Consider the following 121,896-nt stretch of genomic DNA (forward strand, 5'->3'; position numbering starts at 1 on the left):
TCAAAAGATATTAGCATCGCTTTAACTGAGAACCTCTAGTTCAGTTCTCAGGAGTACACAGGAATCAGTGGTTTCTTTCTGGCAGAAGATAACGCTCGTGGTGTTGGTTATCTGCTTTGCTGCAGCAACGAGCAGCACTTCACAGTCGCTGGGTCACAAGTAGGTCAGGTGCCCTCACGCAGCACTGTGAAAAACAACCTGTACACAAAGTCTCATTTTCTGAAAGATATGTGTACACATTCGTAGGCATGAGAAGAACTAAACAAAGCAAGCACTGGGAAAAAAAATGATGAGAACTCAAAGATCTTTGCCTAAATCTTTAGGTTGTGAATGAAAACTACTGTGGCAGCACTCCACAGTGCATTTCTGATGCACTATTTTTTTTCCCCCCAGAGGAGTAAGGAAATGCTCCAATTTTTTCCAGACTGTGATCTAGATGGCTGAGCCACCAGAGTGCCTGTATGAAAATAGAATAGGCTCGGATTCTCACCAGACAGATGCTGCAGATCATACCCTAAAGGAAAGAGGAAAACTGAGATCGCAGGTTCCCACTCATGCCAATCAATGTTGCAAACTGTTCAAAGGGGAACCCTTTATCTCGTGTTCAAACTATTGAGAGATGTGAAAACTGCATATCATTAAATATTAGAAATGATTAATGAGTCAAAGAACATGAGGAAGAAAAAAGTGATTTCCAGCTTACATTTTAAGAGTATCTCCTTTTTTATTAAAGACAAGACCCTAAATGCACTTACAATAAAGTCTGAATGGTGTTAGGAGCCTAGCTAAGAAACAAAGACCTCAGAGTGTCTGCCTGGTGTTTTACACACCTAGAACAAGTGAGCACCTGAGCTATGGCATGAAAGTCATACCACCCCAACCCAGATCTTTCAGCAGCTCACTGCCCATTTCACCCCTAACACCATTCTGACTCAAGACTCTGTGATTTGGCAAGAGCGCGCTTGGTGCACTCTAACCCAGAGCACAAGCTTCAACAGCACCCAACACGCAACAGTGGCAGGGAGGAATTCTTGTTGCAGACATCACCTTGCCTTGAAATCTATGTGCCGTCTTGCAAAAAAAACACATAAATCAGTACTAGGGTATTTATTAGGACACAAAAACTGCAGTTTAACTTCCTTACCATGCTGAAAGAACCCAGACATGCAGTCTCTTCTCCTCTCCCAGCAGACTGCTGTAATCCTCACACTACAGGCTGCTTCACAGTATTACAGAGGGCAGAGGAGGAGTGCTTTCTCCCACAGCTGAGGCTGTGCTAACTCATCCAGAACACGAATGAAAGCATGAACTTGCCCAACATTGTTAATGTCCAACCACAAAGGCTCACATCTACTTCTGGGAAGAAGGAAGCCAGGTTTGGATTCCTTCTCCATGTACATCGCGACTGCTTCATACGCAGTACAAAGTCCTCGGATCTTATGATGGACTGCCTGAATTATAAGGCTGCAGTGAATCAGCAACTCTCTCCTTAAACCTCATTTTTTTCTCCAGGAGAAATAGAGAACGCCCATCCCTACCCTGCAGGAGCATCATCACCATAGCACCTACAGGGAAGATGCAAGACGCAAGTTTGAATGACCTCAGACTGTAGAAAGAATTGAGCTTTTGTTTGGTCCCTTTTGGCTACAGGTTATTTTCTTCTTTACTAACATCTCTCTTCAATGTTACTGAGCAAGCTGGTCTAGCGAGAGGTGTCCCTGCCTATAGCAGGGGGATTGGAACTAGATGTTCAGTGACCAGATGACCTATAGGCCCCTTCCAATTCAAACCATCCTATGATTCTAAGATTGAGCTCTGGAAATCATCTTTTTCCCCTTGTGAATACAAGAGAACAATGCAAGTTTTGTTCACATCATTAGAACAACTCTCAATGTTAAATTTCCATATACAGTTTCAGTTCTCAATGTCCTTTGACACCACCAGGCACTTTGGTTGTCCTCTAGTGAAAACAAACTCATTTTCATTTCCGGTGTGAATCAATCTCGCTGAAAACTGATTCATACTGAACATTTTGAAACAAATTGAAAAAGCCATCTGGAAAATTCAGAAAAGATTTTCAAAATACATACAGGATCACAACACTCATCCATTGCTTTTCTCCCACCACCACAGGAACTGCACTAAGTGAGGGACACCACAGTTTGCAACTCACCTTCCCATGGCAAGGGCCTGTACCAGCAATGTGCCAAGGGAGTGAGATTCAGGAACAGAACAGATCTATAAGAGAAAAATTGAGCCCCAGCAACTTCTTACAGAAGGCTTGAAATGAATACAAGGATTAAAGCCAACACTGCTTTCAGACAGCCTAGAAGGAAGACAATAAGTCCATAACAGGCACTATTGCCATTCTTCTTGTGATATCCAACAATACAATTAAGGTCAACTGTACAACTGCTTTCAATTTGTTTTGTTGGTGGTTTTTTTTTTTCCTTATAGCCTAGCCAAGGGAAAAAAAAAAAAAAGACATTCTGAAGGAGTGTTCTTTCTTATATAAACAGCATAAATAGATAAGCAGTTTCAGGGAGCAGCATAAATCAAGAGGTTATTTTACTGCCACCAGAGTTAAAATCCTTAATTTTAATACGGAGTATTTCAAACGTTATCAAGCAGAGATAATCAAACTTTGGTTTAATTGCTCCCTTTGTGAAAAGACTTTATTAAATTAATTATCCAAGTTATCTTCTCAGAGTATGATCCATTTCTAATCCTAAACCTATCGATCTTTTTATTTGGAAGCCATTGTTCAGCATCAAATTGCTTTCTGCAATCAGCATATAGTAGCGAGTTTAATAAAGCTCAAGGACTCCTCTAAGGTCCTAAGAGACTGAGAAACAAAAATATTTATAAGTACCCTGAGAAATCACCATTATGCATAGTCATCCCAACCCCAGGTATGGAAGGCAGTAAGAATTTAAGTAACTATTGACAGTGTGAGTCCCAAGTGAGATTACTATGAGAAATTCTCTTTTCTGTCATCCAGTCAATGCTGACTGCCATACCAATCAAGTGGCATCACCAAGAGATTCCTCTTTTTGCCCTCCAGGTTACACTCCACAGGAATATGTACACAGGAATATGTACACAGAAACACTCTCGCCCAAATCACATTGATTTTGTATTTCTTTCTCACACTCTGCTTTGGAAAACAGTAATCACAAAGTTCTCAGTTGCCATGCAAATAAAAAGGATCATTACCGATGGATGAGGAGGCTTGTATCAAGTAAGAAAAAAGCTTCCCGAGAGTCCAGTCTGCACTAAACTGAAAAGTCCATTAAAACAGTGCTGCTAGAATTCCACCAAGTCTACATAACTCAGAACACAAAAGGAAACCTGACTCCAAATTCATTCAGGAAAAGCAAAAGTTGAATGTACATGAGAGCTTTTAGGAGGTGGAAGAGTTAAAGAGTTCATACATATCAAAGGATGGAAATTGCTGAAAAAATGCATAGTATAAGGGGGATGTTAAGCAAAGTAGATTGATGAAATTCCGCATATACAATTTTTCCTTATCAAAAGATGGTTTCATTTACACTTTAAGGCAGTACAAGACCCCATGAGTTCATTCCTTTCCCCTTGCTCTTCTAAGCTACCTTGTCTGCCGTCACTTCTTTCCATGCCTCTTTCCAGCCTTTCTCCACAGCTGCCCTTTCTCTAAACAACAGCAGACTGACATCCAGGTGGAATCGAGGCCTTTCAGATCATTTTTCATCAACATGAGGATTTGCATGGTTACGGCAGGACCCCAAGTGGCATGTGCTTTAAATGGTGTGAGAGAGATGTGCTAGAGAGATTTACGTGATGTGTTAATTATTTTTTTTTCCTAGTTGGTATCTTCTTGGATTTGAGTGAGGTGTGTATACTTACTTCAAACAGATTTATATACTTGCACGTACGGCTTACTCACTACTGGAAGAAGGAAAACATTTTTTCAGCATTTGAGAACAACTAAATAAACAAACAAAACCATTTATTTCTGAGCATAACAATCAGTCTTTTAGCTACACACAAACACAGAGCCAAGAGATCTTTCTAGCACTCATAAACAGCTTGTTAGAACGTGCAACTTCAGGACAACATCACTGTTCCTGTCTTTTTCTCCAAATAGAGGACAGTAGTGGATGTGACCTGCACGCACGACTGCTGATTTATGCTGTGCTGACTCGGAGGAACTACACTGCCAGCAAGACAATTTCTCATGATTACAGTGTTTACAAGTCTCACTGAGTCCAGAAGTCCTTGTTTTGAATACAAGAAGAAAAACTGTGAACGTCTCAGACACAAGACATAGTGCATGTACCGCATGCTCTAGCTAAATGTCTCCCTTATGTAAAAGATAGATGACACATACTCTAATTAAGGGTTAGTCAGGGAGTATAATGACCAGAGGCCAAACACAAGAGATGATAATCTTGATTACAGGTTGGTCACACTGATCAAAGTAATATATTGGCTCTATATTCCTAGAAACAACTTTGTGAACTTTTGATTAGAAGATTACTGTGTCCAAAATTCCTTCTCCATTATTTGAGACTTTTTCTTCCCTTTAAGCAGCCCACATAATTTAGCCGTTTGCTTCTTATTCACCTGCTTTTACTGGAGCTAAGCACTGATGAAGCAGAACGAAATGTTTCGAAGCACAGATTAAATTTGACCTACCAAACTCAACAAGGGCTCCAGCCTCTGTGGCCTGTTTTCCCTCACTTTCCTCTGCACCTCCACCCCAGGCTGCACCCTGTGCCCTTTAATGTGCAGTTTCAGAAATTCCCTTCCACCCAAGGGCCGCCCCAGGCTCTTTCCTTCATTTCCTTCTTTCCTTCACAAGCACCATTTCAGCCTGTTTTGCCTTGCCCTGCTGAACTTTCTTGCCAAGGGGAGCCAGAACTGCCCATTCCTCAGCTTCTCCTGTCACGCCAGGTGTTTCTGGCGCTCCTGGCCTGCCTCCTGGCCCCTTCCAGGTGTTAGCTGCACTCACTTCTTGCCTCAAACCAAGCACCTCCATGCTTCCTGCCTACCCACACACTCTCCTCCAGAGCCCTATTGGGCTGACCCAGGCCACCTCTTTCTTCCCATTTCCCCACTCTGTAGCAGTTCTCCTTAGATCTCCAAGCACTGTCACATCCTCCACAGTGTGCAAACATACTCCACTGACCCTTCTTCCCAGAGCATAGAGCTCCGGCACGGTCACTGCTCAGCTAGCTCTGCTTGGGTTCCCCCTCCTTCTCCCATGTCTCTCAAGAAGCATTTCAGCTCCCTGCAAAAACCCTAAAGCCACCTTTTGCTCAGCTCTGACTGCTTCAGCACCTTCAGTTTCTCTTCCCCACTACCTGCAGTGACCTGGTTCCACATATGCTTTAACTTCCTCCTGGCCCCTTGCTTAAGCCTTTGCAACCCAAGTCTTCTTCACAGCCATCAGTTCCTGCACCCTGCCAGTGCTCTGTGCTTGCCACCCTTACCTGCCACCTTCACTCCCCCAGCAGCTCAGACAGCCATACCTTCCCTTTCCATTTTCAGCCACGCTTCAACACACTGGATCCAGTGGGACCACAAGCCTTTTTATTCCTCTCCTTCAGACAAAACATACTTCCCTGCATCACCTCCAATGAGTTCTGCGAGGCCCCAGAGGTCTCCTCACCCCTCTACAGCATCCCCTCATTGAGAGAACCTCCTGCCTCCATGGCAGTCTCTGCACAGCCGCTAGCTGCCCTCCCTGCATCAGGAGGAAGAAGCAACCAGCTGTTTGGGCACTGAGTTCTGACCCTCAGGCAAGGAATGGCCTTCAGTTATCCTGGGGAATACTCTGAGTTCCTTCCTCTGGAAGCAAGCCTGAATAGATATTAAAAGAACAACATCACCTTAACAACAGCCACTCCCCCACAGACCTTGTTTTAAAGGTTAGGGAGAGAGAACCAGCAAAAAGGAGCCCTGTTATTAGGTTATTTTACTGGGATGGTGTGATCTACCCATCCTCTTATCATTATGGATATCAGATGTGAAAGGATGCTTAGAGAATGAGTACTTAATCTAAAAGAACGGACAGGTAGTTATCAATATTTATTTAGAAGCTAAAGATAAAGTGCAGTGCAATAGTTCCCCCTACTGACAGCATAAAATTAAATGGCTAATAAATGTTACTTATTGGGTGCTCTTCAAACTGCTAATTCAGTGTCCCAGCGTCGCTGCTACCTGAGCCTACTGGTACACAGCAAACCACCTGAAAATCAGCTGCTCTGGCAATGATTTGCCTAATGGAAAAGAATCAAATCCAAAAAAACTCTAGCAGATCCTCAAGGTCACTCAAAAGGGCAGTATGCAGTCCCACAGAAAAAAAGGATTACTGAACTTGTGTGCTCTGAATAAACCCGTGGGATATCCGCCAGCAAAAAAAAATAAGACAGGAACATGGGTGAAATGCGGCTGTATCTCCTCCTGTGAGTGCCAGAGTCTTAAGGACACACAGCAGGCCTGAGCAGGATCTTGCCAAAATTCATCTGAGTTTAGGTCTGACCTTTGCAGACAAAGAGGGAGCACGACTTACAAACTCATCCGCAGCCCCTGACAAAGGGCACTGAAAACATTCTTTCTGCTTTAGTGTTGCCTCTTTGTTCTAATGACAGCCAAGTCAAATCAGACCCAAGAACAGCCACTCACATGAGCCAAAATGTAGTTGGGTACGACATGTGCATCTGGCCGTTGGTGGCAGCAGCAGCTGGCTCTGCATCCATAGCTTCCATTTCTGCTGTGGAAAACTAACATGACTTTGTACACTGGTTATTTTACAAGAACAAAAGGCTGAAGAAAATCCTGCAGGACATTACAGCCTGACCTCACTTGTAAAACATAACGAGCAAATATGCAGCAGTACAGCATAAAAGAATAACAGATAAATACAGAGGTTACTGAGGCATGCACTAGAAGACTTGATTCAATAAGTGGGGATTTTGCAGAGATCTCTTATGATCCTGGCTCTCACATTACAAATGCACCTGAAAAAAAAATGCTAAATGCTTTTAAAGTAAATGTCAAATCTTATTTCAAGCACACAGACAGTGAAGATGACATCCACCAGCAGATCTAGAAGTTAGCTATGTATCAGAGATTCTCACATCACTTTCAATTCTCTCTCTGTGCTGTCTGGAAAATGTAATTACACATCGCTAGTGACAAGCACCTTCATTTTAACCACACTCCTGCACCTGGCTCTCTCACTTCAGTAAGGCTTCCTATTGCTCCCAGCACAGAATGCTGAACCACTCCGTCAGCTCACGGGCAGCATGCGAGCACACCTTCCCTTTGCTGTTCCTACAGCCTGGCACAGAGAAGCCCTGCGTATGACTGGGGGTTTGGGTAATGCACAATATAACCCACAAAACCTTAATTGCTCGAAAGGATCCCATTTAGTGTGGGTTGCAGCTGCTTGGTCAGGTGGATGTGAAACTATGACAATGTAGCATTTTCCATTTACTTTGGCTTTAGCAGTATTGCAGCCACTGCTACGCTGATCCTCTTCCGGTAAATGAACTTCTTTTGGGGAAAAAAGTACCTGGAGCATTCCCGCTGTCATAGCCTTTATGATGATAAGGAAAGATGTTGGACTGCTAACTCTCTGGGGCAAGGACTGAGACTTTTATCTCAGAGAGGAGCTCCTGCATCTCAGGCACTGCCTGAAACAAAACACCCGTAGCTGCTGCAGGAAGTCACAGCGTGTGGTGTGGTTATGTTCTGCTGTTGAGCTGCTCTCGGGACAGCCCCGAGCCCTTCAACTAGAGTGGGTCACAAAAGGCAGCGAGCAGGGTCCACGTGCAGGAGAGGCACTGGCCCTGTGCCTCCCTGGAGAGGGGGAGAAGCCCTTTGCACAGGCCACAGCGCCACATTATAAGCTGAAGAATTGATTGATGTTTCGGGGTACGTTTTGATAAACAACCTCCTTCTGGCCATTTCTTATCTAAGAGCCAACATTTTACCTTTCTCCGCTATCTGCTCTGAATGCACCTCATCACCAAAACCAAAGCAATAAGGCAGCCACTGAGAGTTGTGCTACTCATGATGTTTTTAAACTGTGACACGGCCCCATTCCACTCCCCCGGGGCGGTTGAGGGCACAGCTGACGCACAGGAAAAGCCACCGGGACAGAGCTGGGGCAACATAAAGCGTGGGGCAGACGGCAGCCACGCCTGGGGACACCGCCAACAGCTCAGGGGCCATTTGCACAGGCAAGTTGGGGGGCTCTTTCTGTCTGTCCGTCTGCCTGTTCATCTGTCCATCCATCTGGAGCCTTCAGGGTGCCTTGAGAGTGGGGGGGGAGCGTCTTACCTAGACTTGGGGGCCTCATGGCCCTGGAGCTCCCCACTGCTCCTGCACCACTGGGCCGCTCTGTCGGGGGAGGTTTCTCTGCCAGAGGGGACTGTAGGGAATGTTGTAGGAGTAGCACAGGTCGTAACTGTAGACAAAACCAAAAGCATCTGAATGAGCACGTCACAACGTGACAAGTGAGACACTTGCACTGTCAGTATTTCATTTGCTATAGCTTGATGCTAATTTTTAAACGCGGTACATTTCTGCAAGAAGCTTTCAGGGGAGATCCAATATAAATTACAGGAATCCTGAGCTTTTAAACTTTTAGCACAACTCCCAGGAAAAGGAAAACCTGCAGCAGGATGCACTGCATTGAACGTGTTTCCAGAACCCTGGGTACAGACTAGACCTGCCCTTTGCAAGGGCAGGTTAGAAGTCCAAAGAGGTTGCAGCATCATTTTTATATTTTTTTTAAATTTGTATAAAAGTGCAAAGTTTTTAAGACTTGGTGGGTATCACAACCACCACAGTTTGCCAGAAGCTGCAATAAAATTTCTCTCTGAAAGCAAGCAGGCTTACAAATCTTATTTTCTCAACATGAGGTATTATTACATTATGATTTGGTTTTTGTAGGTATCTCAAGAAATAAGGCCTGTGATTTCTTTGTAATTACCAGCATAGCAATAGAGATAGGAAAATGTTCCTATATATTGCTCCAAAAACATATATTCCGTCCTTTGAAATGTTGACATTATGGAACTATGATTCAGAGTTGGAAATGGAAAAGCTTTTTATAAAAAGGTCAGCTTTTTATAAAAACGCCAATTTTACAAAAACGCCAAGATGAAACCTCATCTTTTTAATTTTCAAGGAAAAATGTCCCTCCTGCAGTGCAATCTTTAATCCACGGCACTGTATTGTACATAGTTTGTTAGTGTGAGCAAGGCGATGAGGAGCAGACAACCCCTGGTAAAGGACAAGGCCGTGGGCAGAGCTCACAGGAGGACCAAGGTGGAAGGCCCCAGGGTGCCCCTTGTCTACTTATCCATAACGGCCTGTTCCCAAACTACTGCTGGCTTTTTCTGCAGATGACACAGCTAGAATCACAACCCAGCAAAGTCTGCATTGAGGCAATGTTTATCTCTCAGTGCAATACAGAAGTATGTCAGTTGTTCTCAGTGCATCCTTCAGTGCAACACAGGAGATGTGATAATGCTGGAAAGACGTGGAAGTGTAGGTAGGAGCAGTGACACAATCCAATGGGACCCTTCAGAGCAACCTTCAGGCTTCTTTAGTATAGCGTGGGGCTAAAGCAGAAAATCAATTTCTGCTTTTTTTTGTAATGTGAGCTTATTCTACTTCAGCTTTTGAATATGCTTTTCTGTACCAAAAAAAAAAAAAAAAATCACAATGGAAATGTTTTCATGAGTGGGATTAAAGATGATGTGATGCAACCTTAGAGTACAGATGTCAGAAAGATCAGCTTTGCCCAAGTAGGAAAGGAGTCACTGAGGTACCTGCTTTGAGAGTCCACTCACCCAAAGCAATCTCTTCAGTCCTCGAAAGCAGTGGCTATTTAAACACAACTCAACCCACCTAAAGTCTGTAACTCTCAGTAGAGAGTCCAAAGTTAATTGGGGTGGATAGCCAAGCCAAGAATTTCAGAGCCTGTGACTGGGTGACCCCACTGTTGCTTGCCTTTTGGTTTTCGTATGGCTATACCCTTCCCAAGTTCTTTTTTCTTTTTCTTTTTTCAACACCAAATCTCAGAATTCTATGCCAAGTAAAAATGGAAAAGATATACTGGATTAATAATTAACATTCTGAAGTAAGCAGTCCTCTCCAAACAGAAGACATGGGGCTCTAGCAACAGCACAACAACATAAAATGGCATGAATTCATTGTTACAAGCAAATTCTTTGCTTTTACTACTTTTTCATAAGAACAGCTGGATTTGAAGTATACAATCCTGAACTATTTCTCCAGGAAGAGATGCAGCACAAATTTCCCCACTTCTTAATCATCTGAACATATGCATTAAGGAAGAAAGCTGGCAGAGGTGCAAGAGCTAAAACATCTAGTTGTCTTACTTGCTTTTCTCCCTCTTCCTTTTAACTGACCAACTTCAGTCGAGAAACATTCATTTTCGAAGACAGAGACTAGCCAGGAATATTAAAATACATAATTAAAAAAAAAACCAAAAAACTATGATGAAAATAAATGTTTTGTTCACTTTATATTACTAATACATTGCTATTTTCAATGCAACTAAGTTTAATTATTTCTTTTGCAGCATGTCCCAATGGAGTCAAGTTCAACAACTGGAAATAAAGTTTTTAGAGCAAGTTGACCAGTTCTATGATGATAACTTTCCCATGGAAATCCGGCATCTGCTGGCACAATGGATAGAAAGCCAAGATTGGTAAGGAAAACATTTGCTCCCTCTCTTAATATTTCCCATCATGAGCAGATTTTATCTTATCTGTCAGATTTTAGGGTACTCATTTGTGAACCATGCAGGCATCTACATTCCAAGTATTCTGCTGTTCATGGATTTATCTTGTTGAGTTAGCATTACACTTCATCTATTTAAGAGATTCAGTATCAGTAAATTCCTGTTAAAACTGCAACGTTATTTTCAACTTCTTAAATAACAGTTTCCTTTGAACCTATTTTGTATACAATGGTCACGCTTACACCAACAGAATCAATAAATTACTGTGCTTTTTTCCTAAGAAACTACCACACATTACGTGAAACACAAAGGAGTATTGTTGAAAATTGCAATTGCATGTTTTGAAATAATGATTTTAATGAAAAGCAACAAATATAAAGTTAAATATAAATATAATATTCAATTATAACATTTCTAGCTTGGATACTTTTTCTTAGAGCACAGATTTCTATTCCTTATAACTTCGAATTTAAGGAACATCTGAAGGGGAGTTCTTATTTGAACTTAATCCTAAGCAAAATCTGATTAAAATGATCTAAGAACAAAAAGATGTGGTACTGCAGGGCATGGTTTAGTAGGAAATATTGGTGACAGGTGGATGGTTGGACTGCATGATCTTGGAGACCTTTTCCAACCTTGGTAGTTCCATGATTCTGTGAAAAAAATGGCACTAGATTTTTCACAGAAAAACATAATGCAAGTCAGTTTTCAATGGAAATGTTACCCCTTTACCTCCTGTAGCACAGAATTATTCCTTTTATCCAAATCACATTTAAAGCTGGACATAGAGTTCTACGGAACAAGCCAGCAATTTGCGGGAATTGGTATCTAGAAGGTAAATTTATACAGAAATTTAGATCAAATTCAATCAATAGTTATCTCAAGAAAATTCAGAACTAAGTACCAAAAAATGTTTATACTAATAGCAGCAGGAAAAGATGTCTCAATTTGGGAAGCTAAATCCACAAGTCTGGGAGAACTATTGAAAAAAAAAAAATCAACTAATTAATATGACAATTTTCCTTGAAGGTTATAGCATGCAGTGGGGCTGTGGAAACATGGGAATCATTAAAATCTCCTTTTTGCCAGATTTAGCAGGTATATCTCAAACATGTATCCACCATTTAGGGAACAAGGAGAGAGTAACCTTAGGACAAGGAGGCCATCCAGTCCAAAGACTACCTTCCTCTATCCTGCTCACTAGTGTTACTGCCCTTCATGTAACAAGCTGTTCCATAAATAGCAGAACTAGTAAAGCCTGTTTCCGTGTTATTTGCATTCTTTGTCCCCTACATACCCTTCACCAGTAGCTTCAGAGTCTTCTCGTATCCCCATATAGTTTGGCTGGGCAAAGGCTCATCTGGTGCCTGGTGTGAAGATATATATCTGCTGACTGGCCATCTGGCTGTTGCCTCCTGGAGCAAGTTATTACTGCCATTTTCCTCAGTGGAGGCACTAATTTGGATTCCTCTCCTCTACCAACCTGCCAGTTTTCTGGGAAATTTGTACAGATACAGTATTTTTTGGACTTTGAGCCCACTGTCAACTTTGGCTGAAAGCGGGCAGCAACTTGAGAAACTATGTCTGTGTGACTGACAGAGAGAGAAAGACTCTGGCTCACACTGTGCTCAAGCCTCATTTCCTTCAGGGAGTGGGCTAAACGTGTTTAAATATTCACAGAAACTGAGACTGGAAATCTCTGTCTCCACTCTGGATGAGGCCATAGTGTGGTGAATATAAATTCAGGGATCATAAAATCAATTATTTACATAGCTCTACATGATACATTTAAATCGAGCTTCTTACTGCCTTTATTTCTCAATGGATTGTAAATTTCTGTACAGATAGTTTGGCACTTAGGACATTTTAAAAATGTTTCTCGTTCATCTGTTCTCAAGGGAGGCTGCATCCAACAACGAAGCAATGGCAACCATCCTTTTACAGAACCTCCTGATACAAGTGGATGAACAGCTAGACCGGGTTTCACAAGAGAAGAACCTTCTCTTGATACACAACCTGAAAAGAATCAGAAAGCTGCTTCAGGTATGTTGTTCCTCCAGATAACCAGTTGCACACTCTGCCTGGCTTCTAAGGGCAACGCCTGACCTCTGCTAACACAGCTTGTTCCTGTGCACAGCTCAGAGCTTTCCCTATTCCCTTTTCCAGGCAGCTATGGGAAGAACAAGCCTCCAATAAGAGGCTATCAGTAACCATGTGGAAAAATAATCCACATTTTTAGTTCACGTCACTGAGATACAACGATGTTGTGACCTCTTGGCTCAGCGCATACCTCACTCAGCTCTTAAAAACAGGTTGATACAGTGCTTATAGATGTCAATGTTTGTTACAAGTGTGATTAACAACTTTCCAGACACACACACACGTTTAAATACGATTAGCTGTGACAGTCTTTGGGAAAACATCATGTATTTTGGCCTTAGCAAAACAGCACCCTGAAAAAGGAACCGCATTTGCTATTTTGTTCTTAGCTGTGATTACTTGTTACGAATTGCTTAAAGGATTTTCCTTTAGGCTTCTGAAAAAGTGATATTTACTTTGATTGGTTGAACGTTCCTCTAGTAATTGTTTATTTAAGGCAAGAATTCTCAGAGTTCCACTTCATTAGTCATCTACTTCCTGACATCTATTTGTCTTCTGCATAAAATAGATACACATCTGAGTTGAACAAAAGTTTGGGGATTTTTCTCTCCTTTCGTGGTGTTTTCCATAAGTACTTTAGTGAAAACTGTATCATTTACAAAATCATTTTCTTAATTTTATATGAAATTCATTGATCTGGAACATCTTCATACTACCGTGTCAATTATTTTGGTACCACTGTGGCTGCATGTCTTTCTATTCTATGTCTGTAATGGTGGCCCCCTTAAAAAAGCAACGCCGCTATCACTTTTCCTTCCAGTGTTATGCAAGAAGTTATGCATATAATTTTAAATCAAAGCTCTTTTATTGCTTTTTTTTGTTTGTTTTATGGTTTGAGTAGCAGCACTAACCCTCATTTCAGCACAGCTCAAACAACTTAACTGCTTTTGTAATGGAGAACTGAAAGGTCATTGCTGTGATCTCCTTCATGGTCACTTGGACACTTTGCCACAGTACGGTTGAGCCAGAGCTCCACCACTTTAGGTGTTTCCTCACAGAAGCATATATGTACAAAGAGCACTGAAAAAAGCAGTTGTATTCCTAGCTCAACAGGCTGTACATTTCTGACTCCTCCTTCACAACATGCATATGCACATGGATTGTATGTATGTACTTCCAGGCTCTACCAAAGTAAAGAATCTCACTGCTCCTTCTTTTCCTCGCGCCATTTATTTTACTCTAAACTTGAGTTGGCTAACTTGAGTTGGTCACTTTGTGTCCTCTGTGAAATTCAGGACACTGAGATGACACATCAGCCTAGAGTGCATACACAGTAGTTGACCTGGCAGCTGGTGTGAACACGGCCAGAGTGAAACCCAAGTCCTGCAGGCCCTGACTTAACAAGCTTCCTCAAGCAGTGAGTTCTCTGCTCCGCAAAGGTTTGCAGGTTGACAGCCTAAAGCAACACAGAACTCCTGAGGGAACACCAGAGATGCTGGAATTGCACTGCTTATTGAAAAGGACTTTCACCTTGGGGTCTGCAGTAAAATATTTCCAATAGAACCAAAAACACAACAGCTCCATTACTAATAAGCTGACCTTTCTCTGTTCTAGCAAGACAACAAATAACGTCTATTCAGATTAAAAGCCACTCATTCAGTTTCAAAATACACATGCAAACCACCAGACACCAAACAGCACACTTTCACTATTAGAGCTTTTCCTGGTTTCTTATAACCTTTAACTCTATAATTCACAGCCTTATTATTATTTCCAAAACAATTTCTGTAGCTTGGAGTAGAACAAGGCTCTTACTGAATCTGTATCACATGTATTCTGTACAGTTGTTTAAAACATTACATTCTGATTTCTAAAACATAAATGATAATTGTTTCCTCAGCCCAAGTATGCAGTGTGTGTTCTTTGTAGGTGCACCTGATTTTTTTGAATGTATCTGAGGAGTTTGGAGGTATTTGGCTCCCCACCCAAAGCTGGTGCACTCGCAGATACAAAACTCTCATAATTTGAGCTGGCTTGTGACTGCTTCATGAGATAATACCAGCAAAGGTGACTGAAGCGTATAGTGCATTGCCATAAATCCTTTTGTCCTGAAATGCTAGTGAGAGAAAGGGCATGCTGCAAAACTAGAGACTGTTCACTAGCTTTGACTGGCTCCCTAAATTAATAGTGGAAGCTACATTGGTAAACATCTTTTCATTCCTGGTGACTCTATGAACAGTCTTGGTTTGGTTTTCTCTGAAGGTTAGTTACACCACGATCCCACCTTTCTGTTTGCTCTCTAGAACAAGCACTTCTTTGAAATTTCACAGTTCACTCCTCTTCCTTCCCTCCTCTATACCACACACAGACATGCAGACACTTGTAGACACACAAAAATGTTCAACCTCAATATGTGACCTGAATGCATTGTTTGTTTACTATTTTGAGCCAATTATATATGGCTTGTCAAGCCAGATAATGCTGGAAACTAGCACACGGAACACAAAGCTGAGCTGTGGTATAGGTCACTAAATACTACAGCGACAACAATAAAATAATTATAAATACAGGACACTCATAGCACAGTCTGCAAATCTGGACAAAAGACAAAGTGTAGGACTACTGCTTAATTAGTCATACAATTAAGTCATTTGTGATGGCCAGCCTTAGAAGAGGAAGCAATAGCCACTTGACAAATGGCTTGTGCAGCTGCTTCCCAGGCAGCACAGGCTCAAGATTCCTCATGCTGTTATGCCTACTAGTTTCCAATAGCACAGCCGAGCACTCTCTGTTTGAAAGCTTCCACTCTGATTCCTTTCTATTATCAGGAAGAGAAAAAGTTCTGTGCTCCACCTGAAATATCTGTATGCAGACATCTTCATTATTCCATGGGATTAAGGAAGGAAGTAGGGAAAAGAGAGAGACCTTGCCTGCCTGATATTTGCAATATAAATCTATTATCAATCTCAGGAGCTGCAAAATGCAAAGACCAGAACTGTCAGCAGAAAGACAGCCTAGCACCCTTGTTTTTAGGTCACCGAGACCACCCCTATTTTTCTACCACCACAGAAATAATAATGGAGCATGACATTTCTGCTCAGACTGCTGAAATTTCCAGAATTACCTTGATGTAAAAAGAAATGTTGACCAGGAAATGTACAATGTGAAAAAGTTGTAAGTACTTCAAGGCAACTTAGCTAAGCTGTTAACTCTCAGTAATTTGCTTCTCTATCCATTTCTTGCTCTTTCAAAATGGTACATCTTGACATTAAACTGGTAAAAATGCACGTATTTTACTAAAAAGGATCAGTGCTTTAGGTTAAAATCCCTTGTATTCTTATATTGCTATTACTCCTCTAGCCAGTAAATTGGATTCATTTTTACAGCAGATTGGCCTTTTGTTGCGACGCTTTTCAGTGGATGACAGCAGAGCACAGCTGCTTGCTAAGGTTAAATTCTATGTCCCTCCTCCTACAAAAGTCCTGCTCCTGTGAGCAGCAGCTCTATAAAGGGATGAGGAGAGCATATGTTTGGACGGAGGAAGCTCTGCCTATGACTCTTTCTCCTGTTTAAAGCCTAGATGAAGAAAAGCAAAGCAGATTAGTCACAAGGACGTGGTTTGTGCTGTTGCTATGACAGCAGAATGTAAAGGGCAGATGTTAAGCTCCAAAGAGCTGCCTATCACTTCTAGAACAAAATTTAAAATGCAACAGTCTGCAAGACCTTAGCCCATAAACAATTATATCCTGGCTTGCTGAAGAATTTCTTGTAAATAACTGTGCCTGTCCCTGAAGCGAGCTTCTTCAAAACATGCAAATAGATTTGGTGCACAATAGAGACTGGCAAAATTACTTGTTTAGGACAGAAGCTGCCCACATTCCTCCCTCACAGGCTAAAATCCTTGATTGGTAAGAGCAGCGTGGCTGCAGGGATCCTGCAAGGCTGCAAGTAGACTGAGGATCTAAGACAGACATGGCTCTGCCCATGCCCCACCTGCCCTTGTAGGAACAGTCTCCAAGCTATCTAGAGGTTTTGCATCTTAGATATCCTTGTGCCCTTGCTTCTTCCTTACCAGAGCTGGAAATTTGGCTTGGCTTGGCTGCCTGAGCCATGCCTGAGGTACCAGAAACTTCGCCAGCAGTGTGTTCAGGCGGCCAAGAAAGCCAATGGCATCCTGGTTTGTATCAGAAGTAGTGTAGTCATTAGGAAAAGGGATGCAATTGCCCCTCTGTGCTCAGCTCTGGTAAGGCAGCACCTTGAGTTCTTTGTTCAGTTTTGGGCCCCTCAATACAATAAAGACATGGAAGCCCTGGAATGCATTCAGAGAAGGGCAAGGAAGTTGGTGAGGGATTCAGAGCACAAGCCTTATGAAGAACAGCTGAGGGAGCTGGGATTATTCAGTCTGGACAAGAGAAGGCTCAAGGGAGACCTTATCACTCTCTACAACTGCCTGAAAGGAGGTTGTGGTGAGGTGGAGGTCAGCCTCTCTCCAAAATAACAGTGATAGTATGAGAGGGAATGGCCTCAAGTGGTGCCAGGGGAGGTTCAGGTTGGCTATTAGGAAAAATTTCTCCTCAGAAAGAGTGGTCAGGCACTGGAACAACCTGCCCACAGAGATGGTGGATGCACCATCCCTGGAGGTTTTCAAGAACCGTGTAGATGTGGCACTGAGGGACATGGTTCAGTGGCCACTGTGGTGATGGGTTGATGGTAGGACTGGATGACCTTAGTGATCTTCTCCAACCTTAATGACTCTATAATTCAGAAACAGAGATGGGCTGTGCAGTGCAATGGGCATATGACAACAACACCAGGAAAAAGCAGGAATTCCCAGCATCATCCCACTCATAATCACAGCTCATCTTTATGCTCTAGTCTCATGATAACTCTTGAAAGCAATCCCTTCTCACTAACAGCAACATACATCTGTGTCACAAAATTGTTTATGATATTCAGGGGAAAATCGGATTATATAAATCTCTTATAAAAGTGAAATAACTGATTTCAGGGACAGGAAGAATAGCTACTTCTCTCATTTACCACTGAAGCCTGAGTTAATGAGGGTATGTTGTGCTCTGGGGAACATTTTGCCATAAAAGATGTATATTCATGACATTTATCTAACAGCCACAGCAGATTCTCAGGTGTCTGTGATCTGCACATGCTCACCAGCCCTGCTAGAGCCTGAGATGAGGTGAAGGCAGGCAGAAGGCAACCTGCCTAGGTAACCACAACTGTGTGCACACCTTGAGCAGCCTGGGGAATCCTTGCAAAGAGAGAAATCAAGGATTCACCAGATCTGCTGATTCACACCAATTGTACCAACATGAGCTGTTGGAAACAGATTTCAACTGTGGAGCTGGGAAAAATAGTTTGGTTATTCCATCTACACAGCACTACATTTTTATGAAATTATCTGCAACAGTATCTTAATCTACCTCCTGTCCTCTTAACCACAGCATGTTAACATTATGGCATTTCATTTTATATTAAACTTACCCTAATTCTAAGTAGCACAAACAGCATCTTGCTTTCCACCCTGTTAAAACAGGGATGTGGTAGCATGTTCTTGCTTCTGCTTCAGTTTCTCAGTCATACTGCATGGCTTGTTTCTATCTGCAATGAGAATCAAACATCTTTGAGCATCTTCAGATGCAAACTCAGTATGGAGATGTTTATTTCAGTTCAGGTAACTGTTAACATAAGTTTCTATATCAGAAAGGAGAAGGATGAGGAATCCTAACATTATTTGTTTTGGACCATCAAAGAAAACTAACCAAAAAAAAAAAAAGAAAAAAGAAAAAAAGAAAAGCATTTGATCCGAGATAGGATATTCCAATTAGTACTTAACAAATATTTCTAATAATCACTATACTGAGAAACAGTTGCAAAGAATGGAAACGTAGCCATTGATGTTTAGGTTGCAATTTCCTGTTAAAGCTAAAAATGGGGTGAGAATGGAACATAGAGAAAGTTCATAATGTACCACAGGAAAAAAAAAACAACAAACCCAACATGTAAAATATTATCTACATGTGTTTAGTGCTCATGCAACCTGATACATCAACAAAGCAATGAATTTTATCTAATACCATCCCAACTGGCTTTTCACATTGCCGTCTTGCCATCAGCATGTTTTCAAGCTTAATCATTAAAGCTGTTTACAAAATAATTTGGCGTGCAAGTGGGGAACCTTGAACACAATCTGCAGACCGAATGCTAACCAGCCAACCCTCTGCCATCACTGATTGCAGGCTAGCAGCTGCATGGCAGCTAATGAGGATTTTTTAACAAAGGATTCCAATGCATGGCTGCAAAAAGGTTATTCCTAGAAGTAAAATGTTTCGGAGTTACTCGTCCTTATTTCAGGAATGCCACTGTTATAACTTACAAACATTTCAGTTTGTTTTCGTAGAATGAATAAGAGTTGGCTTATGTACAGATGCTTTAAAATCAAGAAAATAAACGAAGCCTTTTGCACTCCTTGCTTGCTCCAAGGGCCCAGCTGCAGACAGAGATCTGCCTGGGAGGTTAGCTAATGGGGCTCTGGGCTTTGTGTCCAAATGACAGGAAAAAAACAAAAATCAGATGTCCTCCGCTATTTGCCCTCTTTTGCAGGGAAAATGGTGTGAAATGTGGTTTGAAACACATCTCATTTGACTAAGAAGCATTGCTACGTTATTCATTCCCTGGGGCAGCACAGTTGCACTGTGTGATGATGACATCTACAACAGTGCATTTTCTGCAGCTGTATCTCACCCACTACCTGCTGACAAGCCTACTGCTCCTATAGACCACCCCTGGGCTCTTTTTTTTGTGTTGAGAGGAACCCAGTGGAGTTTAGGGGCAAACCAGAGTATGGAATAAAAGACCTCTGCCTTCACAGCTTATCCCAGCTCTGTTCTGGTGGCATGTGCTCCCAAGAATGTTTATGCTCTTCTGGAAGTTATGTACTATATTATATGAGTAAAGCAGAAACACAGCACTGCAGAGTTACGATTTAGGGCTTCCCACATTCAGAGGAGTTGTCTAAAAGATTGAGTCTGCCTTTAAGATTCTCCTAGGTATTTTGAAAGCGGGAGGGGAAATCTAAATATAAGAATCGAAGAAGAGCAGTCACAGGTACTTCCTCTTAAAGACCTAAATAGAACAGAGCCATCTTTTTGGTAGAAAAAGAATTTCAGTAAGAACAGAACCTGCTGAGATGCAGGGTTTCAAAAAAACAAAAAAAAAAAAACCAAAAAAAAACCACCCAACCAAACGCTCTTCACCAAAGAAGAGAAAGAAGAGTCAGTCCTTGCAGTACACTGAGAGAAGTGTTCTGCCTGCCTGCACAAACAGGGACAATAAATCAAGGCAAAAATGACAATTATTTTGTTTTGTTTTCATTACACGGAAGATGAGATACTTGCTTATCTAGAGAGATGCTGAATATCCAGCTTGATAGAACAAGGGTGTCACAAGAAAGCAACGAGGAAGGCAACGTGTTCTTTCTTGACATTGTAATCCTGTTCCCTGCCTGTGTCCCAGCTCCCTTCCATCAAATATTCACTCAACATCAACACACCAGTAGTTGTCATAGTTAACAGTTCCATGCTGCCAATAAAGATTTTATTGCACACGCCTGAAAGGCATACAGTTGGGTTTTCCAAGCAGAACCAACATAAAATAGCTAGCGCTGATGGCTTTTACAGTAAAAAATGCATTTTGTCAGAATTAAAAAGCACTTAAAACCTACTCAAGCCATTTTAAGGCCACCTTGAAAAGCAGGTAAAAGTTGGGGTTTCTTAAAGGTTAAACACCATCCTCGTATGCTAGAGATAGTAAGCAACAGCCAAACCCTTCTAATCACATCACTGAAACACAGAAAACAGGATATTCTGTAGTGCATATAAGGAAGTTACTCATTTATAGATATGCATGGTATAGAGACCTTTGGCTGTCAATATCACTGAGGTTGGGAGTGATCCTATTTGTGATGGAGATACCCAGGGGAAATTACACAACATTGTTGGGGGAAATTATTAAATGTGGGGGTGGGGAAGCAGAGTAAGCAAGAGAGCCAGTCTCTGGTGTAGATTTCTTAATTCTTCCCAGGAAAAGCAGTACATTTCCAACAGTAAAATTGACAGCTCTTTGTACCAGCGCACGTACTTTGCAGTTCCATAAGAAGCATTTTGAAGTTTCTCCACGATCTTATAACTTAGGGAATCAGAGTCCTGCATTTCCCCAGCCACTCAGGAGGATCTGAAAACATCCCAGACAACTCAGGCTGTTTTAAAATTCGCCTAACATGTTTGAATGCTGCACACTGTAACATATCCATCTTTTGTGCAGAAATGCCTTTTTGGTTCTCTTCATAATTTGGTAAGATACTTTCCCAGCATATGCCTCTGAGGTGCAGACAGTGCACTGGGGGCAGTGGTAGGAGGGATTTCTCCCCAGAAAACGTCATCAGCATTCAGAGAAATGTTCTTCTGTTCAGAATGAAAGTTTTACTCCCTATTTGTTTAAATTTATCATCATGGTGGTACTCATTGAAAGTAAAATTCTCCAAATAAGACCAATTGTTGTTTGCTCTAAACCACAGCATAGAAGACCTCTCCAAAACAGAAATTTTCTTTTTCCTCTCTTCTAAGACCAATGGAATTGCTGCTATAGTAGCAGATATGAATAACATTTCCTTTTGAAACTTCAGATGAAAAGTGAACCACCATCTTCTCTTTGTTGGTATTCTTAAGAAGATGATTCTAAGTTTTCCCCTCTCTCTCTACATATATATGTATATATATGTATATGTATATATATATATATATATATATATATATGTATATATATGTATATATATATATGTATATATATATACACATATATAAGTACATTAATAAAACAGTCCTGCATAACTGCAGAATCAATATCCCTTATCCTTCCCAGCTGCCAATGCTTTTGTTGCACCAGCTCAAGCTTGCTTTCTTTGGTTAGCTTTTCTCTATTTCCCAACTTATACCACTTCTTCAATGATAAGAAATCATTTCCAAGTTGTCATTTGGAAGCCAAGTTCAACTTGAGCAAATCCCACTCAAAATCAAATCCCACTCTCAGTCAAAGACCAAATGGAAGTACAGAAGAGCAAAAGCTTACAGTGAACTGATAGTACTGGCTGGCAGAGTTTGAAGTGTAATTTTCTTTGAGAAATATAAAACATGGGGAGAAAAAAAAAAACAGTGATTATTTTGACATTCAAGGACATAGCTATTGTTACTTTTAGTAATTACAGACATTTAATACGTTGTAACCCTTAAGATATGTTATAATTTGTTTACTCATATCAATTTCTTATCTTTAAGTTACAAGCCATCTGCTAGAAGTACTGCAGAAGAGGTGGGGCACTGGAATAGGTTGCCCAGGGAGGTGATGGAGTCACCATCCTTGGAGATGTTGTACTGAGGGACATGGATTAGTGGGAGATATTGTGATAGGTGGATGGCTGGACTGGATGAACTTAGAGGCCTTTTCCAACCTTGGTGATCCTATGATTCTGTTCACATTGCACAAATACCACAGTTCTAGGTGAGCATGACAGACTGGCTGTGGCACACTGCTCTGCAGCTGCCCACAGCTTGCTGTGTGCTTTCATTTGTGTGCCTTTCTGGCCCATTGCCCTCCTTTGGTCACAAGCATGTGAATTCAGACCACAGTAGCTGCAGAGCATCATTCCAGCCTTCAGTTGGTGGCGGGTTACAGCCTTGACAGCTCTCTGTCTGTTTGCTCTGTGCCTGCTGGAAGAGCAAAACGAATCAAGCAGAATCGAACGAGTGCCAGGTAGTCCTGAGTAAAGAGAAACATTACAGGCCCAACTGATTACTAGGGCTGTCTGAGTTACAAAAGGGGAAAAAATAGTTAATTTCCACTTCAACTCCTGATTCAGATGGTTTTCCCTTACTGAAACAAAGAGAAAGAGAGAGAGAGAGAGCTTTTACATGTTTTGCATATGAACAGTGTCTAGAAATGTTAGGAAAGTCCCCGATACCTGGCATTCATCTGTGGGGGATTTTAAAACATCCCAATGTCAAGAGGCTTTAGAAAGCCTTTTCTGTGTAGGTGTGTCCTCCAGCTCCAAGAGATTTCTATTTCATTTTGATTTAGTTACAGGGTCTGTTTGAATCTTTCTTGTTACACAGCAACGACAAAAGAATCCTCAAGGTCTCCATGGGGGTTGTTTGGGCCAAAATTTCATTACTGATCTCTGCAGCCAGCTTTGATTTTTCAAGTTTCCCTCCTTATACTCAGAGCTTCAAATAGAATCTCAGGCTCAGCCTAGAGTAACACAGTTCTGTCATGCTCTTTGGAACTCCATACTGTAATCCAACACTGGTGTCCAGGCTTCTGCATCCAGAAGTTCCTCAGGAACCCAAAGACCTCCCTTGCAGGATTGTGTCTTTATATTAAAACACTTTCTAGGTGTTATCAAATTTTACCAAATTCTGTTAGACAGCAGTTAGCTGGAAATAAACACTTCTCACTTCAGTTAGTCTGCAGAGATACCACTGCATATTAAGCTCCTCATATATTAGCCATCTATGAGGAAGGCAGGACACTGTTTTACCAGCCAAAAAATAAGAGCAATACTTAGAAGTCATCAGACCAACAAATACATGCATCAGTGGATTTACACTAGTTACAGATTTCTCACCACAACTCTCATCCCAAGCCTTATTACAAAAACTGCTTTTTTCTCAAGTCAAGGTGCTAACAACGAGGCTTAGCAACGCAAGCTGCTGTAGCTGAAGCCAGCCAAATGCTCCTGACTAAGCATGTCCTCATCCTTAACAATCAACTCATGTTTTGCTGAGCAGTTTCAGCCCATTGAGGGGTAGAAAACCCCTCAGTGCCAACAGCTGCAGCTAATTAATTACCCAACTGGTTTTCTACCATCCTGAACTGCTTGTCCACAAACCAAAGCAGGCACAGCCCTCAGACTACTTTGGGTGTACATTGATGGCCACGTGGGACAAGTACTTTATTCATCCCTCTCCTGGGATGAATTAAAAACCCCAGAAACATCGCAAAGCTTACTTTCATTGCCAACAATGCCATGACAGTCAAAGCTGCCCTAGAAGGGAACACTTTGTACATCACTCATTCAGCTCTAAGAATCCTGTGTCTATCACCTCATCTCCACCTGAAATGAGACTATAGCTAAGTGTGGTATTTAATACTGAGCGACTTGAAGCCTCTGCAATTAAAATTATTTTTGTGCAATATTCTTTTACCTCGCAATGGAAGTCAAAACACGTCATGAAATCATGCAAAAGCATCTGGGACATCATCTGGTTCTATCTAGTGAAAATTGCTAGAAACATAGGCCTGCTGTCACAGCAATCGATAGGTGCTCAGAAAGTGTGCTCCTATTTCTATCAGCTGTGTTCACATACTCGGTTTCTATTGGAGCAATTGGTATGAGATAAGAAGGTAAAATGCACCATTGGTTTAAGTATACATAAACCTATCAAGTCAAATTCACAGAAAGCAAAAGTAAATGTGACTAAAAACTATTCAAAAAGAGGAGGAAAAGGGAACAAGGCTAAAAGAGGAAATTGTACAGGAAGAGAAAATAATTGGATTAATGAAAAAAGGGTACATGAATACTGAATGAAGGGCACCTGACTGAAAGAGACATAAAACTTGAATGAAAGGCACGAAGGATATTGAGAAACGCTGAACAAATACACCACCATGAAAGATGCTGCTTGAGTTATCAGGCTTTCCTACTTGGTAAATACAGCACAAACCAGTGTTTTTCACATGGCACCCATTTATCTGTCAATCATCAGCAATTCTGCACCTTCTTTAAGATGGTGTAAAAAACAGACAAAATTTTAACTCTTTGGCTTGGGCCAAAGCTCTGCTGCTGCTTCCTTCCTTATTTGTTGAAGGAGATAAATTGTTCATAGACTAAAATTAAGTCTTCTGCTTTCTGCTAAGGATGCCTTTCTGACTGCATCATTACTACGCTGGTATGACTTTAGTCTTTTCTTGTCCGAAATGATCCATGCTAACAGCAACATCCTATTGAAAATGGAAAACATGATAAAAACTTGCACAGAAAAGACGGACAGGAACGCTCTATCAAATACCAGAGGCACAATTTGATCATCAAATTATGTGCATCCCAGAGTTACATCTTTGAATTCTCTGTAGGACACTTCCAAGAGTATTTTATGACCGTGGCACTAACTGATGCTGCACTGTGAAGCTGAAGCAACACTAGCAAAGGTCGAGAACATCGGGAGAGTCTTTTTCACCCACACAGAGCTCAGAGACAGGGAAACCACATTGTTTGTGATTTCCAGTGGGAAATCCTGCATTCTCAATTTTTAAAAGTTCTGTTTATTTGTGTTTGCAGGGGAAATACCATGGTAATCCCATGCATATAGCAGTGATCATCTCAAACAGCTTAAGAGAAGAAAGAAGAATATTGGCTGCAGCCAGCATGCCTGTGCAGGTAATGAATTACATTTCCCTAATTTACACCACGTTAATCTGCCCACGTGCTTTTAGGACCAAATCCTGTCCTCTCATTGTGAATTCCACTAGAGTGACTTATGTACACTGGGGGGTTGCCAAATGTTACCCTTTAAACTCATGTTTGTACTTCATTAGTGGCTCTGCTGCTGCAAACATTGCTATAAGTGACTTCGATGTCACAGCTAATCTTCAAAGACTTTAATCTGTGGGAAAGATTTTAAAGAGATTATTCTTTGCAAAACAGATGTGTACATATTAAATTATGCATTGTGCTAATTCATATGAATTATGCAACACAAAAGACATTCCATCTTACATGTTACACTGATTGTTTGCATGTTACTTGAAGGAAGAAATTTTAAAGCCACATTCACAACCGTTTTGTGGAAATGGTTATATGGTTAAAACACAGACAGAATATCATTCAAGGTAACTTTGTTCTTTTAATAACCTGCAGATGCAATACGTGTTTTTATATGAGTACTGTGATACTGGCCTTTTTTTTAGAAATCTAATTGTCTGTGTTTCAGATACCTTTAGTTTACTAGACATTTAATATCTGCAATACACCTAAGCCCTTTCACCTTTTGGATTTCCAAGTTAAAGAAGAATGCTTTTGAGATCTGTGGTGCTAAAGAGATTGAGCTGTTCATACCAGTCCTCAGCCAGTAGAACATAGGGTTATGAACTCCCTGCCTGTGCTAGAACTTGCCATATCATCAATAACGCTTGGCGTTACTCATCCAAGTATTACCTGCTCAATGTGTTCCAGGGACCACTGGAAAAGTCTTTGCAGAACTCTGTGGTTTCAGAGAGACAAAGAAACGTGGAGCACAAAGTGTCAGCCATTAAGAACAGCGCCCAGGTATTTTGTTGTCCTGTTTCCTATCTGCACAACCACGAGCTATGATTTTCATAGACACATCTCAGCTATCGTTAAGCACCAACACCTTGTGTCGCTCCATTTATTCATTATCCCTTTATTCTCCCAAGTTAACTACTGAACATGGATTCTCAGATCAGCTTTTGCAGCAGCTTTGGGTTCAGTGCAAGAGTTACCTAGTTTAAAGCTGTCACACTCATTGCTATGCAAGTTACAAGTGGATCACTGAGTGCAGTAAGAACATACCTACTGCTTCTAAATAGATGTGAGGTTCACTAAACATACTTCTGCAATTCCATCTCCTTTAGTTGGGTCAGAAGTAGCTAGACTTTCCGACCTTTGAGTCACGTGCGTATCAAGATTTCTGTAAAGCCAAATACTGCATGACATAATTATATGTTTTGGAAGCATGAGGGGAGAAGAACGCTGTGAGCTGATGGTAACAATTCTCCAGAAGCTTGTCATACCACTGCAGAGTAGATTAGGACTGAGCCTTATAGCTAAGTCTTGTATAATAGGCTGCAGAAGTTCACAGAATAATTTCCTGTTCATTTCAAGGCAGGATAAGGATTCAGACTACCTGTAGCCTTTTTAGGATCTCAGCACCTCTTCTAGTTTCATAGCAGACTTGATGTAGAAATTATAGTAGAAATACTCGTGCATATGCTGTCCACGAACAACACTTCAGGCATACTAGAAAGAGGTCCTACTAGCATTCTCTCATAAGCATCTCCCTACACAGAGATGAAACCCTTAAAAGGATAGAGCTAGCTTTAGAAGTTGTGGTACTAGATCTCTATCAACGTTACAGATAAGAGCTGCAAAGCAACAGCAGACAGATCTGCAACTCAGCAGCCAACCACGCTGCTGCTCCACCCTGTGTCTAGCAAGCATCTATGAGGAAAAGTGCAGCCACCCCTGAAAGACCAGGGAAAATGAGAATGATTTCCAGGTACAAGGGTTTTTTAATAGGTAATTAAATTGAACACAGAAATCAGCCAGCTCCTTGTGTACGTAATTTCATACCTTGCACACATAATTTAAATGTTAAAAAAAAAAAAAAAAAGGAAAACAGAATTATTAACTCTGTGTGTTCTAATTTAGCAAAAGAACACTTTTATTTTCCTAGACACTGAGCTTGCATATCTCAGAGAACTAAAAAGCATTGTTCATGAGTCGTTGGCAGAATCAAGGCTTCCTATAAACAGCACAGAAAAAGACTTTCGAAGCAAACCAGATTATTTCCTACAGATTTATTTTCCTTCTCTCGATACATCTTTTTAATCACCTTTGTATGTGGTACAGATACAACACCTTCTAAACTTTTTGCTGTAGCTATGAAAACTAACCCTTGCAAAAAGCCAAAGCAGTAAAGCTGCATCACTCCCTTACCAAAATTGCCAAGTATTCCTCTGAAAAATAAAGTCCCTGAACCCTGCTGCTCTCTTTGCTGCTCAAACCTTTCTGACTTTGCAAAATTATGCACTTGCTTTAAGGCTATACAAAGTCAGTTCAGTTATTGGTGTAACATTTTACGTGTTCAGACAGTAGGAAAGGAGAACGCTATGTTATACCTTTCTCCATTACAAAGTAAGTTCCTTTTTATGCCACCGTGAACACCGAAGTAATTTCTCGCTTTCCTCTCCCCTGGGAAAGATGACTGACCAAGATGTCAAATACTTGGAAGACTTGCAAGAGGAATTTGACTTCAGGTATAAAACAATACAAAGTTTAGGTAAGTGCTTTTGTAATCGTTTTTAGATTCACTAGGAAAAAAGTGATTACACAACTAAAATCCAGCCTCAGTTTTTTTCTATGCATTATTGAGATAATACATGTAAGCATAAAAATAGATTTTTAGTTTGGATAAAACTACAGTCTGAGACATAATGACTCTCATGGGGTTAAAAGGGCAAACATGATCTCAGTGTTCAAGTGCAGTTATTTTCTAAAGATAAGGGGCACAACACAATGAGAAGAGCTGTCTTAATTTGAAGAACTTATTTTTCCTTCTCCTTGTGGTTGACTCAGCCCTTCCTTGGCACACTGTGGAAGAGCATCTTATTTCCCAGAGTACTGTTTTAGCCTCTAACTTGGCTGTCTGTTCTTTTTTGACCACAGTGATGATAATCAACTGGTAAGCACTCTGAATGCATGTTTGACCTACGGTGGTTAAGATCTGCACACTGCAACAGCACTTGCATGATCTCTTTCAGAAAAGAAATTGAGGTCCACTCGTGTCTACTCAGGTACCTTCCTGGTACTCCCTTTGAACATGCAGAGATAGCTGGGGCTTGAAATGCCTGGGTTCTTAAACACATCACTTGTGTGTTTAAGGCTGGATATGGCTAGACAATTGGAAGAGATCAAATTGCTGTGGTTTAATGAGGTGTTGGTCATCAGGTCAAGAACAATTATTGACCAAACAGGTGATTGAAACCTGCCCAATTTGTGAAATCAAACATGCTTACATAGATGACTTTCAGGGCTTACAATTTCACTTTGCCAACAATTGCTGCACACCAGCTTGAAGTACTTTAAGACACATGTGAGCAACTGTGGTGGCTGAGCAGAGTCGAGCACCCACCTCCCTCTCTCTCAAAGTACGTACTCTGATGTAATGAGATGTCAATCCACAACTCAGCAGAGACACAGTTGGCACCAATTTCTTTTGTGAAGGTAGCATGAGTGACACAAGTGCAAAAGGTGGGGGATGAGCCAAGTATGAGTGCATATGTGGTGAGCCTGGGGAAGCTTGAAGCTAATGCATGATCCAGGGAAGGAAAAAAATTACAGAAAGGGGGAAGTACCAGCGTTTGGTACTCCTGGCTGCTAAAAATCCCCATGGTGATGAACATTTTATCTGTTTCAAACACGTAACCTTGATGCATGTCAACCAGACACATAATTCACTTGGAGCCCAAAGAGCTTTACATGCTGACACCACAAGCATGTGTCAATAGTACACAGATCAATTAGTGATCCAAGCCAGATGTATATATCACTATGCACACAAGAAATATAGAGATTCCTATTTATGAGCCATGCCTTTTTTTTACCTTTTTCCTGCTCCAAACGCATGCACACACTTCAAGAACGGCATCACAAAAGCATAGCTTAAGTTTGTATGCAAATGGACCTATTCAAGGGAAATGTGCCATTATGTAATCTGCTGATGCCTGCAGTTCATTTTTTCCCTAGTTCCTCCTGCAGTCAGGTTGTGGTTCCCCCCCACGTCTCCCATAAACACACACACAAACCCCCACACCCACATCTGCACCGGATTAACTGAGTGATTTTTTCACCCCTGGCAGAGCAGAGCGACAAAAACAGCGCCCTCATTAAACAGGAAATGTTGGCGTTGCAGGCGATGCTCAATACGTTAGACTACAAGAGAAAGGTTAGTGACAACCTTTGTCGGCTGTGGGTCATTTGCTTTCTCCCTTTATTCCCACACTGAATACTCAAATGCTACTTGTGCCTTGGTGAATTCTCTCCTCTTAGAAGAGCAGGCAAACAGCACGTGAGTTACCAATACACCAAAGGCTTTGTGTTTGCGTGGGTGATCTTGGCGAGCAGTTAAGAAACCAGCAATTAAGCAGAAGCTTAATTAGGGCTATGATTCCGCTCACCTTAGACAAGAGGAGCACTTCTGCACTGCACTGAAAGGATAGCTTAGTTGGCAGTCTAGAGCTTTTACAGGAAATAAAAGTTATCCAAAGTAAATGTGATCTAGTAATTGCAAAACCAAACAAACAAATGCACAGATAATACCTAGCTTGGTTTAGCAAAAGAGACATGTGACTACGAGCACTTCTTGACCATTCCTTTACCAGTACAGAAAGCCACGTGTTCAGACACATGTACCTTCCACTGTTAAAAGCAAGTCAAATGTACAAACAAAAAAAATCCTGTAAATTGGACATGATGCAAAACAGAAGGATTTTATGACCTTGACAGTGCTTCTAAATGTCAACTGCTTGGAGGTGTTATGCCCACTATGAATACAACCTCCCCTCCCAACCCCTAAAGAGAAATTTTACTGAGGAAGAACTCATTAATACTCAGGATTAGCATGGTGAGTAATCCAGTCACCTCTGGGCTAAAGAGACAAAAGTGGTGGGACTAAATACAGATGTTTCCAAAATCATACAAAAAAATGTAATCAGCACTTTGTGATAATGGCTGGATGTTGTAGCTGTTCCCTGTCAGTCCATGACAGCTATCCCATGTTACAGGAAGTGCTAAGTAAAATAGGCCGTGTCATCCACGAAATTGATATGCTCATGAGCAACATGCTGACCGAGGAACTGCTGGACTGGAAGAGACGGCAGCAGATTGCATGCATCGGGGGTCCCCTCCACGGGGGGCTCGACCAGCTCCAGAACTGGTAAACCTGCACTGAGCTTATGTTTCCACTGAAAACCACAGGAAGTCTGCAAGCCCCATGCACACAAAATGATAATTCCTTTAGATCGGTTGCCTTGCTACCTTGCAACAGCAGAAAATTCATGAGCAGCTATGCAAGTAAATAACTAAAAATGCACTTTGCTTTGGTAGATCAAGTGATAGAACAGTGGAATTAGCTGGTAGAATGAATGACATTACAGTAAAGCGCTGAGCCTGAGCCATTGCAGTCGGTCAATTTTTGGTTTGATGGTAGTTGCAGATATACGATACACATACCCCAGGGAGTTTTGCTTGAGTAAGAGCTGTGCTGACTGAGCTTGTCACTGAGGACAGTGGGAGTTTTGTCTCAGCAGGAGCTGGGTAGATACTTTATGCTCTGACTCGCTGGGTACATCACTGCTCTAGGCTTAAATCTACCCAGAATTGAATGACCGAAGTCTGCACCATGGTGGTAATAGAATCAGGCTTAATGGTGCTTGTGGGGGAAAAAAAAAAAACAAAAAAAAAAAAAAACACAACACTTTAGATTAAAAAAAAATAATAATAATACCTCTAGAGAGCGTCAGTTTCTCTTCCATCTGACTAATATTTTGGAGAAGGTAGAGTAAATAGTAAGAAAAAAAACAGAGAGAATAACCGAACAAATACATAGTTTTTGAAATTTGAAGATAAGAATTTTTTTTGTCTTGGTAGCATGTTCAATTCATATAACCATTATCCTTTCAAAGAGGAAAGGAAAAACTACCAAGCTGTAGGCAAGAAATAGAACTGGCAGCAGTGCCCTGTGTGTAAAACATCAGGATGGTGAAGCATTTCCTCTAAACTATCACAGTCACTGTTGCACTGTTGTTGATGAGGCCTTTGGGGAGATATTTACCTCTGAAAGTAAAGTGGGAAATCTTGCATGATGTATTTATTCACAGCTGTAAACAAAAGATGAATGAGCATAATTGTGTATAAAGCTTGAAAGCACTATAGGGCATGGAATCCAATTTCCCTAAGCAAGAACTTCAGTAGGTATTATGTTCTAATAATGGCTTACATGGGAGATTGCAAGGTAATTTGTTGTCTCTCTGTAGTTTTACGCTGTTGGCAGAGAGTCTTTTTCAAGTTAGAAGGCAACTGGAAAAACTGGATGAGCTGTTGACCAGACTGACATACGATGGGGATCCCATCCCAGTGCAAAGACCTCAGCTGTTGGAAAAAGTCAATTTCCTGCTCTACAACCTCTTCCGCAAGTGAGTAAGCTATTGTGAATTTCATGTTGCTTTACTTGAACTGACACACATTTATTGCTAACAACAAAACCTAACTGTTAAGAGTTTCCAAAGGAAGGAGTATGTACAGCTGTCATCAAAACCCAGAGAAGCTGAAGGTACCAGAGAGCTTCTCATGTACAGCACTTAAGGTTTTGTGGTCAACTTCTTACTCTATGTGAACACCAAAACCCACTTATTTCAATCACGTACGTACCGCTGAGAATTCTGTGTAGTGAAGCAGCAGATCCTTCTCTTTTCTGCTCCCCACCAAAGCAGGCTTCCCTCCCAAATTCATCCATCTATTCATATGTAACATTTTCATAATTTGTCTTCTCTTTTGTACCGGCTATACAAGGAGACAGACCACAAGTGGCTATTCTATCAGCTGTGTCTGCAAGCAAAACATGGTTTATTGCTTTTTTATAAAATAAGGAAAAAAAACCAATGATTTAATTTCACTGGAACCAGGTTCAGTGGACTTGTATAGCTTGATTTATGGTTCTGATAAAAGGCTAGATCATTCAATTGATATTTTAGTCCTACAGAATTTGATTTTGGTTTGATTTTAAAGGTATAACAGATATCTGTTTCTTACGGGAACAATTCAAGTGTAAGTCAGACCCCAAGATCATTTAGAGAACTGAGAGTGAAAATGCGTATCTCCCATTTTAGCATCTGCAGAGAAGTAAGTCTCAAAGAAATAGACAATATAGCTTACTATACATTTATTTATGCATATTCCTATCAATCTACTTGTTTCATTTCTTTTTACCCTAGTTCATTTGTGGTTGAAAGGCAGCCCTGTATGCCAACACACCCCCAGAGGCCAATGGTTCTTAAAACATTAATACAGTTCACTGTAAAATTAAGGTAAGAAAAGAAAGCCTGATATCAATTGCTCCCTTCACATGCTGCACTTTACTCTAGGAGACCACTTCAGGATCCATAAAGTATTACAACTTCTGTGTGAGAGTCAGGCAGAGACCCTTTCGACTCCAGGGAGCTTTGTGAAGCAAGGGTCTAAAGGACACCAAACCTGCCGCTTGTAATAAGTGGCAATGAAGAGCAAACAGCAGAAGGAAGACAGGCAGACTGTGGCCAAAAGTCAGCACCTTCAGGAATCTGTATTTATTGGATTCTTGGTTTAATGGCTTTGCAAGCTAACAAGTAATGATCCACATCATGCCAGGCAACATCAGAATACTCAGAGCCACTGTAGCACATTAGAAAGAGAAATATCTGCAGCTTACAAGGTGTGTGATTGGTGTATCAATGACAAGTTATTTCTCTCCCACTACCTCCTTGCTTGACTCTGTAAAATGAGGTGAGATCGGAAAGGATCTCGCATCTCATTTCCATCCAGCAGCAAAAAGAAGGCATAGAAGGTGGGGGAGCAGGTGTGGAAAGCGTACACAAAGCACAGTGCAGTTAGATATACAGATCCATCTCTCATCTTTTCATTGTCTTCCCCACTCCTGCAGGGAAAATAAAACACTCGCCACTGGATAAAGTCATCCCTCCTTTCATGCATAGGACCCTGCAAATCCTGATGCAGTTCTGGATGATTAATCCGTTTTCAGATTATAATAATTTCAAATATTGTGATGTGGAGCTACTGATCTCTATTATTTTTCTGGTGAAAATTTGTTTGCTATAGCTTGTTTTGGGTTTTTTTTTTGTGTGGTTTTTTGTTGTTGTTGTTGGGTTTTTTTTAGTGTTCACTTATAAATTTTCTGTTTTGAAGGTTGCTAATCAAATTGCCAGAGCTGAACTACCAGATCAGAGTGAAAGCAACTATCGACAAGTAAGAAACTTTAAAGTGAAGATATTAGACAAATCTTTTCCTACAGAGACCATGCAGCTTTTTCAGTAGCTGCCCTATCTGCTTTCGAATTTGCTTAAAGGGGGAAAGAAACCAATGAACAGTTGAAACATATGAGTTTCACACAGGGTAATGAGGGTAATGACTCTCTCTAATGTGGAAAATCTCTTTGTACTTTAAAAGAAAGCTACTCTTATCTGATATTTTGAAATTGGAGACGAAACATCCATTTAACATTTGTTTCAAACCTTAAATAAAATCCAGCCTTAAATAGTGGCATCACAGAAAACTTGAAATCAAACTCTGTTGTGTTTATGGGGCAGTCGTTCCCTCTGCCTGTACCAATAGTCCCAGCACCTTCAATGCAGCTGCTCCAAGCATTACACACAATTTGTGCTTGGAAAGCTGGTGCTGTAATTACTAAGTACAGCAGCTTACAGTGTTTTACTCCTGCCTGACATCAAGGCTGTTGCATAAGCTCCTCCTTACTAACAGATTCAGTACTCCATTAGCTCCCATTACTTCTTATAGCAACGATGAACCCCAGCTCCTACTGCTGGTTATAATTTCTTGAGCAAAAGGCATTTCGGAGCCTGCCTATAACATACTAGATGGAGAGCCAACACTTTTGTACAAGTACATCTGTTTGAGTTGATTAGTTTTCTTAGCAAGATCATGATTTTCAGTACAATGTAAAGACTTGACCCCAGAGCAAGCTTGGTTACCATTAGGTGAGGGCCCCCTACTATGAAAAACCACCAGGTCTGATTCCAAAATCAGCACAGCTGATCCGACTCCCCACTGCTCACCATTCTCCCTTGCTCTGACCACGATGCTTCTATTAGCTCCCTTCAAACCACTCTGCTCCTGGCTGCATGGGCACAGGTGCTGGGCCAAAAGAAGGAAGACTAACACCTGGTGGATAAGCAGTAGGAGACAAGACAGCTTCCTCTCAGAAGCTGTTTATGTGCACCACCAGTGTGCCAAGACCTATCTACGCAGGCCTCTATTGCCTCACCACACACTCAATTAGCACAGCAACTTTCAATTTCCATACATCATTCCAAGAGCAGAGGGAGAAGTTAGATACAATACCTGCACATCAGAAATTTCTGTTATTTTTCCCAAAAATTGCAGTGATATCAGTAACATACATTCAACAGATAAGGGAAAATATACTGTCTCGAGATACATGACTCAAAGCAAGCACAGCTCACGTTTACTGATACATCATCTGTTTCCTCCTCTACCCTTCTTCCATTTTAGGAATGTTTCAACAGTGAGGTAAGGAAACAAAATATGAGAGTCCTTCAGCTATCCAGCATGTTTTCACTGGACTGAGTAAGTGTAATGTTCTCCATAGCAATCGTAGATTTGTTCTGTGTGGAACGCACGTGAAAGCCATGAACATGGATGAGTCGGCAAATGGCAGCCTGTCAGTAGAATTCCGACACCTGGTAAGCTTGTCTGCTCTTTTCTTGCCCTGCACCTCTGGCAAGGAATTAAGATACTCTTTAAAAGCTACACAAGGACAACTGCACTGCTGTCAAATCTACACTCATTCTCTTCTCCCTTAGAGGATCATTCACTCCTGCAACACCTGTATCACACTCCATACTGCCATAAAGTGAGACTGTATTTCCACAGAAATTACAAAACAAACCCTGCTTAATGCCAGAAGAGGAAATGATTAATCATGCTGAATTACACAGAAACTTTAAAAAAAAAAAAAAAAAAGCCTATGTCCAGGTGAAATACATAATTGAATGCTTTGGATCTGATTGAAACAATGCCTGAGACAAAAGGCTTTTTGAGAGCCAACAGAAGCATTCTGGTAGCATCTCCAGTGTCTTCCTAAGTCCTGCTTTCAAAGCAGACTCCCTCACCTACAGTACTTTTCCAATAAAAATATTTGTCAGAAGGCCATTCACTGAATGGACTTCAAAGCACAGAGTCAGTGCCTTCATTGAAGTGTATCTGTGAATTCAAAACAAATCCCTATTACGCTAAGGGCACCACAGCTACAGTTGATATTCTTTATGTACTCATCTGTAGTTTCTCTGCCACATAATTTCTGTTTTGCTTTATACAGCAGCCGAAAGAAATGAAATCAAGTGCTGGAAGCAAAGGAAATGAGGTTGGTGGATTTATTTTAGTTGGTAGTTTTGATTACTCTCCCAAGTATTTCAGGCTGGATTTTATTTAAATCCAACAGCAACCATATGTAAGTAAATTAGATTTTGAAATATATACTCTCCTTCTAAGTGTCGGACTCAATAATCATGTGATTGTATGAGCACAGGGAGAACCTTTCAGAAGTACTCAGAAAACTCAATTACGTGCCTCACGTAATAGCTACAGAAGATGGTAGGAAGTAATCACCTGAATGCCTGCATGCATTGCCCTGCATGGCCTTCTCTTTGGTCAAAAAGTTACCTTCTGAAAAAACAAGCTTTTTGAGCAGAGCAAGCTGACGTGTGTGATCTGTTGGCCACGCTCACAGCTGACATGACAGCGTGATTGTACTTGCCTAAAAGATGTTGGCATGCCCAAACCACGACCAAATTCCCTGACTGATTTTCGTCTGAATCCTGGTCTGGTGTCCCCCTCGTGCGGTGACACAGCAGTATGACACGTCAGATCGAGCAACAGCCACCCGCAGCATTAGGACGTCTTAGCATTAGTGACGTGGCTCACTGCTATCTGATTTTCACCAGCGGGGCTCCTCCTTGGTCAAAGCACCGCCTGGAACCTTTAGGAGCATAAACATTTGTTGAACAACAGCTAAAAGCATATATTTGTTTAGGCTTAGATGTGTTTTTGCAAAAAATCTCAGGTTTTTGAAACATCTAATGGGGCAGAGATAAAGGAAGTTTCCCAAACCTTTTCGGCTTGATTCTACCTGTGTTAAAACAGTTGAGCTGAGTGGATGGATGAGCATTTCACTTAAAAGCAGACAGCTCTAAGCTGGATCTTCCCTTTGTAAGGCAGCTGTCTGATTCAGATGCCTGAGGAGCTCCTGCAGCCTCAGCCTCCCGTGTATGCAGAACCTTTTGTTACAGCATCTGTACACGTCCTGAAGGAGGTGCTCTGGGGGAAACAGAAGGCCGCGAGGCACTTTCCCAAGGAACACTTCCATTTACGTTGACTCAAAGTGGAAGTACTTGGATTCAGAAATACAAATCTTCCCTTCTCTCCTCTCTTGTCCTTCTTGCCTTTTTTTTTTTTTTTTTTTTTTTTTTTTTTAAGAAGTCTGGCCAAACAAATATGCAATGGGAGAGAAAAAAAAAAGCAGGAAAAAAAATGGCAAAAAGCTTTTTATATTTTGACTCGCGCGGATGGAAGTATCTATTTTTAAAGACATGTTTCTCAAGGGGCAGAGATTTTACAGGGCTGTTTATAGAGCTATGCTAGTTTGTAATCCAAGCAAAATGTTGTAACACAAGCTAATCAACTACGACAAACAGATTGTTTGTCAAGAAGTTTCTGTGTATACTTGAAAGAAAACAAAACTGTTCTCTAGGACAGAAGCCTACTTGTGCTTAAGGACTCAGCTCCTGTAACTGCTTTTTTTGAGCTGCTTGTCTCCTATTTAACATCCGTGTTTAGATTGGGGCTGTCAATCAGTAAAGAAACTTTTAGCAAGAGTGGGAGACAATAGCAGACACACAAAAATCTGTTACATTTGCGTGCAACACCATGCTGTAAAGCAACATTTTTACACAAGTTGAAAGTAAAGAAAGCATTGCTTTAAAACCAGGGTTGCTGGTTTTGTTTCGGTTTAAGAATCATCAGAAAAAAAATATCCACCAGAGATCTGGATTAGAGTTTAACAAAAGGTTTCCTTCTTTTTCTCTTCTGCTTAGAGATTACACAACGCTGCAAGAAAACACACATCTAATCTCAGCAGCTGGATTGCCCAGGCAGTGTTAAACACCAAGCATACACTCAGTTCATTATCTGCTTTCTCCCCTCAGGGCCCTCATATGGTGACTGAAGAGCTGCACTCCATCAGCTTTGAAACGCAGGTCTGCCTGTATGGACTGACTATCAATTTGGAAGTGAGTATATTCTGGATAGGTTTTCTGTGGTGAGAACAAGCAGCATTTTCCAGGGGCTCACAAGGAACAAGCCTGTTGGGCCAGGCCACAGGCCCATCTAGGCCCATCTATCCTAGATGCTGTCTTCAGCAGTAAGCAGTTGCCAGATTTCCAGAACTGCTCAGAGGGCTGCACAGATTTCATGTGACGTTCTTAGCCCTTCTATGCATAAGTCAAAATACAGGCTGATCTAAAGACCATACACTCCATTTAAGCCAGTGACCAAAAAACTAAAAAATAAAATAAAATGAAATAAAATCATATGCACTAGAAGGCACGTTCCTCCATTAAACATCACAAATTAACACATTAGAGAATGTTACGACAATTGCAAGCAATATGCTCAGGAAATCCCCGCGTACCTAAAACAGACTGTTCTTACAACCAATTCAGTGACCAACACTACCAGGTCTCACTCTTCTGCCTGCAAAATGTCATGCAGTCATTTTTCTTTACAGCTTTCATGCAGCTAAAAGCCAAATTTGCTGCCTAGGCCAAGCTAACTCAAAACCCGAACACCCTCCCAAAGCCCATTTCTCTCTAGAAACAGGCTGGGCAGCAGTTATCAACAGTTGGTCTTGCTCTACCATGCTGGAAGAGCCCAGGCTATAGAGCACTATTTGGAGGGGGCAGAAGACCAAGGAAGGGCTAAAAGACAAGTAATACTGCACTGTCATTACCTACTGTGCTCTTTTTTCCCCCTAGACGAGCTCTTTGCCTGTAGTGATGATTTCCAACGTCAGCCAGTTACCCAATGCATGGGCTTCTATTATTTGGTACAACCTATCAACCAATGACCCTCAGGTAGGTCTTCAGTACACAAATAGTGGCTTCCTGCATTCTCACGCTCCTATTATTTGGTTGCCAAGTACATTCATTACAAAAAGGCTGTTTCTCCCTCTTAAACAGACCTTATTTTCTTCAAATATGCAGTAATCAACATCATACTTATTTGTTCTGTCTTTTGTTCCCTACCCAGATGTAAAACCGTATGCCTCTTAGCTTTCATTTTTTAGACTGAAGTAGTAGCTCACAAACTAAGGAAGGATGATTGCCCTTCTTCGCAACTTTCCCAGGTCAAATTTGTCTTTCTGGAACATGGTTGATTAAAATCATACACAGCACAAAATAATTTCACAGGTGCAATTCAAAACTATTGAAGTAGATATATGGTTGGGTCTATAATGTAATTAAATGCTATTTCCCCTCATTTTAGAGGAGCTAATGCTTTGCACAGAGAAGACTGCAAGAGCCAGGTAGCACTGTCTAGTAGCTTTAATGCTGAGCAAAAGCAGAATCATTATTTCCACATCTCCTGCTGGCACAGCACAAATTTTGCATTCAATTGCTGTTACTGCGTTTGCAAGTTGCAGAACACAGTATCTGCATTTATTGGACAGGCATTAAGCATATTTTCACTGCTTTAACATACATCACTATCAGAAGCATAACAAGGTATTTTATCATCCAAGATGTACACAGCCTCCTACTCCCTCCAGGAGCATCCCTCTATAGGTTTGCTAGTAACCAGGGAGGAACCAAGGCATCTTTGTCCAAGTCCATTCCGCTCCCCTTTCCACCATACCCCTTGCATTATTTTTTTATTTGTAAACACCTCTGGCCTTTGCTTAAGCACTTGCTGCTTTCTTTTAAAGCCTGGAGTACTTTCCATAGTTGCTAGTAGCCTAAACAGAGCATTCATTCTGTTGCAGAACTTATCTTTCTTTAACAACCCCCCTGCCGCCACTCTAAGTCAGCTCTTAGAAGTACTGAGCTGGCAGTTTTCATCCTATGTTGGCCGTGGACTCAATTCCGAGCAACTCAACATGCTGGCAGAGAAACTTATGGGTAAGTCTGTAGAAACATACGGATTTCATTTGTTTTGGGGCTCTTTTATTTGATAGTCCAAAGTGATGACTTTAAGCATAACCTTCACTTCCACCCTTGACTTCAAAAATACCATTGTGACATTGTTTTTCTTTAAAGAAAAGCACACGTCAGCTTATTCTTACCACGAAGTGATTCAACTTCTGAATATCTAGGCTGCTAAGCTGAAGAAAGAGGGCATCAGAGTCACGTTCAACACTGTTTTGTTTCCTTAGCAAGTAGTTGTTATCTCCAGCATCAGCTATCAAAAGGAAGTCTTTTTGCTTGCTTATGGGATTTTGGCCTTTTTGGTGACAGCAATGTGTTGGTTTTTTTGTTTTTTGTTTTTTTAAAGTATCTGTTCTCTGGGGCACATTTAGATACTGGGATCTTTTACTCACAGCAACATAGAAATGAAGCCCTGCATGGTTAGAAGTTGGTGAGACAAGCAAAAAAATGCTTCAGTCCGACTGTCCTTGCGAAGGAAGAGGCCTCAGGAGAAGGCTGGCAGAATTAAGAAAGCATTACCTGTTCCTGCAGAAGAAGTCAGGGCCAGTTTCCTTTAGTAAAGGGTGTCTTTTCTAATGGTTCCTTATTAGATAATGGAGTAGAAAACATCCCTGTTATTCAGTTACAACCGTAATATGAGGGAAAAAAAAAAGAAAACATGGAAAGAAAAAAGAAAACTTGGAAGCTCTAGGTAGGGTGAGAGAAATGACACTTAGACTGAAACCAAAACTGAGCTCAGTGTTGCACCAACAAGGCCCCAGGCAACTTCAGGCAGATATTCCCCAGGCTACCATCAGCAGCTGCTTCAGAAAGATACACAAAACTCATCTGCCAGCTGCATTCTTTCTCCATGCACACAGGCCTTAGCAAGCCCCTCTCAATGCCTCTCCAAGCCCAGATGGGCTACACTATTTTTCAGCTGTATAGATGTGAACTAACATTTCTTTCACAACTTCAGAAACCCAGACTCACATTTTTCTATTTTACTTTTAGGGCAACAGGTCAGTTACAGTGACTACCAGCTCTCCTGGGCAAAGTTCTGCAAGGTACGGTTCTGAAAGTAACCCACTGATGTCAGTGATGAGACTCTCAATTGCCTTGTGTGGCTCTTGCAGCCCAGCACAACCAAATGAAGTCTAAAAGCTTCACAATGAAAACAGTATTTCCTGAAGTTTAAAGCTTGGGCTAAGAGATCCATTTAACTGCATTTATACAGGTACCAGAAACAGTTATTATAGTCAAGTATGCCCTGTATGTTTCTGTAAGTCATACAATCATGTTTGCAAAAGGCATTTAAAGTCATCAGGTGCTACCAAATAATCAATATAGATCATGCTATCAGTGCACAGAATGTTCTTCATAAAGCATACAGTATGTTTTCCCTACATGCTCAGTTGTGACTTAAATTATTCCAAGTCTGTCTCCACATTCGGTAACTTTGATACACTGAGAAAAAAAGAAGAGTAAATGCTTTTTGTTCACACTATATTAAAACACATCATTGAAAGTAGTTCCAACTCTCAAAATACAATTTCATAATGAGAGAAACTTTGAATATGAATTTTTCTTTAAAAAAAAAAAAAAAAAAAAAAAAGAGTTGCAATGCATATCTTTAAACAAATTCATAGTATTCACATTAGGCTTAAAGCAGATATATTACTGAAAGCAGCAACTGCAGTTTGTCATTTCAACAGATGCTAGATTACTCTTCAGGAATTGAGACAGCTATGTCATGTGGATGCAGTGTAACAATATTCTCATAATGTTCTTCTTCTGCATGCGTTTCCCATTAGGAACATTTACCTGGCAAGTCTTTTACCTTTTGGATTTGGCTTGAAGCTATACTGGACTTAATTAAAAAACACATTCTTCCTCTTTGGATTGATGGGTGAGCAAGAAATAACAACAGCCACGTGATGACCTCTCCCTGCTTTACCCTTTTTCTTCACTAGCTGAACAGAAGAGAACTTGCAAAGAGTCGAACACTTCTGTCTCTTGCTCCCCATCTATGATGTTTCAAACTCTTTGCAAAAAGGGAACACCTCTGAATCTATTAGAAATGCAAAACTAAGTCCATATTTTTTGCAAAAGTAAAACCATGATTTCCTATTACACTTCAGGTACGTAATGGGATTTGTAAGCAAAGAGAAGGAACGAATTTTGCTCAAAGACAAGACACCAGGAACATTTTTATTAAGGTTTAGTGAAAGCAATCTGGGAGGAATTACCTTTACTTGGGTGGATCAGTTAGAAAATGGTAAGTGCAATTAAAAAAAATATTAACAGAGCTCAAACCCTTTGGTATAATTGTAACCACAGTTCGTTGAGTTTTTGTTGTTGTTGTTGTTTAGAAGTGAAGTTCATGTGTATAGTGTTAGTTTGGTTTGGGGAGAGGAACACAGACCAAGCTTTGCAAATCTTCCTCTCAGTGTTTTATATTACCATAAATAGGTTCATTAGGGGATGTACCTGCTGACTGCAGGCTTTACGTTTGTTCCCACGTGTGGAGGAAGAAGGCCTTGAAAGATGTTGGTACAAAAGGCAAAACCCGTACCAGTGTAAACTTAGAGGGAAAACAAAAAGCGTTCCAAGTAGAGATGTTGGTCCAGCAGCTATCAGCAGCTCCGTGCCCTTGTGTTCCTACAGGAGAAGTGACATTCCATTCGGTGGAACCCTACAACAAAGGCCGCTTAGCTGCGCTGCCCTTTGCTGACATACTGCGAGATTACAAAGTTATCATGGCAGACAACGTTCCTGAAAACCCTCTGAAGTATCTGTACCCGGACATTCCCAAAGACAAGGCCTTTGGCAAACACTACAGCTGTCAGCCGAATGAAGGTTGGGCTCCTTTTCTGTACTTAACCCTTCTGGAAAGCAGCTTCAAGGCCAAGAGGCAACTCAAGGAATCTGGGGAAAGGAAGAAGGGAACAGATCACGATGCCTCCTTTAATCGGCATCTTCATGAGAAATGTTTGATGTGTGTCTGTCATGCAGGCAGTTTCATTTTACAAATAGAGCCACAGTCTTAGAGGTCACATTAGAGGCTACAACAACACTGTTTAAAAGAAGCTAAGAAGTAGATCTTGAGTTAGAAGGAGTCAAAGTAATTGGATTTTTTTTTCCTGACCAATACATTGCAAAATTCAGCATTCAGACGTTCAAAGGAGATGGAAAGCCATCCTGCTCTTCAGCTTCCTAATTGGGTAAAACTGAAACAAGCTGTGTCTTTAATTTCAAAGAATTCTGACTTTTCTGAAGAGCTTGGAAGGCCTGCTTTCATTTCACAATGAGGCAGCAGTTGCCCCTGGTAACTACACTGGAAAGTACAGCTAGATAAATTAGCTCAAAAGGCTAGATAAGATTAGTTCCAAACATGCTCGCTCTTCTCTGGGTTTCAAGTCAAACCATTTTTAGATCAAGCTTGCATCCCATCAAAAAGAAAAAAAACAAAACCCTGATTTTTCTAGATAAGCTCAGAATGATGTGTATTTCTTTATAAAAGAATACAAGGCATTTGGATTCAAATCCGTACACTTCTCAAAGATGCTTTGAGGCAGCAAATGCTTTTCTTCTCTGTTTAAATTCAGTGGACTTGGCCTAATGCTCAAGTCCTCTAAAAAAATTATGCACCTATTTAATTTCAAGCAAAAGACAAATGTGAAGCTGTGATACAGACAGGGCTCCGTGCAAGCATTTGCAGTACCGAAAAGTACTCAGTACAAACTGAGTACATTTGGACTTCTAGCACAGTCCTCTCTCTTCAAAGCCTTAACAAGATCTCTTCTATCAGCTGCTACGCTGTACATCAAGATAGTGATGTAGGTATTTCCAGTGGGGAAGCACAGTCATTTCTGTGACTAGGACCTGAACCTGGACATTAACCTCAGGAATTCCCTCATTTTATGGCTGCTTATTTAATCACAGATATTTCTCATATTATGGCCTGCAGCATAATCAATTTCAAACCAACAGTAAAATTAATGGGCAGTATTTAATTTCTCTACTATTGGCTTTTTAGCCTCAAAACCCTCAGACGGAGGAGTCAAAGGTTACGTTCCTTCTGTATTTATCCCAGTCTCCAAAATGTGAGTAACCATAGAGATGTATTACTCTGATTTTCTATTACATTTACATACCTTTACTAACTTATCCCTGCCTCTCCTCCCCCATTCAGATAGTTTGGGGCAGCAACGCATCTGAGTTCTGGTTTGGGCAAAGACTGCTAAAAACAAAAAAAGGGAAGCAAAGAACTTGACTGGAGTGCTTCTCTCATGCACGTGGCAAAACATTTGTCAGAACTGAATGCAAACTGAATGGTACTTCGGTCATCTTTCACTGTTCCCTTTTTCAGCAGCTGATATTACAGAGTCAGGCTTAACCTCTGTCTTCCTTTAGACCTATTCCCTGCATTTTTAAACACCTAGTCATTGGCATATGCTCACAGGGCCACCAGCAAGCCCAAGTATAAGCTTAACTAACTTCATTAAGCATTCAACATGAGTCAATTCACTATAGCCCACAATCCTCCATGAAGATGGAGCGATTTAGGATACTTTTAATATCATTTTCTTTTTTTTTTTTTTTTTGAAGCTTAAATGACTCTACAGATCCACATTCTCCATCAGATCTTCTTCCAATGTCTCCAAGTGTTTATGCTGTGCTGAGAGAACATCTGAGTCCCACAGCCATCGAAACTGCCGTACGTTGTAAACTTTTCCACTGATAAGTTAACACTTAGCAAACAGCACCTGCAACACAGATGCTGGTTACAGAAAGGCCACTCATACCATTACCAAAATCCCAGCTCGTCCATCACTTGCACTATTGCATTCTGAAACAGTGGTACAAATGTTTCCTACTCTGACGCAGACAAGATGCTGCAGCATACTTGGATGCGTTGTCTGATATGAAGCTGTCTTAGCTCCTGGCCAGGGAATCGTGAGCATTCACTCATTTGTTTCAATATATTAAAACAGTTCTGACCTTCTAAATTGCATCTGTGAACTACACATGCTAGCTGGCATTTCCCTGTTTCAGCAGTGAAAAGAATAGTTGGCTTCACTTTTATCATTAAATTCCAAATATTCTCAGGTTGTTGGTTTGTTTTTTTTTTAAGCACATGCAATAATTCATCCGCCAGCCCATGAGAAAGGAGGAAAAACAGAGTTTATTATCTCAAATTCACACACCAGGTGAACAAGTGGTGCTGTACTGAAGTACAGTAAGCAAAGTCACTATTGTTAAAGCAACAGAATTTCTCTATGAGGTGTCAGTGAAAGAGCTCTGTGCAATGCAGAGAACAAGAGTGAAAGCTGCAGCAGAATATGACATCCTACTCAGTAACAGCCTTAGCAGCCTTGCTGAACTCTTATCCATTCCTCTGCTCACTGCAAAAGCAAGATTCCACTAAGAGACTTTCTGTCCAAATCCATAGGTTACAAGAAGCACAGAAGTTGATAAAAAGATACACAATTTTTCTTGAGAACTTCTACTATGCTGTTTTCCAAAGAGAATTACTATATCTTGTAAAGAACTAGAAAAGACATCTTTAGAGTCTTAAGAGCTGTCAAGATTATACTACAGCTACATTGAGATTAGATGTGCAACTCCTCTTGAACGAGCAGCAGTAACTGCCCTGAGACTGATCTTCTCTTTTTTCCTTCTAGCTGAGCTCTCCTTACTCAACTGACTGAAGTTCACATATTGGAAAAATAAGCAATCGCGTGGACACTGCATGGGTTAGAAGCATAATAAATATCTTCTCTGCCATCACTGTAAATCACTATTTCCTGGAAACCATTATGATGCTATTTTTGGGCCTCCTCCTGTTCTCAGTTCCACGTAAAACAGACATTTTCTTCCTAGAGGTTACACATAGCCACCTGAGACTGCTACCTACACTGATAAAAGGCCAAATCCATCCCCACTCGCAGGTCATTTGATTCCAGTGGGGTCCAGTAGGTATGAATTTCTACCTGCGGAATTACTGACCTTATAATTGTAAATACAACAGTATAAGAACAGATTTTTTTTTTTTTTTTCCTTCTGATAACAGCATATAAGGACAACTAAAGACTTTAAGGTACTTGAGGAAATCAGTTTATATTACATTCGCTTAATCATCTCTTTATATACCCTCAGTTTAGCTTCTATTTTAAAGTGCAGATTCTCACCCTCCAAATTCAGTTACATCCAGGGTTCATTTTTTCCTCAAGATGAACCACCTCGAGCACAGACTATCACCACAGCAGAAGTTCTGAGAGAGAGGAAGGCAACACTAGGAAAAGCTGGGATACTATCTGCTACATGCAGGCTAGGAAGAACAGTTTCAGAAAACAATTACCCAGGAGCTACAGCATTTTCTGTCCACGGGCCAATCAGTGATACATAACAATGTTACACGCCTGTCAGAGTCTCATTTGATAAGCAGGATAACTAGTTTTACACCGCCTTTGAAAAGCATTTCCTTATGCTTATTTTGGCATAGATTAATGTTGGTTTATCTGTTTGTTTTTCCCAGTATTATCCCTCAATATTCTGTTAATAGAATAATAAAATGGCCGTTCCAGGGCCGTTGTCTTTCACGCGTGCAGCCTCGTTCAGATTTAACTTGTGTGCAAAATAAATGGCTAATGCATACAAAGTTCTTAGAACACACAAACATCAGTAAGTGCGTGAGCTGCAGATGCTGAAGCGCAAATAATACAGACATTAGGGATGAAAACAATCCCCTTGCATCAGTCAGACCTAGATTTCAGTTTCATTTCTCTTCTTTACCCCCCCACCCCCCACCCATACCATTGACGTTAGCAAGCAACATCTCTGTTAGAATGGAGAGAAATTCTTTTTGGGCATTGCTGAAATATCAGACTAGATATTGCATGACCAAACATCTCTGTAGTTGATCAGTTTCAGTGATTCCAAGCTAGCTGCAGAATCATATTTCTTCTTGCAAAGCATCTCATAGAAATTATTCTCCCATAAACAATGACTGTTGTGTATATATGTCTAAAAACAACTGTAATTTATACGACCAGTACGAATAAAAAGAGTTTTTGGCTTAAAGTTGGACACCTGGATTTTTGTGGAATTCTCCAAGATAAAAATATAGACCTGCATCGCCTATCGTGTATGTTGGAAAAGACCTTCAAGACCACTTCTTTCAGTTGAGCACAAGTCCAAACCACAGCCCACAAGACTTCAACAGCAACAAAGTAAACTTCACCTCACGCTGTATACTTTTTTATTCTGACCTGTTTTCGCCATCTTAATAAGATGGATTCTGCCCATCTAAAGGTCATGAAAAATGCAGTTTAAAATAATTTAAAAACAAAAGGTGCAGACAGCATGTGAATCACTCTTCCTTCCTTTCCTTTCTGCTCCTTGCACAATTCAATTACTTCTCACGTGGCTGAATAGGATTGCGGATCAGGTTCTAGTATTAGTTTTCTTTGTTGGTCTAATTGGAAGGCACACTATTTCAGCTCTGTTTGCTACTTTGAAGAGGCAAAAGTGATTTTCTTTAAAATAAACATATACTGATCAATTCTTCTTACACACACACACACACACACACACACACACACACAGTCCTTTTATAAGACAAGGGCTCAGAGGAAGGAACTAAAACGTGAAGAAAGAGAAAAGCACTTCAAAAGGGACACTCTCAGACACTGCTAAAAGAGATGACATTTACTCTCCAGTACTTTCACTAACAGCGCTTGTGCTTTCACTGGGTTTTGCAGCTGCAAAGTCAAAAATAACAGGAAAAGAACCCAACAGAACTGTGCTGTGCTTTGCATCCTGCCCTATCATAAGGTTTCAGATTAAATCTAAAGATTTATTACCATTTTCCTATTGGCTTTATTTATAAAGCACTCACATTCATACCAGTACTCAGGGCTTCCAAACAAAAAGCTTACCAGCAGACCTTTTATTTACACATATCTTCCATCAGCTAAGAAGTTTCCTCTGTTTGAGGAGAGTGGGAGATACAAACTAAACCAAAAAGGACCCAAACATCCCCCATTAAGTTTATATACTTCACTGACCATTCACACAGCAGATGGGAATAAACAAGACCCTGCATGTCCTAACAAGTCAGTTCCAATCAAGATGAAACCTCTACATCACAAGATATTTACTGGGATGAAAACTCAGCTGGCCAAACACCAGGAACAACTAAAACACTCAACTGCCTGCCGCTTGTAAGCAGTCCTGCAAGTTTCTGCGTTGGATAGAAATCTGGGTTATAGTTCATAAATTAACAGCCAGAGATATGGTTGTACAATCTTTCAGTGTATTCCTTGTACACAGACAGCACAGGAAGCAGAGGCAAAGGGCACCCTTGGGGATTTCCATGCCCGCCTTGCTCTCCAGGGCCCAGCCAGGACTCCTACCCCACCCATGGTGCTGCAGCTTGCGCAGCAGGGGCTCAACACCCTGAGGTTTCTTCACTGCAAACACTTGCCACCATGACTCCCATCTACAAGAAGGTCAGAAAAAGGATCCAGAAAATTACAGGCCTGTCGGCCTGACCTCAGAACTGGGAAAAGCCATAGACGGGATCATATTGAGTGGAATCACGTCACCTGTGTGGGATAACCAGAGGATCAGAGCAGGCTCCAGCATGGGTTCACAGCAGGCAGATCCTGCCTGAGCAGCCTCATCTCCTCTTACAATTCAGTGACGCAGCTGGTGGCGGAGGGAAAGGCAGTTGACAGTGTCAAAGGCTTTATGAAGCCCAGGCAGACTGTCTCCCACAGCATTCTCCTGGAGAAGCTACCAATCTGCGGCCTGGACAGGAGTACTCTTCACTGGATCAAATCTGACTGGAGGACTGGGCCCACAGAGCAGTGGTGGATGGGGTTAAGTCTAGCTGGTGACCAGCAGTCACAAGTTGTGTTCCTCGGCGGGTTGGTATTAGGGCATCCTCATAAGTTTACAGGTAGCACTAAGTTGGGAGGAAGTCTTGATCTGCTTGAGGAAGGCCCTACAGAGGGATCTGGATAGGTTGGATCGCTGGGCTGAGCCAATGAGTTTTAACAAGCCTAAATGCTAAAATCCTGCATTTCAGTTGCAAACACTCCAAGCAGTGCTAAAGGCTTGGGGCAGAGCAGCTCGAAGGCTCCATGGAGGAATAGGATCTTGGGGTGTTAATGGACAACCAGGTGAACACAAGCCAGCAGTGCGTTCAATTTGCCAAAAAGGTCGATGGCATCCTGGTTTGTATCAAAGATCACGCAGCCAGGAGGGGCAGGGAGGTGAGCATCCGTCTGTGCTGAGCTCAGGTTCAGTTTTGGAGGTGCTCAAGAGCTGTGGAGTCGTGGAACTGAGGGACACGTTTAATAGGCACAATGGTGACGAGCTGACGGTTGTCCTAGCTGAACACAGCGCTCCTTTCAACCCTGGCTCCGTGGGAAGGTTTCTCCGCCCGCTGTTCGGACACGGATTGTGGCGGGGCGGGGACAACGCCAGAGCTTTCGGTTTCGCCTTCCCGCCAACCGGCCCTTTCTGGGCACCGGGAGCATTTCCCCGAAGTCACGTGGTGCAGCGCTTCCTAACGAGAGCCGCCACCGCGCCTGCGCACTATGCCGCTCCGCGTCCCGCGGGGGCCGGGCGGGAACGGGGCGGCAGCGCTGAGGGAACCGAGCAAGCAGGGCCAGCCCGGGACTGGGAGAACAGCGGCCCTGCCTCGCTTGTATCTCGCATATCCTATTTCGTTACACGCTGCTTCTCGAACACACCGCTTTCTGGCACGCACTGCCACGCTGCTCCCCTCTCTCCTTAGCGCCACAGGCCGCGCAGCCTTTCCCTAACGCCTGAGACCCACGCGCACGGCTCCAGAAACAGCACAGCTCGCGACCCTCCGCTCCTCCACGCGGAAGGAAAAGGGCGGGGGGCGGGGCGCCTGGCAGCGCCGCGTGCGCCCATTGGTCCAGGCGGCGTGGGCCGGGCTCCCATTGGCTCCGCGGCGAATCCCCATGGCCGCGTCCGTGCGGGTATTTCTGGGCGCAGGCAAGGGGCGCCAGCGGAGTGCCGGGGCAGCCTGTTCCAGCGGGTGAGTGCGGGCAGCGCGGGGATGGGCGGTGGCAAGGCGCGGGCAGGCTTGCATCTCACTGCCCTCAGGGTCAACTGTGACCCTTGGACTGACCGTGTGCTGCCGCATTGTGATGGCGGTCACTGCGCAGCACGGCTTTTGTCTGTTCCTCAACTTTAGGCAACCTGCGTCTGCTGCACAGAGTGCTGCCTTAGCCTGAAGTCTAGGAGTCAGAAGCGAAGTACGACCTAGGGAGGGTAGGACAAGGCTCCGGGGGGACCTGAGAACAGCCCGGCAGGCTGTGATTTTTAGCAGGGTCTGTTGTGACAGGACGAGGGAAAAAGCGTCAAACTGAAAGACGAGAGACTTAGACTGAATATAAAGAAGCAACACTAGTTCTGACAGGTTCTCAACAATACCAAGCAAAGCGTTTACAGGTAAGCCAATAGTCATATAGGAAGAAGAGTCAGACTCACCCAGCTGGTGAAGGGTTCTCTGGCAATACAGCATCCCCCAGGAAGCAACCCAGGTCCAAGAGATGCTCTCCCTTCAGTGGCTGGCCTTTATATGAACTATGGGTGGCTCCCCTCTCAGCCCACCCCTTCTGGTCAGCTGTGAATCACAGGTGCAAACGATCTGTGCTCCGTGGGCAGCCACTGCCCTTCTCCAGGTGCTCCATCACCACTTCAAGCCCTGACCTAATATCTCCCCTACAACTCGGAGCAGTGCTGATACTTTCAGTGCTGTGAAAATTCTTTGTTCAGAGGGGAAAAGAAATGCAACTTTTCATAGGGAAGAGTGGTTTAAATTTTGACTGACTTCTGTCGATGCAACCAGCGTAAAGACGGTCTTAATTTTCAGTGTTTATAATTAAAAACAGCACAGAAGAAGTTGAATGATGTTTCAGTTGTTAGTTTGTTCCATTTCATCTAAAAACAGAACATGCTTCTGTTTTCTAGAACACTTTTCCTTCAATTTTACCCTGACCTCCAATTTTGCCATTTTAATGAGAACTTAGAATGGGTGATTTTTCACCAGTTCAGCTCTAATGTTAACTTAAGCATTTACATTTACACTGCTTTTATTCCCCACTTCCCAGGATGACTCAGTGGTACCAGCTACAGCAACTTGACTCCAAGTTTTTGGAGCAAGTTCACCAGCTGTACGATGACAGCTTTCCTATGGAAATCAGGCAGTATCTGGCACAGTGGCTGGAAAACCAGGATTGGTAAGCATAAAACTGACATCTGGGTTATATGATAATAAACATTCTGGTACATGGATTGACATGGCAGAAAAGTAGCAGGGAAGCAAGCTACTGGAGACATAAGGACACCTTTGCTGGTAGGACATTTTTTAGCTGTGTAGCTAATCGTCTTGAGAAGGGTGGGAATCTAGTCTGCATAGGGGAACCTACATCTAGAGTAACAAGTACACCATTTACTGTTACCTCAGTTAATGTCAAACAAAAGCAGCTATTTTAAGGCAGTCAGTTTCCCTGGCATCCCAGGCTCTCACCATTCATCAACTTGGTACTGTTTTCCAAAATTTCTATGGAAATGTACGTTGTACGTTTAGCACTGTACAAAGTGCATATGCATCACAGTCACTTCCAGCTTCCTGATGTGCGTGGAATGGGTCAATGATGTCACACAAAATGTGGCAAGAGTGGCACAGAGGAATAGCAACAGTTCTCTATCAAGGAAAGCAAAGCAGAAGGTGAGCGAATGAGCCTAACATGTTTGAAAGCAGCTCTTCCTGCTCACGTGTATTACAACTGGAGCTGGGGATTAATAAAACGTTCTCTGTAGTGCATTTTGGATGCTGCTTGAAAGTATTTAACACAAGCATACTTTGAATTTATTCTAGGGAACATGCAGCCACCAATGTATCTTTTGCTACGGTGCTATTCCATGACCTGCTGTCACAGCTTGATGATCAATTTAGCCGATTTTTGATAGAAAACAACTTTTTGCTGCAACACAATATAAGGAAAAGCAAACGTAATCTTCAGGTATGCCCTGACCTATGTTTAAATACCTCCAATACTGCAGTTGGATGACCCTAAACAGAATATTCTGCCATGAGGGATTTTCCAGAGAGTATTTGAGTACCCTAATTTTAAAAGTCAGAAATCAAACATTACTCCATTTTTATTTTTGTTTTTAGTTGGCCACAGTTACAAAGTTAGTTTCATTAACAGTACAGTTACGGTTTCTGAGAACTCAAGAAACAGAAGTTGTGGTTTGTAAGGTGTTTACTGCGTGTATTTGGAGTACCTACAGGAATGCAGTTTTGCTTGCCCCATTCCTTCCCCAAGCAGTTTCTTCAGTGTCTTGAGAAGTCTCTGATGCAGAAGAAACACAGGAGAATAAATCATCGCATATAGCTACAGAATCACAATAAATAGCAAGGAATCTGTACATCATATTATACTGGGTAGTGGATGGCACTGCAGAATGTATTTGTGAACTTCATTACTTGTCTGTGCATTCCCAAATGGCAGCCAACATCCCTCCTTTATCTTCCTGAGCAAGAGCTGTACCTGTCAAGCTAGAACTCCTCTTCAGAAACTGCAGCTATGCCTCCAAGGCGTGGAAATGTTGCTCTCGAGGGAGGACAAACTGTCTCCAGGACTATAGTGTGCTCTCTACCTTCTTCCAGTAACATCTCCAGCCCTCTCTCATTGTTGTGTGACAAGTCCCATCAACTCTTTGTACCCTAACAAAACTAAGTAAAACAGCAGGCGCAGAAACTACTTCTTAGAGGTGGTTGCAGTCCTTGTGGTCTCGAAACAAGATACAACTCAGGCTTAACCAGACACGTGTTATTCTTGTGAATTGATTAAATGAAATATAAGAGATTACACATATAAAATTTAACAATAGCCCATATTTAATGCCAGGATAACTTCCAAGAAGACCCGATACACATGGCAATGATCATCCATAACTGTCTGAAAGAGGAGAGGAAAATATTGAACAGTGCACAGTTGTCTAATCAGGTAAGTCAGTTTTGAAACGTCCACTGCAGTTGTGTCTGCCCTTTACTTGGGATACCAGCTGGTTTGAGTAGAATGAGCTATTCAGAGGCAGAAAGAGCCAGAAAGTAATTTTGATTCTTTGAGTGATGTGAACAACTGGTTTTAATTCTTACTATCGCCTAAGGTGCTCATCAGATTTTATTACATTTTAATAAACAGCATTTGCCTTATTTCTCCAACAAGATTTCAGCTTTCTTCCTTCTCCTTTTTATTCCTGATTCACTCTTTATTGAGCAGCTGAGCTTTAGTGGGTCTCTGGACTGTCTCGCAAAGCAATGCTATTCTTCCTTCCCAGCTACACTCAATATTTATGCATCTATTTGAAACTGAACCGCTGAACCATAGGCAAAGCATATTCTTCTCCTCATCAGTTCTTTGGCAGTGCATCTGTCTGGGTTTTCCTTTCCAAGAACTGTGTTGCAATAAAAAAATCCACAGTTAAGAAAGCTGTGTACTACGTCCAATCTACTAATGAAATAAAGCGATAACTGTCTGAGCACAGCCTGTTCTGAGACAGAAATTCTTCCCTTTACAGCAAATTTTTGATAGTGTTATAGAGAGAACTAAGAGCATTGGAGCATAGGCTTTCAGCAATCATCCTAATGCAGCTGTATCTGAAATAGCTCTCTTAAGTATGCAACTTTGGCAAAGCTGTTCCCAAATACTTTCCTCAGAGCTGCAGTGCAGCTGGCAGTTTCTGTGCTGACTTATGAAATGAAGCACCCAAAACTTCCTTTTCGGTATTCCATGTGTTTCTATTAATAATCATTTTAAAAAAGGAAATAAATCTTCTTCCACATATCGTTGGCACTACATGAAACACCATAGCCTACCCTCTGATTTCTTGTAAAGGTTCTTATTTCCCAGAACAAGTGAACTTATAAGCACCATAAGGAGAGACACTCCTGTTAGACAATACTCAGATTGCCATCATGGTTCCATTTCAACTTATGTTGGGAACCTTTACCAGTTTGTAAGTTGCCTGCATTGGCAAAACTATGTATCTAACACTTATAGTACTTACATGTGGAACAAAAATCCTGTCTTTGAAACTACTGGAACTCTCCGTGAGAGAAGTCACACTATGAGATTCAGTGCTGAGAGGTCTGAAGTTTGCTTTAATGCCCTGTAGGAAATAAACTGCACACTGCATTACCCTGTATGCCAGCCTCTCTTGTTCTTGTGCCTCTCACTTTTGTCCCCAGAGCTCAAGTGGATGAAATCTGACATTTAAAGGAGATGTGATCCAGGCTTCAGCGTTGCTGTTTTCCTGGAATTTATTTGGAAAACACATGAAGATAAGCAAATATAACAAAAAGAATTTGTGCAGAGAATTTTTATAGCTTTTTATTGCTATGACAAAACATGCAACATCTCCGCATAAAAGACATTTCATCACCCTTGCTTTTTCATCACAAAGTCACTTTTATAAGAAAGTACTATGATTTATCAGAACAAGTAATACCACAACTAGGCTGTTTGTCAACAAAAGCCACCAACTGACATTAATTAAGAAGCATTTGCTGTTAGTTAGTTCAGTCTTGTTTGAATTCTGATTTTGTTCTGCTTGCCTACCTCAGATGGAAGTGGGAGGTGTACAGAACACCATGACTGGGATGCTGGACAAACAGAAGGAGCTTGATGCAAAAGTTAAGGCTGTAAAAAACAGCGTTACAGTAAGTATAGCATGATTCCAGCTGTATTTGAAGTAGTTCTTACTGAATCATAAATGTTAAAGAGTTTTCAGTGTGTGAAGCATTCTTTAAAACAACGAGCATAAATTAGGCAACTGTTTTGTTTTCTACTCTATGATCAGTCACTGATACATAGCAAATCATTATTTGTCAATAGCACTGCAGTACGGATTGGGATCTGGCTATTGTGGCAATATCAAATTTCTTGTGCTTAAATTTAGCAATAAAAACATGTTACCTATATGGAATACTATGCAGTCAAGGAAAGATCATAAATTGACGTTTCTTTGTTTACTAGAAGATAGAGATTTTTTTTCTCCTGTTAGTATAGTTAATAAATACAGTCCCAAGAGTAAGCTTTTTTCACGCAATTCTCAAGAGTTTGTAAAAAGTTGAAGATGCCATATGCTGTCCCAGATGGCAGCCTAGGTTCTTCTAAGTTCTCTCAACTGGTATGGCCAGGCACTGAGGGCTTTGTGTTTTATTGTGGACAGATTTTTGTTTGCTGAAATGAGAGAGGGAAGGTAACTAGATAGTGGTTAACTTTAGAAATATTTCCTCTTAGGGAATTCCAGGAAAAGACATTCATCAGTGTAAGTGCTTGTTGACAGTTTGTTGGCAGATCCTGGTCAGACACAGTCTTGCATAATGTGAAATTCAGTAATTGTTCTGTCTTCATTCATGCTTTATAGGATGTAGAACAAGACATCAAGACACTAGAGGATGTGCAAGACGAATATGACTTTAAACATAAAACCTTCCAGAATAGAGGTAATTCAGAATAGAGGACATACCTTGTTGTGTGCAGTTCATAAGATAGCAGAGTTTATTCTTATCTCAGGAAACTAAATTTTATATGCAAACTTACTCATCACATCTCTCCTCCATTACTTCTGCTTTATGCTGAAACCTGAATTCCCCAAAATAGATTTTCTTTGTCTGTTCTTACAAGAGCTTTTTTTGCTAATGCAGTGTTCTTTTGTCCTTTACATCCATTTACTTCTAGAAACAGCAAACCAAACAGACTCTAACTACACGGGGTCCATTTTGTAAATATATATGGCTCTTTCTCTCCCCTCTCTCCCCTCATTTTGTTTCAAAAAAAGCTTCATTTTCCAACACAAATTTACAGTTGATTAGCCCTCACAAGAGGGTTCTGGTTGGAAAAGGGAGCATCAAGCCCCATTCTTGCTCTTTGTACTTCATGGCAGGCAGCGTTTCCATAAGGCACATGGCTGCTTCTAACTTAAGGTCATTGGGCAGCTGAAGAGGTAGTTAGGGCACACTGCAAGGGAGCTATCAGCCTGGGTTTTCCTCACCCCTTCTTTCCTGAACTCACAAGACCATGTCCTGCTGCAGTTTTCCAACCTCAGATTCGCAATTTGGACTTATTTTACAGAGTATGAGCCCAATGGTGCATCACAAGAGGAATGTAAGAAAGAACAGATGAATATCCAAAAGATGTTTTTCTTACTTGACATCAAGAGAAAGGTAACACCTTGGTTTTCTTTCAGAAGACAGCAGCACTTGGTTTTGAACACTTTCACTGGAATGACATGTCATTCCTATTCAAAAACAAAAGACTCTGCTCACATACGGAGTAACATTTTGTTCTTTCCATCCTTAGTGGAAATCTAGAATATTGCTGAGCAGTAATATTTCTCTTCTATCTGCCTTTACCAAACTCCATCAGGTACAGCTCAGAGAACACCAGGAAAATGTAGTAGCAATAGTCATGTTTTTAAGGGGGAAAAAGAGCAATCAAAGAGCTTGCAGCTGTATTTCAGTTAAGCAGATTTACTCATTGCGGTGCTCAAATTTCCAGCAAACACTACACTATACACTTGGGAGGTATGTAGATGGAATGCAAGTCTTTAGAAGTCAATGGTACTAAATATATGTTGTTTCTCCACTTAGCCTAGCTAATGCTCCAACTAAGAAGAGGTGGGTGGGTTGGAAGAACTGCTGTACTGATAGAGAGAAACTATTACTTAGAAGTCATTGAAAAGTTTTGCAAGGCACAGCATTATGCAGAAAAAATAACTATTGATTTAGCTGAAGTATTTTTAATAAACAGGTTACTTCAATATTTCTTTAGGAAGTGGTGGCCAAGATAATACAGCTATTGAACACCACGGAGCACACACAGAGTGCTCTTATTAAGGAGGAGCTGGTGGAGTGGAAACGGAGGCAACAGACTGCATGCATTGGTGGCCCACCCAACGCCTGTCTTGACCAGCTACAGAACTGGTAAGCCTGCAGTCAAGGATTGTGTTGGTCAGGCACTCAAAGTATGACATATGACCAGACCTCTCAGATATGCCACATGTGCTGATTTTGTTTAATTGTGTCACAGCTCAACTAAAGGTCATTGATGTTACTGTCACATCTCCAAGGAGCAAGCAGTGCTAACCCTGCAGACCTTAGGGACAGTTACCTTGCTGCTGTCTCAGCATTATTACAATGAAAACGTGCTAAAAATAACAGGACTGTCTAATTGTAGGTTCACCATTGTTGCTGAAAGCCTGCAGCAAGTTCGTCAGCAGCTCAAAAAGCTTGAGGAACTGGAGCAGAAACTTACTTACGACCCTGACCCCATCACAAAAAACAAACAAGTCTTGCAGGACCGAACGCACAGTCTTTTCAAACAGCTTATCCAGAGGTAACAGGCTAGGAAAGCCTTCTTGTGATTGTGTGAATGAATGGATCTGGAGTCTTCCCTTCTGTTTGCTCAGTGTTTCATGCATGCTGACTTGCACTTTCTGAGGTTTTCCTGAGTTTGTCGCAGACATTAATTGACTATTTTCAAGATTCTCTCCTTTTTTGTTTTTTCCAGAGGTTTAGGCTTGTGGAAAGGGTTTGTGGTCTGCCATCATTTCAGTCAGCAGGGCCTTTGCTACAACGTGTATTGATTACAGAATTAAACTCCTAGTGCAGCAGTCCATTTCTTGCTTTCAACTTCAACCCTGCAAACCTGCTCAAGTAAATGGATGCAGGAAACCCACACCAAGCTATGCCCAATATAAATACACACCAGATTCTCCCTCCTTTTGGCTCTGGCTGCATCTCCCTTGTCTCCAGCAAGAGACAAGGGAGAGCAGGCCTGCCTGTGTCCCACCTCTATGACACAAGTTACTGTAGCTGGTACATGCTACATGTAGCTTCACAGTCTCATTCTTTAAACATGTAGTTGACAATAGCTTGTGCTGCAGAAGATTTGAGACTAGCAGATACAGAGCAGAGGCTTTGATACAGTATGTAACCCCCTGTAAGGAGACAAAGACCCGTTCATGTGCACTAGCTTACAGTTAGAGAATATAGGTATTATTCTTCAGCCTAGTGAAGGTCAACAAGGAAGGGCTGTATTAGTCTAGTTTTCTTATGTGCAAGTGGAGGGAAGTGTCTCAACTTGCTAAGATGCCCAAGATTTGCAAATACAACATACCTGTCTGTACAGCACAGAGCTGCACAAACGGCACCCGTGGTAGGAACAGTTTGGAATGCATTAGAACAGGTTTGCCTCAGGAGTTTGCTCTGTGGGGTTAGCTAGCCCCTGCTGAATTCCCAGTCTAGTTGATCTAGCTTTTGGGTGCATGTTACAGTGCTGTAACACAAGCTGAGGAGTACAAGTGAAGCAAAACTCCTGACCTGAATTACACAAGTTACCTCCATATTTACACACTGTTTGACTTCGGGGAATTTGGAGATGGTATCCTGTCCTCCCCAGACAGTGCGTGTATTCAGGAAAACAGACACCTTATGAAGTCTTTAAGTTAACCCCACTGAAGCAAGCAAGGAAACCCACACACAGCCTGAATTAATAGATAAAGCATGCAGTATTACTGGTAAATCCCCATTCTTTTCAAGTTCTTTCCGTATGTAACTTCACGTTACTTAAAGAATACATCAACAAATCAAGGCATTAATCTGTTCTTTTCATAGCTCCTTTGTGGTAGAGAGGCAGCCTTGCATGCCAACACATCCACAGAGGCCATTAGTCCTGAAGACAGGAGTACAGTTCACTGTGAAGCTGAGGTACGTTTTCTGTTTCTCCTTCTTTTGTGTTAAGCCTTTCATTTGATCGGCTTCCTACAGCTGGGAGGATTGCACACCTCACAGGTAGCCCAAGTGATGAGGACAAGGTAGTGCAACACGGCAGCAGTCTGTCTTCTAACACATTTAACTTCCAGTTTTTACCCTTGACTAGGTGTGGTGATGATTGAGTGTCTGAGAAACAACCAGCCAGTAGTAGGTCAGGTACATGCAGACCATTTGATCATGAATAACTCACTTGCCAATCTATTTTTATCTCTAAATCAGGGGCTGGGATCAGACACTGCTGATTTATCCTGTCACTTCATCTTCATTAGCTAATACAGAGCAAGCTTGGGGCCAGTACATGATTTTGAGCTCTGCAGCTTACATATATCTGTGATAAGCTTTTCCTCTTTAGTGCTGCTATCTTTTGCAGTGGTAGTCATTTTATATCTTTCTTTCCCCCCCCAGATTGCTGGTGAAATTGCAGGAATTGAACTACAACCTGAAAGTGAAAGTGTTATTTGATAAGTATGTTGCATTCCTTTCCTTCTACAAGGCAGTCCTTCTTTTGACTGCTCGAACCAATTGCTTCTCTTACACAAGAGATTTCACACAAGCATTTTTACCAGTTCTTAATCAAAACTATTAGAACAACCAGATCTTCCATATACAGAATATTTAGAAGGTTTTTAATTTTTCTTTTTTGACAGAGATGTAAATGAAAAGAACTCAGTCAAAGGGTAAGTAGCTTCACAGATATATCGAAGTTGGGCTCTTAAAATGATTTCAGCCCCCTAATTCTTTTCTCTCTCTCTCTGTAGATTCAGGAAATTCAATATTCTAGGAACAAACACGAAAGTAATGAACATGGAAGAATCTACTAATGGAAGTTTAGCAGCAGAATTCAGGCATTTGGTAGGAGACTTTCTTTACACATTTAATTGTGTGAGCAGAGGGTGTGGGAGGAAGCTGGCAGTTTGCTTACTTGTCATTGTTTACTTGTGTAAAAGAGGAACCATTAATTAACATTGTCTTCCCTTTTCAAGATCTTAGGCCTGTTTTTAATCGAAATGCTATTGCTTTTGTCATTGAAATAAGGCCAGACAGGCAAAAAATTCTTTGCTGCCATATGGTTTATGCTGTAAGGAGTTGGTTGGAGGAGAAGCCATAGCATTTTTGCTTTTTCTGAGGAGGACCCAGAGAAAGGAGAGCATGGAGTATTTGAAAGATCTTTGAGACTGGAACAAGAAAACTAAGCAATTCCTTTTCAACAAGAAATTCAGTGTTTTTAGACTATACAACACTGGATTTACAGAGCGTGACAAGTGAATTAGATTGCTTCTGTCATTGCAACAGGAAAGGAAAAAAAATACTTGATACTCAAATCCTAAACCAGTTAATGTGGAAGTCTCTTTGTTATCTGGAAGAAACACTACCAGTTTCCTGAACTGGACAATAAATTCTGAGGTCTTGTTTAATAAACCAGTATTTCATCTCATCCTTCCTGATTTCATTCTGCTTCTGTTCCTCTCAAGTCTCTTATATAAAAGGCATTGCATCCTAATGGTGCAGATGACATTTACACAAATGAAGACTGGTACCAAGTAGAACCAGGCACTAATGCAGCAAGTTTACATACTGTTCAGGAACTACAGCACGCAAATGTTTCTGTATGCTACTGGCTAAAATAAGTGAGTGACAGATTTTTGTTGTTGTTTTTTGCAGCAACTGAAAGAACAGAAAAACGCAGGAAACAGAACAAATGAGGTATGCAACAGTGACCTCGTTCACAAAGCCAAAAAAAAACATTCAGATATTTAAGACAATGCTCCATTCAACCCCATTAAAAAACACAGGGGAGTCTCACAGCCAGTAGAGTTCAGCACTTCTGGGAAGTGATCTGTGTGGGAGATGCTTGCATATGAGAGCTACTGCCAGAATGGCGTCCCTCTGGACTCTCCCTCATTGGCACTAATTTTAACAGGGCTTCCCAGTAATTGCAGATTTTTCTGTGGCTTATGGGTAGCAGCCAAAACAGAGATGTTGAATCTCTGAACCATCCTAACTCAAAGTTCAAGGAAATCAGTGTTATCAGTTGACTGGGGCCTGTAAACCGTTTCTTAAGTCCAGTCAAGGAGCATCCCAGAGCCACTAACCTTGGGAAAGAGGTTTTCCCCTATAGAAAATCCAAAGATTTTGATATATATATTTTTCTTTTCCTTTATCTTCAAAGGGTCCTCTTATTGTAACAGAAGAACTTCACTCTCTGAGTTTTGAGACACAGCTGTGCCAGCCCGGCTTAGTAATAGAGCTAGAGGTAAGACTTAAATGGAAGAAATGGAATTAACTTCCTCTGTGTCACGCCTCTGTTTGACAGAATCACCCAACTCTTTCTAGTATATCATACTGAATTTCTCTCCCCTGCACGTACATTTTCAATGAAAGAGATAAGGCAATACAAGCAGGGAGTTGGAATGGAAACAGGTTTGTGAGTCATCTAGTGAAGGACTGCAGCAGAGATACAGAACACTCTGACATGTTCCTTACGTGTCCCTTCCAGACCACGTCGCTTCCCATCATTGTCATCTCTAATGTGAGCCAGCTTCCAAGTGGATGGGCTTCTATCTTATGGTTCAACATGCTGTCTACTGATCCCAAGGTACGGGCAAAACAGAAACACTTCTTCCCTTCTTGCACCTAGGGGCAGTCTGCACAGTATCCCAAGTGTAGTTTTCAAGCATTCAAGCTGGAGTAGAGCTTGAATTTATGCTTACTGACTGTACATTGTATTTTTCCATTCTGTTCTAGAATTTGTCCTTCTTTCTAAACCCCCCTTGTGCAAAGTGGTCTAAACTTTCTGAAGTTCTGAGCTGGCAGTTCTCTTCCGTGACAAAAAGAGGACTTAACACAGATCAACTGAACATGCTGGGAGAGAAACTACTTGGTATGGTCTGCTTCCATCGCTAAGCTTTTTGATTCAGCTGAACAAGCAGGTGGCCTGTTTGAACTGAAGCAAGTTCTATGCGTTTTCTACAACATATTTTAAGTTTTTGCATCTTGTCACTCCTTTTCCCATTATGCAATACCACACTGTAGCAATGCAGTGTTTTGCAGTTTTCAATACAGAAAGAGTTTGCAAAAGAAGGTCAGCGATGAGAAACCTGTAATCCTACCCTTGGAGTTTTGTATGCCAGGGCAGCACTAATTAGGGCTACTTCTGCCTTTTGGAAAACTACTAAACATGCTTTAATTATTGTTATATCTCTAGGAGCTTTAACTTACCATATGCCCCCCAGCAAGGAGTGCTTCCTCTGTCTGCCAACATGTAGTTGCGATACTGAAGCACACAAGCTATGGAACTGTTGAAGCCTATCAAATTAAGATTCTCCAAAACCAGCATCCTTTTATTTAAATCTAATTATTTATTTAAATCTCATTTCTGCACCTAGAAGTAGTTATTTTAAAAACATATTCCAGATGCATAGTATATAGCCTGTAATGGAAAGGATCAGGTCCAAATACATTCACTGTCTACAAAGCTCTAGTTACTGTGGTCACAGCACAGGGGTTTCTTTGCAGTTTTGATGCAATTATGAAACACACCATTAAAATAAGGAGGGGAAACGATTGCAACAGGAACAAGAAGAGAATAGTTAGGACAGACCTAGGAGTCATTATCTGAGACTAAAGCCTACAAGTTTACAAGTAAGCAACTTGGTCTAGAGGGAGGTGTCCCTGCCTATAGCAGGGGGTTGGAACTACATTATGTTAAAAGTCTCTTCCAACCCAAACCATTCTATCAGGAAAATTCTTAAAGATGTTGCAGAGCCTGCTGAGCTCCTACCAAAAAAGCTTCTGGCTTGCTGTTTACTTGCTCTGCTGTAGAAGAGATGTGTAATTTATTTTCAAGATGCTCCCATGAGGAGATCAACTGATAAATACCAAGTGTAGCACAGTGTACAGAGTGTCAGAATTAATTGGCTCCCATTAGGCAAAGCTTGTGTTGTAATCTGTGGCCTGCTTAAATGCATTCTCATGCAGTGAATTTCAGATGGGAATTTACAAGTGCTCCCTGTGCTAGCCTATAAAATACAACAGCCTTCCTTTCATTTTCCTTCTTAACCCACCACCTCAGAGTTTTAGGTCAGCACTCAGGATTTGCTGCTAAGTCATTTCCTGTGAGCAATGTGCATATTGTGACTGAAGTTGGTATGTTCTGTTCAGGGCCAACAAGTGGAGGATCTCACGATGGCCTTATTCCTTGGACAAGATTCTGCAAGGTATGAACTCCATTAAGAAAAGAAATTAAGATCTTCTTTTTGTTTGTTCTGTTTCATATTTCTGCCCATCCAAGAACCAGAGCCTTTTCTGTATTCTTAAATGAGCACAGTTGTCTAAGAGTTAAGCAGTGACACCTGTGAGTACTGTAGGTTCAGGCTGTCTTTTCTTTCTCCCTGCCTCTTGCCTTAAGATTCAGTACATGATTCATTTCCAGTTTCTCGTGTCCCTTTGAAGTAGAGGTGGGGTGAAGAAGAAAGGGAAGAAACATGCAAGAACAGGAAGATGATGGCATTGTTTCAAAGAGCTTGCTTCCTCTCCAGTTAACACTCATGCTTCCCCGTCTCTGAATTTCAGGAAAACATAAATGATAAAAATTTCCCTTTTTGGCTGTGGATAGAAGGAATCCTGGAACTTATTAAGAAGCACCTCCTGTGCCTCTGGAACGACGGGTGAGACCTGAATTAAATTAATAAGTATCAAGCCTCAAACCTCTCACTTCATGCTTGCATTGTGAGGTTGTGCTGATACTTTGAATTGAATCAAGTATATCTTGTAGCCAAAAAATCCTGAAGCAAACCAATTCTAGCAGTGAGGAAGATTTCACTGATAGAGCTACTGACAGCCAAAAACATCACGTGTCCCAGTTGCAGAGGAGGACTCTGATCATTTAATTTCTGACTTCTGCTTCTGCTACAAGTAGATTCTTCCTACACAACAGAGCCTCTTTTGTGTTTGTCAGCCAAGAGTAAAGTACAATAACGTGTAATTCATAAAGTCATCACCCATGTTTAAAAAAAGACTTCCACAGACAATACTAGTGATCCTCCGCTAGGTGGCAGCTGCCAAACACCAAACTTTACCTACCATAGGAGTCAGGGAGCTAGTCTTTAATGATACAACAGTGAGTAGTAAGTCTGAAATTGAAAGTCAGTTCCATTTGCCTTTTTATACTGCTTTATCAAGACTTGCATTCCAGTACTACTGATTTCAGAAGTAACTTCTGCCAAGAACAGGTTCAGTCACGTTCATAACTGTGCATTTTTAGTGGTCTGTTGGTATTTATCCATATTTGGAAATCCTATCAGCAGCTCCATCATCACAGGGGATCCCACAGGTCTGCAAGACACACAGCAGAATTGCTCCTGCAGCATTCCAGAGCAGATTTCAAATTATAACCACCCAGTTCTGGATGAGTTTGGTCTAAGCCTTTTAAATAACGGCCTTGTTTCACTTCCAAACAGAAAATGAGCAGCTAACAAGAACAGAACACAACTTCAGGGACTCATTGAACAAATGACTAAGTATTAGGAGAACACTTGCCTTTTTTCACGCTCAGGGATGGGAAGGCAGAAGACCATCATTAATGTGCTTTTGAAGCTAAAACTGCTGTTTAGGACCTGAGCAGCACACACCACCTGACTTCTGCTTCTACAGCCTAATTTTGATAGCAAGAGACAGTTTCTTTTATTCCAAGCTTAGATAAATGTTTAGATAAGCCCCCAGGCAAAAGGAAGAGCGATGAGGGGAGCAGTGCTGATTCATGGCTCCCACAGTGCAGCTCCAGCCTGTCAATCCCACTGCTGGCTTCCCAGCTGCACACAGGACAAAGCTTTCCAAGGGGCTTTCATAAACACTTCAGCTCTTTTAAGTGGAAAAAAGCTTTTTAGTTTCCCTAGTTAGACCAGAACAGCTTAGATTTTATATTGAAAGGTTAACTCAACATTTTTTTTCCCCCTCCCAATGTACAGCTGTATCATGGGTTTCATCAGTAAGGACAAAGAACGTGCTTTGTTGAAGGACCAGAAACCAGGAACGTTTTTGCTGAGATTCAGTGAAAGCAGTAGAGAGGGAGCAATCACCTTTACCTGGGTAGAAGGATCTCAGAATGGTAAGTTGGTAACAGAGAACACCTCTGTCTTAGAAGTATACATTTAGAGTACTAAGTTTTCATGCATTTCTCTTTCACACTGTGAGACAACACAGCACCCTAGCAATTCCACCCTGCCAAACAGCAGGCCGCAAACAGATCGACACCTTATGTTGATCAGTTGATAAGCCTTACAGATAGTAGTGCTAATTTTCACCTAGGTCTATTGAGACTTCCCAGATACAGCTTCTGACCTGAAAGTTTCTTAAGCATGGACCAAACACACTGTCTTCTTGCCTAATTAGGTTCCCTCTTAGCAAGATATCTGCAGCACGCATGTGTACACATACACAAAAAAACCTGTGTCTCCTTCCATCTAGCCCCACATCACCTCCATCAGAGATTCCTCTTCCAGGAACTGTTCACTACAGCTGCATTTGCTCCTCTGCACTACTGTTCTCTGTCTCCACTTCACTTTGCACGCAATATGCCTTTCTTTAATTCATTCTCCATCCCATCTGTTCTTTTATTCTCATGTTCTTCCCAAGCGAACTGCATGTTCACTTATCTCATTTTCCTCACAGTTCTCCTTCCTCCAGTTTCCAGGAATGGACAGATGAACTCCTTGATACCTTAGTTAGCTGTGCTACTTTTTTCTCACCCTTGTTTAGGGAAGCCTGGAAACCCTGAAGCTGCAAAAAGATACAACCTCCCTTAATCCTTCCAGCCTCTCACCCATCATTCTGCTTAAATCAACTCTGCCTGCCTGGATGTTGACACTTCATTGGATGAGCCCAAGGCTGCTTACAGCTGGAATAGGGAAAGCACTGTACGTGCTTGAATCACCTCTTCATTCCTTCTCATTGCTGTCCTCATACCCAAGTCATCCAAAAACTGAGAAAGAATAAGTGACAGGGTTTAGAACTTTCAGGAAGGCTTCATATGTCTCTTTTTTTTCCATAAGAGTTCCTCAGTGGCTTTCTAGGATCAAACTTCCTAATAAGCAGTGAAGTTTGAATGTTATCACCTGACAGAAGGTTGCCAAGGTAGTGCAGCTTAAAGCCTTTTGCTCACCTGAGCCCTGTGTTTTTTGGAAATACCTGCAGGTTTTCCACAAAGTCCTAGAAGAAACTTGGAAACTAACTCTAAGAGTAATTTCTTCTCTCATCTGTAGAGCCCCAGTTCCACTCAGTAGAACCATACACCAAGAAGGAGCTCTCTGCTGTTACTTTCCCTGATATCATTCGCAACTACAAAGTGATGGCGGCTGAAAACATTCCTGAAAATCCACTGAGATTTCTGTACCCAGATATTCCCAAAGACAACGCCTTTGGCAAATATTACTCCAGGCCCAAGGAGGGTAAGTGCTGTAAGAGGCTCATGCTGAGCATTCGTTCTTGAGTTACTTGGGCCCCGGATCATTTCCATAGCATAGAGAGAAGAGACAGCAGTGGGACTGAATGTCTCAGCAGCCTGACCCGTGTTGGAGTGCTGCTCAGCTGAAAGCTGAGAACAGCATCTGTGCTTCAGTAGCTTAAGAAAAGGTTGCTAGAGAGGAACTACACTAATCAGCTCAGAACCTGAGAGCATGATTATCTGTGGCCTCTAATGCACTTGTGTGTTTGCCTGTGATATACTTGAAAAGAGCAGGTTCCCGCTAACAGCTGGATCCACAATGGTCATGTTTACTATTGCACTGCACTGATACTGGGGCCAGATGGGGTATGTTGATACAACCATGTGAACCTTTAGGAGAGACTGTTTCCCTGTTTCAGTAGTGGAAAAGCAAAAAGTGAGTAAGAAATAAAATTAATTAACCACAGTGCCATAAAATGCACAAGAGAGATCTGTGTATTGTTTTGGCCACAAGCTGTATTTGTAACAACAGAGATGGCAGCAGGAGATAAACTTGCTCATAAAAATCCAAGCCATTTATTTTTCTCTCTTTCCTTGAAGCCCCAGAGCCTATGGATACAGATACTCCCAAAGGAAACGGCTACATCAGGACTGAGTTGATCTCTGTATCTGAAGTGTAAGTTCTCATATAAATGCTGTGTTGTTTTTTTTTTAAGAACTAAGCATGATATTTTCAGCTGTAGCTCATCAGTGTTCGTAACATTCAAGTTGCAGGTGCCATCTTTCCTCTCTTTGAGGAGGTGATCAGCCCGCGTTTATATACTGTTATCTCTAAAGCAATTACAATTTTGAAGTAAAAATACATTAAAAAAAACAAACAAACAAAAACAACCCAAGGCAAAACATTCACAGATAGGCCAGCAATCATATACAGAAAGAAGACTGACTCACCCAGCTGGTGAAGGGTCTCTCTGGCACTGCAGCACTCCCCATGAAACAGCCCAGGTTCAACAAATGCTCTCTCTTCAGTGGCTGGCCTTTATATGAACTATGGGTGGCTCCTCTCACAGCCCACCCCTTCTGGTCAGCTAAGGAGCACAGGAGCAAACAATTTGTGCTCCCTGGGCAGACACAGCCCTTCTCCAGGTGCTCCATCACCACGCTTCAAGCCCTGACCTAACAGTTCTTCTACAGTTAATGGAACTTCAGGGTTGTGAGGCAGACATGGTAGCCCAACTGTGCCTCGGTTCTTTAGCGAAGGTTTCTTTGTCCTCTTCTTCTATTAGCCACCCATCCAGGCTCCAATCTCCAGAAAATCTGCTGCCCATGTCTCCTGAAGAGTTTGATGAGGTGTCTCGGATGGTGGACCCAGCAGAGATTGACACAGTGGTACGTATCACAGAGCATCTATTTGCAGGAGAATTGGAATACATTTCCATTTCTCTTTCCCCCTCCCCCCCAGCGTTCCCCCTCCTCCTTATGGGGAAATAGAAAAGGAGGAAGGAAAAATGCTATAATCTTTTGTGTGGTGCTTGGGGAAGGGAGAAAAGCAGGAGATGGCATGCAACTTGGAGGAGCAGCTGCTGCAGCAGTGCCTGTGAGGTAGTGGCTGCTAACAGACCAGTATCATCCCTGTGTTGTACTTCAGGAAAATAATTACCAACAAATTGAAGCATGGCTCCAGCCCCACAGTAGTTTGAGCACCAGATTCACATCTTTGTATATTTGAGGAGGGCTTTATTGTGCTTTGTTGCTAGCTAACAAGGCAGAGTGCTGGGGCTTCACTCTGCTTGTCTATTTGACCTGTACTTTCCTTATTGCAGATGTGTTCAGCATACACGACGTAAAGTTAGAGCCTTTTACTGCACCACTAGCACAGCCAATCAGCTTCTGCGTCCTGCTCTACAGTTGGGCTTCAATTCTTTGGGAAGGCTACATGTAATTCAAAGCACATCAGTTTCTCAACCTGAAAGTCCAGTAGCAATTTCTAATCAGGGGGGAATATAAGCAGCATTTGAATAGCCTCTGTACATGCACTTCTTTATTTCAAATTGCATTAAACAATTTGCTATTGACAAGATGCTGTACCAGAGTGCAGGAAGAAAGGAGAACAGAAACAAGGGGCCCTCAGCAAGAGCAAGGGAGAAACATACACTGAAGTGTGTTAGTGGAATGGAACAGCTAAAGTAGCTGGCTGTACATAGAATGCTGCAAAGGAAAGCTGGTTCTTTTGCAGAGGGTCTGTTCAGAAAGCCTTCACCTGCTGAGCAATTGCTTCTGAAAAACTTTGTGTTTTCTTCTGCATCACAGAAAAATGAGCAGATGAACACTGCAGGTACACGCCACAGCAAATCCGTGTGCTGCTGCAGTTTGTTCTGGCTTTCTTTGATACAGGCATAGCGTGCTGCTCTGCAGAAGAGCATAAACCAAAAAACAGTATCTGCAGTTCATTTTTGCTTATTTTCATAGTAAAGGCTTCTTGGGTAGGATGCTTTGCACGATCTTTGACATTAAGAGCACTTCTTAGGACAACTAGTTAATACCTCACTGTTAAGAGGTAAGGTTGTCTGTAGCAGTGTGTCTCTTGGACTGAGAGCATATATTAGTCCAGACTGCTAATTAGCACACAGCTGATCAGAAGGGCTCCACAACACTGATGCTGGATCCCACGTGCTTAAGCAGAGTTCCTACTGCAGCTTCTGAGCCTGCTGCCATGCACTGCCACTGCCTGGGAGATCACTGCAGTGCTACTTTGCTGCCATTCAGATATGCCAAATCGATCCACTGATTGTTAAATAAATTAACAACCAGTTCAGTTTAGTGTTGTGCCCAAGATGACCTATGTGGCCCCTGAGAAAGCTTGAAGGAAGTAAAATATGAAGGACCTAGCAAAGTGTTCCTACACTTTCTTATTTTTTTGTGCCAAACATAGCTGAGGTTAACACAGAGAATCACAACTGGTGACCTGATATTTTCATGTTATCACGAATAACTGAATGCTAAAATTTTGGTGAAACAAAAGCAGACATTTGTTTCTTGACCTACATCTTCTACCCACGTTTTATGTGCCAGTTTGTTTTCATTACTTCTAAACTACAGTGTGAGCAGCCAGGATGAGGTTTTCTTATGAGATTTAAAGCAGTGGCCCTATGTCAGCTTTGCGTCTACGTGGCCAGTAGTCCCAAAAGCATTATTGTTCTTTTTCACTCCCCACTAAGGGACTGTTTTTTCTGCTGTTTTAAATAAATGGAACTGTCTACTGCCACTTGTCCTGTGTGCAGTTTTGTTCTTTTATGATTATAATGCACCTGTAACTGGTTAATTATTCAGAGTAGATACAGTTCTGGTGCTTAAAGCAACGTGTGTGCTTTCAATGTAATGCATTGCTACAGGTCAGTCTGCATTAGAGTTCTCAGAACAATGGTTGTCAATATTTTTTCTTCAAACCAACTTCAGTAGATTCTGCTTGGATTTCTGATTTAAGCTGTAAAATAATTGGCCTACCACTAACCTTCATGGGCCATCAAGCTGACCCCACTGGTGCCTCGCTGTGCTCTGCGGACATCGGGCGATACAGTCTGTTGGCTCAGGCTTTCACATTTTACACAGCCAGAAGACAACTAAAAGGAAAGAAACTGTTGAGATGAGGGATGGAAGAGTAGGCAAGAGAAAGATAGAGCTGTTGAGGGCACACGGCCAATCCCCGTCAGAACTGCAGCATTAACGGAATGCAACAAGTGAAATGACACAGCCCTCTACACATAGACTTCATCAGCTCATTTGGTTGCACAACAGAAGAGAGCAGATTAGGTTTTTTAGGACAGAAGGTTTGCATCTCAATGCAGTCGCACAGAAAACCAATAAAAACCCACCACCAGCTTCTCGGTATTTCCATTTATTATGCTGTAAAAAGCAACACTATCTGGATTTTATTTCTTAAAATAAATAGCTTTCATTTTCAGAACCAGTACAGCTCAAGTTTAGATTCATTCATGGGAAACTGCTAGAAATACATTCATCACTGTCTGTTCCCCACAAGACAGAATCCAGAAGTCAAGATCAGCCCAGTCAGTTACAATGTCCAGAAGTACACTGCCAATAAGTATAGTCACTGATAGTCCAGCTCTGAAGCAAAACAAAAATCCGGTACAATACATTTTGTTCACAAAGGTTGGCTAATTAATGCTAAGACTATCACAGTATTTCTGAGTACAAAGCATTAAGTTAGCTGAATTCAGTTTGTGGTACAGAAGAAACGTGACAAAACAAAGGTGTGAGGGAATCATCTTTGGAGCGTAAGGAAGTCAGCACTGGAAAAGATAACCAAAAGCTACTCACGTTAAAACCTACGTGTCAGTGTCATAGATGATGAACAGCCAAACCAATATACTGCATATATTTATAAATAATGCCATGTCTAAAGAGCTGCTTTGCTTAATTGGACGTTACAAAATAACGCATCTTCTCACAATGAGAAAATACTAAAACTATCCAGCAGAAATGCACTTGAAGCTAAGACTGGCTAAAAGCACTCTGTAGGATCTAGAAAGCATTAAGTATAGGGACAGCTGTGAGTTTTTTAAGTTAATTCAGTTAAAATGCTGCTTTGGGGAGGTTTGTATATACGTGTACTATATAATAAGCCTACCTTTTGGAAGTGCCTGTTGGAGCAATGCAAGTTTCAGTTAAATACAGTGAAATCAGGTATTTTTCTGAGAAGCTAGAGGATATGTTCTCATAGAAAAATGGAAGAAGTCAGACTATCACCAAGATACTGGATACTAGAGCCCATGTGAAAGACTTCACACCACTATGCTTGACTTAATAAATGTGTTGCCAGAGAAAACGAGTTGAAACTTAGTGTAGGGTGCAGCAGAGAAGAGGCCTTGTGCTATTCAGTGACCAGTGTCACTGGCTCAATAAAGAGCCAAAGGCCGTTTGATTCAGTTCTCAACTAAAACTAAGGTGGCTGTGACACAGGTTGTGAAGAGACTGGGTTAGATGATGCTTGAAAGCCTTCAGAAAAATAGCTGATCTTCAGGAAGAAAAGAACAAAAAGCACTGCAGCTTAATATCAGTAAGATTCTTCAGAAAAAGTGTTTGATAACCATGCAAAACCATGCCAGCCAGTGCAGAAAGGTGATTTCAGGGCTTTAGACATTCAGATTCATCCAGGATTTCATCAGCATGAGGACAGCCACTGCTTGTGATGAGTATCAAGCACTTTTCCATTTGATTTTTCCTCCCTGTGGGAGGCAGTATGGCATATCGAGTAGAGAACTGTACAGGATCTCAAGAGGATTTCTTCTCAGCTGTTATGACCTTCTGGGTCATTCTGGAGAATGCACTTCTCTCAATGCTTCTGATTCCCCATTTGCAAAAGAAAGATAATGTGGTTCGGATCATCTTCATAAAGTGCTTGGCCCACTCTAGAAAGAATCTGTGCATCCATTCTGGAGGATTTTGGTGCCCACATGCAAAGTTTGAACTTCAAGATCTACTGATGCTTTGTGTTTTGTGCCAGCATAAAGCCTGCTGTTTGTGCTATTCTTAAACATGATTTCCATGTGCCACACTGATTCTCCTTTAACAATCCACCTCCATCCAACAACTGCGGGGTCTTGTGAAAGCCAGACTCTTAACTTGGAATCCCTGATCATCTGAGGTTTCTAAACCACAGCACAGCATTGGTAAAAACAATTGCACGTGGGATAGGGAACTGTCGGAACATCACAGTTCTGCAAACAACAAAATATCTGCATCTACATTTCCCATGCCAGAGCATGTGCTAAGCTGCTTCTGCAGTAAGACAAGAAATGCCACTGCTCCAAGACATCACCTAATTGTGCTCCTGTTGCTGAGCACCTATCCTACACCAGCATAACCCCACTGACATCCCAATTCCTGATGGATGGCAGTGCAAGAAGAGAACGTTCCCAAAATCTGGCTTATCTCCTGCTCCGCTCATGCTTAGATTGGCTCTATGCTCCTTAAAGCTGTTTCACTCCACCTGTGTTCCTCATACAAGCCTAAATGTAGTCAGATTTACATGTAGTATTTGGTTTAGTGTTTCGCCTTTCACGTGCCTGCATTCCCCTCCCTGGTTCCCGATGCAACTGCCAAGAACAAAACATCAGCCCAAAGCAGAGTCTTGCAGCTTGTCAAGGCTTACCCGAGTGCAAATATACCTGCAAGGAACACGACTGCATAGAGTGGAAGCACCCGCTTTCCCCAGCCACGGGGAAGGACCTTAGCAGCTGAACATGGAGAGAGGAGGGAGGAAAGACAAGGGGAACTGAAAGAAATGCTAAAGCAACACAACAAAAAAAAAACCTAAACACTGGTAGATGTTACAAATCACGCTCCCCCCTCCTCTACGCCATTTGGTCAAACAAACCTTAAAACAGATGCCATAATGAGACTACCTCTAAAAACAAGCCTAAGACCTTTGACAACTGTCACCTATGTACTCTTTTGAGATTTACAGAATGTAAACAAGCTTGTGTGGAATCTTCTTTATTTTTTAAGAAGTGAGTGCAGATCCTTACCTAACACACCCTGCCTACGTCTACATCAGCATCCTCAGCTTTCGAAAACCTCACTGCTGCTCCCACCTGTACTCCGGCTCATCTCGGCCATACTGCAAACAGAGGGCTGTAAAAACAAAAACTGAGCAAAAAGAAATTCCTGACCACACACCAGAGTTTACATCGAACACAAAAAATAAAGTAGTGCACAGTAAAGCCAACAACAGCTAAATATCTGTATACATCAATTATATGCAGCATGAGGTAATATTGCTCACATTATGGAGGGAGATTCTTAGTTGGTTTTGTTTTTCTTTTCTTTTTGAGAGAGAGATTGGATTTGTCCTGTGCGTATAGAAACTCCTGTAACATAACACTGAAGTAACAGAGACTTCTGTAAAATATATACCACTATCAGATAGAAACACACACGCTCTTTGTTACTTAAGTATACCACAATTAAATAGGTAACTGATTGGATTCTTAGGATCTAGCTGAGAATGATTATAGTAAGCCATCCAGGTTTTTATGAACCGTTCGGTTCTCCTTGCCATTACTGGAATCCTCTGACGGTGTGTATTGGACCTGATACTCTTGGAGAATTTTAAACACATCGTGGTGTCCAAAATGTAAAGCTTCATCCATTGGAGTGTTATTCCATCTATGGGGAAAAAGACAGTATTTCTAGCATCGGCATGCAAGCACGGGGCTAAAAGCAGCACAACTCTCATTCTGTACATACTCCAGTAACAGTTAAGCACACAAAACACTCTAAGCCCACTAACTAGGGAAATACTTGGTAAGCTGAACTTAACCTTTTAAATAACGTTTTCTAATGGTTTCCCCACCCTTCACTCGTGTTTGCTCAGAGCACCAGGATTTGCCAGCAGGACAGCAGTTCCTTCTGCCTCTCTATCTCAACTCCACGCATGGCAGCCTCACCTCCTCCCAGTGGAGACCAGCACTAAAACCACGCACCTGTCTTTGGGGAAGGGATTCACTTTGCAGGCCTCCAGCAGGAACTTAACGACATCCACGTGTCCTGTGAGACAGAATTGGGAGTGTGTATAAGTTAACATGCATCTACATAGATGTAAAATAGCAGACAGCAAGTTACACACAGTGAGACATTACCTTCTGCAGCTGCTACGTGCAACGCTGTTCGTGAGTCATAGTCTCTCTGTTCCATATCCATCCCTGACAGAGCAAATCTAAAAAAGGAATTGATTGTAAAGAAGAGCCTTATATAATTAAAATGAGTTACAAAACTAGGAGGGAACAATACCACTCTGCTAGAACGATGACACATCAGTTGCAAGAAGATATAAATGGCAACAAGTGGTAAGGAAGGGGGCCCTTACTGCCTTGGCTTCAAAAATAGGATAGAGATTAGGAAGAAAGCTAAACCCTTAACTGTTATAGGAAAAAAAATTAAAGCACTTTGGGGGGGAGGGAAAGGAGGGGAGGGAATGTAACAGTCTATGCATCCTTATACTTCTACACATTGGTATAATGTCTAAACTTTCAAGTGCATTCAGCCAAACAGAAGTTAAAATGCAATGATTGGGGGGCATGTATAGAACACATTCCATCTCCAGTACAGCCTCGACATCCCCAGCACTGACACAGAGTACATTTAGAAGCACACAAGGGCAGCCCCCAAACTAGCAGCTCTCCTGTTCTCAGCCCCACGCAGATTTTTACCTCCGGAGCGCAGACACATCCCCCGTGTAGGCAGCAAACAGCAGATTTATCACTGACTTCACCTACAAAGAAAGATGAAGCCTGGTTTATTTTGCTTCTTCCTTGAAAGAGAAAATAAATGGAAAACCCAAGAACAGTCAGTGCGGTCTAACTGCTCCAATGCTTATGAAGTGGTTGATTTTATTCCCTTCCCTGGCCACACTCTGCAGGACAGCATGAAAACTCTCAAACTCATTCCAGCTTGCGTCACTAATAGCACTTCTGTGCCCATCTTTCCAAGGTTGATGTCACAAGGACAGGAAAAGAACCATAAAATGTGCATTCATATACTATTCCGCTAAAAAAAGAAAAAAAAAGGACCCTTGCTCAATGGACAAACCATGTTTCTCTTGCACTGCCTATTCATACTAAGTGCTGAGCGATGGAGGGCATTGCTTGGCACACTCCACAAACCATAAGCACCTCTCAGGACAAGCTGCTCTGGGAAAGTAAGAGCTTTAGAGCAGACTCCAAGCGTTAGGAGAGATCTCTGCAGGTGGAAGAGCAGAGGTGATCATAGTTGTGCTTTACATCACAGATGTTGCTTGCGTATATCCGAAGAAAGTCTCTCTGTAAGACAAACAGTCGCAACCAACTGTGGCACAATGAATTGTTGGCAGAACAGTGAGGTTCGGAGGCAGACAGAGGCAGGTTCTCTTCAGATCCAATGACATCGGTGAAGGCTCAGGCAGATCGTCCTTTTCTCTGCTGTGCTAAATCCCCCAGTAAGAAATGCTGTCATTAGGTTACAAACCCCCTCTCAAATATGTACTTCAACACATCCTGGCCACAATAACGCAGCAAGTTTTAATAGAAGGCAAAAACGATGAGATAGATGGTTTTAAGCACCACCACATGGGTCTTTTTCATAAAAAGACACTGGCAGTTCTAGGCACCATTCCACTGTTTTCCAGAAAACTTTTTGAACCGAGTCTATGAAACTCTGCTGCTAGCAGCCTTGAGTGCCAAGTAGCAGAGCAGAGAGCCGGCCCTGCACTGGCCTTGCACAGAAAGATTAAATACATCAGTGCCCAAAAACAGATCTGCCCCAGGTTTCTGCATGAACAAAGGTGCGTTTTCACTGCTCCGTGTGGTGCTGGCTGATTCAGGCAGAGTTGGCCAAGTGACTTCCAAGGTCCCTTTAACCACCAGCTCTGCAATGAGCATGTGAGAAGCACGAGAGGAGAGGAAAAGCATAGCTGTTGGGTCTGAACAACCACACCAAGGTGAAGCTAAAGGAAGGAAGCATTGTGAGACAGGAAGCTGCACTACTGGTACAGAGACCTCAGATAAAGACAGGGGCCAAAAGGGGAAAAACTAACACTCCCAGAGCATGCTGCAAGTGAGATACGGCTCTGACAGGAAACCTGGGCATGAGAGCAACAAATCTACTCCCATTGCAGCCACTGAAGCACCTTACAGGTGATTGTGCCAAAAGCTTTGAGGATATGGCACGGCTCAGCACTGAAGCACACCACAGCACACAGGGGCTTCGGGGAGCACGTGCCCAGAGCAGCACATACGCTGCCCTCCCAGATTTTGCTGCAAACACATTGGCAAAACAGTTCAGGGAAGGACACAACAATTTGTTAGTTTGTAAAACTTTCTCAATGTACCAAATGAACAAATCTGATGAAGAAGCAGTGCTTCCTGGCTGAGCTGTGCCCCAAACCCAACCCAGATCAGGTAGCCACTCTTCATCAGCTCCCCTCTCAGGGCAGTTAGCAGAGAACCCCGTTCGAGGCCGAGGCAAGAAGCACTCACTGCAGGCATACAGGCTCCATCCACACAGCAGCCCTGCCACCCATCCTCGCTGCTGTTCTGACACAGCCGTGCAGCCGGAGGCCCAGCTTGGCAGCTGCCCCTGAGGGCACAACAAATCCTTTAGAAAATATTACTTTAGCTCAGAGCTGGATTAATTCCATGAGCTCTTCGCTAAAAAGGTCACTCAATCTGGACTTCAATTTCCTGTGGTGCCTGAGAGCACCTCGCCCAGGATCTCTGTGACAGCACCACAGGCTGTCCCAGCCTTACTGCTGGTCCCCAGCCTTACTGCTGGCTGCAGTGCTGAGGAACCCAACGCAGTTCAGCAGTGCAAACTGGTGCTGGTACAGCTGCACAGCATGGCCAACCAGCCTGCCTCCTGCCTTATGGAGGCCCTTAGAAGCTGTTCAGGAATACGTCACAGCTCAGGCTTTGAGAAAGACACTCAAAATACTATGATAAAAGGGTTCTCTGGATGCAGGTCTTCAAGCACCGTGCCTCAACTCCATTAAGCACCAGATCGCACACGCTGACAGCACGTGCTGGAACAAAGCTGGAAACAGGCAGCACAGACAGACAAGCAGCCATCCGTTCCTCATGCTCCTCCTGGCTGTGTTCAGGATAGACACAGCAAAGGCCAGGCCCATCTGGAGGAGGCCCCAACACTTTCCACCCCACCAGGCAGAGTTACCCCCATCCAAGTGAGCACCGTGCAGAGATGCCAATGGGGAAAGGAAAGGTCTCCAGCTTGGAGCGTGCACAGGGCCCTTCACCAGGCAGCACCCAGCAGCACTAAGCTGCTCAGCACCGGCTCAGCCATCTGCTTCAAAAAATAGATCTTAAGCTACGGATTAACGCCTCGTGCTGGGGAAAGCCCAGCCTGCTGAGCACCGGCCTGCTGTCCCAGCCTTCCAACTGACACGTGAAGCCAAGAGCTCATGTGAGCCCAAGTCACACAGACTCCAGAACCAAGAGGAGCTGGGCTCAGTGCCATCAGCACTTTGCTGCTTCTCCTAAAGCTGATCCCACCCCGAGGGGTATCCAGCATGCAGAGCAAGCCAGCCTGCCCTCCTGGGAGCTGATGGCTCTCAATGCTTATTTATCTGTGGCAAAACACTCCTGATATCCAAAATACATCATCATCTCTGAACTGTAAGAAACACAGCAGAAGTGAAACTGGAGCACACGAGAACGCTTTGCTCACCCAGGTTCCACGCTGAACTGCAACACAGCCATGCCACAGCCTGGAGTTGCACTCCTCCCTGGAGACAGGGCTTCTCACTGGCAGCCAGAAACGGCCCCCAGCTGATTCTGAAGCTTCAGCTTTGAAAGCCAACAAAGACCAAGCGGAGATGTGTCAGAGGAATGCCCTCCCTGCACACTCACCCTAAGGACAGCAGACAGGGCTGCTCATTTTAAGAGTTTTCACAGCTGCAACTCATTTACAGTAAGCTGGAATCTGACCTCTGGGGACAGATCCGCAGAGCCCGTGTGGAAAATCCCCAGTCAAGTCTAAAGGACAAGCATGCTTTTACTTGAATATACCACTCTCTAATAGGAGTTAAGCTGTAGTCTGTAGGAAAAGAAAACCCAAACAAAGCCAACAGCTGAGCTTCTGCATTGTTTCCCCTGAAATAAAGAGTATTACCAAATGGTAAGAAGTCAGTTTTTAGAAGTAAAAATTAAGACTAAGCCACAAACAAATATCCCACCCCGGGCAGGTCTGTCAGAAGCACTTCTGTAGACTGAAAAAGCAGAAAATTGTAATTCCTGGGGAAAGTATTTGTTCCATTACAATATAAATAGTGGCAGGATACACAAGCCAATTACTGCATACACTTTCACGTTACCCACACAAATACCTGAAGTTACAAACAAGGCCAGCTATTCCATAACATTCTCCAGCACTCCACCCACCCACACTTCTGACTATTTTATGCATTACTGATCCTTGCTTTCTGACCTCATTTGAAAAAAAAAAAAAAAAAAAAGCAAAAAAAAAAAAACAAGCACTAAAATAGAACCTGCAAATATTTACTCTTCAGTGTTTTGCAAGTTTAGCACAGGAAAACAAGGTGGCCTGTTTTCCTCTCCCATCCCACCTCAGGCATCAGCTCTCCCTCTAGATGGTGCACACTGCCCTGACTCCAGGAGTCAGAGCCCAACCTGCACCAGTAGCTTTCCCTAGGGAGGAGGTTTTCAGAGCTTCCCAAGTGGAGCCAGCCTGAACCACTGCCTGCACGACCATCACCCACTGAGTTCACTGTGTTTAGAAACTGAGCTTAGAAAACAAGCACCTGTAATGAACTGAGCCAGGCAGCTCCCACAGGCAAACACACACGGTGCCACAGGCAGCCCTCGTGCCAGGGCTCAGGCAGGTGCTGCTGTTTGCTGACAGCTGCTAACTCAGCAGCAGTATCCACACCAGCCTGAAAGTCAGTTATTTGTAAATTGTCTATCAAGCTGGTAACAAAAAAATAAAAAGAAAAAGAAAAAAGAGAATACACATATTACACTTCGAAATGTTTTCTTATTGCAATTCAGCTTCTAAAACAGCTTGAAATAAAAATCAATCTGAGTAAAACTGGTAATTTTCTCCTTCTGACTTTTAAGTTTTCATACAGGCAAGTAGACACTGGCATTGCTTCTTTAGGAGCCTGATCAAGTTTTGATCGGGCTCAGTTCACACAGCAGTGCTCAGATGGAAACAGGCCAGCAGGCAGCTCAGCCTCAGTACCTGCTGCAGATGCTGTGCATGCAGTTCAGTGTAAGAAACACCAAAGCAAACCAAGTGCATACCTTAAAGACTTCTCTCGACTCCAGAAAAAAAACAAAAACAAAAAAAAACCCAACCTTTTAATTCATTCCTTCAAGCTAAAACAGCCATTGGAAAAGCCTTAGGCTGAAGGTGCAGATGAGCAGCCCACCCGGAGGAGAAGGCTGAGCAGAGACATGCCTCCCTCTTTCATCTCTACCCACTCACCCACTGGTTTCAAGTGAGTTTCTGCCATTCACACTTCCTACGGATCAACCCCCCAAGGGAGGTCAAAAAGGGCAGAAGTACAAAGGCACAAAAAGATGCAAATGCACATCAGCATGGTATTTTACAGGTTTTTGTTTTTCTTTTTGGCCCATCTCTGTTGAAGCCTTTTCTTCCCCAGGCTTTCATATAGTCTAGATATTGAAAAGCATCTAAAAATGAGACTTGCTACAAACCAGCACAATACCAAACCTGTCTGTTCAGCTGGCTTTTCTGAGCTGTTACTGCACTGGTTTGCACATTTATTACCAGTTCTTGATTAGCTCTATTAAGGCTCCTGATAAGTACTAGCAAACTGATATGTGCCTAAATAAGACAACTATTTAAAATGAATTAAGAGTTACATTTAACCAAACCAAAGCACTTGCTAGGTTAAGTGAAACATCCACTTACCTTCAGTGAAGCTCTCAGGAAGAACACTGCCCCCCTACTCCTCTGCTGAGGCATGCCCCTCATTGGGCTGCTCTGCCAGCACTGCTCCTTGGCTCCCCACTGCAATGCCCAAAACTGCAAGTGCAGAAGAAGCCAGCCTTCCTTCCCCAGTGCTGACTGGGGAAGCTGAATGGGAATGTGGAGAATGGGAGCTCCACAGTTAGAGTGGGCCGTACAAATAGAAGGTGAATTGAATCCCCTCCACACCACACAGGGCATCACTCAGTTTTCTCAAGAACAGGAAACAGAGCAACAGGAATGTGCTGGGTGCACAGGGCAGCCTCCCCTTGCTGCTCCATCATTAGAGTGGGGGCACAAAGCATGGCAGCAGGAGGGCTGGGGAAGACAGGGCACCACTGTCTCTGCTTCACCCTTCTAGCTGATTAAATTGCCATGAAAGAACTGCTTCAAAGGGTGTTTCATCAGTATTGGGTTAGAAGATCCCAGGAGCAGAACCATCTCTAGCCGAAGGGTAACTCCTGCAAAGAAGGCTATACGAATCCTATCATGCAACTGTGAAGCAGAATATTAACAGTGAACAGTAGGATAAATATAGCCAATAATGCCCTAATTGTTACCACCAAACAGCTCAAGGATGATCCTAAAGCTTTCAACAGTGACAGGAGTGATGAACAGAGTCCCCCTGCATCAGTGCTTACATGACAATGCAGCAGGAGCTTCCCTCCCCGTGCCTGGGTAAATACTGAAGTATGGTAGAACAGCAGCTTATCTCAAGTGCTACTCAGGTCTTATGCTTTTCAGTATCTATGAGCTTTGTTTTGGAGGAAACTGTATTGGTTTTGAAAGGGAAGAGTACTGGGAGAAGGAGAAAGTAGAATTTAAGAACTGTCTTCACTAGATTATGACAAGCATGGTCATGTTCAGTCCCAACGCCTACTTCTCAGTTCTTCTGCTATTAATGAATCAACACTTTCCATTTTGGAAACAACAGAATTAAGCATTATCATTGACAAAACTCTCAAAACCTAAAGCAAAAAAATGTCATCATCTCCCACTGGACTTAAGAGCACAGGTTGATTGGCTCCACATCCCAACAGCTAATTAAAAAAACCCACCATTCATAAACTCAAATAGTAACAGAAACCAGAAATTCTAGAGACCTAATAAGCAAAAACCAAATCAGAAAAAATGTAACAGCACAGGCAATTCAGAGAATTGTGGCTCAACAAGAGGAGCAGCAGAAAACCCAACCTCACTGCTGCCCTTGTGAGGCGAGACGGTGCTGCTGGGTTGTTTGCAATGGGCGGTGTGACAAAGGATGAATGAGCCAAATATGTACACAAAGTTTTTACCAAATCAAGTGAAATATTTAAGGCATGAAGAGGCATACAGACTTTCAACCTTCAAGTCAGAAGACAAAGCTCAGGCAAAGGTTCAGTTTCAGGCAGACACGCAGTTGCCATCAGTCTGTTGGGCAGGTATACTTGAATCTTCTGCCATGCTCAAAGCTCCCCAGTTATAATGGAGAAATAAAAATGACCCTCTCAAAGATTCCTATTTCCTCTGAGGTCATGAGGTTTTTAAGCACCAATGAAATTATGATTGGAAATACCCTAAGGGTAAAATAATACATCTTTCAAAAAACAATTGTAGGAATCCTTAAGGTCATCTGACACGAATTTTTGTAGTCCCTTTTCAGTCCTTCTACAGAACATCCACTGCAAACACTTCTGCAGCAATAAGCATACAAAACATACACAGAAATCTCAGCAAGCAGAATGAACGCTGATGAGCTGACTCTGAATGCAGGAGCAAAAACAAGAGCCTTTCAAGTAGAGGATACAGACATCACTAACACTGCAAACTTTGGGACCGAAGGACTGGAATAAACAACAGCCAAACGAATAAAGCAAGTGCTGATCAGGGCTTTAGTGGCACGAGCTGATTAAGCAGGTAGGACAAAAGAGTGTCTGCCCTTTCAAGGACCTACTGACCACAACTAATAGCTGCGCTGTGGGCAGAGCAATGCTCCTGCTTTGCTGCCGGCAGGTACTCTGCAATTTATTGATCAAGTTTAACTCTGAACTACAAGATCTGGAACTGGAATTATTCCAAAAATAAAGAGAATGAAGGCATTCAGCCAAACTTGACATGCATGAGATGGACACCAACCTGCAGGCTGACGTCAGAGCAGGGACATCCTTACCACAAGTCTGTACTCCACTCTTCTTGGAAGGATTGCTTCTGAAACATCAGTAACAGGTTCCTAAAAATGCTTATTTAATTTCCAGTTCATCTTTCTCATTATCTTCTTTCTTCTTGGTCTGGTAGCATTTATTACCTTGAAATGATCTTTCACCTCTATGCTTTCAACTCAATCACTATTGGGAACAATCACCGTTGCCCATCAGCTTATTAGGTAAAATCTACTCAACTGTTCAGTTTATTCTCAGCCCAAAACTACATATTAAGCAGTTGTCCTTGAACAATTACGTGCTCACAAAGGTTAAAACAGAGATCCTTTAAGAAGTGTGAAATGCACTTATTGTGCTGAAAGCCATAGCTGCACTTAGAACCAAAGCCATGCCTACCAGTTCAAAAAATCCATGTTCATGTTAAATGAGTAATTCCTGGACAAACAATAAAGTTGCCTGCCTCAAGGAAAAAGTTGAGTAAGTGAATCACATCAACAGGAAGCAAGCAACATTATCTCTTCCTATCACTCAGCTCTGTGTTCACAACTCATTGTTTTGTTAGTAATTACTACGATCACAAGTGATCCTAAAAGTAACACACTGTCCCTCAGCAAATGAGTCCCTGAGTTTGCATTTAGCCTGCTATGTTTCACCAGAAAAATTAATGAATTAATCTTAAAGTCTTAAATCACTTCCAGTGTTACAGTACTGGGCTATAATGGCCTTATATATAAGTGTACCATATATGTATTAGTATAATTATCCTGATTTAGGAAACGATACCATTTAAAGATGAACTCACAACTCATGGTGTGCACAAGTACATAATCACGTGAATACTTTAAGTTCTGCATACCAGGTGTTTGACAATACAAGTGAATAGCCCTCTTGATAGCACCCTGCAATGAAGGAATCTGCCAAAGAAAAACCAGTTCTGAAAATAACAGCTGCTTATGATCCTGTATCAAAGCTATTACTTTTCCGGACTCACTATTTTCAGAATATTCAAGAAACGTGCATGGGAGAATCTAACTAAAGCAATTGCCCTGAAAAAACACAATGTTGGAAACCAAAGAAGAGGTTCACAGGAATGTGAACACAAGAATATACCGATACACCTGGCATATGCCAAGCCTGACCAAATAACCATGAAATTATCATACACTGATCTCTACTAAGAGAATTGCCTATAATTCACTTAGTAACAGTGCTACTTAACCTGACAAGACCTGCCCTTGCTGACCAGATACAGAGGTTAGAAGAAATCTGCAAAGATGATAGACAGAAGACAACTTCTGCAAGCATAGCTGCTATCAGGAAAACATCTACCGAAGGCACCAGCTGCATACCAGCTATGTCATCAGGGCAGAGCAGCATCTAGAATGGCATGTATTACCTTAAAACAAACACGCTTTGCTGCACATCCTGTGCATAAATGAAATACACCCAAAGTGCAGCTGGCTGAGACATGTTTGAGGGTAGAATGTTATGAAGTCTTTCCTTCACCCCTTGCCCTTCGCTCACCTCGGTTTCATCAGGTTTAGTGCTGAAGTGACAAGGTCTCTGTTATTCTGCCAACATTTAAACATAGCTCTTGATCTTTTTCAAAAACACTGCATGAACCAGTTAACTGCAGCAGCCTTACCATACGTCATGCCTCTGCCTTGGCTTCACTGCCTACTTACGCCTTGAAGCATTTCAACTGGTGCTGAACTCGGCACCATCGCTTCTGCCAGCCCAAATCCTATTTTAGAACTTAAAACTGTAGCTTCAGATGTAACTGTTATGCAAGGCTTGCCGTGCACAGAAAAAGGCACACGCCTATTTCCAGAAATAATTGAACTATATGCAGAGCTGCGATGCTGAAGACCAGAAACTTGAACATGGTAAGTATTTGAGTGACATCAGGAGTCTGCATAAAGCAATAAAATCACCATCGTCTTACACAAAGAGCAAAGGGAAACAAGCCACTTCAATGCCCTACTCAGTAATCTCTGAAAGGAGCAGATGGGAAATAGACTGGACTCTCAGTAGGTAATGCAATAATTGGGACTGGCACAAACAATGAACATACAAGGAATTAAGTTCCTGAAACAAAATGGGACTGTACATTACCCATCACAGCATCCCGTCAAACCCTACAAACCATGCTTAGGATACTAAAACATAACATACATAATGCTGAAACTCAATGCACTACTTAGCTTGTTCATCAGTGACACGTACCACAACCATGAGAAACAACTAACATGGACAAACAATTGAAGAACCAAACTTTTGTTCCTCTCCCTCTGCCCTCCTCCCCCCCCCCATCTTTCCATTCCATTCCCTTTTATTCACCCTCCCACCCACGGGTTGTTTGACAAAACAAGCACAATGTAAGGCAAATTGTAACAGACAAAAACAAGTGTAGAGTAAGTCACCCGCAGGTCTCTTTGTACCTACTGCTTGTCTTCATGACTTTTTGACAATAATTTTTCTTTTTTAATGTACAATGAAGATCCAGCTTATTTTTAAAAATGCAGTACAAATAACTGCTGTTTATAAGCCCACGTACAGGAAAGCTTGATGAATAACTATGGCCATCTCCATCACGGGGATTCCTCTATGGAAAAAAAGTCTCATCTCAGAATCATCTACATTAAAAACACACCTACCACTTTCCTTTTGGCTTATGATATATTACAAGCTCTGTTTTTTACTTCTTGATGCTCGATATCAGTTACTGCTCTGGCACTGGCACCATTAACTGCCTATTTTCCAAGCAACTCAATTAATATCTTCAAAACCACACACTCTTAATCCTACCACACCTTATTTTAATTAACAAGGTCACAGTGAGGTTTTGTTATTATGAGTTTGACTTCCAAAGAGAAAAATAAGCATGTCAGCTGATGATTTAACTGAAAAATCTCAGGAAGGTTTTCATTGGCTAATTATATCTGCTTGCTCTATTTGCCTTTCCAGAACTTCAGCTCTCTTTAGAGCACTGCTCACTATCTCACTTCAGTCTCAAAAACGTGTTTGAACAGACCTGTTCTCCATTGAGTGAAAAAAAAAATACAATAAAATCAGCTTAAAATAAATTTATTAAACAATACAAAAATAAGCATGCTAGAAATTGAGATACATAAATAACATACAATGCAAATGAAAAATGGAAAATGAGACAGGGAACTTAACAACCGAGCTAAAGGGTACAACACAAATGCCAAAATAAAACTTCAAAAGCATTTACATTTCTAATGAAATGTTAATGATGCTGACAAGGAACAACAAACAAACAGCTAAAATGCTTGAATATCAAGAATTGCTATTACTGTAGCACAGGTGAACACTAAAACCGTTGCAGACTTCAAACATTCAATAACTAGCCTCTACCGCCACATTCTTTCAGGCCCACTCACCAAGCAGTACAGGTGTGGGCAAGCTGCTAGGGCAGATCTAACTATGGTCCCAGCTCACTCTCTGTGCAGGCTGCCCTTAGAAAGGGCCACCTGTGGCCAGACTGCAGGCAACTTACAGCACAATTGGTCCAAAGGAGTCTCCTCTTAACCCCTCCAAACTTGAGGCTGGCTTCAATTCCGAGACAGGCTTCAAAAGCATTACGGAACCAGAAAATATACAGCTCTATCTAAAGTAAAGGCTGTGCAAGCTGTACCCAAAATATGATTCATACTGAAGATCAATTCAGCTCCTTGCTTTTTTTTTTTTTTTTTTTTTAATTTTTCAAGCAGGACTCGCCTCTACCACAAGCTTTGGTATGCAATTTACACACATAAACATGGTAAAGACTTGGATTTCCCATCTCCAAATGCACTTTTAGTAGCTGCAAATCCTGCATCATACATCCCTTTTTAATTACATCAGTAATTTAATCAGCAACATATAATCACTGAAAGTACTTCTAGTTAGCAGCACAGACACATTACCACCCCCTTCTAATTGGGGATATTTCAGGCTAACACACAGTTTTGCAGACTCTGAATACTTGTTACGTCTCTGTAGCTGCTATTAAACAAGTCCTCAAACAGATGAGACATTTTTATAACTCGAGACTCGGCCTTTACATGACTCACTTCATTTTCAAGGTAAGCACTGACAAACCTATGCCAAACATCAGTGACAGATTACAAAATAACTAATAATCAGCAATTTATTACTGACGTGCACACAATCCACTAGGACTTGATGTTTACTGAATAGTAGCTCTCCGTATTGTTTTGCTTAAATATTTTAATTCAGAGGCTTCAAACACAGGAAACTCGTCCTTTTACAAAGTACTGCTAAAGGAAGATTATTCTGGGTTAGGTCAGAGCTTAATACTAGCATTATTTCAAAAGCTTATGCAAGACAAACAAAACCGAAACAACATAATTAAAAACAGCTTGTGTTCTCAGAGAAAGTAAGCTTTGCTTTCTGCATCTTCCTTGACTGACATCCACATGAGACAAAAAGGGACAGGGAAACCATAACTCTCCCCTTATGCAAAACTGATGTACGAGTGCATTTTGGAGTTTCAGATCACCAACACAGGGGAGCAGTGGGCAGGGAGAAGGGCTGGAGGTGTTACAAGGAATCATCTATCACACTACACCTCATGAAATCCTCAAGGAGCTTTAATGGACATAGATGAAGGAATATCCGTATCACCACTCAGACAGGTTTTCCACAGTTCTACAGCAGGAACACCTGCACGAGGTGTGCCTGGGGGGGGAGGGAATAATATATCAAATTCTTTGCAAGCATGACATTTTACAGACAGAGGTTTGTGTTGGCGATTTGGTTTTCCTTTCCTTATGATTTTTAGTATCATTTCCTTATGATTTTATATTCAGAACCTCACAGAACAGCTAAGTGTCAAGGGCTTATTAACTCTGTGCCCTGTCCAGCACTGCCTAAGGCCTGCACACACCATTTGCACATGGTCCTCAAAACAATTCAAATGATTGTGTTGCATAGATTGAGATGCAGTTTCCTGCAGAAGAATGCAAGCCCTGATTCTCTACAAGCTGACATTGGTAGAAACTGGCTAACACTTGAAAAAGGAGCTATGAATAATAGCTTCATAAACATTTGCTCATGTAGGAGTCAATGCTACCTCTAATCCCATATATGAACATGCACACACATTAGCGGCTGAAAAATAAGTTAAGTGTAAACAGCTGCAATATCTAACAAAAAATGCTTTACTCTGAACACGTTTCCTGCTCCCTGCTGGGCTGGTGACCAGTCAAAAACTAGGATTGCTTACATTCCTCTCTGGGGTGGAGCACAGCATTATTACTAAGGCAGACTTCTGAGTCATAACTACCAAGAGGCAGCACAAGCAGCTAGCAAGACACTCAAAATAGTTTGGTGAGAAATCTTTCTGCCACATTTGTTAACTTGCAAACAAGGCAAGCTTTGTTTTGCCCTCTCTCCCAGTCCTCCCCAGCCGTTTTTGCTCTTTTATTTACATATTAGCATTAATTATGACTGAAGGTCAAATTAAAAAAAGTGTACTTTTTGCTAGCACGGCATATCAGAGGGACCCATCTCTGCTCAGAGCAAACTGGAAGTTCTTACTAAAATAAAGTGATAACGTGACTCAGAACCACTTAATATACAGTTATTTGGAGATTCATGAGTTTACTGACAGTATTTTATATTTCCATTAAAATTCTTTATATGCTGAACCTGATCAGAGGACATACCTTAAACTCTTGTTTAGCTCTACAATTAATTTACTTAAAATTCTTAGATATAAACAAAAATACACAGATATACACAAGAGGTATATCTTTGAAAACATTCAGATCTACTGTTTTTTTTTTAATAAGTAATTGTGCTTTAAGTAAAGACAGAAGTCAGTTAACAGGTTTGGTTGGTGTTGCTTATGTGTGCTTTTCTCCTTGAACTCTGACAGCATTTTTGGTATAGCATACAAATTTACACAAGATTTATAATATAAATGAAAATACCAGGCAAACAATACTCAGATTGAAGTTGAATCTAGAGATGCTTGAGGCTTTTTTAAATGTAGTATTTAATGAAACTAGAACCCATTCACTTAGTTCTGCTCTCCCCGACCTTCCATTCTATACACTATGGTTCTGGAGATGTCCTCGTTTGATTCGGGTGACACTTTTTTCCATACTGTTTCTTTTAAAGCAAGTTCTTGCTGGAGATTCTCATAGTCCATTGGTCCAAAGGAATGCTAGTTGTTCAAGCAACATACATTATTTATTAGTGTGTTTGAAGGAAAAAAAAAAATCCTCATTTGCAATCATTGCTAACAGACCCAAGTTCTTCACCTCTTTGCACATATACTGTTGTTTTCTGTTTTCCAGTTACAAATAATTCTAATTCCTATTTGGGTATTTTTTCAGATGTATGCATGCAAGAAGCACTTCAAACCATTCTCTTATCTTCTCCCATTGAAAGCTTCATGCCTAACTTAAAACATTAGCGGGACTGAAAGCGAGCTTCTCCCTATCTCAAGTACCCTCACGCTCTTATCTTTTGTACATAGAGCTGGATTAGATTCACTTCTTTCCCAGACTGCATCTACTGCTTCCTTTTGGTAACAGGCACTGGGGTACAGCAACGTGAGGCCTCCATTCATTGCCTGTGCAGCTCTCAGCAAGCAATGTGGACTCAGAGACATCACTGTAAAACAATACTCAACATACATCTCCTGCATTGCAACACAGAACAGGAAGACTAACATCACCTGCTGATCATTTTTTTTTCTTTTTAAAATCAGAACAGAAACTGCTGGTGACTTTTATCAGATACCACAGCCTTACTCTAGCCAAGGAAATGAACTGCATGAGATAGAGCTACAAATCTGATATAAAATTCTGTGGTAAAGAACTCTGTCATTGTGTGGTCCACCAAGGTACGTGTCCACCAATAATGTGCACTAACTGGTTGATCTGAAAGCTCTGAGGAAATACACATCATTGAGCAGTTTTGCCTTTAGAGAAGAACTCTCCATGTCTCATCTGATGGCTACAAGCAATACTCACTAAAAACACATCTTAACTTACCCGCTGATCACCACCTTCTCGGCGAGGATCGAGCTTTTTCGCAAAGTGTCTCAAATTATCATAATTATGGAAATTGCACAGAGAAACCAGATCCTGCAAATATTGAAACAACAAATTATTCTCCATGCACAACTGTCAAATGCATATGATACTCTAATACTAGCACTTGTGCTTTACACAGGACTATCCACAGCTCTCAAGAGACAAAGCCAGGACTGCCTAGCCTACCTCAACAACTTCATCTGACATAGAAGATACTTTTGTATGCCAGATTATTTTCCAAAAGCTGCTTACGTTAGTTTTAAAGATTGGAACATAATCAAAACAATTACATTTCATCAAAATCTTTTCTCTTTTATTGCAATGATATGAGTTGCACTTTTAACGTTTTAAAAGATGTTTCTGAGTGTAAAGGAAGAGAAGCTTCCAGATGGAGTTCTACACCTTCTAATGCAGCATAAAGGAGAATAATGCCTTTGTTAAGTCACAAAGCATTCCACTGCCAAGTATGTCCACAATCTATTTCCCCATATTTCTGGCATTGTAGCTTCTAGACATTCCCAAAATTTATGTGCTATTTATGATAAAATGCAAACATCTTGTCTCAGTTTTTCACCCTTGGATCAAATGAAATCTGTTACTCAAGAAAGAATTAAAATAAAAGAAACACTATATTAGTGGACTGTCAGCTATGCTAACTGAAGCTCAGTTAGCACCAGCTGCAAGACTATGCTAAAGGTAATTTTGCTTACATGACAGAAGTGAATTCCTTTAACACTGTTGCCCATCTTGTCCAAAGGAGGTGACCAGCACATTAAGCCCATGACATTAGGAACAACCAGAAGGATCCCACCAGCAACTCCAGATTTCGCAGGAAGGCCCACCTATGAAACAATTAGAGAATTACCTCTGCAAACATTCATCACCCCTGTAAAACATGCAATTTATTTTACCAAAGATTATTATTTTACCAAAGATTACAGAGCACTTATATAAAGTATGATCTATAAAACACTGACAAAGCATGATTATTTCTCTTTATAGATGGACTACAACCTCGACCTCAGTTCATGGCAATCTGCAGTATGTATTCAAAGTTATTAGCTAGTTATTATTACTATTATTATTATTACTAGTTATTATAACACAGAAGTCAGTAACACAATGCAAAAGATAACTCAAAGTTGCTGCTGTAACAAAGCTGTTATGACTCAGCAGTAATAAACACATCTGTCATGAGCAGTTCACAGCATGAGAGTAGTACAAAACTATATATTTAACTGAAAATGTAAAAAAAAAAAACAAAACAAAACCAAAACAAACCCAACTGAAAACCTGCACATTAATTCATTAAACAACCTACTTATTTATCATCTGAACAAAGTTACTGTTTTGTTTCAATAGTAACTAACATGTCACATATCCCCAACAGCTTTTAGGTCACACAAAACATCACACTCAATTTTACATCCATGCAATGAGGAAAATTGAAAACACTCAAACCACTGAACATACAATTAAGTTGCAGTACGTACTTAAATACACAACAGGGTTTGTTTTCTAGCCGTACATTACAGTACACGTGCTGTGCACAACATCACTATTTCAACATATGAGGACAACTCATTAAACATCCTGAGTCAGAGAAAGCAACTGTTCACAAAAGCTTCCTGCTACCTTCTATTTCCCTTGCCTCAGGTCTTATTCAGTTCTGCTGCTTCCAGTGATTGCTGCATCAGTCACCTACTTCTCCCAACAATAGCCTTTTTTAGTTTGTTTCAGGTTGAAAAGGATTCCCAAATGCAAAACTGCTGGGAACACCACTGTACAATGAGGTATGGAGTACAAGTAGTGCCATGGATTCTGAGGATTTCACATAAGTTATGTTGGATTCCTAAACAATTCACGTAACTCCTCCCCACCCACAGCAAAAGCAAACTAGATGACTGTGGAAAACAATAGCACAGTCTATCTATCTTCCCAGTCAGCTCTAACAAGTATCTGAAAATTACTTACATGGAAGGCAAACTGCCCTGAGAAGTCATACATGCCACAGGAATGCATTAAGCTCAAGGTATTCCGGACTGCTTCAGGACTCAGCACCCTTTCACCAGTGATTGGGCAAAAGCCACCGTTAGCCAGAGTTGCCGCCATCACACTTGCTGACTCACAGGTTACTTCTATTGAGCAAAGCTTATGGAAAAGAAAGTCATATTATACAAACTGATACATCTAGCACAGTCAGCACAGCCCACTACATCTCCACAGAAATAAGATTTCATAAAATAACCTGCAGCATAACATTTGTTACAGATAACACTAGTGGCATGAAATAGCATCATCTGAATCTTACTACTGTCAAGATACAAAGATCCCAGCAACAGCTTTTGTTTTATACTAATATACTTTAACAGCTTTTTTTTTTTTTAATACTAATCTTTGAGTTATTATTAATTGTGAGTTAGTGTTTCAGTTTGATTCCTTCCCCCAACCCCCCTTAGGTTGCCTTGAGAGGAACCAGCCTGGAAAATAACCTCAGTATTCTGTATTTGCTTAATTGGCAAAGCCATTAAGGAGCCATTTTTCAAATTGAGGTGCAGTGCTTTGTTGGTTGTTTTTTTTTTTTTTAAGCCTTACAAGACCACCCACATCCACTAAAAGTACATTTCAAAGCTGCGCACACTAGCACATACAAGTCTTAATGCTAGCATTTCCTGCATAGCCTTAGTTTTACCTTTGTCTCATATATGCTTTATGATGTATCTAGAGATAATGACCACATGATAGTCTCACCCAGGATCCCTGCTTCAGTACAGACTATACATACTTTGGTGACACATCAGGAAATGTGATATGATGCCATCACCTGATGCTGCCTCATGTCTGCAGAAACCAAAAGATAAGCTGGTTTCAACCTGAAGCTGAAATGCTACTCTGAAAAATAAACAAACTAGTGCTTGTACTTTTGCCAAACAGTCATTACATGATACTTCATGAAGTTACCTAAGCCAAGTTTGCACGAGTAGTTACTACCTGGAATTCTTATTTTCCGGCTGCCAAACTCAATACATCCTAGTCCAACCAACTGGAGTTGCAAATCAAGAGAACGTCTGAGACGCATCTAAAATGGCAACTGGGTTTTAAACATACGAAGTATTACAGAACATCACCTACGTTGAAGAAAGTGCTTCAAGGTTCTCAGTTTAAGTGCCTACATTTTGTACCTTGGTTGAGCAAAATTAGAGTAATCCTTCCCCACTTTACAGAGGTAACGTGAAAGTACGTTCATTACTGGTTCCCAATTGAACAAGTAAGGAAGGAGGGGAAAAAAAAAATACCTTCTAAGTAGAATCTGAGAGCAGAAAAAGCAGCTTTGTGCAATGAAAACAAAAATAGTGACTTGCCACTCGGAGTGGCACTCGTGTACGTGCCTCCAGTTTTCTGAGTTTGGAGTAAAAAGGACATTTTAACAGGGATAAGAAAGAAACAACGGGAACCATGAAGGTGAGGACAACAAGGCCAAGCTGTAGCTACATCAGGAAACTTAGTTTTGGCCTTTCTTTACTTGTGAAAAGCTTAGTGCTCAGAAGCATACCAGCACTTGAGGCAGTGGGATAGGAAGCATTTTGCAAGGATGGCTAACCAGTAAATTGAAATAAGTTGTCTGCTTTGTTCTGTGATAATACAGGTTCAGAGCAGACTTACAGTTTTCATCTAGTTTTCAACTTAAGTCAACTGAGTTGAATTTACATACACACTGTAAAGCTCCATTCACTTTCAAGACTAGATGTGCAACCCCAAACAAAAAAAAAGGCTCTGACAAAATTTGCACTTAAAAACACTAGTTTGCACAGGTAAGAGCAAGTATCATGAATTTAAATCAGACTTCCTGAGAACTAACTCTGGATTTTTTTTTAAATATCCCAGACAGACTGGATCAGTAACACAACTTGAACTGCCTCTTGAGAACTGCATGCACAAGATATCTGACTGAATTCTGAATTATGCATATTCTCATGTTAGGAAACACCTCCCACTTGCCAAGTTCTCATTTTGCGACAGTTGCAAACAGTTACTAAGGTGAGGCAAGCAGCATGGGGGAAGGAAGAAAGCATTTGAAAAGATACTTTGTCTTACATGCATCAAATTCAACAATAAAGGAAAAGATACTCAAGTCATTTCATTTATAACACTATGGCTGAGCTTACAGTATGGCATGCAGATACAATTTTAGTTATGCATGAGTTCAACATTCTCCACAGTATCATAAAGTATAGCAAATTCATTCAAGTAACACAACATTTCAAGCTTCTGAACTGCTAGTGATTCATAGACTGCTACTAGTATGCATTAGCAATAAAGCAATAATAAACACTTACATAAATCACTTAAACTAAAGCAAATCTGGATATATCAAATGTATACAGTTCACTTCCAAACAGTTTAACAGACACTGGCAACTTAAATTACAAGACATTAAAACCTCCCCCATCTATGACAGAATAAGTTTCTATCACTTAGTACAGTAATTCCAACCCCATTCTGAGTCTCAATTTCAGAGTTAATTACCTGAAAATAAAAGTCCAGTATAGCAACCATATCTGTGCCTTCCGGAAAGCACTGAGGAAAGGGTAGGGAAAAAGAAGTCTTTAAGTACAATTAAGTAGCTTTAAGTTTTTCAACAACAAAATGCATCCAATCTTACAAAGTCATCTGTACAACACGGATTAAGCATTTAAGATGTGATAATTTATCCTGTAATACAGAAATGAGGTTACAGGTATTGTTAAAACGACATAAGTATTCACACCCTACATAAGGCTGGGCATTTTGAGTGACAGTATGAGATACATGTACAGTATTACAATAATTTAGATGAACACAAAATGAAACAAGTTTTAAAAGTTCATAGACTATGAAAAGCATTCTTCAAAATACAACAAACATAAGAGACCAACCTTTTTCTCTTTCAAGTAATAGCCAATTGCAAAGTTTCTATCTCCACTCTCCCTTTCAGACTGGAACCTTGAAACCAAGCAACAAGAAATCAGAAATGCATGATGTAACCCATTAAAACCACATGTAAAAAATACATTGCTTCTGAACACAAGCATTCTACTAACAGACCAGAAACTGCCCTAAAACTCATCCCAGTGCACTCTGTTCAAGTGTAGTTAAGGTCAAACTTCAACATCTGAACATACACATTACTGGTTACCTATACATACACAGTTTTACTTTTATTTAAGACAAGTACAAGATGATTCTTTTAAAAACATTTCTAAAAAGGCAGTAATAGACTGAGACCTCTGAGAATAAGCTGCAGCAAAAGCACCATTCACTGACAGCTGGGACCAAACCAGACAAGGAATGAATGCCAGAAAGGTAAGATGTGCACTTGCAGCTCTCCGAGCCACGGCACCACAGCACTACGACAGAATAATTTCTCAAGGAGAAAATGATTGCTTCCACATCAGACCAGTCACAGCAACACAGAAACATGCACAACTTTATTTCTTGCTAATTTTAATCCCAAGCTATTTCCTGTAAATATTAAATGATGCCTTTCAACATAAATAACTAAACTTTGTCGTGCATTCAACACGCCAACTATCAGTTGAGGTACTAAGCATATAAAAAATACTTACGTAGCATTACTGAATCCAACATATTCATTACCAGCCATTTTATTCATGAATTGCATAACCTGTTAAAGACAGAGAGGAAGGGGGAAAAAAAAGAGGCAAGCTAACATTTTCAGATGTAAGAATTACAACTGTGCAACACTCAACCCAGCCTTACGCTAAGCCTGTCTCTTGCATCGTACGTTTGCAAACACAGCCCAAATCATTACATGTTTTATTCAGCCAAATACAGATCAAGGAGAGTTTGAAAGGACTTAAAACAGCAATGTTAACTGCAGGTGGAAATTTAAGGTGGCTACCACCCATTTTAATCAGAATAAACAAAGTGTCATAATTCACTTACGTAGTCAAATTTTTCTGCATTATTTGCTCCTTGCTGCAAGAAAAGAAAAAATAATTTACAAAGAATGTTAACATGAGAAAGAAGTTAGTTCACTTAACATTAGGATATTTACTGCATAAAACTAAGGTACGAGGCTAATTAAGAATACGATGCTACAGTCATTTCATATACTAACAACAAACTAAGGTGTTAGATAAGTAAATCTTTAATTATCACTTAAACAAAAAATTATTTAAATAAAAAGCCATCTAAGAGTTATCCAACACCTGCATGTTGGAATGAATTTAAGCTGAAGGAGGTATGCTTTATTTTAAGTGTTCTCTACTCAACTTTACGTGTTTAACACAATAATAGTTAAAGCAAGAAATACAAAAATAACTGCAGGCAGGATAATTATAATGAAAACGTTAACTTTATATAGATTAGTAAACACAGGTAATCTTACATTATCAGCAGAGCTGAGCATAGCAAAATGCAGGCTACATAGGCTAAAATATTTTCCATTGCTAGTGCCCATACTACAGATTTAGACTGAAGACTTAGAATAAAGTGTTACCCTTACTGTGAAAATAACTGCATTTAATCAAATGTATCTGATTTAATAGCTGATTAACGTCCTACCTATTAAAAAATTAAACAGAAAAATAAAATTTCACATCATACTGCAGTACATCATCAAGTACATCATTTTGCTAGCAACGTAAAGAAAAGTCTAAAATGTATGAGGATGCTAGTGAACATTCATTCGTAGGGTCAGGGGACACTTCATTTGGTTTTCTGTGTTGTTTTTTTTCCGCCCCTTTGGGAAGGGGGCATGGGGATATAGGTCTGAAAGGTTGCACTTGGGGCTTTTTTCTCTTTTTGAGGAGTAAGCTCAATTTTAGTAGCTGCCAGTAGAGGATGTATTACTTCTTTACTCTCTGACAAACAACTTGTAACAAATTCCCCCAGCTAGACATTGAAACAGGGCTGGGAGATTTAAGAACAGTGCATGGTCTGCTGGGGGACAGGAGGGGCTGAGCAGGAAATCTTTTAAAGTAGCAGCTTTTTAGGAAGTTTAAAAAACAGTGGCATCACGTACACAAGTGGAAACAATACATCTGGAGAAGATGCTCTCATCTTCAATACTGAGATTATTTCTATTTTATTTAGATAAAATACTCTGTTTAGGAAGCTCTTTGAGATACTACTTGCACAGTGTTCAGTATGGGGATGGGGGAAAAGGGGAAAAAACTGAAACTAGATATGAACCAGTATTTTACTTAATGAAAATGCATAAAGCCAGCCTCATTTCCCACTCTGGCTATAGTTTAAGGTGCTGCAGGTAGTCTCTGCAGCCCATGCACCAGCTCAGCTACAAGATGTGCAGTCACACACGTACAGTCACTAGCTGAAAGTAACACCACACTGCTTTGTCAAAATTACACACCCGTGGTTACCTTATGCTTAGCCTTACTCTTACAGTCAATCTCTTGCTAATTTGTAATAAAAAAATATAAATGACATTTCATCAAAATGTTCCTGTATAATACACCAGAACACAAGCCTTAAAAATTTAACTCCAAATCTGTTCAATGAAAAATAATTAAAAGAAGAAATTACCAACTTCATTGAACTGTTGCAGTTGTCAAAATATTCCATAGATCCTAATGCTGTAAAATATGTAACAACATTTAAACCACAAAAACCTTTTCAAACCTTTCAAATGCACAATGAACATCTTTTCTGGGAAAGTGGGTCAGCATTAGTTATGGGATGCTGCATTGATAATTGTATGGTTAGACATAATAAATCAAAACATTATCTTTTGTTAAAAAAAGAAAGAGGGAGAAAGGGATCATGCTTTCTGCAAAAATACAAATACATCATAATTCACTTTTTTTTTCCCAGCTGAAAAAAGAATCCCTTGCCCTTCAACAAAAACCTGGCTTTTCCAGCAGCCTATACAGTTTGTGGGCAAAAGACCCAATGCAAACTTCTTCTGCATTAACTCATCAAAAAGGTTCCTTTGTAGCAGTTGCATCTACTCCACGTTTCAGGAATAAAACCTTCTGCACACTACATCAAGATGATGCATTTTCAGTCCTTGATGCTCCACAAACATCCATAGGTACCTTACATCAAATGAGAGCATTGTTACTGAAGTTACACCACTCGTGGCACCTAAGATATTTGCCTAAGTATCCATAGGACCAAGACCTCAGAACGAGTTTAACGTAACATAACTAAAACAAAACTTTGCTTCCTTACGCCTGATGACAATAAAACCAAGCTAGCAATTCCCTGCTTCAGCAGCTTACAGGTGTGTGCCTCCCTCCTTCCTGAAAGCTCAAGAGACACAAACACAATGCATGTTCTGAGATGAAAATCTAAGTGCAGACTAAATCCTAGCAGCGTGCTGAGCAATGTTTCCATAGTCACTGAAACAAAGAAAGAAACCATCCGTTCTTTATAAATGCTTCTTATTTTTCTGAGGCTGGGAGCACTGAGACAAAACTTTTTCGCTGTTGTTGTTGTTCAGATGCAATTCACCTGCCTAGGACATAGAAGGAAACATTCCATGCACTAAATCCACAAACACTGCATTTACTGGAACATATGTTCATATACACACTGACTGTACACATGCTTGTGTGTATATACATATGAAAACAACATTTCTAAATGAATACAAAATGAAATAAAAAATGTTAAGATTGAAGCAGTTTGATAGACAGAAAAAAATCCAACTTGGAAAAGACAGCTCACTATAATTCTGTAAACACTCAGAACTACAGCAAAGCTACAGCTGTCCATCATCAGGTTTTTTGTTTGGGGTTTGCCTTTTTGGACTGTCTAAGGTGATCTAGTGATGTTCCCTGTGTTCAAACAAGTTACTTCATATTTCTACTGGAAAACTACAAAGCAATCGAGCACAACTGAGTAAGTTGCAAGCCTGCATGTACATAGGAAAGGAGAGACACGGATACTTCCCAGAGTTTGCAACTAGAGAAACCTGGCAATATTTATTAGAAAAGTAGTTAATATTAGCCACTTCTCATTGATCAACATTAAATGCTTTGAAAATTAGACCACATAAGCTCTTACCATGCGTCTCTTGTTACAATACTATTTTCATTTTGAATCCAAGCCAAACTAATAAAGTGTCTGGATTATGAGACTTAAGGTAGAAGATGATTATCAAAAATACGTCAGGAATTTTTTTAAACCATCATAACTTACAACTATATTCTGTAACAAACATCCAGGAAAAAGGTCCTAGCACTAGGTTAGAAAGCAAGAAAACAATTTTTCCATTTGTACATTTTAGGTAAGCTTAATATTTGTATTCTAGCTTTCCTTACTTACATGCTTTTTTATTTGTTAACCTGAGCATGTTCTGTGAGAGCTGGTATCTTGGCTGCTTAGCGTACCATTTTCAGCTCTGAAATACTTGAGAGCACACTGTCACAGACAGCATCCAACCCACAAAGAACAAGACTACTACCATTTCAAATACATGTAAAAACATCCTGGCGTCCTTCAAGGATTAAATACTTTCAGAGGTAACCACTGAGCGTTACATGCCCTTTCAAACACCACTCCAAAACGGGAAGCCACAGACTACTGCACATTCTATGTTAATTAACACATAATACATACGAGTTGTAATAAAAAGCAAGCACAAAATGGCATGTATGTATGCTCTACTCAAAATCAGTTATTACAAGAAAGTGAAAAATTCAGGAAGAGAGGAACCTTCCCCAAATCGAAGCCAAGTATCTTGGAATGAAGATCACAATGCCAACACAGGTTTTAAAGCTGTCTGGAGTTATTTCTACACATCAGTCTATCACGAAGGGCAAACAACAGGTAGAAGACAGCAGGTAAAGCTAAATTTGTACTATATATTTTAAATAAAGCCAGTAAGAAATGTGCCTTTCTTCTCCTCAAGAATTGTATAGGCTTTTTAAGGACAACAAACAGACCTGGGAACAGCTAGGCAGGTTTTCACAATGCTGATAGACACAGATACTTGGAAGTCTACCAGCATATTTATAATGCTCTGAAGTATACGGGATTCACTACACTTTATTCTATTATTTATGTTCTCCTTAGGGTCATAAAAAAAATGAGCATTTTCACCCTCACCTACGCCAAACTTTGTGAAAGGACTATGAGTACTGCTGTGCACCCTACGCTGGGCTTACACCACAAGGCTTTGGTAGCAGAGGGGCCCCAGGGATGGATTCTGAGCAGAGCCCAAGAGCTGCCTCGTGTCAGATCAGAGCCAGGGACCTCGGCCAGGCAGAGCCAAGTCAGCGAGGAACACCGGTCAAGCCTCTGCGAGAGTAGATGTAAGGAAGGGAAAAACTGCTGTGCAGCAGCAGACAGGGGAAGAGGCGAGACACCAGAGATGCAGCCCTGCAGGCACCGAGGTCAGCGGGGAAGGAGGGCAGGAGATGCTCCAGGCATGCAGCAGCAGCTTCTTGCAACCCAAGAGACCCACAGAGGAGCAGGCTGTCCCTTCGCACCCCACAGGCACCGCGCAGAGCTGATCTCTGCCCACAGACAGCCCCTGCAGGAACAGCCCTAGGCTGGAGCCCAAAACATTGGTCACCTAGAAAAGCTTTCACCTACAGACAGGATCCTGACACATAATGACAAAAACGACTTCAGACCAATCCCTGGTTCCTCTGACAACTCCTTCCACAAGCTTCCACAGCCCCTGCACACCTCACCTACGGGCACCCCAAAGCAACTGCTCCAGGCAGCCATGCTTCTGACACAACCTTGGATCTCTCCGCAGCTGGCACGCTCTGAGAATCAAGTGTAACATTTCAGAACAACAAGAGAAGAAAGCATTTCCATCCACCTATGCTAGGGACAAAGACTGTGATTTACACAAAGCTGGGTGCTTCAGGAGCACCACACCTATACTAGATCTGGCCAGCAGCTGAATCCTCACTTCAACTATTTCCTTGGAGACCTGGAATTTTATTCTACCACCATTTTTCCACATTAGATGGTATAACTGCCAGTCCTGGTTTTTTCAATGCTATTATTTCAGAATTGTTCTAACTACATAACCTCAGCTAGTAATAAAGACAAACGGCCATACAATTACAAACAAGCACCAAGGCCCTCAGGGCTTTTTATGATCTTCATTATAAAAGACTACAGTATGTCCTTTTGCTAAAAGATTTCCATTCCAAATACACGCTTTAAATTACTGAAACAGCCTGTATTTGCAATGCAAATATCGTTAGGGCAGAGCCACAAGTTAAGGCAATAAAACCTGAACACATTCCAAGCATGTCAGGAGAATCATGTAAGCTGGTAAGAGTAGGTCATACAGTAAGGCAAACAAATGCACAACTTGGCATGTCTGTATGTTTTTGTTATTATTTACTATTACAGGTATCGAGTACCAGCATGACCGCTTTGGTCTGTGCTCTGTTCCAAAGTGTGCAGTCAGAGCTGGACTTGTGACCCCAAGAACTGTTTCTTCCCCCCATAAAACATTAACACAGTACATACTCTGACAAAAAAAAAAAAAGGTATATGGCTGTGAGCTTCATGTCTTATCCACAAGTGATTTGTGTCAGATTTTAAGGGCAGTAATGGACACAACCAATCACACATGCTAATCTCTGCTGGCTGAGTCCTGCACCACGTAATGGATGCATAATTTCATAAATCAGAAAAAGGTAACTTAGCACATCTCTCTCAAAGGAGGTAAAAGCATTCTTAATGCTGAAATACAGCACCAATCTCTCCTGAACTATCAACATGCTATCACTACCTCAACCTGTCACATGTGACACATTCGCTCCTGTTTAACAGCCTTCTCATTATCTTGGACTCCACGAACCACACACAGCCACCAACATATTTAAGTAGCACCTGAAATCAAACAACACGAACACAGGGAAACTGAGGGCAGAACAAAGGTTAATGAAGCCACCTTGCCCAGAAAAATCTAAGTTAGATTAAGTCAAATACAAACTGGAATTACTTAAGTCACTGAACAGTTTAGGAAGAATGCTGCTAAGAAAGAGGTTGTAAAGAAGTTATTTCACAAGAAAACATAGCCTGTATGTAAGTTCTTGACCCTCTAACTTCTTCCAGAATACCATGTTTAGTTTGGTTAGTTAGTCAGATGATAAATGGTATCTTTGTGAAAACAGTACATGAAAATCTACATTTTAATCACAGCGAAAACAAATAATGAAGTGATAATTGTGATATGTGTCCATTAGACGTGCAGTTACCACATGCAAAAACATCAGTGCAGTGCAATACTCTTAGTAAGAACATTACAGAAAAGAACAACAACAAAAAAAAATCCACCCTGCAAAACAATCCCCCAACCTTTCAACAAATACCACAATTACATGCAATAAACAAATCCACTTTGTCTATTTAAAAGTAAACCATTTATCAAGAACTATGTGCCCTCTGCAAGAGGCACATGCCTGTGTTTTGCCTTATGACCAACAGGGCATGTTCTAGGTAGGTCTAACATCTTGACATTTGACAAGTGTGTTAAGTCATTTTAAAATTCACTGTTATTCAAGTGAATTTCAATGCTCAGTCAACCTTTAAAAATATTAAACGTGAATAAATTTACCTGTCATATTTAAGGCCATTTTCTTTCACCTACAGCTATTAAAGATAAATGTCTTTAAGCAGGAGTTCTTACACCTTCTTTAAATATAAAATAACAAAAAAAAAAAATCATGATCTAAGAAATTGTAAAATCAACAATTTGGAAACAGGAGGTAAGAAACACACTGTAGCTAACAAAGAATGAAACATAAGGAAGACAAAGGCTTTTTTAGACCTCTGAAGTAACAGCATTAAGTTTTCTACTTCAAATCTCCAGGGCACTGACATGATCCTCAGCCCTCTAAGCGGGTATCCTGAGTTCTAAAGAACCAAGAACCAGTTTTTTTTTGTATCAGTGCCTACCAAAAAAAAAAAAAAAAAAAAAGGCAGAAAAAGTATCTGGCAAACATTAGCATTACATGAAATTCATGTCATTTACAATAGATACAGCTATTCTAATGCAAAAAATATAATACTGCTTTTCCAAAGTTGCAAGATTACGGACTGAAATCATTATTCAGCTGACAGTTTACTCTGCAAATACAGGCGGCTGTTCCCAAGCACATTTAAGAAAGTACATTAAACATCCCAAAAGAAACTACATACCATAAGTTAAATCTAGTTCTATTACACAGTATGTTAATAGTAGATACATTTCATATTAAAATTAATGTAACTGCATCACTCTAGAATCCCCAGGATCTTCCTTTCCTTCTGCACAGCAGGAAATACTCTAAGTTTACGATGCACAAGCATTAGTCATCTGCAAACATATCCGAGTACTACAGAGTATGTTCATGGGGACATGCCGGTAACATCTGAAGTGTTACACAGTTAAAGTAGTAAACAAAACTTAAAACTCTACCATTAAAGTCTTCCAGCTGCACTGTTACTACTTTTAAAAACTGTTTGAAGCTGCCTTTGTTTGGAAGTGTTTTATTTCCAAAACATGCCAGCTTGTCTACCTGCTAACAAGCAAACTGCCATCAAATACTGCGCACAAACAATGAAAACATGCAAGGATACTTTCCTACACTCTATTAAAATTCTCTGAGAGAAACTATAAATGACTTTTTTACCTTGATTAAAGACGTGACCACAATTGCTCCAGCGTTCACCATAGGGTTATGAGGCTTGTCTGTGAAATAAAGTTTTCAATTACATATATAACTGAAGACACATCTGTCAAACAAAGCCAGTCAAAGGTTGAAGTGAAAAATGATCAATAAAAGATTTCGAACTATAACAATGGAATACTTCAATTAGAAATATTGTAATCTCAATTTTTTATTTATTTATTTATTTTTTGAGCTAAGTATTTTACAGCTTATAACAAACTGCCCAATGCTACTTAACAATCCAGTAAACACATCAGTTTGGCAAGGTTCCTTGTCTTTAAAATGCTCAACCTCCTCCGGTGATCCAATATTTGATCAATGTGACATCAACAAGAAGAACCAACACCCCTAAGGGACTTGCAAACTTTCTCCGAGTCTCAGTGATTTTAAAAGCTCAAGAGGTAATTTAAAGAAATAAAACACCTCTCCAATTCTTCCATTTCCTCACTTCTGCACATAAACACAGCAACCTGAGTCTTCAGAAACCAGAGGTTTCTATGGCCTTCTTCTGAAATACGGCTAATTCTTTCCCCATCCTCACTGAGATTTAACATTTCAGAATTGACTTACACCTGCCACAGCTTAAGTTCCTTATTATAACCCAACTTCTACATATTATCAATAGTTTGGCATCCCCATTGGAAGAACCACCATCAAAAATTAAAGTAAAAAACTTTCCTGATTATCTGCCTACTTTTCAAGTAGTCTGCAGGAGTTCTCATTCATCATCATCTATCTCCTAGTCCTCATTCTTTTTTTTCTTTTAAACATTTTGGCTTTTAAAACAGGATGTTGCTTTTTGAGGGTTACACTGTCTAAAAAACAATACTGTGACAGTTTTGAATTCTTCCTTTTTTCTGTTGCTACTTTAACTCCAAACTTGTGGGAGGAAAAAAAAGGAACATTTAAAAACATCAACTGTTTGCTCTTTTAATATGTAATACATGCAGTAAAATAAACTTGAGAGATTTTACCATTTCAATAGCCTTCCAAACTCAGCCTCCTTAGGGACCAAAACCTCTGTGCCCTTTTTTAAGCTGCCAGAAGATGAATGACTCGCAGCATCTCATACTGGTGGTCAGAAGGGACCTCACCTCATGGAGCCTCCCACTCAGAGCAAGGCCACTGCTGAGGTTAGACCATGTCACCCATGGCTTTGCCTAGCTGTCTCAAAATCCTCCCAGTGCTGCAAACCCACATCCCTCCCTAAGTATCCTCCTCCCCCCAGGAGCCAAGTTTACCTACCACCCCACCCACAATTCCTCAAGCTATGGATTATGTGGGACTGGTGACCTTCATTGCTTCATTAGCCCCTACCAAAAGTTACAGTCATTTTCCTATAGCAGCAGCAGCAACTCATTAACCTCCCAGGAGAAGCCACCTGTAAGGAACTGCACACTGTATGACCACAAGGAACCAAGGCAGAGAATGCAATCACAACAGTTTGTGAAGAGGTCAACAGACTCATCTGTTTATCTTCAAAAGAGGTATCAAGCTCTGAAAAGCTAACTGGCACAGACGGCTAACCACACACTAATCAAATAAAGGCAATCATTTACTTCAACTGAAAAAAAAAAACCCACTGTTAGGCAGTGTCCCTGCAAGTCTCTTGTCTCCTCGTACCATCTCATTATACCTCACAGTAAATTCATCTTCCTACCCTTAATGAAAAGCACCACTTTTAACAGCCACTCCATTCCAGCTGGGATGCCCTGACTAAGCACAGCACTGCATCATTTCTCTTCTGCCTAAGCAACCTGCCTAGCAGCCTGAAGAGCAAACACACTGCTCTGCTACAGAGTTCTGTCTGTACTGTGGGACAGGGATGCTTGTCTACTACATCTTTTAATGTAGGGAACTTAAGGAATTGAACAGATACATCGAAGCTCAAAAGAAAACATGACTTATCTAGTCATCTTAATTGTCTCCCCTGGACATCGCTATTAATCAGTGAAAAACAAATGTGTTCTTTATAACTCAAAATCTGCCAGACCACCAGTAAGATTGCTCTAGCAACGTGCCACACAGTTATGCCTTATGCAAACCAGACCTTTCCTTTGAGCTTGTAAACTCAAATTACACTGCTTTTCCATCACCAGTTCTTCTGACACTTTGTCCACCTCTGGCATTAAGCGTTCCCAGCACGACTCCGGTTTGCAGCCTTTGAGCACAGGAAGCAGAAGCTGCCACACGTGCACAAAAGCAACATTTTAACACACAGGACAGGTGTGCTGTGACTAGTTCCTTGTGACAAAGGCATCAGAACATGCTTGTGTAATGCAGAACCTACAGAAACCCACCTTTAGATGACAAAATTCCTCAGCAGCACAAGCCACTTCCTGACAGACCCCCACACGAGCACAATACATTTATTACTGCACTAGATTCTACCAAAATACTGGACTACATTCTACTAAGAAACTGTATCACTGGACTAACACTTCAAATGACCACTATCAAAAGGTCACATATATGAACAGATGACACTGACTGCGCATAGATACAGTCTTGTCAGATACACTTCAGTGTGAACTCACCAGCAGGAAGTACACTGCAAACTGACTCAATCACCACAGGAAGTTAATACTCCTGGTGATGTGTATTTCAGACATATTTTACTACATGAAATTCCCAAGCTACTTGTAGCAACTTTTAATTAGCATGAAAACTGCTTTAATCATGTGGAAATCTGAACTGCGTGGTGAACTGTTTCCTTGATTAAAAATAGTTTTGAAATTGAATACTCACGTGGCTGCATCAGATTCCAAATTTACATTGCACAGCACAGACCTTACTCGAAATATGAATGATGCTTATCAACACTTTTTGTTCTGTTAGCTTTTTTCACTATTTAAAACTACCTGAAATCTTTCCAGTAGTAGTAAATTAAGAAATACAAAAACTTATATATAGTAGGCAGGTTAAAAAAAACAACAACAAAAAAAAAAACTTCAGATGCGTGTCTAAAAAGTTCTCAAATAGTTGCAGATCACCTCATAAAATCCTCATTACAGACATAAAAACTGACTATAACAATTTGGAAGCCAATGGACTAAATGTACACGTGGTGTGTTTGCAAACCTGATCAAAGGGTTATGCTAAAGCTGCTAGACATGCTGCACGTCCAAGCTTCACATGACTTGGTTTTTATATACAAGCTAAACCCCCTTTTCTCCTCTTCCTCTTTTACTTGCAGAAATGCAACTCTCCGTGTAACTGACCTCTACTGTCTGCTTTAAAGACCATATAGAACCAACGTGAGTGTGACCAGCCCTTCAGCTAACATGTTTCTCAGGTCAGCTCTACCACCCATACAACAACACACTTAATAAAAGTTCATAAAGGTTTGCATCACATGCATTAGTCTTCTCTCTTAATTTCATGCACTCTGGTGCAATTTCTAATGACCCCAATCCCCATTACAAGATTGTCTTAAGCACTCTTCAAAGTAATAGTAATGTAAGACTATAGTCTAATCACTCTGTATGCCTAAATAGAATTATGCATTATAGTTTGTGAATGTCTGTATCAATATTTGTAACAGAGACAAAATTCAACACAGTCCTTGACAAAAATATTTCAGTCTTATTAATTAAATATTAATTGAATCGCCATGGCAACAGAAACATTGTTCTTTTACTGGGAGAGAAAGATCTGCTGGAAGCATCTGTGCTTCAGAGATAACATCCAGCACTTCCTCTAAGGCTACATGAGTCATCTTTTTCAGATTTTTACCATAATGTCATTCAAAATAGCACTTTTGATGCTTGTTTTTCAATGCCATTCAAAAAGAAATAATCTAGCTACCATGCAAGACATTCTTGCTAAAACATTCCTGTCACAAAAAAAAAAAAAGTGCATTTTGAATCACTAGCCAAATTTAATTTGGAATCATCCATAGGAAGGCACATTGTTTTACTTCTGTACTAACCAGCTCCAGCCTTTGGCATCAGCACCTGCTTCTGACAGTACTGAGAGGCCAGGTGGTATACAGACTGCTTTTACATTTGTATGACAACAGTTAGACTTTAGAAGATAGAGTGAAATAAAAATACTGGGGAAAAAAAGGGTAGCTTGTTCTGTAAACGTGTTATTAAATATTAAGTAACTCTTACCATCTTCATTCAGGAACAATTTGTTGAATCTTAATCCACTAGGCTCTTTACCAACATATCTGTGCACATACTCTGTGCCAAGATCATTGACAGCAATAGCATATTTCAAAGGCTTTACACAGGACTGAAGACAAAAAGGAACTTTGGTATCTCCAATAGAATGCCTGCGAAAAACACAAATGAAGATGCTTAAATTCTCCTGTTCTCCAGCTGTATTAAGTGCTTCATTCAGTTCTCAGCATACTGGGATTAGTCACAGGAAAAATAAAGTTATTTAAACTACATTTATACACCAGGGGAGTTCCCTGTCTGTAGCAGAAAGGTTGGAACTCTAAAAGGTCTCTCCCAGTCCAAACCATTTTATGATTTTAAACAACAGAACAAAGAGGCTTTATGTTTTTAACAATCACCTCCATACAATCAACAAGACAAAACTGGCCATTATTACAGATACAATAAACTGAAAGCTAATTAAGAAATGGGTTTGCACCAGAAGTCTAGTACCAGATTTATTCAGCTGAGTACAGTCAACCTGGATGTAGCCCCTTACACATAGTGATGGATATGGAAGCAAAAATGAGAGCCAATTCTGTTTTGGAACTATCAGTAGTTCTATTCTCTCTGATAGTGCTGTACGTATTTTATTGAAGTCATGAAATAACATCTTCCAGAAAGTTTATTTGCAACACCTAATCCAGGCTCAAGAGAATGAGTCACAAAAGCAGCATATGGCCCATTGAGAACAACAAGTTCCAAGCTATCACATGTCTGACGACAAAATCAGAACTGTTTTTGGGTGGTTTTTTTTTTTGCAGAAAATCTGAGAAAAGTCCAAAGAAATTTACAGGAGCTTTCTGGCATTATGAAAATTAGCATTAAACAATATTAAACATTACAAAAGCTGGTATTCCAAAAACTCTCATTAGTGCATGCTGTAATATCCATAACGATGCAAATGCTAAGTCAATATATTTAAGAATATTCTTCACTTTTGAAACTTTTATTACAGTTCAGCCATTTAAGCAAGAAGCTAAAATGGTGGTAGAAGTTTCACTTGGATTAATGCATTTAAGAGGCACATCAAAAACCCTGCACAGCACTTGTTGAAGATTACAGACCTTGCAATATACAGTAAAAAAAAAAAAAGGTAATAACAGATGATATTAAAATATCCCCCAGTGCACTGCCACCATAAGGCAGCCAGATGACCATAAGAGTGCTCCATTCAGCTGGGACAAACTACACACCTAAGAATCCTGATACTCAGCTTAGTATGCCTGCATCAAACACGTCATCAGGTCACAAAGGTTGACACAGCAATTTACCTCACCTCTCAGCTAGAAGATGTGAGATACTGCTTTACATTTGGCTCCGTTTTCTGCTGCACTGAGTCATTGTTCAATAAAAAAAAAATCACTGTAGCTATATTAAGAGCTATACACACCCTAACAGGAGACAGTTTGGTAAATCTGAAGCAACAAAAAAAAATAATCAGATTGAAGTTCAGTTTCCACATATTCACTTCCTTTGTAAAGAATATTCACCCAGCGACATACAGTGGCCATAAAAATAAGAGTAGAGTAACAAAGTAACAACATTAAAATGCAAAAAAGTAGCATCTAAATCAAAGCATGGATGCTATTAGACAAAAGATCATCAGCCTTCAAAGATTAATACTACATAAACATCACCTCTATCTTGTCCTCTGGCGATCACTAACATTACCCTCAGCTTTATTTATTTGTTGCCTGCTCCTTATAGCAACATAACCCACCTCTACAGTGTAATTACAAATACTCTTAAAGCAACTCTTTATAAAAACAAAAATTAAGTTTGCTTCAGCAGAAATTTAAAACAAAGAAGAATAAGGTCCAAGTAGGTTTTACTTCTTAAACAACTCCTACAATGCTTTTTCTTTATTAAAACATGAGATACCAGGAAGTGCTGCATCTATCAAACAGTTCAACTTCCTGAAACAGCAAAATTTCCAAGATAAAAATATACCTCTGCCCATCCACTGTGCAAAGTGACACACCCCACAAGTCAGGGCTGAACTTGGCCAGCTGTGGAATATAGTCAGCAACCTATCATAACAAAAAACAAAAAGAGAGATGTTACATCATCCAAAATATTTAACTCCATGTTAATGTATGTCTATGGTAATAACTGCATGTGGAGAGGATGCAAGAGGTATAACTGTATTATCCTAAATCATCACAAAGCAAACCTAAGAACACTTATAAGTTGTTATACTGATGAGACCATTATCAAACGGAGTATTTTTTCCAATGGAAATACATACTTCAGCAAAAGGGGATTATAAACACAGGATGGGGCCCTGGGCAGCCTGGTCTGGTACCAGATTCAGAGCTTGGTGGCCATGACAGTGGCAGGAGGTTGGAACTTGATGATCCTTGAGGTCCCTTCCAGCCCAAGCCATTCTATGATTCAGCATGCTCTAAGACCAACCTGTGTCCAATTTTATGGCATATTTAGGATTTTCAAATAACAAAACTCTAACGAAGTTTGGAGTTTTCAATTAACCACTGAAAACAAGGACTTGTAAAAACCTGAATTACTAACCACAGTACAGTTAGCACTTAAAAGCTGTGCTACTTCACACAACTGACAGGCTGTAGGCTAGAAAAACAGTTACAGACAGCCTTAGTAGCAAGTAATACAGTAGCTTTATAACTTGGGTAAAATTAAGAATGACCAACACTATTTTGTGTCTTCAGCCCGACAACTTTAAAAGACTGTCAGAGGTTTGGAGCTGCATTTTTATCTTAGTTTACAAGCTGCAAACAAATTGAACTTTTGCAACTACTTGCATCAAATTATCAGTTTCACATCCTGCTAAAAACGTGAAGAAAAGTCCCCTACTTGAAAAGGAACAAATAAATTTGGTCAATATCAAGAATTCCAGAGAAGCTTCAAGTTGAACTTATACGCAACGTTACCTTTCCTCCGGATTGTTTTTTAGCACTTTCATAAAGCTCATCAATGTGTGAAGTAAATGACATAAAATCTGGGATGACAAACTTCCTCCTGAAAGCTTGAGTAAGCAATACAATGTTACTTTGTACACACCTGCAATAAGTCAAAGGAAAATAAATATTAGTAGTTGGACAAAAAGATGACTTGCTTAAGCAGCGTGCAATTGCTTCTTAAGGACTGCCAGTACCTTTTAACTTTTTTTTGTGCCTAAAATAATAGGTCTTCATTAGAAGGAATTCTTCATCCCTATTTTAAAAAGTTATTTATAATTGTTTTAATACATTCACTTCTATGCCATTCTAGTTTAAACTCCTATTTCAACTGTGGGGTTGTACAGCAAAGTACCATCAATTTCCCTTCAAGTAGGGCCTAAGCCACCCAGTCCTTCGGACCAACACAAGTGAGAGTTGCCTTACTTCTCCTTCAAAGGAGTGCTAATGAGCAAGGAAGCTGCCAACACACCAAACTGAACTGAGCTGAAAAACACGTGGGCTGTTAGAACAGAAGAACTGATTAAGTCCTTGCTAACATCTAAAACAAACACAAAATTAACACTGAAAAGGACTCAAAGCCTCTCACTTCAGACTACCACCATTTTTGATTTCTTTTCACCTAGAACATAATCACCTCATCGCCCACGCTCTCCAAACATCAGCCCATCAGGGACATTTACAACCAACGGGGTAAAATGGAAAGGACTTGATACTGGAGGAACAGCAGAAATGGAGGTTGGGAACACAAGGTGAGACAAGCCGTGCTAAGAGCTTTATCTGTGGGTGGGGTGAATGGCAGCAGAGGATGAGAACTGGGAGCTGTTATCACACCGTTAAAGCACAGCCGATAAAGGGGATTAACAGCCCCATCCTAGTGCAAGAAAGAGAAAGGCAGGCTTAACACCAAATTAACACATCTGGTTACGTTCCTACTGCACTTTCTGGCAGTGTTCATAAAAGCAGAAGCAGGCTGTTATTTCAGACAGATGAGAACTCAAGAACATACAGGGCTCTACCAGGAAGGAGAACTTCATTCTTCCAATTAGGAGTAACTCATAACAATTAAAGATTACATCACTTTGAACACTACTTCAGTAATCCTACGGTTAGAAGTCAACACCAGGTCAGAATAAAGTTGCATGCAGATGACTGGGCAGATGGAATATCCTCCCTTTGCACCCCTTTCCTTTTTTAGAAGCTTCACTTTCACTCTGAACTCCATTGTACTTTAAATGCCTTACTGCAAATTCAACTGACAACCATCCCAAATTCTGGTCTGCCCTTCCCTCCAACAGAGGAAGAGAAACAGCAGAGAAGTTTCTTGTATACAAGTGGGCAATCTGAGAATTGCTCCGCCTGTAATAAACTGTTAACCTACATTGAAACAGCAGTTTCAGCTGGGTTTGTTGTGATTTGTCATGCTCGTCCCCTCCCTTTTCACACAGCCTGCCAAAACCCTGCCCATTTTTGTTCCCAGCAGTCTTCCTGCAGGTGGTTCAACCCTTTCTCAAAATTAATTAAGAGCAATTATGGCAGCCACGTGTGCAGAAGGAAAAATATACACACACATTAGGTTTAACTTTCAGATGCATTTCAGCACATCATCTGCATCACACAGACACCATCAAATACTCTAATTAGGAAAAAAAAAATATGAAGTTAATCTAAATCTATTAAAACAGGCCAAGAACTCAGAGCATGAGCAACATGACAGTAGGAAGGCAGCATGCACTGAAACACTCCTCTCATATCACATAACATTGCAGAAAGGGCATTTTTATACTCTCCAATTGACATCAAGTCTCACTTAAATAATTCAATTGCTTTAAACTAGGCACTGACTGCAGAAATGGCCATGCTGGTTAAGGACTGCACTGCATTTCTGTAACTGCCAAGATCAGCATCTCCTTAATCCAGGCAAATTGTATGAATTGAGGCACTAAATACAGGGGTTTGGTTCATCTAGCCAAGTACTGCAAATGACTACAGCATGGACAAAACAGCATAGGTCTCAGTGAGCTGCAGTTATGCAGCACTGATACTTTCAATCAATAGGGGACATTCATCTTGCCAGCCTCTAATATTCCACAGCTGACGTCTCCCCAGTGGAGCCTGTAGATGGTTTATGTTCCATGTTACCCTTCAGAGAAGAATGGCTCAGAAGTAATGGAGCAGCATGAAAACTTCAAGAACAAAGTAGACTTTATTACATACTGCATGTATGAATAGTGTTTAAGGTAGCAGTCTCAAATCTCTGTTTTCCCAAACTTTTTAATATCAGCCTAACAATGCAGTTGGGTTGCAATACTATCACAGTGCTGTTCACATGAGAAAGAGGTCAAAATAAAGCTAGCTAAAAAAACACAAGTATGGTTAGCAAGGACTCTGAATAATCTTCAATTTTGTCTATTATTGTCATGTGATGCATCTGCATGTGCTTTAGCAGGGATGTGCAATTCAGAGGAACGCACTAGCATTGCACTTTAACAAGCCACTTTCACTCAAGGGTAAACCAGGGATTAAGTTCAATCAACTCCCATCAGAAAGATGGATGAGCAAAGAGAATAGAAATTCACAGATGACTCCCTCTCGTGAATATTTTAGTGACAAGTAAGAAATCATCACATCTGTTTTCCAAAACAGGTTTGTAACTGACTTGCCTACTTCATCCCTACAAAGGGCGAAACTGTCAAGCTTACAACACATCTCACCTCAACCCAGTACCCTTCAGCTCCCTGCCTTCTCCACAGTGCTCTAACAGAAGACTGGCATTCAAGTCTTATGACCTGCATCATTTGGAATCCATGGCTCGAGTTTTAACTTCTCTTAAAAAATATATATAGGCCCGTAGCATGAAATTATGTTCATTTTATTTCTTTTGTCATGAAGCTTGTTGTGTTTAACCCTTCTCTTTAAAATTCTGGCTCCCAGTGCTGATTATTGCTTTCCCAAGCAAAGTAGATACCTGCTAAAACGAGATACTCTGTACTCATGGATTTAGAGGAATCGCTAGGCTAGCTGTACAGCAGAATGGGATCTTGGCAAATCTTTTCGATTCAAAAAGTGCAGTATAAACACTATGTGAAGCTCCAGTTCCAACTAGGAAGATAATGTCTGTGAAGTGTACAATATATTTAGACCTTTTAGAAACAAGTGCAACTTCAGAAAAAAAAAAAAAGAGGTATTTATAGTAATATAGCAAAAGTCCTCTACAGTTTCTATCAATAGCTTTTTATTTCCTCAAACAAATAGGAAGAAAGCATCTATTAATACCTGGGTTAAGTATGTCTGATAATAAAGTTTTCCCCAGGATTTGCTGCCCAGATTTAGAGAGCAGCACAGCTGTTCCACAGGAAAAGATAAGCCTGTTTGAGATCCAGTAACAGATGCTTAGAACAGAACAGACCCAGATTGCTGCTTCCCACCAGCAGATCAGAGGAGATTTGGCCAGCAAGACCACTATTCCAGGTCAACAGAACAGGACACAAAGTACCTTGTGACAAAGAGTACGTCTAAAAAGCCAGTTAATAGGGAAAAGAATGAAGTTTAAACTCATAACAGTTACTCAATAGCTACCTTCTCACTCAAGTTGGCACCCTTTCCAAAACAACTCCATTATGACTTTCCCCTTTTTGCCATACACACTGACCAACGTACCACTAGCTAATTTGTTCAGCAGCTAAAGTTTCATCTATACACTTTAAGTAGTACCATAAAAACATAAAGCAAACCATCAGCTAACTGGAATGCTGCACCATTTTCAGCATGCAGACTTTTCTCACCAGTGTATCAAGCAACAGAGAAAGACTGTTATGTTACATTAATGCAACACCTGCTTCAAGAAAATTAACAAGCCTTCTGGCTGGAACTGGGGTATCCAGTCTTCATTTCCAGAACCTCTGGAGACAGAAGACAGAAAACTGGAACTGTTCTAACTGTAACATGGAAATTTCCTCCAATTTTTTTGTCTAAGACAAATAACACCAAAAAGCCAGAAGACTTCAAAATAAGGCAATTTAAGTCAAATTCCAATCTGGTAAAACCAGTAAGAAGGTGTTAAATCTTTTGTTACAACGATAGATAGTGCAGTTAATTTGGACTGGGCTTAATTGATTTAGTCAAGTTTATGCTATCAGCACTCCCCATAGTTTCTCCTCGATGCATGCGTGTACGAGAAGCACTAGTTCTTCTCAATTATCTGTGTGTGTGTGTACCCACATATTTGTATTGATACATATACATACACACACCAAACTACTGGAAGAAGGAGCCCAGTACACCATTAACAAAAAAAAAAGCTTGTACAGAGCAGAAATATATCATCTTGAAAGAAGCTCTTAATGAAAGAAGGAACTTTCAGATATAGCATCATTTACCCTGCAAATGGAAGACAAATGGACTCACAAATAGACTACAAACTTCTCTTCAAGATTTAAGAGCACCTAGTTATAATCTTTTGGCACTCAAAAGCCATTAATAGTTGAGTGAAGGAGTGTGCCTGGAAGGAACAGAAGACAAGCTGAACAGTGCTTATATTGTTCAGCTAAACACACAGACTTCTCTTAAACTATCACTAAAATAAGGCACATAAATCTTTTCCAAATCAAATCAAAGCAGTGTCTACGGTTCTGATCTCCGCATAGCAGTAGTTCAGCTTTGCTATTTTTCATATACTCATTTAGAATTACCTATGTACGTGCTCTGATCTCAGTACCAAAATGCTCTGAACTACACAGAAGCAGCTCCCTGGACTTCAGATTAAAAGCAGAAAGAAAGAAGACTTATGCACTTATTGAAAATAACCCACATGGCATCCATTTACTTGATATGCGAGTAAGAGCTGCAGGATGCGGTCAGGTACACATGCAGGTAATGCTGATACATTAAGCACTGATGAGTATTACAACATCTGCCTGCTGCATGAAGCCACAGAAGTTTTTACAAAAATACTAACAGTAGGAGTGTGTGCTTGGAGCCTTTCCTACTACACCACTATGTACCGCCGGTCTCCCCAGGACAGATGTCAGTAACACACACAGAACATTCAGTCAGAGTTGTACAGTAACACTGACAACAAAGCTTACTTTTTGAAGAGGTCTTTGTCCAGCATCACACCATCAGAAGTTGTTTGAAGGGTCAGTCTTAACATATCCATGCACTCTTTTAACCTGGGATCTGACGTGCGTAATCCTGTAGATTTGAGTGCCTACCACAATAAGTCAGTAATTACTAAAATGAAAATGTATGCTATTGCAAAGATCTCTGCTGTTCAGTCTCATTTATTAACGTAAAAATCTATCTGCCACGGCACCATCAACATCAAAATACTCAAGATATATGCTATAGGGCTGCTATGGTTTGGATCAAAATCCACAGTGGTCCAACTGCATTTTGTCTAAGTGCAAACACCACTGAGCTGGGCCACAGACACAGAAGCTTTGAAGCATATTCTCTTGCACAGCAAATAAATGAGTTAACAGCACAAGAATTCTCATTCAATTACACACACACAGCATTGAGGAAGGGGAAAAGTCACATTCCTCGTTGCAGCAACCCATTTGTAACATGGATTCCTTCATTTATATTCTTGCATCCAGTACTTAAAAAAAAAAAACCACCTTGTAGCAGGTAGCTCTCATACAGCACCCAGGAACAGTAAACTTACAGTTATGAATTTATGCACTGGTATTTTCTCTTGTCCTTCTGCAATAGTGTAGAAGAGCAGATCTTCCAAGCTAGGAAGGAGACCTTGCTTCACTTTACTAAAAACAAAAAACAACACACACAGGCACAGATCAGTGAGTATTTTTGTTCAAACATTTGCATTTTTCACAAGGAAACACATTTTAATTACCAATGTAACTACTAGTATTAATTTCAATGTTTTTTGTTTCTTTTGTATCAACGATCAGGGTTTAATTCAGCTTAAGGTAGGAAAAACTGTAACACTAGAGGCATACATATGATGCTTTTAGAAACATTTTTAGCACACACCTTTTTACTGACAAATGTCTTTCTAAGATCGGATTTGGAAATGTTTGGGAGCAGATTCATTGCATTTCCCTCTGCTTGATCCTACAGAAGACAGAAGTGCTACGTGCATAGAGGATAAAAAATGCCTCAGACTCCAAGACCTGCATGCCTTGTAACTCAGCTCAAACAGCAGACTGATGCAAGAATTTCACAGACAAGAGAAGGCAAGAGGTGATGGGCACGTATTATTTTCTTCAAAACAGTCCTATTTTTAGGAACTCCCAGGAGTGCCCTGTCCTTCTGGAAGCTTATGTAGGCCACATCAGTTGCAGTGAAAGCAAGTGAAGCCATCTGCAGCATAATCCACTAACAGGAACTATCTCAGGCACCAGAAGCAGCAACGCAGACAGTGTAAGTTCCATGCAGTACAGATAAATCTTCAAACAGCCAGTATGTTTATCAGTACCATACAGCGGCCCTCCTATTCTCCCTTGTGTTAACTACCAGATGCACTTCTTGTACATCTGTACTGGTTCCTAGCTTAGCTCTCCATTTTAAGTGAGACACGAAGGAAAGCTATCATATTCCACCCAGAAGAGCATGCTGTAACACAGAGCTGCCTCCTGCTCTCAGCTTCTCCTTTCTGTGACACCCCATAGTACCCCTGCAGCAGGTCACAGCACAAGGCTGAGTCAATCCCTTGGCTTCCCATGAGCCCTGCTCTGTAACATGCAGCTGGAAGGCTGCTCTAGGAACCGTGTGCTCCCAAAGGGCTACAGGCAACGGCAGCCAAGGGCTTCACATCTTTCCTTTTAATACCTTCAAGTGTTGACGTCAGATTCGACACAGCCAGTGTAGTGTGTTGATGCTTCACAAGTTAAAAAAAAAAAACAACAAACAAGTTCCCCAGTAAACATAAGGGAAATGCAGGGGATGCAGCCTCACCTTAGGTTAGCCACTAATTTTAAAACTCAATCCTATCATCTGTTAACATTGAGAATACATTGTCACTATGGTATAATACATGCAAGTTGTTGCTTGAGACTTACTACCTAACAGCAGACTGTCCCAAGGCATTTTCTCTATTTCCATAGCAGTACACACATGCACACGAGAAACAAGTGGAACTCCTGCTCAGAAGAGCCTTCCTGGGATCAACGGCCCCTCACAGCACAGCAAGGCTGCCTGCAGGGCTGGGAGCTGCAGAAAGCAGCCCTGCAGTGGAGTGCAGAACGCGGGTGGCCGATGAAGCCCTGCAGATGGGTGCTACGCCTCCCTCTGCTCCCAGCACTCGCTTGCTGTAGTTCAACAACAGGTCACACTCATGATTCATTATTTTTAATAAAAACCTGATTATCTCCATATACCTCTTAAACATACGGCAACCCTTCAGCTGCGCTCGCCTCCCCCCCTTCCTGCAAACTAGCACTTAGAACCAGCAGTAAAAACCTCACTTCTCATTTTCCAATGCAATACGCCGTACTTCCATACTCCGAACAGAAGACAGCTTTGTAAGCCCACAGAACCCTCGTTGTGTTCCAGCCTGGATTTTTTTTAAAAGCAGAGCTGGCTGACTAACGCACAGACAGCCTGGCAACTCAACCGAGGCGGGCACTAACAGCTACCTCAAGCAAACGCCCTTTTTCCTCCAGAAAATTCACGTCTTCCACGCAGCACACCGCACTGCTCATCTTTTGACAGCGGGATGCCCAGACCCAGCTGGCAAAACCAAACCAACCCACATGCAGATCAAACTCTCCTCCTGCAGCAGCATTGCAGCTCAGCAGCTATCTACTCGTTTTAGAGCCATGCAGTGTTACAGAGCCACACTACGGCCCTGAGCTTCACCCACGCACACGGAGCATTTAACTCAGCTCAGTGCTGAGAACAACTTGATGTTTTGCACAACATCTACGCAACAAGACTTGTTACCGGCGTCCAGGAGCTCTGGGAGAGGAAACCCCCCTGTTCCCCTTGGACTCAGGATTACTCCGAAGATGTAACTCCTGTCTGGAAGATTGCAGAAAAATAGACAAAAGCTTTAGACGTGTAACCAAGATTTTTATCTGCTTTTTTCCATCTGTTGAAGAGAGATGGAGCTTTCACAGCACAAAGTGAAATAGTTTCCATATCTTTCACATCTGCTGCTGTTCAATATTGGGTCAGTCAGCTCAATTTAACAACGGCTCTGCGCCGACTGCCAAAGCAAAGAGGACGGCACTTGATGTATTTACAGAAAATTGCTCTGTGTCAAACAGTCTATCCTTTGATAAAGTTTATCGGTTAAACAGAGGTGGAAAGGCTTGCTCTGCAGTTTGTCAGGTCATTGATGTCAGTAACCCATGTTTGCTTTACCTAAAAGCGGTATTTTGGCAGTGAGCACACTTAGCAAGATAGAATTATTCAGCGCAGGTTGGAAAGAGCCACGTTTTTCACACCCAGGGAACAGCCTGACTACAGTGGAAATTCCACTTTATTCCATTATGTCAATAATGGCTTGATAAATTAAAACAAAACAAAAAAAGGAAATAACCCAAACCAGAGGTACAATTAGCCTTCTTTAGCAGTACTGCAACCTGTGAGCTAGACGCAATGCAACAGTTTGCTCCACACTGTTCCTTATGTATCAAGACAAAAACAAGGCCTTCGCAGTCCCTACTCCTCCCCCAGTTTTCCCTTCTGCATCAGTACAGTGCTTATTCCAGACTCCCTGGAGGATTTTATTCTAATAAGAAGTTCAACTATGATTCTAACCAAGAGGTTACGTATCAAATATGTGGCTGACTTCTCATGTCAGACAGTGCCTTCAAACAGCTGGACAGTGGTTACCAACTCATTTCACACAGGGAGAGCAAAAAAGAAAAAGAAAACTTAAAAAAAAAAAAAAAAAAAAAGCCAACAAAATAAACAAGCCTTCTCCTAGAGAAACATTCCTACCTTCAGGCATAGCCAACAAATGCAAAATGGGATGTGAAGAACAAAACATGATATGAAGTCATATTAAGGCTACTCATGGATCACATGTTACTAACCAGAAGACACAAGTGAAAGCTGCCAGGGCTGCCATCTGTAGCTCAGTATGAAGCCTGCAGAAGCTGCCACACTGAGCAGTGGCTGCTGTTCAGTTGGACACGGAGCCCACCAGCAGCAGCAGGGAACCGTTCACTTGAGAGCTCAGAAGACCCAGAGAATGCCACACATTCATAACCTTCAGGCCAAAGACATGGCCGTCAGATATCAAAGTGTTCCTAGTGAACTGCTGCTTCAAAATCTTACTCTGAGAAGTTTGGGTAGAATGAAAACTCCCAACAGTTTGATGCACCTGCATGGCTGAGCACAGCGAGATGAAGAGCTGCCTGATTAATGTCCAGTGATTCCACTGGAATCCAGCCTGAGTATGAAAGCAAAACAAATTCATAAAGTTATCTCCAGAATTCACCCCTGGCCTTGAAAAGCAGCAGTAGTGCTCTCTTGTGATTCTAAGACAAAAACATTACAATGCTAGCAACTCTTCTGTTTTGCTTTGCTGGATTCTATATGCTTGTACCAGCAATACTGTAAGTCAGCTATGCTTCAAAATTCACTGTCTTGCTCCTCCCCATCACCTTACTACATGTCCACACAACTCAGAAGTAGCTTATACTAAGGTGAACTATATGTGATCCTATTACTGTCCAGCATAAAATGCAAAAAGGAAAACGCAGTTAGACTGAAAGCAGAAGTAGACACTATCTCATGTTACACAAGATCGTATCTGGATCGCTTGGATACTGCATTTTAAACACTTAGGCATGAAGCAATGATTACCTTCTAATCCACAACCTTCAGTCATCAGAATTACCAGTCAATGGCTGCTTTCTCAGCTTAACCTCAGATATTTCTTCTTCCCAAAATTTAACAAGCCCCAGGTGAGCCCACAGAGTGATGGGATTGCTGCCCTCCAGAGGGACCCCCTCCACCCACTGGCTCAGCACAGCAGCCCTTGCACTGCAGCCAGCAGAGCGCAGCCTGCACTCACCCAGGCCAGCTGATAGACCAGAAACCTGCCTGCTCAAACACTCCTCTTTGGCACTCTGCACTGTGTTAATGTAAGTAACATGTAAGGTACCACGTACAAATGCTTAAGTAAAATATTTGCAACCCCATAGTGGAAGAATTAGAATGAGATTGGTCAATGTGCCACCAGGAATTCCTGCCCAACCTGAACTGCAAAGAAACAGTTCCCAGTTTTTTTCTTGTTTGTAGCTACATGCTATAGGTTTCATGCAATTGTTCTCTGCACACTGTGCAGGAATGCTCAAAGCATGACTATCTGACTTTCACATACTTTTGTCAAAGGCCAAAAATGCGAGAACTGTTTAACTGGTTTGGGACTATGCAGTCTCCCCACACATGTCAGAAATTTCATGACTCCCCTAAATGATGCTGATCAGCAGGAGCTGTTCTAAAAGCTCAGTTTAAGGAAATGTTACTTCTTGGAAAAACCACCTTTGCAACCACCACAGCTGCCATACTGGGGCTTTTTTGTCCTGCATGTTTTTCAAGGCAACGGGTGTGTTTCTCATAGAAAGTGGAAGTAAGTCTTCAGGCCATGCCCACTTGAGGCACAGCCAGAAATGTTGTTTGTTCCAAAATATTACACGTAGAGCTAATTCACACAAGAGGCTAAATGATGAAAGATAGTATAACTATAATATTTTACCTATGTGCATTATGTCCTATATAGTTCTCTAATCTGATGCACACGCATGATTAAGTAGTCTGCTAGCTGAAATAACAAGCATCGCCTTCCCAAGCAGCTCATAACGCAAAAAAGGTCTGGCCCAAGCCCAGCAGCTCAGACATTTGGTGAGATGAGAGAAAAGACCAAGGGAGCTTCTCCCCCTGCCCACAGGAGAACAAATTCACACCAAAAACTGTCCAAAGGACAGCTACACACAAGCCACAAGCTGCAGTTCCTGCCTGACCTCGTGGAATCTCTTCTGACTTCCTCTTAACATGAGGCTGATGAAGGCATGGCTGCGCATTAAAGCGAAACACTCTTTTCTCGTCTCGCTTCCTCTTTGGCTTCTCTTCATCTAGATAAGAGGCGTGGCAAAGCCGGGGAAAGGAGCCCGGCATTAGGTTTTAATTAGGCCACCCCGGAGGTAGCAGTGAGAAGACTCACGGGCCACCTAGGAGACAGAAGAGGGGCACGTTCCAAGCACGGCCGAAGGGAACGCATCTCCACGAGGCCTGCAGTTATCCGTCCAACCTGGGGAAGGTTCAGCGCGCTGAGCTCGCGTTCAAGAAACCAAAGCGGACGGGAGTAGGGGACGAACGGGGCTCCTTCAGGAGCTGCTTAAGACCAAGAACCAGTAAGGCAGAGCGCTGGAGAGAGTCGGCGGCACACAGCGTGCTCCGGGGCCGCCTCAGGCCGTGGCCGAGGGCCCCGCTCCGGGCTCAGCTGGAGGCACGCGGCACTGTGCGCCCCGCCACCTCCGCGCCCGCGGATGGACGCCATCGGTCATCAACGCGAGGTGACACAGACACCAATTCTTGCGAGAAAAATCAATCGATCGATCGACCAATACAACCCCACGGCACGGCTCCCACCAGCCGTCCCGCGGCGGCACCCACGGCCCGCCCTGCACCCGCTCCCCCGGCCCGCCGGGCGCTCCCCCCCGACCCGCCCGCACCCTGCCGAGCCCCGCCCGCAGCCCCGCACCTGCCGGGCGCCGCCCGCCCCTCCCGCTCCGCCCGCGTGTGAGGAGGCCGCGGACGCTCACATGGCGCCGCCGCCGCCGCCCCGCCCGCACTCACTTCTCCCCCCCGCCGCCGCCTCCGGCCAGCTCCTTGCCGCCGCCGCCGTGGTTGTTGTTGCGGCCGCCGTCGACGGGGGGCTCGCCGGGGGCCGCCGGCTGCTGGGCCCCCTTCCCCGGCTCCTCCAGGGCGCCCTCGGAGCGAGTGCACAGACCCCGCGCCGGGCCCGGACCGCGGCGGGCGGCGGGGCCGGCGCTCAGGGCGGCAAGCTGCGGCAGAAGGCGCCGGGAGCGAGAGCCGGGCCCGGGTCCGGGCCCGCCGCCGGCCGCCCCCGGCTGGCCGAGCAGCCGCAGCTCCCGCAGCAGCGCCGCACGCCACAGCCGCATCATGCTGCGCCTCCGCCGACTGCCCAGCCGCCGGCCCGCCGCGCCGCTCGCGTCCCGCTGTGCCCGCCCCCTCGTCCGCCGATTGGCCGCCGCGGCCTAACTGTCAGGCAGGCGGCGCGACGGTTGGCTAGGCGGGACGCCGCTCCCGGCGCAGGACGAGCCGCCCGCGGGGCGCGGAGGGAGGCGGGCGGGGACGCGGGGCGGTGCCGCCCTCGCGCCGAGGGGGAGCGGCGG

At 41.5% G+C, this 121,896-nt stretch overlaps 3 protein-coding genes and 1 long non-coding RNA gene across 5 annotated transcripts; 2 read left to right on the forward strand and 2 right to left on the reverse strand.

The window, feature by feature from the left end:
• The first annotated feature begins 8,112 nt into the window (after positions 1 to 8,112).
• On the forward strand, positions 8,113 to 45,786 carry STAT4 (signal transducer and activator of transcription 4). Its single transcript, XM_048953464.1, has 24 exons — positions 8,113 to 8,231; positions 10,607 to 10,735; positions 12,667 to 12,811; positions 25,275 to 25,373; positions 26,169 to 26,261; positions 27,936 to 28,014; positions 29,594 to 29,679; positions 30,518 to 30,669; positions 31,769 to 31,927; positions 32,726 to 32,818; positions 33,693 to 33,752; positions 35,037 to 35,054; positions 35,134 to 35,227; positions 35,863 to 35,907; positions 37,748 to 37,831; positions 38,576 to 38,674; positions 39,583 to 39,718; positions 40,739 to 40,791; positions 41,539 to 41,633; positions 41,866 to 42,002; positions 42,392 to 42,583; positions 43,764 to 43,830; positions 44,336 to 44,444; positions 45,412 to 45,786. The coding sequence occupies exons 2-24, from the start codon at positions 10,608 to 10,610 to the stop codon at positions 45,436 to 45,438; spliced, it is 2,250 nt and encodes a 749-aa protein (XP_048809421.1). The 5' UTR covers positions 8,113 to 8,231; position 10,607; the 3' UTR covers positions 45,439 to 45,786.
• Positions 45,787 to 49,370: 3,584 nt separating this feature from the next.
• Positions 49,371 to 72,747, forward strand: STAT1 (signal transducer and activator of transcription 1). Its single transcript, XM_048954128.1, has 24 exons — positions 49,371 to 49,805; positions 50,884 to 51,012; positions 51,654 to 51,798; positions 52,690 to 52,788; positions 54,408 to 54,503; positions 55,214 to 55,292; positions 55,921 to 56,012; positions 56,620 to 56,771; positions 57,025 to 57,183; positions 58,464 to 58,556; positions 59,028 to 59,087; positions 59,270 to 59,299; positions 59,381 to 59,474; positions 60,285 to 60,326; positions 60,793 to 60,876; positions 61,120 to 61,218; positions 61,368 to 61,503; positions 62,784 to 62,839; positions 63,195 to 63,289; positions 64,589 to 64,728; positions 65,882 to 66,067; positions 66,664 to 66,739; positions 67,350 to 67,452; positions 67,887 to 72,747. Exons 1-24 carry the CDS (start codon positions 49,729 to 49,731, stop codon positions 67,908 to 67,910), a joined length of 2,346 nt encoding a protein of 781 aa, XP_048810085.1. The 5' UTR covers positions 49,371 to 49,728; the 3' UTR covers positions 67,911 to 72,747.
• On the reverse strand, positions 52,795 to 67,340 carry LOC125697228 (uncharacterized). Its single transcript, XR_007378732.1, has 3 exons — positions 67,015 to 67,340; positions 53,984 to 54,097; positions 52,795 to 53,239 (listed from the first exon to the last, which is right to left on the reverse strand). It is a non-coding gene; the product is annotated as an uncharacterized LOC125697228 (long non-coding RNA).
• On the reverse strand, positions 69,943 to 121,688 carry GLS (glutaminase). Of its 2 annotated transcripts, XM_048954129.1 has the most exons (18): positions 121,337 to 121,688; positions 115,227 to 115,323; positions 114,646 to 114,767; positions 109,532 to 109,661; positions 108,576 to 108,655; positions 106,572 to 106,735; positions 102,418 to 102,476; positions 94,748 to 94,780; positions 94,408 to 94,466; positions 93,718 to 93,784; positions 93,329 to 93,379; positions 90,776 to 90,952; positions 89,512 to 89,643; positions 88,760 to 88,852; positions 74,295 to 74,356; positions 73,725 to 73,801; positions 73,569 to 73,632; positions 69,943 to 73,251 (listed from the first exon to the last, which is right to left on the reverse strand). In XM_048954129.1, exons 1-18 carry the CDS (start codon positions 121,663 to 121,665, stop codon positions 73,095 to 73,097), a joined length of 1,953 nt encoding a protein of 650 aa, XP_048810086.1. In that variant the 5' UTR covers positions 121,666 to 121,688; the 3' UTR covers positions 69,943 to 73,094. The 2 variants fall into 2 exon arrangements, with proteins under 2 accessions (XP_048810086.1, XP_048810087.1); XM_048954130.1 differs by lacking the exons at positions 69,943 to 73,251; positions 73,569 to 73,632; positions 73,725 to 73,801; positions 74,295 to 74,356 and adding an exon at positions 84,797 to 87,924.
• Positions 121,689 to 121,896: the final 208 nt, after the last annotated feature.

This window comes from Lagopus muta, chromosome 8 (assembly GCF_023343835.1).
Source record: "Lagopus muta isolate bLagMut1 chromosome 8, bLagMut1 primary, whole genome shotgun sequence".
Classification (NCBI taxonomy): Eukaryota; Metazoa; Chordata; class Aves; order Galliformes; family Phasianidae; genus Lagopus; species Lagopus muta.

What these genes read in the sequence shown, in the direction of transcription:
- STAT4 (XM_048953464.1), top strand. Translation starts at nt 10,608, where the DNA reads ATGTCCCAATGGAGTCAAGTTCAACAACTGGAAATAAAGTTTTTAGAG. An exon ending in CAGTTCACTGTAAAATTAAG is followed by an intron (nt 32,819 to 33,692) that starts GTAAGAAAAGAA and finishes TCTGTTTTGAAG; the next exon opens with GTTGCTAATCAAATTGCCAG. An exon ending in GCTGGCAGAGAAACTTATGG is followed by an intron (nt 39,719 to 40,738) that starts GTAAGTCTGTAG and finishes TTTTACTTTTAG; the next exon opens with GGCAACAGGTCAGTTACAGT.
- STAT1 (XM_048954128.1), top strand. Translation starts at nt 49,729, where the DNA reads ATGGCCGCGTCCGTGCGGGTATTTCTGGGCGCAGGCAAGGGGCGCCAG. An exon ending in GCTGGGAGAGAAACTACTTG is followed by an intron (nt 61,504 to 62,783) that starts GTATGGTCTGCT and finishes TGTTCTGTTCAG; the next exon opens with GGCCAACAAGTGGAGGATCT. An exon ending in GGTAGAAGGATCTCAGAATG is followed by an intron (nt 64,729 to 65,881) that starts GTAAGTTGGTAA and finishes TCTCATCTGTAG; the next exon opens with AGCCCCAGTTCCACTCAGTA.
- GLS (XM_048954129.1), bottom strand. Translation starts at nt 121,665, where the DNA reads ATGATGCGGCTGTGGCGTGCGGCGCTGCTGCGGGAGCTGCGGCTGCTC. An exon ending in TACTGGACTTTTATTTTCAG is followed by an intron (nt 90,953 to 93,328) that starts GTAATTAACTCT and finishes CTTTTCCATAAG; the next exon opens with CTTTGCTCAATAGAAGTAAC. An exon ending in GCACGTAGCAGCTGCAGAAG is followed by an intron (nt 73,633 to 73,724) that starts GTAATGTCTCAC and finishes TCTGTCTCACAG; the next exon opens with GACACGTGGATGTCGTTAAG.